This window comes from Tribolium castaneum, chromosome 9 (assembly GCF_031307605.1).
Source record: "Tribolium castaneum strain GA2 chromosome 9, icTriCast1.1, whole genome shotgun sequence".
Taxonomy (NCBI): Eukaryota; Metazoa; Arthropoda; class Insecta; order Coleoptera; family Tenebrionidae; genus Tribolium; species Tribolium castaneum.
In genome coordinates, this window is record NC_087402.1 from 2,255,390 (window position 1) to 2,367,117 (window position 111,728).

General features: G+C 38.7%; 5 protein-coding genes and 1 long non-coding RNA gene across 15 annotated transcripts; 4 read left to right on the forward strand and 2 right to left on the reverse strand.

The window, feature by feature from the left end:
• Nucleotides 1-14,401: 14,401 nt before the first annotated feature.
• LOC660103 (fasciclin-2) lies at nucleotides 14,402-26,678 on the forward strand. The gene is made up of 7 exons (XM_008193589.3): nucleotides 14,402-14,590; nucleotides 15,576-15,629; nucleotides 19,282-19,554; nucleotides 22,282-22,407; nucleotides 22,923-23,063; nucleotides 25,302-25,775; nucleotides 25,825-26,678. Exons 2-7 carry the CDS (start codon nucleotides 15,584-15,586, stop codon nucleotides 26,013-26,015), a joined length of 1,251 nt encoding a protein of 416 aa, XP_008191811.1. The 5' UTR covers nucleotides 14,402-14,590; nucleotides 15,576-15,583; the 3' UTR covers nucleotides 26,016-26,678.
• On the reverse strand, nucleotides 25,745-28,495 carry LOC107397813 (uncharacterized). 4 transcript variants are annotated; one of them, XR_010335537.1, is made up of 3 exons: nucleotides 27,861-28,493; nucleotides 27,678-27,789; nucleotides 25,745-27,620 (listed from the first exon to the last, which is right to left on the reverse strand). It is a non-coding gene; the product is annotated as an uncharacterized LOC107397813 (long non-coding RNA). The 4 variants fall into 4 exon arrangements; XR_010335536.1 differs by having other exon boundaries at nucleotides 27,678-27,804; XR_010335538.1 differs by having other exon boundaries at nucleotides 25,745-27,084; nucleotides 27,156-27,620; nucleotides 27,678-28,479.
• Tps1 (Trehalose-6-phosphate synthase 1) lies at nucleotides 27,500-32,905 on the forward strand. 3 transcript variants are annotated; one of them, XM_970683.5, is made up of 5 exons: nucleotides 27,500-27,641; nucleotides 30,019-30,115; nucleotides 30,164-31,597; nucleotides 31,643-32,264; nucleotides 32,315-32,905. In XM_970683.5, exons 1-5 carry the CDS (start codon nucleotides 27,590-27,592, stop codon nucleotides 32,594-32,596), a joined length of 2,487 nt encoding a protein of 828 aa, XP_975776.2. In that variant the 5' UTR covers nucleotides 27,500-27,589; the 3' UTR covers nucleotides 32,597-32,905. The 3 variants fall into 3 exon arrangements, with proteins under 3 accessions (XP_975776.2, XP_064215205.1, XP_064215204.1); XM_064359135.1 differs by lacking the exon at nucleotides 27,500-27,641 and adding an exon at nucleotides 28,533-28,610; XM_064359134.1 differs by lacking the exon at nucleotides 27,500-27,641 and adding an exon at nucleotides 28,998-29,025.
• Nucleotides 32,906-52,416: 19,511 nt separating this feature from the next.
• On the forward strand, nucleotides 52,417-85,845 carry LOC660168 (protein O-mannosyl-transferase Tmtc2). 2 transcript variants are annotated; one of them, XM_008193592.3, is made up of 11 exons: nucleotides 52,418-52,665; nucleotides 52,716-52,882; nucleotides 55,735-56,488; nucleotides 59,072-59,825; nucleotides 61,872-61,986; nucleotides 72,262-72,347; nucleotides 78,292-78,536; nucleotides 81,275-81,415; nucleotides 81,949-82,033; nucleotides 84,524-84,702; nucleotides 85,218-85,845. In XM_008193592.3, exons 2-11 carry the CDS (start codon nucleotides 52,797-52,799, stop codon nucleotides 85,368-85,370), a joined length of 2,598 nt encoding a protein of 865 aa, XP_008191814.1. In that variant the 5' UTR covers nucleotides 52,418-52,665; nucleotides 52,716-52,796; the 3' UTR covers nucleotides 85,371-85,845. The 2 variants fall into 2 exon arrangements, with proteins under 2 accessions (XP_015834865.1, XP_008191814.1); XM_015979379.2 differs by lacking the exon at nucleotides 84,524-84,702 and having other exon boundaries at nucleotides 52,417-52,882.
• Nucleotides 85,846-87,796: 1,951 nt separating this feature from the next.
• On the forward strand, nucleotides 87,797-94,722 carry LOC660290 (UDP-glycosyltransferase UGT5). 4 transcript variants are annotated; one of them, XM_966533.5, is made up of 4 exons: nucleotides 87,797-88,850; nucleotides 93,055-93,277; nucleotides 94,097-94,313; nucleotides 94,363-94,722. In XM_966533.5, the coding sequence occupies exons 1-4, from the start codon at nucleotides 88,023-88,025 to the stop codon at nucleotides 94,640-94,642; spliced, it is 1,548 nt and encodes a 515-aa protein (XP_971626.2). In that variant the 5' UTR covers nucleotides 87,797-88,022; the 3' UTR covers nucleotides 94,643-94,722. The 4 variants fall into 4 exon arrangements, with proteins under 4 accessions (XP_971626.2, XP_008191817.1, XP_008191816.1 ...); XM_008193595.3 differs by lacking the exon at nucleotides 87,797-88,850 and adding an exon at nucleotides 88,870-90,158; XM_008193594.3 differs by lacking the exon at nucleotides 87,797-88,850 and adding an exon at nucleotides 90,191-91,128.
• A 5,699-nt stretch (nucleotides 94,723-100,421) lies between these two features.
• On the reverse strand, nucleotides 100,422-101,463 carry LOC660349 (beta-1,3-glucan-binding protein 2). The gene is made up of 2 exons (XM_966587.5): nucleotides 101,023-101,463; nucleotides 100,422-100,976 (listed from the first exon to the last, which is right to left on the reverse strand). The coding sequence occupies exons 1-2, from the start codon at nucleotides 101,399-101,401 to the stop codon at nucleotides 100,555-100,557; spliced, it is 801 nt and encodes a 266-aa protein (XP_971680.1). The 5' UTR covers nucleotides 101,402-101,463; the 3' UTR covers nucleotides 100,422-100,554.
• Between the last annotated feature and the right edge of the window lie 10,265 nt (nucleotides 101,464-111,728).

A 111,728-nucleotide genomic window follows, 5' to 3' on the forward strand; every position in this document is an offset into this window, starting at 1 on the left:
ATTCAGCGGCTCATTTTCTGTATTATGCAAACTTTTCATGAGATTTAAAAATTTAATTTTTTTTGCTAAAATTTAGGGTAGCCATTTGTCGTAGTGGAAAATTTTATCCAACAAAAAAATTCATAACTCAAAAACTAAAAGTCATAGAGCAATGCGGTTTGTTCCATTGAATTCAGCGGCTCATTTTCTGTATTATACGAACTTTTCATGAGATTTAAAAATTTTATTTTTTTTGCTAAAATTTCCTGAGAAATAAACACTTACCTTCAAGAAAGTGAAAAAATTATTTTTTTTTAAATTCGTTCTATCATACTTTTTTGCATTTATATATGCCTTTACAACACTCTAGAGTTGTTAAAAGTCCAAAAAAAGTCCATATGTTCGATTTTTTGATGTTTGATTTTTTCAATTTGCGTCGCAATTTTTGTCGATTTTGAGTACCCGGCACATTTGTTGAGCAATAGCTCCGGAACTATCAGAGATAACCCTATGAAGTTTATTATCGTTGGAAAGCTTTTTGAATTATCTATTTTTTTCAAAAAAAACTATTGTTCTCCGACTAATAGTTTTTGAGCAAATTGCAGATAAATGCAAAAATTGGTAAAATTTTAAAAAATTCATAACTAAAAAACTATTGGGAATTTGGCAATTTTTTCGATGCCAATCGATTCCCCGGATCATTTTGCATAGGTATGGATCAAAATAGTTCCACTTTTTTGAATAGTTTAGTCGTAATTGGGAAAATAAATAAAATTAAAAAAAAGTTAACACCCCCCCCTTCAAAATGGTCAATTTTAAAAGTGTCTCAGAATCGAATAAAACTTATTCTATTTTATAGATTTTGATGTGCTCTTTACGATGGAAAAAAGAGTTTTCTCCTAGCTCTTTTAGTTTGGCCGTAATCGGCGATTGAAAATTGAAAAATTTTCTGCGAGATATCGCCTTGAGTCCTATGCCATTTTGTAGAGTTTTTTATTCCGGTTGTCCTCGATTTTTCCGTTTCTCGATAACTCTAACAGTTTCGCCGTAATTGGCGGTTGAAAATTGAAAAAAAGTGAAAATGGAAACTTTTTTTGCGTTTTTCTCGGAAACTGTAAGACTTAGAGCAACGAACAAAAAACCATCTGATAGCGATTAATTTTCTCTATTTTTTCGATTAAACCCGGAGCCGCTCCGGGCAACGGTTCCGGCTACAGAGGCGATCAAAGTTTTTCACTAAAAAAATTCATAAAAAAAAAACTAAAAGTCGTAGAGCATTGCGGTTTGTTCCATTGAATTCAGCGGCTCATTTTACATATTATATCAATTTTTCACAAGAATTAAAAATTTAAAATTTTTTGCCTAAATTTAGGGTAGCCATTTGTCATAGTGGAAAATTTTATCCAACAAAAAAATTCATAACTCAAAAACTAAAAGTCATAGAGCAATGCGGTTTGTTCCGTTGAATTCAGCGGCTCATTTTCTGTATTATACGAACTTTTCATGAGATTTAAAAATTTTATTTTTTTTGCTAAAATTTCCTGAGAAATAAACACTTACCTTCAAGAAAGTGAAAAAATTATTTTTTTTTAAATTCGTTCTATCATACTTTTTCGTATTTATATATGCCTTTACAACACTCTAGAGTTGTTAAAAGTCCAAAAAAAGTCCATATGTTCGATTTTTTGATGTTTGATTTTTTCAATTTTCGTCGCAATTTTTGTCGATTTTGAGTACCCGGCACATTTGTTGAGCAATAGCTCCGGAACTATCAGAGATAACCCTATGAAGTTTATTATCGTTGGAAAGCTTTTTGAATTATCTATTTTTTTCAAAAAAAATTATTGTTCTCCGACTAATAGTTTTTGAGCAAATTGCAGATAAATGCAAAAATTGGTAAAATTTTAAAAAATTCATAACTAAAAAACTATTGGGAATTTGGCAATTTTTTCGATGCCAATCGATTCCCCGGATCATTTTGCATAGGTATGGATCAAAATAGTTCCACTTTTTTGAATAGTTTAGTCGTAATTGGGAAAATAAAAAAAATTAAAAAAAAGTTAACACCCCCCCCTTCAAAATGGTCAATTTTAAAAGTGTCTCAGAATCGAATAAAACTTATTCTATTTTATAGATTTTGATGTGCTCTTTACGATGGAAGAAAGAGTTTTCTCCTAGCTCTTTTAGTTTGGCCGTAATCGGCGATTGAAAATTGAAAAATTTTCTGCGAGATATCGCCTTGAGTCCTATGCCATTTTGTAGAGTTTTTTATTCCGGTTGTCCTCGATTTTTCCGTTTCTCGATAACTCTAACAGTTTCGCCGTAATTGGCGGTTGAAAATTGAAAAAAAGTGAAAATGGAAATTTTTTTGCGTTTTTCTCGGAAACTGTAAGACTTAGAGCAACGAACAAAAAACCATCTGATAGCGATTAATTTTCTCTATTTTTTCGATTAAACCCGGAGCCGCTCCGGGCAACGGTTCCGGCTACAGAGGCGATCAAAGTTTTTCACTAAAAAAATTCATAAAAAAAAAACTAAAATTCGTAGAGCATTGCGGTTTGTTCCATTGAATTCAGCGGCTCATTTTACATATTATATCAATTTTTCACAAGAATTAAAAATTTAAAATTTTTTGCCTAAATTTAGGGTAGCCATTTGTCATAGTGGAAAATTTTATCCAACAAAAAAATTCATAACTCAAAAACTAAAAGTCGTAGAGCAATGCGGTTTGTTCCATTGAATTCAGCGGCTCATTTTATGTATTATGCAAACTTTTCATGAGATTTAAAAATTTAATTTTTTTTGCTAAAATTTAGGGTAGCCATTTGTCATAGTGGAAAGTTTTATCCAACAAAAAAATTCATAACTCAAAAACTAAAAGTCATAGAGCAATGCGGTTTGATCCATTGAATTCAGCGGCTCATTTTCTGTATTATACGAACTTTTCATGAGATTTAAAAATTTTATTTTTTTTGCTAAAATTTCCTGAGAAATAAACACTTACCTTCAAGAAAGTGAAAAAATTATTTTTTTTTAAATTCGTTCTATCATACTTTTTCGCATTTATATATGCCTTTACAACACTCTAGAGTTGTTAAAAGTCCAAAAAAAGTCCATATGTTCGATTTTTTGATGTTTGATTTTTTCAATTTTCGTCGCAATTTTTGTCGATTTTGAGTACCCGGCACATTTGTTGAGCAATAGCTCCGGAACTATCAGAGATAACCCTATGAAGTTTATTATCGTTGGAAAGCTTTTTGAATTATCTATTTTTTTCAAAAAAAATTATTGTTCTCCGACTAATAGTTTTTGAGCAAATTGCAGATAAATGCAAAAATTGGTAAAATTTTAAAAAATTCATAACTAAAAAACTATTGGGAATTTGGCAATTTTTTCGATGCCAATCGATTCCCCGGATCATTTTGCAAAGGTATGGATCAAAATAGTTCCACTTTTTTGAATAGTTTAGTCGTAATTGGGAAAATAAAAAAAATTAAAAAAAAGTTAACACCCCCCCCCTTCAAAATGGTCAATTTTAAAAGTGTCTCAGAATCGAATAAAACTTATTCTATTTTATAGATTTTGATGTGCTCTTTACGATGGAAGAAAGAGTTTTCTCCTAGCTCTTTTAGTTTGGCCGTAATCGGCGATTGAAAATTGAAAAATTTTCTGCGAGATATCGCCTTGAGTCCTATGCCATTTTGTAGAGTTTTTTATTCCGGTTGTCCTCGATTTTTCCGTTTCTCGATAACTCTAACAGTTTCGCCGTAATTGGCGGTTGAAAATTGAAAAAAAGTGAAAATGGAAACTTTTTTTGCGTTTTTCTCGGAAACTGTAAGACTTAGAGCAACGAACAAAAAACCATCTGATAGCGCTTAATTTTCTCTATTTTTTCGATTAAACCCGGAGCCGCTCCGGGCAACGGTTCCGGCTACAGAGGCGATCAAAGTTTTTCACTAAAAAAATTCATAAAAAAAAAACTAAAAGTCGTAGAGCATTGCGGTTTGTTCCATTGAATTCAGCGGCTCATTTTACATATTATATCAATTTTTCACAAGAATTAAAAATTTAAAATTTTTTGCCTAAATTTAGGGTAGCCATTTGTCATAGTGGAAAATTTTATCCAACAAAAAAATTTATAACTCAAAAACTAAAAGTCGTAGAGCAATGCGGTTTGTTCCATTGAATTCAGCGGCTCATTTTCTGTATTATGCAAACTTTTCATGAGATTTAAAAATTTAATTTTTTTTGCTAAAATTTAGGGTAGCCATTTGTCATAGTGGAAAATTTTATCCAACAAAAAAATTCATAACTCAAAAACTAAAAGTCATAGAGCAATGCGGTTTGTTCCATTGAATTCAGCGGCTCATTTTCTGTATTATACGAACTTTTCATGAGATTTAAAAATTTTATTTTTTTTGCTAAAATTTCCTGAGAAATAAACACTTACCTTCAAGAAAGTGAAAAAATAATTTTTTTTAAATTCGTTCTATCATACTTTTTTGCATTTATATATGCCTTTACAACACTCTAGAGTTGTTAAAAGTCCAAAAAAAGTCCATATGTTCGATTTTTTGATGTTTGATTTTTTCAATTTGCGTCGCAATTTTTGTCGATTTTGAGTACCCGGCACATTTGTTGAGCAATAGCTCCGGAACTATCAGAGATAACCCTATGAAGTTTATTATCGTTGGAAAGCTTTTTGAGTTATCTATTTTTTTCAAAAAAAATTATTGTTCTCCGACTAATAGTTTTTGAGCAAATTGCAGATAAATGCAAAAATTGGTAAAATTTTAAAAAATTCATAACTAAAAAACTATTGGGAATTTGGCAATTTTTTCGATGCCAATCGATTCCCCGGATCATTTTGCAAAGGTATGGATCAAAATAGTTCCACTTTTTTGAATAGTTTAGTCGTAATTGGGAAAATAAAAAAAATTAAAAAAAAGTTAACACCCCCCCCCCTTCAAAATGGTCAATTTTAAAAGTGTCTCAGAATCGAATAAAACTTATTCTATTTTATAGATTTTGATGTGCTCTTTACGATGGAAGAAAGAGTTTTCTCCTAGCTCTTTTAGTTTGGCCGTAATCGGCGATTGAAAATTGAAAAATTTTCTGCGAGATATCGCCTTGAGTCCTATGCCATTTTGTAGAGTTTTTTATTCCGGTTGTCCTCGATTTTTCCGTTTCTCGATAACTCTAACAGTTTCGCCGTAATTGGCGGTTGAAAATTGAAAAAAAGTGAAAATGGAAACTTTTTTTGCGTTTTTCTCGGAAACTGTAAGACTTAGAGCAACGAACAAAAAACCATCTGATAGCGCTTAATTTTCTCTATTTTTTCGATTAAACCCGGAGCCGCTCCGGGCAACGGTTCCGGCTACAGAGGCGATCAAAGTTTTTCACTAAAAAAATTCATAAAAAAAAAACTAAAAGTCGTAGAGCATTGCGGTTTGTTCCATTGAATTCAGCGGCTCATTTTACATATTATATCAATTTTTCACAAGAATTAAAAATTTAAAATTTTTTGCCTAAATTTAGGGTAGCCATTTGTCATAGTGGAAAATTTTATCCAACAAAAAAATTTATAACTCAAAAACTAAAAGTCGTAGAGCAATGCGGTTTGTTCCATTGAATTCAGCGGCTCATTTTCTGTATTATGCAAACTTTTCATGAGATTTAAAAATTTAATTTTTTTTGCTAAAATTTAGGGTAGCCATTTGTCATAGTGGAAAATTTTATCCAACAAAAAAATTCATAACTCAAAAACTAAAAGTCATAGAGCAATGCGGTTTGTTCCATTGAATTCAGCGGCTCATTTTCTGTATTATACGAACTTTTCATGAGATTTAAAAATTTTATTTTTTTTGCTAAAATTTCCTGAGAAATAAACACTTACCTTCAAGAAAGTGAAAAAATTATTTTTTTTAAATTCGTTCTATCATACTTTTTTGCATTTATATATGCCTTTACAACACTCTAGAGTTGTTAAAAGTCCAAAAAAAGTCCATATGTTCGATTTTTTGATGTTTGATTTTTTCAATTTGCGTCGCAATTTTTGTCGATTTTGAGTACCCGGCACATTTGTTGAGCAATAGCTCCGGAACTATCAGAGATAACCCTATGAAGTTTATTATCGTTGGAAAGCTTTTTGAGTTATCTATTTTTTTCAAAAAAAATTATTGTTCTCCGACTAATAGTTTTTGAGCAAATTGCAGATAAATGCAAAAATTGGTAAAATTTTAAAAAATTCATAACTAAAAAACTATTGGGAATTTGGCAATTTTTTCGATGCCAATCGATTCCCCGGATCATTTTGCATAGGTATGGATCAAAATAGTTCCACTTTTTTGAATAGTTTAGTCGTAATTGGGAAAATAAAAAAAATTAAAAAAAAGTTAACACCCCCCCCTTCAAAATGGTCAATTTTAAAAGTGTCTCAGAATCGAATAAAACTTATTCTATTTTATAGATTTTGATGTGCTCTTTACGATGGAAAAAAGAGTTTTCTCCTAGCTCTTTTAGTTTGGCCGTAATCGGCGATTGAAAATTGAAAAATTTTCTGCGAGATATCGCCTTGAGTCCTATGCCATTTTGTAGAGTTTTTTATTCCGGTTGTCTTCGATTTTTCCGTTTCTCGATAACTCTAACAGTTTCGCCGTAATTGGCGGTTGAAAATTGAAAAAAAGTGAAAATGGAAACTTTTTTTGCGTTTTTCTCGGAAACTGTAAGACTTAGAGCAACAAACAAAAAACCATCTGATAGCGCTTAATTTTCTCTATTTTTTCGATTAAACCCGGAGCCGCTCCGGGCAACGGTTCCGGCTACAGAGGCGATCAAAGTTTTTCACTAAAAAAATTCATAAAAAAAAAACTAAAAGTCGTAGAGCATTGCAGTTTGTTCCATTGAATTCAGCGGCTCATTTTACATATTATATCAATTTTTCACAAGAATTAAAAATTTAAAATTTTTTGCCTAAATTTAGGGTAGCCATTTGTCATAGTGGAAAATTTTATCCAACAAAAAAATTCATAACTCAAAAACTAAAAGTCGTAGAGCAATGCGGTTTGTTCCATTGAATTCAGCGGCTCATTTTACATATTATATCAATTTTTCATGAGATTTAAAAATTTAATTTTTTTTGCTAAAATTTAGGGTAGCCATTTGTCATAGTGGAAAATTTTATCCAACAAAAAAATTCATAACTCAAAAACTAAAAGTCATAGAGCAATGCGGTTTGTTCCATTGAATTCAGCGGCTCATTTTCTGTATTATACGAACTTTTCATGAGATTTAAAAATTTTATTTTTTTTGCTAAAATTTCCTGAGAAATAAACACTTACCTTCAAGAAAGTGAAAAAATTATTTTTTTTTAAATTCGTTCTATCATACTTTTTCGTATTTATATATGCCTTTACAACACTCTAGAGTTGTTAAAAGTCCAAAAAAAGTCCATATGTTCGATTTTTTGATGTTTGATTTTTTCAATTTTCGTCGCAATTTTTGTCGATTTTGAGTACCCGGCACATTTGTTGAGCAATAGCTCCGGAACTATCAGAGATAACCCTATGAAGTTTATTATCGTTGGAAAGCTTTTTGAGTTATCTATTTTTTTCAAAAAAAATTATTGTTCTCCGACTAATAGTTTTTGAGCAAATTGCAGATAAATGCAAAAATTGGTAAAATTTTAAAAAATTCATAACTAAAAAACTATTGGGAATTTGGCAATTTTTTCGATGCCAATCGATTCCCCGGATCATTTTGCATAGGTATGGATCAAAATAGTTCCACTTTTTTGAATAGTTTAGTCGTAATTGGGAGAATAAAAAAAATTAAAAAAAAGTTAACACCCCCCCCTTCAAAATGGTCAATTTTAAAAGTGTCTCAGAATCGAATAAAACTTATTCTATTTTATAGATTTTGATGTGCTCTTTACGATGGAAAAAAGAGTTTTCTCCTAGCTCTTTTAGTTTGGCCGTAATCGGCGATTGAAAATTGAAAAATTTTCTGCGAGATATCGCCTTGAGTCCTATGCCATTTTGTAGAGTTTTTTATTCCGGTTGTCTTCGATTTTTCCGTTTCTCGATAACTCTAACAGTTTCGCCGTAATTGGCGGTTGAAAATTGAAAAAAAGTGAAAATGGAAACTTTTTTTGCGTTTTTCTCGGAAACTGTAAGACTTAGAGCAACAAACAAAAAACCATCTGATAGCGCTTAATTTTCTCTATTTTTTCGATTAAACCCGGAGCCGCTCCGGGCAACGGTTCCGGCTACAGAGGCGATCAAAGTTTTTCACTAAAAAAATTCATAAAAAAAAACTAAAAGTCGTAGAGCATTGCGGTTTGTTCCATTGAATTCAGCGGCTCATTTTACATATTATATCAATTTTTCACAAGAATTAAAAATTTAAAATTTTTTGCCTAAATTTAGGGTAGCCATTTGTCATAGTGGAAAATTTTATCCAACAAAAAAATTCATAACTCAAAAACTAAAAGTCGTAGAGCAATGCGGTTTGTTCCATTGAATTCAGCGGCTCATTTTACATATTATATCAATTTTTCATGAGATTTAAAAATTTAATTTTTTTTGCTAAAATTTAGGGTAGCCATTTGTCAGAGTGGAAAATTTTATCCAACAAAAAAATTCATAACTCAAAAACTAAAAGTCATAGAGCAATGCGGTTTGTTCCATTGAATTCAGCGGCTCATTTTCTGTATTATACGAACTTTTCATGAGATTTAAAAATTTTATTTTTTTTGCTAAAATTTCCTGAGAAATAAACACTTACCTTCAAGAAAGTGAAAAAATTATTTTTTTTTAAATTCGTTCTATCATACTTTTTCGTATTTATATATGCCTTTACAACACTCTAGAGTTGTTAAAAGTCCAAAAAAAGTCCATATGTTCGATTTTTTGATGTTTGATTTTTTCAATTTTCGTCGCAATTTTTGTCGATTTTGAGTACCCGGCACATTTGTTGAGCAATAGCTCCGGAACTATCAGAGATAACCCTATGAAGTTTATTATCGTTGGAAAGCTTTTTGAGTTATCTATTTTTTTCAAAAAAAATTATTGTTCTCCGACTAATAGTTTTTGAGCAAATTGCAGATAAATGCAAAAATTGGTAAAATTTTAAAAAATTCATAACTAAAAAACTATTGGGAATTTGGCAATTTTTTCGATGCCAATCGATTCCCCGGATCATTTTGCATAGGTATGGATCAAAATAGTTCCACTTTTTTGAATAGTTTAGTCGTAATTGGGAAAATAAAAAAAATTAAAAAAAAGTTAACACCCCCCCCTTCAAAATGGTCAATTTTAAAAGTGTCTCAGAATCGAATAAAACTTATTCTATTTTATAGATTTTGATGTGCTCTTTACGATGGAAAAAAGAGTTTTCTCCTAGCTCTTTTAGTTTGGCCGTAATCGGCGATTGAAAATTGAAAAATTTTCTGCGAGATATCGCCTTGAGTCCTATGCCATTTTGTAGAGTTTTTTATTCTGGTTGTCTTCGATTTTTCCGTTTCTCGATAACTCTAACAGTTTCGCCGTAATTGGCGGTTGAAAATTGAAAAAAAGTGAAAATGGAAACTTTTTTTGCGTTTTTCTCGGAAACTGTAAGACTTAGAGCAACAAACAAAAAACCATCTGATAGCGCTTAATTTTCTCAATTTTTTCGATTAAACCCGGAGCCGCTCCGGGCAACGGTTCCGGCTACAGAGGCGATCAAAGTTTTTCACTAAAAAATTTCATAAAAAAAAAAAACTAAAAGTCGTAGAGCATTGCGGTTTGTTCCATTGAATTCAGCGGCTCATTTTACATATTATATCAATTTTTCACAAGAATTAAAAATTTAAAATTTTTTGTTTAAATTTAGGGTAGCCATTTGTCATAGTGGAAAATTTTATCCAACAAAAAAATTCATAACTCAAAAACTAAAAGTCGTAGAGCAATGCGGTTTGTTCCATTGAATTCAGCGGCTCATTTTCTGTATTATACCATTTTTTCACGATTTTGATTTTTTTGTTCAAATTTCCTTCAAGAAAGTGAAAAAATTAAATTTTTTAATCATAGTTTTTCGAACTTATATATGCCTTTACAAGCCTCTAGAGTTGTTAAAAGTCCAAAAAAAGTCCATATGTTCAATTTCTTGATGTTTGATTTTTCTAATTTTTGACGCGATTTTTTTTAATTGGTCATTTCTGTCATGATTTTGATGTCATAGAAAAATTTTCCCGGCTGTGAAAAATATTAGTTGCACCTATTAAAGTTTTTATTTTATTTCCCTGGGGATGCATTATCTGAGGAGTGAACCAATCAGTGGGAATTTACTGCGTCGAACTTTAGCAAAATTATTCAAAATATGCATGTAAAATTCTCTTTTTCTTCGAAGCGGGAATACTTTGCTGAATTTCTCGTCGATGGAAATTAAGAATGGTTGAATAAAAATGTTGCGGTGTTATAGTTAATCGGGTAGGGTGTGGCCGTTCTAATTAATAACGGCTTTAACGATTCCCAAACGGCTTTATTTTATATATAAGAACGGCTAATGGATGTTAAACATTACTTATGATTAAGGAACTTGTTCGAACGAAACGATCGCATCCTTTACCGCCAGTTGAATGAGCAAACAAACAAATCACTTTGTCTTTTAATTAAAAGCTGCAGTAATTATTTGCACATTTTTAATAGAGCCGTGCTAGTTCCGCGCTCGCAAAAAATCGAACTTTGAGAGGAAAAATGTGAACTACGTGATATTCAACTGACACCGAACAAAGTTATAATATTGCTCTTAAACTATTTTATTACAAAGCACGCGCTTACTCTTATGCTAGTGGAACGCTGAATTTTCCAGCGAGGTCAAACTCATTACTCGTCTTTTTCCCCACGCAGATCGGATTCAAAGGGTTTTAAAAATTCAAATCGGACGAAAAATAACCCGATTGATCAATGACAAAGCTGCACATTTGTTTTGACGACCACACGTCTTGTATTAGCTGCAATTTGTTCCTACATGTCTATTGTGACCAATTAAGACACTTTAATCATAATAATTTGTATTATCGTACAGTTGGTGCGAGTGTAAATTAGAGGTAGCAGCTGTTGGTCGGTTCGTATTTTCACAGTCCGTAAAGTTTAAAATTCCTAAAATCGCCTTTGTTTGAATACCTGCCAACGTGGGTATTGATGTTTGTCTTGTATGCTTGTGCGAATTGTGCTAGTTGGCCAAAGTGGCGCCGCATTGGCGTCGCCGCCACCGCTGGCGCCAGAGGAGACGCCACGATGTCCGATTATCCCTCTTTCATCACATACACCTAAACCCCAATCAAATCGCACTCATATTGACACTCGCTCGCAGAGGCGCCGATTCTAGAGCCGGAAAGGTTCCCTATCACTTTTAAATATTTTAAAATACATTGTAAGAACTAGTCTAATCAATTGAAATTAAAGAAAAAACAAGAACTCAAAGAGTGTGAAATATTTTTAAATGAACGAATCCCATAAAAGAGACCGAAATAACTAAATATTTAAAATCAAGTTATAATTGAATAAGAAAGAAGTGTTTTTCTTTCAATCAACCGGAAATTCCAATATAAAACAACTTGCGACATCCTTTAAAAATGCGTCTCCACTAAACAACACACTGTGGAAAATATATTTACAGATAAATTTTACAGGTACATTTGTAAAAAAATACAAAAAATCAAACTTGGTGGTGTTTTGACACGGCTAAAAATTACAAAAATAAAACGAAACCAATGTAATTTTGCGTGATTCACTTGATTTCGTTTGTTTTTTGGCGAAATTTTGTCAAGAATTGGCTGAAAAATTACAAAATTCGGTCGAAAAAGAGTTACTCTTATTTTTTTCGAGCTTTAAAACACATTTTTGAATTTACTACCTTAATAAACCGAGTTGAAAAAACACAAAAACTGAAAACATTTTTCAATTTTCCTTGATTTTTCTTTTAGATAGAACCATTATTTTGTAAAAATTATCAAGAATAAGGCAAAAAATTGAAAAATTAAATTCAAATTCATTATCTATATCTCCGATTTTAAGTATAAATTAAGTACAGTCACCTAAAATGAAAATGACTCGTCCCTAAACAAACGCCTATCGTACGTTTTTGAATCAGGTAGGTATTCATTTATTTTACAAAATTTGATCAAAAAACATCTGAAATCCACAAAATAATTAAAAATTAGTGGAATTTTGACAAAACACGCCTCAAAATTACATAAATAAAACGAAACTGATATAACTTTGCGTGTTATTTCACTCGACTTTGTTGGTTTTTGGGCGAAATTTCATTAAGAATTAGCTGAAAAGTGACAAAATTCGGTCAAAAAAGGTGTTATTCTCCGTTCTTCGAAGTTACCAAGCTGGAAAACCACAAATTTTCTTGATTTTTCTTGGATTCAGAACCATTATTTCGTAAAAATTATCAAGAATAAAGCAAAAAATCTTCAATTTTGTTCATTAATTCCAAATGCAATCTTAAACAAGATGAAATGTTTCGCTGTGTTTGTTTATTATACGGCAAATTTTAATTTCACATTAAAATTTATTTTGCATCAACCGTATAAGCTAGTCTTCGCCTCCTCACATTTTTTCCTCTAACACAAACACTTTTATTATTATTATTACTGATTAATTAAATTGGCAAAAAAATGTGTTTGATTTTTTTGTTAAACCGAAAAGAAAAATTAGACCACGAATAATATTTTTTCCTAACTTTTTAGCCCATTGATGAGAGAGAAAGCTAATTACTTTAGTAATTATGAATGAGTTGCATTAAATTTCTTTCTTTTTTTTTCTAATAAAAACGATCGTAATCAGTGAAACAAATCTCGTTTCAAGACAACGACTCAATCAAGAAAAAATTGCCAAATATTTTTGTTTGGTTTAAATTACTTGAATTTAATTGGGTGGAGCTAACCCGAAAGCCAATCTGAGTCATGCCCTTCCAATGCGCTCAACCAATAAAAAGGCAAAGATAATGCATAGGCAAAAAATTTCAAAGCGAATGTATTGGTCGATCATCGCATGCTAATTTCAAGATGGTTTGAAAAGAACTTTTTCCTGCAGTACAGATGCAGGTCATTCTAGATCTTAAAAATAAATCCCAAAAATCCACAAAAAAACACAGATCGATTTATTTATACTTTTTAGTATTAATCTGTGATTAAAATGAATGGTTTTAGTCAAATTGCGAGTGATTCTTTGATACATACTGACCAGATAATACAAGAACACAATAAAACAAAAATTTCTGTTACGAAAGAAATTCACCGAAAATAGTGGAAGCAGCAAAATTTTAAGTGCAGAAATGACAATGAAGAAAATGAGATTTGATGTTGCAACATGGCACAGTTCATATCTCACGATAAGCAGAAAAAACAAATAAGTTAATTCTGAGTTGTGTTTAATTTTATCTAATTAAAAACAACTCAACATGTAGGTTATTGGACAAGCCCAGAAGCCCCCACGATTTCGGCGCCTCTGACAGCCCGCAAATCGTCACGTATCGTCTTGATTGCTATTTTAATAACTCGCTCATATGAACCAAAAAATAACTTTTGCAAATTCGAATCGCCGAACGACATTTCAATAACTCGCAGCCGTGCAGAACAAAAACAGACGGTGTATTGTCAAAAGTATTCGAGTGAAGAGCAGAAATATTAAATAAATTTTAAGAGTTTCCGAACAGCTGCACCATTTTTACACATATTTCACGTAACCAAAATGTTTTTTTTTTAATAAATACGTTGGATTTTTTCTAATTTTGGTATAAATCAGTAAGCTGGGCGGAAATAAATCACGCGAGAAATTTATATTGCATTTTTAATTTCGCGACGGTCGATTCCTGTAAACGCGTATTTATCAAACAATAGCCGAATATTTGCACAGATGGCTTTTTCAAACTTCTTAAATGCCCATTTGACTTCCAAATCAGTTTAAATCGGCGCGGAGACAGCTAAAATATTGCTCCTCAATTTAATAAAGCTTGTATTATGCAAATTATTCATACACCCAGTTTCTTACACAAAAAATCGAAATATCAGTGGAGAGACTCCGCAATTAGCGAAAGAGTCGCCAAATCTCCACTTCGGTATTAATTAGCGCTCGCCTTAATTGCATCACGAGCCGTTGAGTTTTGATAGGAAAATTGCACATTAAATGTGCTACAAGCCGGGTTTTGTTCCCAGTCCTCGGACAATTGTACGCGGATGCAAATGGACCCAATTAACGAAATTACATATTCTTTAAAATTGAAATTTTCGCGCAAAATGATCGCTAGACTGGAGGGTCGTGAGCAGGACAACATAATAAAATGAATCGTTTGATGGTTTTCAATTAACGCCCAACATCAGAACGTGGAGGGAACATAAGCCATGTGCAATCGATGTAAAATAGTCGGAGTTTCTAGTCTTCCTTGTACGGTCCATGTGGCGCCAGTACAATTTTGCGCGCGCGACGATCATCTCGTCCTGGCAGCCTTTAATTCGAAGCCCATATTGCACCTCGTTGTAGAAATTGTGGCTGAAAGACGTGGCTAAGTACGTGAAGTTTTAACTGCCATTGATGGATTTAACGCTCTTCATGTGACGGTAGGTCTAATCTTGTTTGCTCCTAAGTGGATTAAACCAAAAATTCGCGTCACACAAGCTAAATAAACAAATTAACTGACGATGTTTAAATGACGAACATTCCCACGAAATTGTAAACAGTTTTACAATTTTTTGGCGAGCGCATTCAATATAAATTTATTATTTCCGTCGAACATCGCTCGCATTATATCCCTTTCGGCGAAGAAGTCAAGTAAATTTGCTAGAGCTTTCGACCTCCGGATTCCTTTTCACCGCAGTTCTGTTAGATTTTCCGATGTCAGATGTCAATAACCGAATAGCTATTAGATTGATGCCGGGACGATGAATGGATTTTATTTACTTCTTTCGGAACAATCAATCATTGCCATCGCAGTGCAATTAATATAGTTTTAAACTAGCGCAATGTTTGTCTAAAGGGCGGGAGTTGGTAAGAAAAATTGAGTGGTCGGTGTTTGTTCTTGCATTACCGGTGTGGAATTAGATGGGCTAGTGTGTACATACTGGTGTAATTTTGGTCGGTCCAGGGCCAGATAGTGGTCTATTTCAGGTCACTAAACTTTACCCTTTGCCTTAATGAAACATAAAACGAAATGACTTAGTTAATGTTCTTCACTTTAATGGCCCCTTTTGCGGAAAAAGTGCCCAGGCCAAGTTTTGCAAGAATAATAATAGATTTGTGCTTGCGATGCACCCGCTTCTGAATTGTCTATTTCAACTTGGGCGGAATTAAGAAAACATAATACTACTGATAAAACTTGGGCAAAGTTTGCATGCACGCGGGTTCAGGGTTCCGCGATGACACCGCCGATATAATTCGCGTTATTTTTGAGCAGATTTTATTTTAGAGCATTGTGAGGTGTCGAGGATGATCGACCGGAACTCGTATCATTTTCACCTGACAGATCAAAAGCCTTTGGTCTGCATCAATCAATATTGATAGAAATTTGCAAAAGTGGTGTTTTCTGTGCATTTTCGTCTGTTGCAGATCTAAACATGGCAGTGTGTTTAGTCGGGTTGGTCCTGCTGGCACTGGCGTTAGGTGAGTATTGAAAACTAAAAATGAAGATTGTGAAATGTCGCCTTAATGAGTCTCTGACAATTTCGATGCAAATCAGCGGCAAAAAGCGAGCTTAATTTGAATTTATGTGTCAAAACTTTGCGAGGAAACTTCTCTTTGCCGTTCTAATACAATAGCCAACGATTCTTATTTAAAACTTGTTTGCCAGTTGTTTTTCGTGCGGCAGTTTTCACAATTTGCATTCATGTATTATTCACTTTCGGAGGTTGAGATAGTCCAGAACGGTTTAATTCTCCCTTAAGCGGGGCCAAAAAATGTTTATCTGCAAGTGTAGTCGTTACAAACAACGATGTTGGCTTATTCCTCCGTTTTAATTAAAGTGTTCGAGCCGTTTCATCATAACATTTTCCCGATATTCAGCGTTTAAAGACTGCGATTCCGAAACGTCCGAAGCAGATGCTCTAACAATTGCTCAATAAAGCAAAATTAATCTTTTTAAATACCATAAATACATGGCCGGACTAAAGATGAAAGCCGTTGACTTATGGACGAATATCGCACGCTTCGATAACCATATTTTTAATATCGGGTTATTTGTTTCAGCCGGAATATAAATCAAGACATGCTAAAACAATTTATTTTTGTATTATTATTTGTTGAATTTGTTGCCGCCTCCAGCAACTAACTGCCATCAATCAAAACGTTTTATAAACGAAGCGAAATCACGTACTGGAACTTGGATAAAGAATGGTGACAACTTGGACACGCCACTATCTCTTTTTAAATTTACTACGATTAAAGAGCTTAAACCGAAAAAATTAAACTCGGCTCGTACGAAAGATATTTTTCATTTTATATGTCCCACTGAAACAACATGATATTTTGACAGTTTATATTATTACCTAACGTAATGGTAGAGAATGGCTATGACAAGAATTCACTCATTTTACTGCTACGGTTTCATGTTTTATTTATGACGCGAAACGTATACCGGTAAAAGCCCCTTGTACCCGATGTGTGTGCCGGGTAAAGTTGCAAAAATTATAAATTCACTTGTTAAACACGCAACATTAAACAGACCTTCTTGCAACTACTCCTTATTTCATTGTTAATTCACTTAATTCGATTATATCAACCTCGCCCCCGGCGCAGTCGATATTATCGCAAATTGTTGCTCTATTTCGGGTCTGCATGAGTATGTGTCCATACAGCCACTGAAACCGCAACTGCCGTCTTTGTCGCACCCCGAGATCAACTATTGTTTGCTCGGATGCAGCAGAAATCACCAAATCTGGGCGAAATGATTTAACAAAAACTTATTTATTTTTTAAAATAATTAATTATTTGCAAGTTGGTCTAGTCTGTCGTCCCTTGGAACTTAAAATAAAATCATTATCTTAACGCGTTTCAAAAATATGAGGCTTAGTTTGAATTAGCCCGGCGCATCCACCATTTTTTTCTCCAAACTAAAAACGCCCAAAAACCGTCAAGTTGCACATAATCTTGGATCAAAGCGGTAATTATAGTGTCTGTTCGAAATTCTCTCGAAAGTTGTGTCGTTGTACCTACATTTGAGTTCACTTTTGGGAATATGCCCTGTTCGAAGATACGAACAAAGTTATGAGAACACGATGATGGTGAGACGCGAAACTTTAACATTAGCCTGAATAGAAACATCACCGTCGGGCTAATCTTCTCTCATATTAATGCATTTGGTGTTTTCGCGGCCTCGAGTTGTTTTCAGTGTCATTTTTTGCTCAAGAGTTGCTCGTGAAAGTTGCATTACACGATTTTATAAAAATAAAATCGTATTGTCCCCTCTGGCGCGTTTCCGGCGCGAGTTTCCGGTCCCGAGCCGGTGCGTGTGCAGGAAACGAGCTGAATAATTCGCACCAGTGTTCGCCCATCAACAATTACACTCTTGAACCCTACAAGTGGTTTGCACGGCTAAATATTATTGCTTGTTTCGGCCGTTAAGCCCGCATTGTTGAATAAACAACCACCAGCGATCCATAAATTCTCATTTTTTTTTAATTCATAGTTGTGTAAACACCGCGCCATTATTTAGTAAAAATAAATCACGCGATGAAAAAATGACACCAGGGATCGATAGCGCCTACAATTAATGTTTGATGTGGGATAAATTATTGTTTTGGCGGAAATTATCGTTCTTCTCGACCAAACATGCACACTTTTATGACAAATTGTTCGCGACGAATCGCTTTGTGGCGTAAATTATTGCCGGGAATAACTTTTTTGCGGCAGTGTAATCCTTTTGACTGATTGCTGGACAATTAAATATTTTGGAAAAATGTCGGGGAGGTCAGATTTTCGGTCACAAATTATCCCGGTGGATTGGTTTCGTCGCGGATGAACTATCTCCAAGATAAATTATTTTTGTATCCGAACTGCTTTTAATCACTTGGCGTCGATCGACGAAAGCGCTATTAATTCTCGGATTTTTTCAAGACGCCGCAAATAACGATTTTTAAAGGAACTTTCTTTAGTGTAAAACGTAAAAATACGCCTCGTTGAGAAAGATGTTTATACATCCCCATTTTCATGTTTATTTCATGTTATAGTGTTCCCTGGTGTTCCCTAAAACGTATAAACGAAAAAACATGATAAGATTAATAATGCAAGATAAAGTACGCCTACATACCGCGCCGCCCTTACAACTTGTTAAAAATTGGAAACGTCTTTCCGCAAAATTATGCAAAGGTCGCAATGGCCCGCAATTAATTTATAATTTATTGGGGGTTGGCGCTCGAATTTAATAAGGGACTGATGCAAACGAGCACCAATTCCTTCATCCATTAAATAAAGTGATGGAATACGTGGACGTGGGGAGTTTTTTAAATTGACGCACTTTGAGAACGTCATGTTTTATGCAGGCCGAACGGTCCGGACAAATCCGGAATCCCCGGATGAATCCGTTTTCAAGAATTAACGATGATCGAGTTAAGTTTCGAAACGACATAATTACCAAATTGATATCTTGTGTACACAGAGCGAACTTTCATTTTTGCCGGAAACATGTGCAAAATTAATTTCGGTCAATTTATTCGCCAGAATAGCGGCGCAAATGCGGCCAAAGAACGGTTTTAATTCGTCTAAGAACTCAGTTTAAAATTCAATTAAGATAATTGGTTTCGGAAAACAACACTATGTTTTTTACTTAACGAACTTTCAGAATTTATAATTTATCTCCCTGTTTGGCTGTTTTCTTCTGACGCAGTGGCGACTCGTGATAGTCGCGACGCCTCTGGTTGGACGTTTGAGAGCTTTCATGTAAGCTTTTTGCGGAGCTTTCATTTAATCCATTACTTTTCGTTTAGTGAATTCGTTATTTAGAAGTTTTAGTTTAAATAGGTAATGAGAGAAATTTTTCTGACTTCAATTAACTCGTGATAAAAGCAGCATCGCTCTTTGCTTTATGATGAAAGGTTTTCGTTCGGTAAACAAAAGATTCATAAAATCAGATTGAGTTATTTCCAAATAGGAACTGCTGAAATATTAAATTTCTTTTGATTTATTGATTCTTGTATTTTCTGAAATTACATTATCCGTGTAGATTGTGGTAATATTTGCTTTGAAAATAAATGCTTTCATTTTGATTTTAATCAAGCGATATTTCAGCGATGACATTTCGCGTAATTGTTGAATTTTTTAGATGCCGGCGGATTTTATATATCTCAGAAGTCGGCGACGAAGGTAGTAAACAACGAAACGTTTATAGTTTTTTGTCGTGACGACGTCGGAGGCCTTCCGATAAAATGGAGAAACCAAAAAGGCGAGATTTTGGGTCCGAAGACACGTCCAGCTGTCCACAATACGTCTTACGGCACTTCGATCATGTTCACTAATCCCCTGAGGGTGGAGGATTCGGGCAATTATACGTGTTCGACGGGCAAGGAAGAGCGAGTGTTCCAGTTTTTGGTGGATGGTGAGTATACAGACTGGACTTTGCAAATTGAATTTTCTCGTTGCGGTAGATATGTAGGTGCGGAGGAGTTTGGCGATTGTGTCGGGTATTTCCGGGGATGGTAAGCGAGTTTTCCAACTAGTATAATGAGTTGTTTATTTCGGTTTCCGCTCCTCAAAGGCGCACCGCAGCTTATGAGAAATTAGTCAGGCGAGCGAACTATGAGAAACTTCGCAGGCCACATTTAATGTCGAACATACACACCAAACACTATCGCATATATCACATTCTCGGCGAATTTTACAAAACGTTTACGTTCATGCCATGCCGATAGTTGATTTTGTTCGAATACCTGGATGTTGTTTACCAAGACGACGGAAACGCGATTTCTCGCATTGTCTCGACGTTCCCGTCGCTCTTGTCAATTCCAGAACGGAATTTAAATTATTTGCCACTGAACGATTCATATTTCCAAAGATTTTAATAAAGCTCATAAAAATGTCGACATATTACTAAACATTCTTAAGATGCTTGGGGAGCAGAAAAATTTTATGAGGAAAATTTATTCAAAAGTCTAATAAAAACTCGCTAGGTTCGCTCTTTACCCCTAATTCATGACGTGATATCCTCGTTCTCTTATAGGGACACTTTTGTAATCCTAACTGCTACTATATCAACCGGGCGGTTTCATTAAACTCCACTTAAAATAGATTAAAATTTATTTTTTTCAAAAATTTTAACTAATCCCACAAAATAAGGTCCCACGAAAAAAAAGTATCACACTTGGTCAGCTGCAGACAAATCTAAGCATGTGGCAACAAATTATCTAGAGCATACATTGATTTATTTCAATTATAGAATTTTTTAACATATAGAAATTCCAGAAATAACTAAACGAAAATTATTGTAATGATTAACAATATAAACCTATGCTTAATAAAAAATTATAAATTAATTTAAAATCATATTTATGCGTCCTAGACAAGCTGGCTGAATATCAATATTTTGAAGTTTTTTATATTTCTGAACACACAAATAAGTAAATAAATTCGTGTTGTTAATAGATATATAATTAATAATTTAATTTATTTCTACAAAGATAGCTTATTTATTATAAACATATTTCAAGCATTAATTACAATAAAAATATTTAATTAGACGGTATTGAGCGTGTGGACATTTTGTATTACAGTGTTTTTTAATACTTCTAGACAACGTAAGTTGCTCATTGTTCAATTTTAAATCATTCAACTGGTCACGTGATTAAATTTAATTAATCAGATGCTCGGATTCACGAACTAGTGGCGAATTAATTTTTACCAACGAATTAAATTTTAATTCAGGCTCTTATTAATCGGCCTAATCACGTGTACCGAAAATAATAATTACTGGGAAAACTGTTAAATACTCAAAAGTGTGAGAAGGAAAATTGTGGTTAAATTTATTGCTAACACAACTTGTTTCTTACATTTTTTAAACATGTTTTTTTTCCTAATTTTGTTCATTATTTTATTGTTCGCAATACAAAATACATAAATGCAACAATGGATTTCGTGTCTGGAAACAAATAAATGAAAACTGCGAAGTAATTCGACTTGAAATGAATTAAAACCTGTTATTACATTTTTGCCCACATTACCTTTTACGTACAGTTCGCTTTTATATTAATTTGAATGTCGATTTACATTTTGCTCCAATATATCCACAACTTGTTTGCATGCATGTAATGGTTGCTATTCCGCTTTCTGCTGTATACACAGACGCTTCACCAAGTTAATCCGTTTCACATCTGCTGTGATCCCTCGTGGTTTTACAAATATAGGTATCCGATGGCAAATGTTAAGGAGATCATCACGCTGTCAAAGAAATTAAACCAAATGTTTTGACAAAATGGAGTCAATAATTTATTCATCGAAAGTTTCAGCCGTGCTCTGAGGTGCTTTTGTATCTAGTTATTGATTGACAAGTAAGCGACAATACAAACTTTTCGTCACTTGATGAAATATTTTCGGGTCGTTTTAATCTTGTTTTCACTGCTCGAAAATGGAAATTTTATTGGCATTTGGAATTATGATAACGATCGTCGAGAATCTTCGAATCAAAGGCAGAGTAATGAATTTTTTTAGAATAGCTTGAATTGGGGGAATTACTCGAAATCGTTCCGTCTAAATTATAAAATCTTGAAATTATTTGAGATTTAATACGGTTTCCTGCTGACTCATCTTTGTTCCATTAATAATGATAAAGCAGTGTTATCAATCAAAAATTCGAAGGAAAACAAAAAGTCGGAAAATGCAACATTTTTCGCCGTAACTTGTTTGAATAGTAATTTATTTTACAAGTTTTGCAATTTTTGAGATTTGTAGTCGTTGGGGGTATTTTCCTGCAATCAATAATAGATTAGCGCGGGGAGAAAACTGTGAATGCGCTATTAGAGCAATCGTTTGAATTATTTATAATAATTTATGATAACCACGCGTTCACACAATTTCGCCATTAAAAACAGATATTTGGAAAAGCTCGCATTAATCATCGGCAGCAGTGCGCCGTATGAAACAAATTTCGAAGCCATTTACGAGGCACGTACCGACCCAAACATCACATTTGCTGCCACCAAAACGAATAAATTGTATAGTAGCAAACACTACGGACGGAAACTAAATTAACATGCCCCCATTAGGATCGTATTTAATCCCCTGTTATAAATCCCTCCAAGTCGAATTGTTCAATGTCTGACCGTCATTCCAGCTCCGCTCAAATTCACCGATACTTCGACGAACCAAACGGCCGTAGAAGGCTCCGAATTTAACTTAAAATGCGAGGTCAAAGGCGGCTCGACCTCCTGGTCAATGGACGAAGGCTCGGCAATTACAGGTGAGTGAATTAAATAACGAAATGTAACGTTGTATAACACCTTCGAAGTTTTTTCAAAAGCACGGAATGTTTGAACGCCGGGAAAGTTTTCAAATTAATTTCCATTAATTTAATTATTTCGCTAAATACTCGCTTTGATCCGCTAAACAAACCTGACTGAAACGAGAAATGTGTTCCTTGAAATCAATTGACTCCCGAATGTTACAGTTCACCATATCGATAATAATTTTCTCGAAATGTTTGTTTTAATTCTGTCACGTGAAGGAGAGAATGGCACAAAGTGGAAAAAAAGACCGCCCATCTTGAAGCGATTCACTGCAACATTGAAGCAATTTGAGAGGGAATTCTCTTTCATAAAAGAAGTGAAATGCTTCGAGATATTCGAACATTAAAAGTCACGCTCCATTAAAGATATTCTCCAGACGTTGCATTGTCTTTAAAAATTTGTTGTTTGTAATTCAATAGATCGAAGTTTTAAAGATTCGTGGCCCTTCACTAAACACTCTTTTTGCCAGATAATGCAAAGTACGCTGTTCTTGGTGACGGCCTCCTGATACGAAACGTCACCCGATCTGATAGCAAAACCTACATCTGTAAAGGAGTTCAGCCAAGCACAGGAACGGTCCTCGACCGCCCCATCCACCTCCACGTGTTGCGTAAGTAACTGTTTACCGACCCCAACTCAAACACCGTGCCTAATTTTCGCCAAAAATCCATACACTCGACAAATTTCTTCCGAAAGCTCTCGTGAAATATGCATGAAATCGACACACACACAAAGATAGACGTTAGTAGAGACCCTCTAAACCCGTTTTATTACCGTTTCGGACCCAGGACCGGGACATAAACCACTCTGTAATTTATCTGACGAAAGAAAGGAAAAAGTTGGGAATGTAAGCAAGCACACTGCAATTTTCATACTTTTGATAAATCTCGATCCGCTATTAAATTGAGTTGAAAGAGATTTTCACAGCGCCGATTCCGTACAGAATAAAACCCGATTTGATCCGATTTGGGACGGATAGACCGCCATATGTTCTACAAGGAAACGCTTTGTTTTCCCTTCATGCCCCCAACGCAAAATTAAATAAGGAACACTCAGAGGTGATTGCAAATTTACTAATTTACTCGGGCGTGCTTTCTATTGATCCTATTTTTGCATCAAGATTGGTTTATTTCCCTAAAAGCCTCTCACAAACTTTTAATTTTGTTGTACCAGACAATCGATACCTAATCCATCAATCATCCACTGTGCATCTAGATCTGACGAGCTTTTCAAATCTTCGTTGAATTTATTTGGAATCATTTAATAACACGAGTATACAAACAAAGAAATTGTTTTGTTACTATTTTCAATAAAAAATCGTGCTTGCTATTTTTACTTACCCTTATTTACTTTACCTTTTATTTGGTTAATACAGGGACAGTAGGAAATTCATTTATTGATTCATTTTCCATTACCAACCATTAAGGTGTTTGTTCACATACTTACAGATTTTTCCTTGCTAATAACACTTATTTGATGATTTGATTTAGGTTCTTTGTCATGTTTTATATTAATTATTAATGTTTGTTTATTTACTCGTATAATTTCGTAACAATGTGCAATGTTTTAAACCTCATTGTCGGAATGTAATCTCCGGAAAGGAGAAATTGTTGTTCTCGGGAGTATCACGGAAAAGCGAAGCGATGATGTACAGGCGAGTTGACGGGGATATTAGTATTATCAGGTTTAATTACTGGAGAAAAGAAGTTCCAGAATCTGAAATACTTGCCCCGGAGAAAAGACAACCATTTCCCTGAAGGCCTAATCCAATTAAACAGCGCTAATATTACCCTCGTTATTTATCTCGTTGAAAAGTGTGGTCGCAAACTCATTTTTAGACGAAATGAATTTGTTTTAACAAATCGTTAAAAAATGCAAATAGTTTTGTATTCGATTGAGTAAAGTTACGACTGTGATTTAAGTTTAATGTAGTAAAAAACAGGTTGCTGTACGAAATTGGATTGTATTAGTATCGAAAATGCGCGTTATTGGTCTACTTGTGTGTCGGGTTTTATATTGAGAGCGTAAGCTGAATTTTAAAGTTTCTCATGCTTATTGATTTGAATTAGAAGCACCTGTTACAACACTACTAATATCCTAGAAAATTTCCATGATTACTTTAAAATTCGTCCATGGGCTGCAACGCCGAAGTTGAGCGATGCTCGCTCGGAAAGAATTTTCATAATGTGAGTATTTGGTCCAAATATAAGAAAATAAATGTTGGAGGGTTGTGGAAGTTGGTTAAAGCATCGATAGCAGGGAAATTTATTGGCATAGTTGCCATCATTTAGCAGCAGCAGATAGGAAAGTCGGTTTAAGCACCTGCCAAATCGAATTTGTCTAAGGAGGCGAACCACCACACACATCTAACACTTTATAATTCTCACTCGATAAATTTCTCTATTGAATGTAAGTGAGTCGGTGCAGTGGTGACGGGAATAAATGACTGAACACATTCATCCCGCATGTATGTAGACATTAATTAAACCCCAAACACAATCCTACACGGCAGCATAATTGCTTTAAAGTAAGTCGTCGTAATTGGCGGATGCGCCGGGCTGATGAGCAGCTGTGTGTGACATCACCGACTACCTACCGGTCCTAATTTAATCGCACTTTCCGAAGATCTAATGTACTGCATAAGTTTACCGCAGACTTTACGAGATTGTGTCCAGATTGCCGTCGACCAACTTCGGGTGCATAATAAGGCTCAAAGGAAAACCAACTTTATCACACACACGAGCCCCTAGCAATTAATTATCCGCCAGACAGGTAGATTACCTCCCGAGCAAACACAAACGTCTCAAACTTTGCGCTACAATTCAACAGCGGGAATTTTTCTTTGCAGACAAGCCGGTCCACCCGAACCATCCGCAGAGACACGTCCGACAAGAAGTTATCTACGGCTACATCAACGGCACCGCCAATCTGACTTGTGTCACGATTGCTAATCCCCCGGCCACCTTCGTCTGGAAAAAACACAGAGACCCCAAGAAGAAAATCGGGAAAACCATCAGCGAATCGGACGAAATCTCCATCCTGCAATTGCACATTCGCGACAAGTCCTTCTTCGACAACTACACGTGCATTGCCCGGAATAAGTACGGGGTGTACGAGGAGCATTTCACCCTGAAAGAGGGCGCCCGACCACTGCCGCCCAGCCAGCTCCAGTTGGAGGAAATAAAAAGCAAGTCGCTCATATTCAAAATACACGGCCCGGCGAATTCGTCCGAGATGGATTTGGGAACGAAAGGATTTAACGTGAAGTATAAGAAGATTGATGATAACGAATGGAAACAAAAGGACTTTAATATCACACAAGGTATAAAAAATGATCGATATTGTATCAAAATAAACAGTTTTTTGCGCAGACAATTTGTATTCCTTGGAAGGTTTGGAGCCAAACACCGAATACGAAGTTCAAGCGGCGACCAGGAACGCTGCAGGTTTGAGTGTTTACGTCTCCTCCAGCACTTACACGACTTCGCGAGGCGCTGCTGTCCACTCGACTTTACCACATGTTCTCGGCGCCGCAATTATATCACTGAAATTCTTTTGGTGACTGTAAACCGGAAATATACTTCATTTACTATACGTATGGCTACCATAGGGCGAGACCAGGATAATAAGTCTAATAAAACGTTCCTTTCCACAATTCCTCTTAATCTTGTCATATCACTCATCATCTCACCTCATTCATTTGTGATCGATCAAATTACAAAGTGAGGTCATGGCCGAATGACCTCATTTTGACTACGAATGTTTATTTTTAAAAAGTGCCATTTTGTACATGTGATTTAGTCGGTTTTGATTGTTTACGTAGACCAAACTATTCAGTGTAAATAATAAGTGTATGCTAATTATTGTTGACTAACGTGCCAATGTTAATGAATGTTGCATTATCGGTGTAGCTGTGTTTTTAGTCTCATGGCTTTGTTTGGAATGACTGACAATAAGGTCGATTTGTAACATATGTGAGAAGACAAAACGTTTCAATAGCATTACAAATCCTATAGGCGACTGTTTATCAGAATTTATTCGACGGTTATATAACAAATTGTAAAAGTTTATCGCTTTTAATTGTATTTATTACACAGATCCGTGATCTAATTTTTGTTGTCTAGATATAAGACGTCGGCTCGCTTCGACAGGGCTCTAGGAATAGTTGTTATCGCCCTGCCGAAGCGGCCAAATCCACGATCAAATAAATTTGTTTTTCTATAAATGTTGTTTATTTTCCCTTGACTCCAAAAATAACGAAAAGTGAGAACATTTCATATCACAAAGTACTTTAGTCTGTGACACTTGAAAAAAGCTATAACTAGTTGAGGGAAAGATATTGGATCATGACAATTTTTTTCCTCCTTGGTAAAAAATAGTGGACCGACCAAATTCTAAATTGCTTGCAATATAGTTCTCGACAATCAATAAAATTTGTAATAAATAGAATTTCCGGGCTTGACACATTTCCAATAGCAGCAAAAATGAATCGTGAGCTGTCAGTTCGTCGAAGATATCGGTTCTTTCCTTGGTCACCTAAAAAATTCTGAAAGGAATAAATTAATGCGAGCTTCCACATGAAAGCAAGCTTCTGCCATCTACAGCGCTCCAACCAAGTCTCGGAGCGAAACCTGTACCCAAGTAAATTAAAAACGTGATAATAGTGATAACAATGAATCAGCGACCAGGCCAAGGCCACAACCTTTGGCTTATGGTGACCCCTGGCACAATTCTTTCCCAAACATTCGGCTGCTTGTTTATTAAAGGTCATTTGCATGTCAACAATAAAACGTCCTTCCCCTATTTTTAGACTGGGAACGCTGTCTCAGACAGTGCTTTCAGCGAAAAGCTTATCATCGTCCATGGCAACCGTCAACTGTGACAACTTCATCGATTTTTGTGCCGAAAATTCACCGGCGATGACCAGAGGAGCGTCTCCAAGCCGGTTGGGGGTCCTCTAGCTCTAGAATAAGTCTAGAGCATTCGATCAGGATCGTCGGTAATATTCCGTGCACCTTACGCGCAGACTCCTCCACCAACAAGGAACCAAAGAACCCATCAGCTAAACGAGTGACTTCACCGGCCGGTAGTTTGGAAAAATTGAGACACTCGTGAAAATTCTCAATCGACGCAAAAATGGGCTTGTGGAGACGCCTGCCGAGGGTTCCTTCCGAGAGCAACTTTGACAGTGAGTACTCCTTTTATCTGTGGTTGGATAACCTACCTCAATATTGATCTTGACCCCTTTGCAAAATTTACGGCCACTCCAGTTTCACAAAATTGCAAAACGGCGCTCTGAATCCATGAATGAAGGCTTCGGCAATCATGGTCCTGACCTTGTTCCAGGAAAACTCCCGTTGTAATTGTCCATTATTACTGTTTGCTGAATTCGTTAATAATTACTTACTCGGCATACACGTTTCGTTTACATGACGTGATTCATTAAATCCATTTTTATTATCTCCAAACATTACTATTATTAATTGTTTCACGTGTGACATACAAAGTTCGTATCTGGAAATTAGCTATGGTGGAAAAATCTTATCGATGGTCATTATGGAAAAATTCTTTATTGGTTTATCACCGCGGTGGCGATAAAAACTGCGATTAATCATATTTGCAATAACGCACCTACTTGACTACCGTTAATTATTTTTAGCAATATTCTAGTGCAGATCCAGTGATACTTTTTGCCTAGTTTTTGCCAGTGATAGGACTATAACTATCTACAGAAAAGCCAAAAATCTGCAAAACATCAAATAATTGGCCGTAAACAAGCTTAATAATGCGCTGTTAAACGACAAGCAGTTTAAATTTATTTGGTAAACAAAATTTGTTAATTTTATGGCACTTGAAAGGCCTTCCGACGCTAATAAATCGGAACAATGCACCATTTGAGTTATGAAGGTTGTAAATTAATGTTCAAAGTGGAATAAAATCAGTGTGTCAATGCGGCGTTTTTTTGGCAACCTATAAATAATTGCTTGCCAAAGATTGAAATAACTGATCACGTCCTTAACGAGTGCTACTATCCTTCACAAATTTATTTATTTATTTATTTTGCACCTTGCGCGGATCCTTGATTTTTTCTCTTCGGTTTGGTCGCTGAAAAGTAGCTTTCCGCCAAGAATTGCGTAGTCACCACCTGCCAGGTCAGGTAGGTGTACCTTAATTGTTCAATCAATTACTCAGATGTGATCCGCTTTTGACGTTGTTAGGGTGTATATTGTGATAATGGGGGCCGATCAAGGTTACGACTCGCAAGAAGAATCAGGTGATAAAGGATTAACATGAATGAATGCTGTATGTTGTCTGGTCTGTACAGTTTTATGATTTATTGTTGAATAAAAAAATAAGGTCGTTGGAAGAGCATGTCTATAAATACAAGAGTCCATCGAGCGCATTAACATGATCTCCTCGTAACTCAATGTTTGCTCTTGTGTAAAGAAAAATATTGATGTTATTTCGGATAATTACAAGTGATAAGAGCACCAATTATATGCTTTATCAGCCAAGCTACGGTGGAAGAAGTCGGCCAGATGTCACACTCTTTCAAACAATGCAAATTTCACGTAATTCTCCTTTATTTATTGCGCTTGGTTTAAAAATAAATACAGTCAGGTATTTATAAAGGTAGACAATTATTATTGTTCAAATAAGACGCAGTTGTGATAACAAATGTGATGAAAGTCAAAGGCAAGTAAGCAAAAATTATTCGAAAGATTGAGTGGATCCGGAATGTGTTGCAACCAGAAATTCGCCAGCGGTTTGGTTATAAACTTGTCGAAGTTTGGCCGTTCTTGTCCAGCAATGCATGAGAATGCTTTTGTGGCGGTCGTGCTTCCGGAATTCTAACCCGGTATCGGACTGGAAGGGGTAGCTTACCACCAACACGTGTATTTCCCGATTAAACACACCTGAAATAATCGGTGCGATCGCATAAAGTCAGTCTTTGTGACTGCCTGACACGGATCAAAAATCCGATAATTATATAACATTATGGCCAATTTTTCCGTTGTTATTGACAACAAAAATAAGAAGAAAAGTGACGTAACTCCTTGGATTTGTTTTTTGTGTGCCCTAGACCATGATAATCACGCTTGTAGCTTGTGGTTGCAAACTGACGTCAATAGTCGACCTTAAAACCTCGCCGATCCGTCTTCTTTATTTTGGTCTCGGAAAAGGGTGCAACTTTCGTACCCGCATATCGCATCAGTTATTTCTGTATATTTATAAACTATTGAGAAAACGTAGCCAGTTCTGGGCGGTTGATTTCGAAACAAACCCGTACAATCAAGCGAGAAGGAAAAAAAATCATAACAAATATGTGGGGAACACAACATGTCGGTTGACCACCCAGTACCGATAAACTTTTGACCCCTTGCGTCCGTGTAAAGTCGATCTTTGTCCATTTTCAATTTAAAATCGTAACGCTTCATATTAATTTATTCAGTGCGTATCACAACTCACAATAAATAACATCCTAGAGATTTTGTTTATTTTTCGGACGATGTCTTTTTGATAATTTCGTTTGGTTGTTGATAATCCCTTTGTCATGACCGTAGATGTCGTCGCCTCCTCCGGGAGCATGATCGTGGTGTCGAACCGACTACCCTTCGTTTTGCAAAAAGATGCCAACGGTAAACTCGTACGCAAAGCCAGGTAAACCAACCCCCAACCCCCAAAACCCCACCAAATGTGTTGTTTTAGCGCCGGTGGTCTAGTGACAGCCGTTGCTCCGGTCGTCATCAACGGTAATGGCTTATGGGTGGGTTGGCCCGGAATTCATCTAGCGGACCCTAACGAACCCATCCCGGAGTCGGACCCGGACGATATCACGCCTACGGCGGGGCTCCGGTCCGAGAAAGTCGTTGCCGTTCAAATCGACCCAGCTGTCTTCGATTCGTACTACAACGGCTGCTGTAACGCCACTTTTTGGCCCTTGTTCCACTCAATGCCCGACAGGGCCACCTTTAAAAGGGAGCACTGGCAATGCTACACCACCGCTAACAAAGAATTCGCCGATTGTACCATGAAGGCGTTGAAGTCTCTCCCGAAAAAGACCGGGAACGACGTTCCCTTGATCTGGATACATGACTACCACCTAATGCTAGCGGCCAATTGGGTGAGACAAGGGGCCGAGGAAGAAGGGATTAATTGCAAACTGGGATTCTTCCTGCATATCCCGTTCCCGCCGTGGGATATCTTCCGGTTGTTCCCGTGGTCGGACGAAATCCTCCAAGGGATGCTGGCGTGTGACATGGTCGGGTTTCACATCACTGATTACTGTTTGAATTTCGTCGATTGTTGCCAGCGGAATTTGGGATGTCGTGTCGACCGTAAAAATCTCTTGGTGGAACATGGTGGTAGATCGGTGCGAGTTCGCCCGTTACCAATCGGAATTCCCTTCGAACGATTCGTCGAACTTGCCGAGAAAGCACCAAGAGTCTTGTCAACAAACCAAAGAATTGTTTTAGGAGTCGATAGACTCGACTACACGAAAGGACTGGTTCATAGACTGTTGGCTTTCGAGAAGTTGCTCGAAAACCACCCCCAACACAAGGAAAAAGTCTCACTTTTACAAATCTCCGTTCCGTCGCGCACCGACGTTAAGGAATACCAAGACTTGAAGGAAGAAATGGACCAATTGGTCGGCCGAATCAATGGTAAATTTACCACACCCAACTGGTCGCCGATTCGCTACATTTACGGGTGTGTGAGTCAGGACGAACTGGCGGCGTTTTACCGGGACGCAGCCGTGGGGTTAGTCACCCCGTTGCGCGACGGAATGAATTTAGTAGCCAAAGAATTCGTAGCATGCCAAATTAACACCCCCCCAGGTGTCCTCATAGTGTCTCCGTTCGCCGGAGCGGGCGAAACGATGCACGAAGCGCTCATTTGCAACCCTTACGAGATCAACGACGCTTCTGAGGTCATCCATCGCGCGCTGACGATGCCCGAAGACGAGAGAATCCTCCGGATGAATTACCTGCGGAGACGGGAGAAACTCAACGATGTTAACTACTGGACCAAGTCGTTTTTGTCCGCCATGGGCTCTCTAATCACGCAGGAGGATCACGACGATATCGGAACCACGTCAATGCCTGCGGTCACGCTCGACGATTTCGACGAATATCTGGCTAAGTAAGTTAGGTACAAAATTGGGAAATGACTGATTCACTTTTGTAGGTATATCGGGAACACGCACAAGCTGGCTTTGTTGTTGGACTATGACGGGACTCTGGCCCCGATCGCCCCGCACCCAGACCTTGCCATCATCCCTCCCGAAACCAAGAACGTCCTCCAGAGACTGTCGAATATTTCCGACGTGTATATCGCTATCATTTCCGGAAGAGACGTGAATAATGTGAAGCAAATGGTGGGCATTGATGGTATAACATACGCTGGCAATCACGGTTTGGAGATTTTACACCCCGATAATACGAAATTTGTGCATCCTATGCCGACGGAGTTCCGAGATAAGGTGGGCGAGTTGTTGCGGCAGTTGCAGGAGAGGGTGTGTCGGGATGGCGCTTGGGTGGAGAACAAAGGGGCGCTTTTGACTTTCCATTTCCGCGAGACGCCGTCACATATTCGGCCACAGTTGGCCGAAGAAGCCAAGCGTTTGATCGAAGAAGCCGGGTTTAAGGCCGGGAAGGCGCATTGTGCTATCGAAGCCAAACCGCCGGTTCAGTGGAATAAAGGAAGAGCGTCTATTTATATTCTGAGGACTGCATTCGGGGTAGATTGGAGCGAAAGGATCAGGATTATATATGCAGGGGATGATACGACGGACGAGGATGCCATGCAGGTTTGTGTCAAGGGTGTTGGAGGGCTATTGATAAGTTTGTTGTGTGTTAGGCTTTGAAAGGTATGGCGGCCACATTTAGAGTAACGTCATCGTCGATTGTGAAAACTTCGGCCGAGCGCCGTTTGCCGTCGACAGATTCGGTCTTGACGATGCTGAAGTGGGTGGAGCGGCATTTAAGTCGCAGGAAGCCCAGCATCGATCCTAGTAATTACCGGAGGAATTCGTTAGCAAAACAGGGAGCCGTTCAAATGGAAATGTCTTATACGAATACGCAACAAAGGAACGGAAATTCGGGAAGAATCTCCACCACAGACTCGACAGCTTCGCACTAATTTAATGTATAGGAATAGGATAAATAGGCTTTTCAAATAATGTAACCCAGAAGACTCGAAATGTACCTATCAGAGATATTTTTTGAATGTGCTGAAACACACTTTATGTCAATATCTGACTCGGAAACATACCTACTTAGCTCATAGTTTCGTATGTTTTGTACTATGTATATTTTTTAAATCTAGTTTTATTTATTTTTACACCTACAAAATACGCATTGGTGGATATACACAATCACACGAACGCATGTTGTTGTGGCAAAATTGTTACTTTATGTAATACGTGTTAATAAATTACCGTAAAGACTTTGGTTTGTTTTATTTGCGTGATACTAGAAAACTGGCGGGTTATTTTAGCACAGGAAGCTACAAACTGTGCCGCGGTTCGGGTTCGCTTTGCGGTCCCTCCGCGAGATGGTGGAGAGATGCACTTCTGCCGACCCAAATTTTTCCTCACTAGCTTTGCTTAACCAACTGAAAGTTTAAAATGAAAAATGTGTGAGGTAAATGAAGTGGTTTTGATTAAAGTTTTCGCTATTCCGGTTGATCGCGCTTCCGATTATTAATGAAGGGTTTTGTTGTTATTCAGGAAGAATTTTTGTTGTAGCGTGATTTAATAATGTAAAAGTTTGAGGTGATAACTTTGCGTGATGACGTTATCTGTCGCGAATAATTTTTCTCCATGGTGGTAAGTGAAAAATAATTTAAAGGTCGGGACCTCTATAAATTCACTTTTTCAATCAGAGACTCTTTATTTGGAATGGAATCGGCGAGGAATCTAAAACAAGTCCATAAATCAAAATCCAATCAGAAAAACCAATCAATATGAGGAGAAGAAGAAAAAAACTGTCAGATATCTCATCAGACTCAGACCGGAACATAAAAATATCCAGATTTGGAAAAGACGAGCGTCAGCCGTTAAACTCGATATTCTTATTACTGCCCTATCTATATGCAATATGATAGAGTGGAGTCTTAAAAACCAGCCAGCGGCCTGCCGTAATATCTCTGTCTTTGACAGGCGATCCGTTACAGTGATACAAAGAATGTAGCAACTGTTGAAAAATCAGCGTTTTTATCTATTCGCTCTGAATGTCGGTAATCGTTTCTTAATTTATTTACTCGCTCTCGGAGAATTTATTAAAACGTCTGTCTACCTTTCCTGCTCCCTTTCATATCTAATCAAGAGGAAACTTCCGTTATGCGTACATCAAAAGCCACTTTCATTAGCCGAATTATGCTTTTGATTTCGAAGAATAACGCAGAGTTTTGTTTGTGACTCGTTCGAACAATTTAATTAGAGTCGCGACTGCAAGTAGAGATCTGCTTTTTTTGATACGTATCAAAGTGGAAATAAGAAATAAACAGGGAGAGTTAATTAAAGCCGTTAGATAATTTGAAGGGGATACCCCGACCACGGAACGACTCTCCCAACTTCCACAGAGAACATTAAATTAGAAAAGCTCAAATCGTTTTGCCAACAAAATGGAACGAGTTGAAAGTTTTCAATGAATGTCTAACGAGGTATTATTCTTCACCATTTAACCTAATCATCATATCACTTTGTAACACGAAAAGTCTTGGCTTCAACTTCGGAACTGAAGGACCCGGCCAACTTCTGTTTATTTAATAAGCGAAGCGACGTCTCGCCTGATTTTCCCCTGAAATTTGCAACTAGTGCGTTGTGAAAAGATATTTTGTCGGCCCCTGGCAGTTTTATTAATTTGTATTTGTAATTGTTTCGTCCCTCCGAACTATTCAGCAACCTTGCAGCGCGATCCAATTAGTATTTTTTGCATGACAGAACAAACTGCGTTCAATATCAACCAACATCGGAATTATTGGATGTAACGCAGATTTAATGAGTGCGACTCGCTGGTAACAAATTGTTTTTATTATCCGTACATGAAAGTATTCGCGATATTAAAAATTTCATCGAGGGTTGAGCGTCATATTGTCCGTAGGAATCTCGACGGTGTATGCAATAAAGAACGCATCTTTGTACGTACACGAGATGGCCAGAAAGGCGTTTCGGAGTTTGTAGTTCGTGCTTTAAATGCCGACGTTTCACATACCTACCACGGCATGCATAAATTCCCGACGTCGTCGTCTGAGGGTGCTTTTCCAAAACACATTCAAAAATACCGCACAATCATTTATCACGCGTTTTGTGTCCGATGATACAAGAAATTTGACTGGAGGGAGTGCTGGAATTGCCGCATGATGCATAATTCCCTCTGCAACAAACTATCGCTCCAATGCTTCATAAATCCACCCGGTCCGGCCGTAATGTTATGCAGACATAATCTGCAGACGCCGTTTACATAATTCTAAATATTTTACGTTGTCATCATCTCCAAAGAAAATCGGATGACGTCTGGATTAAATTTTAATGCCGTTGTTAAACGGTTGATGACAAAAGCACTCAACCTAGTTAAGGTTGCGACGCTGACTAAATTATCAACGCGCCGAAACTTACAACTATTTAATTAAATTTTATTAAAATTATTACAGGCGCACGATCGACGCGCAACCATTTTACAATTTTGATGCAGATTAAATCCTGAGCAAAGATGTAATTTTTTCCCCATATCTGGTGGTTTATGACTGCAATTATAAATCCGGAGGAATTTAAATTGTTGGTCGGGGACGGCAGCTTCGCCTATATGAAGAGATTAAAAACAAGTCTCTGGATGGCGGTACATAGAGACAGTTTAGTTTTAGTATGTCGGAGACGCTTATTATAAAGTTTCGAGGGCTTAGTCCATTTTACTGCCACAATAAACGCTTCCAAGTTGAAAGGGGTTGAGAAGAAAAGGGAGATCGAATTAATGGCATCCCGCCGAACAAATTAAAGTTGTCATGTTTATATCGCGAGGGTGCAACTGTTTATGACACTCAGTGGCGGAGATGCGCGAATGTGTCGATAAAAATCACTTAAATGTGCAGCGATACATAGCACACAGCCAAAAAAAAAACAACATTTAATGCCCAAAAATGGTTTTGGGAGACGAATTTGATTACAGTAAAGATTGCTAAAGAGATGTTCACAGTTCTGGTTGGTAGACGGAATAGACATTAGTATCTTTATGGTCTACAACACTATTTTCAATTAAAGAATGGAAAATAATGTTGTGCTTTTGCAAGGGCTCGTGAATCTTTAGAACAACAGAAACACTAATAAATTGGAACATTAAATTCTGAATAAAAAACCAATACACTTAAAGACTGTAAAGCTAAAAAAAAATTAAGAACTCGTATACAGAGAAACTAAAAAAACAATAAGATTAAAATTCTGAAAGAGTAACAAATTAAAAAATTATACAACTGCAAAGTAAGGACAATGAAACAACGAAAAACTAAAAAAACTGGAAATGACTACGAAACTAAGAAACTATAAAGCTGATTGAAACACTAAGAAACAATGAAATTGAAAGTCTGGAAGCCAGAAACGTAAAAATACTAAAAAGTTTGTTAAAAGTTGCGTAACTTGAAAAAAATTAAATAGAACAGCCTATTTTTGGATTTTGCTTTTCAAATACCATTAAATTGTCTAAATAACAACATAACTCATAAGTTTCAAATGCCCAAGGACAAAGATGAAAAAGTTTTTGACCAAATTTGGTAAATTTTTGAGTTTTCTGAGAGAATCTTGCGAATCAGTTGAGTTTCTGCTGAAAAACGTGCGATATGTTTGAGTTTGAACACGAACTAATTGCGAATCAATCTTTATCAAAAACAAATCGATCGATAATTTATCCACGATTTCTGAACCTAGGTTTAATAGAAAACTTGAAATTTTCTTCGAAAACAGCGAAATTGCAGAGAGTTTGGCCGACATTTACTAAATAATCAAACACCAGTTTTTTGCTCACTTTTAATCGCCCTATGATTGGACCGGTTTACTGTTGGGAGTGCGATATCCCTCCCATACCCAATGACAAACGCTTCAATCGTCTTGCAATTTTTTGTGCACCAGATAAACAAGTAGGAGGTAAATTTTGCATTTTTATTGGTCAATTGACTCAGCTCAGGAACAAATAAGACCGGTTATGGGCCAGTCTTTCTCACAGATTTAATTCGTATAAAATGGTCGATTCTGCTTAGTTTTTGTAATAATTTGTATATTTCGACGAAAACACATTTTTTCTTAAAAAATTATTTAACAAAAAATAAGACACTTTCACACACTTAATTAAAATCTACACTCGGATTGGAAAAATTAATAATTAATTAATGTAATTGGCGAACACTGCCATTTTATAACTTTTACACGCTGAGTGGCTTCTAAAATTTTAACAATGCAGTAACGTCTGAACCTCAATAAGTCAATCACTGCGGTTTTAAGACAGTTCTATACTTAGGTGTAGACATAGATTTTGCACAACTAACACCTAGTGGTGTGAATTCTTGTTCTGTTGTTTGAATGAGTGTATTGTGTTCTGATCAAAACAATGCGGCAATCGTGCTGATAAATAAAAGCGCGAAATTAGGGTTGTCTGCGGCCCATTAGCCGCAGAAGAAGCGCCGACCGTTTCCGGCACGCGGTTTAAAGAACGTCTGGTATAATTTGTAGCGGAGCCAATGGGGTGCTATAATAAGTGCAATGGTCCATTACGAGACTGCATTCGAGTGGGGCACTTTTTCCTCTCGCATATTTTCGGAGGCGGCGTGATTTAGAAGGCCCCGGTAATAAGCCGAGGCCGCTGATTTATGCGACGACGTCGACGGAGCGGTGTTATTCTCTAGTATATTCCGGATTTTGCTGCCAAATTGAAGACGATCTCTCGCAGAAACTCCATTCCGGTGTACTTATGACGGTCCATGTTTTATGCGGCGTCTGGCAACAGTCGCCGCAAATTCCGCACCAGAAATATTCAAATGAGACTCGATTCGAATAAAGGAGATGGAGACGAAGCCGGTCAAATGTTAACTCGAGGATCGACTCGGATATACCAGTCTCAACTAAACCTAGGATTAGGACGTCTCCTTCTTAACACGGATTTTCAAGCGATCCCTCTTAAAATGAGACTGATCCTTCGCATCCGGAATGCACTGCCGAATACCCACCTAAATAATTTTTTAAATTGTAGGTTAATGCGCAATGTTAGGCCATAAACACGTTTGAGCATCAGATTTGGCGCTTGGCGAGATTAATTTGAACAAGCTCACGGCTGTTTCGTATTATGAATGAAGGTAACTTAAATAAACATCGATCGGCTCATGCAAAATGAATCGGTCGCCCGTTTCACAAACCTCAAGGTACAGACGAGACCCACAACGTAATTCCGAATTTGCCGGTAAAAAAATAAAAGGATTCTTTTGAAGCGAAACAATATAGGTTTGAGTGGATATTAAATATGTATGAAGCAATCATAACGCATTATTCATGTAAAGAGAGAGACGTGTGTCGACAGTGTGCTCTCTTTGAGACACCCGCCCCTATTTGACAAATACGTGCCGTATAATATTGCCATCTGTTTATATATTCCATTAGATATTTCAAGTATTGGGAACGTTTATCAAATATTATGCGGTATTTGAATCGCAATTTCCCCCGTTATGTCCTTCTTCGCTCCATTCTTATGCATTGTCAATAATGGGGCGGCCGCTCCGCCAAAGCCCTCATACATGCTGAAGAACACGCAGATGCCCCCAAATTAATCCGATTTTACATGGACTAAGTTAAATGCTATAAACATGTATCCTCGCTATAACACACTTTTACCATTAACCCGGAGTGGCTCTTCCGGTCGTCTCCCAACCGGAAACGACACTGTTACACAAACAGCGAGCAAAATGGCCGACAGGATTAACATCAATGCGTGCCTTGTATTTTTAAAGCGACAACCGATTGATCCCTTATTTTTCAAACGCAAATCAAACATTTTCCACACACAAGGAACCAGATTCTCTCTTTTACATCTCCATGTATACATCGACATGTCCGTTGCCCGCACTTATTAAAAGATTCAAGCAACCATCAAAATTTTATAAAAAAAGTCCACTCAAAGTAGTAGCTGTGCGACATAAAATATCAAACTGATATTGAACCGTAATAATTATTTATAAACAAGAAAACGTGCCCGCGTTTTAATGTGTCCTGGAAAATGCCAGCTTTTGTGATTACAGGTTTGAGGAGCGGTAAAATATTGTGTCGAGAAATTAAATCGATCGAGTATTAAATCTTGCAAATTGGCAGAAGAGGTAGATTTCTTAAGACTGCAAAGTTCGAATAATTAAAAATTTTAAAACACAAAACCGCGTGTGATTTAGGGACCTGGTAGTTGCATTATTCCAGTTATCCCGCAGGAACAGGGGATGTAATTCCGGCAAAAAAACATTTAATTGAACTGAATTATTAAAAGTGTTCCGCTTAAGCGGGAAAAATGTCGCACGAATTCGTGGTCTCCAAGCAAATGTAGTCGCCGGAAATTGAACCGGAGCGCTGCGTTGTGCAGAGAATGTGAGATAACCGCAGTGGCACACCGGAAGACATCTGGAATCGTCACTCAGAGTGGCTGAATCAATTTTTCAGCAATGAAACCATCTTTGTCCTTTTCCGGTGAAATTAATTAAACGGCCAGAGGCTGCAAATCCGGTAATAATCCAGGAGAAGAATAAGCACTCCATTGTAGATTGTATTAAGAGTAAATAGCGCGTTTATTGTGCAAGCAAATTCCGGAACGTTCTAATAGCAAAAAAGGTTTTAAATAACCAAACTCGAGGGTTCGTGCCATGCACAAGAAATTGTAAAGACCGATTCGGTCATTAACTGTTTTTCATCGTCACTAGTCGGCAAAAAGCCGCCTTTATATTCACGACAAAGCTATAGTCCTAAAGGATAATTAAAGAATCCACACGCGTTCGTCGTGTCGGGTCCTTTATTTCTGTCCAACGATTGTGAAATGACGTTTTAATTAGGCACGAACCGAATTTTCGTCAAGACACAATGGTTTATTAAATTATCGTGTTCTTGTGGACGCCGCTGAAATAATTCAAGTTGATTGGCGTGTGCGCAAAAAATGCTCGCCGAAATCGTAATTAGTTGCTAAACGACTAGAGATTTTCTTCCCGTTTCTGATAAAATAAAGTTCAAAGGTTGGCAAACACAACAAACAAAAAATATTTACGTCTCTTTGTTCTGCACTCTTCTTTGATAATATTTTCGCTAAAAAGAAAACGAGAAAAGACTTTTGCACTTGGTACATAGAGTGTAAAATATAATTGAGTCCCAGGTTGGAATTTTTCTCCGGTATAGTTTCGGTAGAAATGTGCGGAATGTAGTTGTGTATAGCGCGGCCATTGTGTTGTAATTTATTGCAACGTCCCAGATCAATTTATTTGGGATTCCGTTCCTTACCATTCCCCCAATTACCCGTTGAAAAATCTCTTCATTTACTGTTTGCAATTTCGCAGCTTGCCGTAATAGTTTTAGGGAACGGCTCTAGTTTAAAAGGTTTGCACCCCTAACCCATATTTATGTGCGGCTTGCTCAAATACTAAGTCCGCTGTTTGTATAAAGTTCTGTATCACCTGCGGGCTTATAGCTTACTCCGCTATTTGTATTACAAACTGCTTACTTGAACGCCACCTCGGCATCGCCCAGAATCACGTAACCACCTTTGCCTCTCCTAATCCATTTTCCGGCCTTTCAGCTATGACTCGACTTGTTTATATGCCACATGCTCCAAGACAAGCCCCACACTTAATTGACTTTATTCTTCGCTTCCAAACATTTAAATTGACCAAAAAAAACTCGATTTCATTGAATAAATATCGATACTTTATTTTCGCTTAGGAGAAATTGCAGGAAACGAAATCTATACCGTAAGTAACACATTATTCTTGCTTCAGTGGCGGGTAACTCGATATATGCTCTAAAAGCTCCGGGAAGAATATATTTTTCGTGGAATATATTTGGCGACGAACATTCAAAGGAAGTATCAAATATCGGGGAAACGATATCCGCTTGTTTTAAAAAGTCGGCGCAATCAGCAGGAAACGAATTAAAATTTTGCTTGTTGTTTAAGACAATGGCCGTTTAGGAGCTGAGATATTTGCAGCGTCTCTCCGGACTCGAAGGAAATAGGCGATAATAGTCTAAAAGGGATATAAATGTTGGGGATTTAAAAGAAAAGGCGAGTAGAGGTCAACCATAAAGAAATGTCCGAATCCTCAGGATAACGAGACTAAAGAAGGAGATTTGACTGTGGGGAGAACGAGAAACGTCGCCAACAACCGATTTATCTCGTCTCATATTTGCATCAGATTGTTTTATGTCATTTGATACGGGCACAGAGCCGTGCCATAATTATCCAACCACAATAAACAAGCGTCAGTTGCTGGTTTCCCCCCTAATGAATCGTGTTACTCCCGATCTAAACCGAATTTTGATCGAACAAGGCTTTGTCTTATGCACAAGGCCGACATTAATTGGACGTAATAACATGTCCGAAATCTGCAAGTGTTTAGCTGCAGGCGTGCATTAATAAACGCGTCGGCGGACTCTCTCTGTGATGGAGCATGCAATGAAGTGTCCGGAGGCCGAAAGCCCGCTGCCCCGAGGCGCCCCTCCCTTGAATAATTGCACATTGATGTTCCCGACACACGAAACAGTCCTGCGATACTCTATGTAAATATTAATAGCGGCGGTGTGATCGTTAGTACGCCATATTTTGTAAGCAGGGAACGTTTTAAACTAGCATTGTTAACAGATCGACGACAAAAACACGGACGCTGTGTGCATTGAATGTTGCGAGCTTTTTGGACGCCGCAAATTACGAATGCGTGTTACTGATGGAGCAAAAAGGATTTTCGACCTTGTATGCACTGCAAATGAACGTCGCTGTTGATTGATGCGCAAAAAATACAGCCTAAGCTTCACAATTAACCGAATTTTAATACGCCTCTGCCCCATATAGATGCATCATCGCTGAAAAGTACCAATAAATTTTAGATTAACCAAAAGCCCTTTAGTGCCACCGACAATAATTAAAACGAAATTATTTATAGCGTTATTCAAATTTAATCTACACCGAATTAAATTTCATTTATGTAAACATTCAGATTAAAATAAATGAAATAAAATATAGACTTGGGCATTTCCTATACATCAGGTAACTAAATAATTAAAAACCAACACGCTGCAGAAAAACAGCACGCCCTCGTGCTGGATCCAACACGAAAACAACTGACGGCGATACTCGCAGAAGAATAATGAAAAATAAACATATTCTATTTACGTTAAAACAATTTTCGAATACGCAAAATTTTTGTTCGTGTAAATATTTTCCCTCGCTAGATCCACCAAAACCCCGATTTTGGGAAACCACCAATGTTTAAAAACCTATAATTCCTAAAATTCTTGTGTCAAAGTCCGCATAATGGGGTGACGTGCCGATAATTCATTACCGATGCATGTTGTTTCGTGTCTTCGTAACAATGGATGTTCATTATCGTTACTTTTCGAGATGGATTTATTACAAGCGACACGAAAAAATCGGCATTTGGAAATGAATATTTCAGGTGCGTTCTTTTTTGAGACGTTCGGGCACCGCGGGGGCGGCTAGCCGCCAAATCAGAAATGTTATCTAGTGCGGCTCGGTGGCAGTAGATGTCGCATGGGACGCACTCGTCACGGCTACACCACTAATTTACACCGCGACCTGTGTTGTGGGAGTTGCTATGCCATTCGGAAGGGTTACATTTGGCCATGTTCGGGGATTTACTGATTAACAGCAGGGCTGTTTTTAAACACGTACTGTTGTTTAGCTACGACAGAGAATACCTTTTGTTCGCATCCGACAATGAGGATATACAAGGGGACCCAATAACAAGAAAGTAACTCTAATTGGAAGCGAGCATTGTAACATTCTGCGCGTTTTATTTTGGAAATAATTCTCGGTCGGCGATCGATTTTCGCGAAAATTTAAGCTCGGCAATAGTTGAAGCGTAAATATTTGTCGATTGCTTTTATCGACAGGTCGGCCTAATCCGGCGATTTTTTCCCGATGGAAGGAAATTAGTTTACTGGCCATATTTTTGGACGTAACTGGTGTTTCGATGAGCTCAACACGACAATAATATTAATACAGAGTTATGTCATAACCTGCGCACACCAGATCGTTGTTTATAATTCACGTCCTCTCCGCATTAACAGATCCGGCTTGGGATTACGCGATATTGTAGTTCTCTAATTCGACATTAATTTAATACCGGTTATTATTACGAAATGATTGGAATTTATAATTTATAATAACTCGGAATAGCTCGGCCAGGCGTTAATGGAACTAATTTGGATAAATTTAAATTGTAGCCGAAATGTTATATTTCAAAAACTGTCCACAAGAACGTGTGGATGCTGTGATTATTATTATGCGAGAGCGGTTCAGCTTTGACGGTGTTCAGAAATTCAAAAGGATTTGTGCTTTTCAACTGCATGTCCTACACACGATACACAACCGATTTTGCGAGGATTAAATAAGGCACAACGGTGTCAACTGTATGATTTAACACGTTTGAAAAATATTTTTTAAAATGACTGTTTTAGTATGATAAATTATTGTTTACTGTCGTCATAAACGAACATGAAACTCGATTATAATAAACGATATGTACCCCAGCCATTATGTACAGTATCGGTGGACATTTAAACGAGCGTTTTCGTGCAATTAAAACAGAAATATATTTAGTTTTCCGTTATTGTCATAACAATTATTTACGAATTAGTGTATCAAAGAATATTTCATAATTAATGATGAACGTGCAAACTCGATCATAAACTGCTTATTAACCGGTAGGAGTTTTTAGGATAGACCGCTTAATTTGTAAATCAATAATCGATAAATTTGTCGTTGTTTAATTTGTCGTCGTTCTAATTCGCGTTACAATGATGGATTCGGCCCTATAAATCCGTAAAGAAATTCTGCGAATTTATTTGAAGGCGAGCCAAATTGGCTTTCGATTGTATTATTCCGGTTCGAGTTTGATCAGATGTCGACGTATTGGTTATTCGTTTTGCTGACGTTTAATCAGATTCACAAAGAATACCCGCAGTACCTGTAGTGCTGGAAATTTTCGCCGCAAACAAACATATTTAGATTCTTGCCAATCCGAGATAAGACGGCGCGGATGTTCTCAAACCGTTTACTGATAAAACAAAAAGCTTGACAAGTGCAGCAGGGCGGTCGTCATTTCGGATGGAATTGGTCGATAGGAAGTTGGCCCATTACGGACCAGAAAACTTGTTAACAACAACTGATAAGAGGACATATTGTTTGGATGTTCGCCCATCTCATATCGCGAGATTTCATTTCAGATTTGGCAAAGTCTCCGCCGAGCGAGTTTTAATGTTGATTTGAATCTATTTGATGAGTTTTATTTATCAGATCTTTTAAATATTTCACTCCCAAGTTTGTGTGTGTTTGTGGAAATCCGACATAACGCCGGAACGCGATAAAATCTAATAGGGACGATGTTTTTAAATTTGTTTTCGTTATCTCACTATAAAGCTCGATTCGCAGCCGCATAAATCACAACTTGCCCTCTATTATTTACCGACCGCAGACGTGCGACTCTACCTAACTTCATTCGATATATTTGGAAATTCCATTTGTCGACACCGTCATAAATTCGCGCGAGAGCGTCTTAAAAAATGTATCGCCATGCATTTACCCTCGCACTATCCGCATAAATCCGGAGCGGCTTGTTAACCCATATTTCAACGCTCGCAAAAACTCATCTTTCTTAAATGATTCGGATTGAACGTAACGACACGCCTAATTTACGGCCCAGCCAAACGCCCATAAATTAAGAATGGCACTAACACACATATGAAATAGAGAGATGACCGGATAGTTTTATGTGCAATCACGAGCATATTCCCCCAGCATTCGTTATGTCGACCGGACGGATTTACAGGACAGCAGTTATCCTCGCAGTTGAAGCGAGTTGTAGCTGATATTAATTTTAGAATGACAGATAATCAGAGTTCCGACCACAATAGCGTATATTGTTCGCTGGCAGCATAAAGGACGTCAGTCCGACAGTTTACTGCTGACTTCTCGACACAAGTACTCCCCATTGCACGTACCACCACACTTCCTGCTTACAAACCTTCCACCATGTGCATTGTTCGATATTCTAATGACGTGCTCGCTCCCCCTCCCCCCCAACCAACAACATTTTATAAGTGACTAACCCGGCGCATCCACCATTTTTTGACCGATGCCACTTTATTTGTCTTGGTGTTTTGGGGCATTGTTTAATTAAATTTGAGAAAAAGGAAAGGTGTTGGGTCGTGGTGGGGTTCCGGTTAGTCGGATGACAAGAGGTTGTCTGCAGGGAAGAGAAGGCGGTCGGTCCGGCCGTTAGTTTCCGTCACAGGTGTGTCCCGTTTGTAAATTCAGCATTCGGCGTGCGATTTATCGCTCGGGGTCTTAACGAGTTCTTGAACAATGGTGCGGCTTCGGTTGAAAGCGGCCCGAATTTGCGTACACACTCGAGTGTTCAATCCGCGGAAAGAGATAATTTCTTTCAATCTGGCGGTCTGATGGAGTTCCGGGAGGCGAAGCTGCGTGAAATATTAGATCGCGAAGGCACAATGGATCGTAAGCGACCATCGCAATCGACTTAAGAGCGTCCCATATTGAAAATCACAGACAAAGGTACGTTTTCAATCTCGTGCTTCCACTCGGTGATTTGATTTGTTGGCAATCGAGTCCGCTCCGATTGTTTGACTTTTTATTTGCCCACATCGCTCCGGCCAATATCGCCGCTTATAATACGGGCCAGGATTCGGATCGATCCTTCGTTAATTTCCCCAGTTGAAAGTGTCGCAACTTTGCGGCGGTTGCATGTATTGTAAGCAGCTAGTCGGCCGTGAGACTGATAATAGCCGAGACACAATGGAACTTCCACGTTATGCAATCCCATTTTCCCTGCATCGACATTAATACGCTGTGAAATTGTTAATTTTAACGCGCCTATCTAAGACGCTTAATAGGAATTTGCTCGATATCCTCCAAGACTGCACACAAAACTAATTATCCTTATCGCCTCTTAAGTACATAATAACGTCGGGTAGCATGCATAATGGGCCGGTCCGTGTGTCTTTGTCTGTTTAATATCCTGCCTCCTGGCTCACCAGACAACACACTCACCCCACCGCAAAGATCACAAGGACTACACCCACATGCACCAGCCACCCACTTTAATTAAATATTACTAATCACTACACGCATGTCGCAACGCCCCATATAAAGACTAATAGCCGAAGATGGGAGAGATGATTGTTCTCAGATTACGGTAACAAGAGAAGGCGGCTAATAATCCCTGCCAATGTCGGATTTGGTCCGGGCAACGGTGCACTTGTCTGTGCCACCAGAGATAAGCGGCTTACCGTTTGGCAACAACGCCGACGAAAGAATCCTTCGACGACCAAAAATAACACCAATGTACTGATAACTCGACAACAATACACACGAGATCGATTTTTTACAATCCCTGCACCTCATATTATCCCAGTTCAAACCCAGCGGTTTCGCGTTTATTAAAGAAACCGTCAAGATTGTAACAATTTTATGACGCATCATTTTTTACTACGCCGATAAAATAAATAGAATCCGTTTTAATTTCGATGGCAGTGAGTTCGGGAAATGCCTTTGTAATTGTTATTTTACTGCGAAGCTTGCCGGCTTTAAATTAAATATAAATCTTTACTGCTTTCATCGATTGCTTTCGCATTCATCGCCGGTTATGGCAGGCAAGAAGCCGAATGATAATAATAATGATATTAAGTGGAATTCATTCGGCTAATGAATGGCTCGCCTTTCGACCGCTGCGATCGATCGCTCACTCGTCAATTATTTATCGCGCAATAAAATAATGACCCGAGTCGTTAATTTTATTTATTTCTTAATTTACGACAAGGGCGTTGGTATAATAATCCCCTGATTATAATCATTTCCACATAGGTTGTGTATTTGTTTTGTAATGTTCGGTCGTTGAGCTTACATCACGTCAACACAAACAAACTCTACACTAATTACAAATTTCATGCTTCGATTGTATTCGACGATCGGGCGAATAACGAAGATCAGCATCAGCGAGTTGCACCTCATTATTAATCTTTGAGTTTCCTTCAATGGCTCAGAAAAACCGCTTCAGAATAAATATGGTAATGAAAAGCGATTAGGGCGGCTTAAAAATGCCCTCGTTAAAATTCTCGCCGTGCGAGCTTTTCTATTTTGATTAGTTATTAATTAAGGAAATCGTAGCGTAACTTAATCTGTTAGACAATGCTTCGTTTCGTTAATCAAGAGTTAGCTGAAGTGAGAACAACACAGCGTTGCATGGATTTCCATATTATCTGAAGAGCGCTCGAGCTTAAAATTTCAAAGCAGAGTCTCATTACTACTAGTCTAGCTTTGTCATGAATTAATATCGACGGTTTTTTAAACAAGAAAATGTTCATTTTCATGCAGTAATGTAAAATTCTTGTTCTCCCATCTCGGGACTAATTAACGAGATACTGAAAAAATTCAGGTGCATGAAATATTTTTAATTACAAGTCGCCTAGGCAACTGCAAACACAAACTGTTTAATTCCGGAAGTGGAAATAGTCTGCTCCTGCTGTTGTACAACACATTATAAAATTTTCTCCAGAGGGAGCACCGCGGCACTCGGGACTTTACTATGAAAATAAGTAATTTCATAGCTTGATACGTTTTTGTTTGAAAGGAGAGAGAATACGAGTTAATTAAGTTCGTCATGTTAGTGGGGATGTTTCGCCCTTGGTAGTGTCGTAATGCTATGCTCTAGTAATATTTTATATGGGAGAGGGTTCATTACGAGCTGAAGTAACATATTGAATTCTGCGGGGAGCTCGGACCCCAAAATGCAACGAACAATTGACGTCTCCTGATATATGTGTAGATCGCAACTGCGTCGCCTGTGGCTTACTGATAATGCCCTTTGGTTTATTTTGCTGCGCGATGTTTGATATACCTCTGCGAGGGATGATAAATGACCGGACGAACACCGTACAAATATTCATACGTTCTCTAATGATTTTAAGCTCCTGAAAACCGATTCGGTCGAGATACGCACCCTTTCCTTGCCGACATAAAATGCCAATCCCTGTTGCCTACATTTGTGTATATGGACATAAATTACACAGGCGTCTCGTAAAGTAATAAGCCGCGATTGCTGATACCGATCTGATAAGCGGCGAAATCGTCAAAATTTAATTAAAACTAGCGTTAGTTCGTGACAGAGGTCGTTAGACGCCGCAGTTCCGATGACAATAAAGCGCAATAATGTTTAAACGTATGAATTACAACAAACGACCTTAAATACTTTTTTTCGTATAATTCCCCTCCATTACTCTGGATTAAATCACGCCGCCGTCTGATGCACTTTGTAATAATAATGCCATTTCGTTAGGTTTTACGATGATGGCGTATTAATTGCCCCTGAAGCACATACGCCGTTGTTTTCCCCGTTGCTTTTACCCGGTCGGAACGGCATCGACATAAAACCACGTGTAAAATGGCATCGAAAGAAAAGTACTGCTCAAAATCCGACCGGGGGGCAGTAAAAATCTCTGTAATCATTCCCCGGGTGGTTATGACTCAAGTAGAGTGCAATAGGAGGGCTGTGAGTGGACTGCGTCGTAAAACAAAGGCTCCTTCTGCCGGAGGCATGCGTTCGCACTCTACACAGTTACGGCTCTTCACATCGTCAACACGGCACCGGGTTTTTGACGCCCGAAGAGGCCACTTTGACCCTGCGAAAGCTTCGTGTTTGCGAGATAAATTTCACTGGGGGTAATTGACGATCGAGTGCATGTACAAACTTGAATAAACCATACTTCCACTCACAGGCGATAACATCTTCATGTGTAATTGTCGACGGCCGACTGACTAGAGGCCATACGGGCCCGGACGTAATAAATAATACCTCAACAATAGCGGGCACCCTAATAAGTACACATCTACGACTCCTATTCATACAATATTAACTGGCGTTTTACATGCATTTGTTAATATTTCACGTAATTCGTTCGTGCCCGAGGCTGATAAAATGGTCGTCCGGCAGGAAAAAACCTGGTTTGTTTCGCGCCCTGGGCTCCCTCAAAAGAGAGGGGGAGTTTCAAAGGATTCTTCAGCGACATAGTTTTGTTGTGTCGCAACAACAAAAATTAATTATCTCGTCATGACTGAGAGAAACGTTCAAGTCGTATTCTGCGGCAAAGACCCAAACAATTAAAAACTTTGTCCAACGTTTCTTCCCAATTACACAGTTTCCGTTAGAGCGATCGTAATAAACGCATTAATGAAATAAATCTCTTTGTCTCTTAATAGATACATAAATAAAGTCGCTGCTATTTCTCCGACATAAAATTTAATTTCTTTTTCGGTATTCATTAAGCGTAAATTAATTACGGACGGCACATGACGAGGTCGTCTCTATTTGTCCCCTGTCGGTACGTTAGCGCTAGTTTCTATACAGAGCCCGACCACAATATACTCCAATTAAGAACAATGAGAGATAATTAGTTTGATTGGAGATAATTAAAGCATCCCGATGTCATGAGAAGCACTTTGTGAAAAATATCAGGGTCCAGATGTTAACTATTATTTTAAACAGAACAATTGCACCTATTTTCGCCAGCTGTCGTATCGATTTTTCCTCTCAAGACCCCAAGAACAAATTTACGCGATTTTTGCTAGGGGACTCAGCAGTCTATAATTAAAAGGGTGACTCTCCAATGGGGAAGTAATGTGAGCCGGTGAGGGTAGCATGTGCTCACCTGTTCGGTGAATCATCGTCCCACTATTTCAATCTACATTTATGAGAGAGGGTGTTTCGGGGTAATTTTCATTAGCCGCTCAAGTGTTTCCAGCGGGATTACCTATCAATTATCATCGTAATTGCTGATTAAAGGCAAATAATTCAAATTCGACCGAGTGCTATGTGAGCAACGGTATCAACAATGATTGGGTGACGTCACACGTTTCGCTTTATGGAAATGGGGGTTTATGACACAGACGTGCCGCCATTTTTCCAATGCGATTGGGGTTATTAAAAAACGAGGAGATTTCATGCATTTTAATTCGTTTGCTTTATTCGACCATTTCGAGCAATCAAGGTGCCGAGAAAGAAATATAAATCTAATTGGAGTAACGAAATTAGGTAGATTAAAGCTTGAAGCTTAATTTCGGGTTGTTACAACTAGATAAATAACGACGTCCTCCGACACCAATTTAATAAAGATAGATAGCGTATCTTAAGAAATGTAACAATATAATTACTCGGGATATATCTGGAGCCGTTCATTGTCCCCTAAAGTCGTCTTAGATGATATTAAAGGGGGAAGTTAACGTATTGTCACAACACCCTAGGAAATATAGTGGAGAACACACGAGGCATGGAATCGGATCAGCGCGAATCGATAAAAGTTGAGGAATTTCGTGCAGGTGTCATCCAATCAAGCATCCGGCTGCTAATCTGGCGAATGTGTCTTTTGGCCGAAAAGCGACCAAGGTGATGCGATGTAATTTAGTCAGCAATCTGTAGCTGTAATATATTTTCTCATTCCGGCGACCTGAGCAACTCGGTGGCTGTAACTTGGGGCTCCGCTATTTACTGCTACGAGTTCGAGTTCTGACGTGACGTATTCATACTCATTACTCGACGTTTCACCGCCGCCTATCGCGCCTTTGCTATATTACTATGCCCTGAGGAAGGGTTACACTGAATTTACAACTTGCAACTTTGCAGGATTGCGCTTTTTCCCCACGACCGCTGTCTTCCCCTCGGCGAAGGAAATTCTAATTTTTACTCCAACTTTCATCATTTCCACACTTTCCAACGCTGTTTGCGACCATTTATATCCGGTATCGCGTTTATTTTCATTAGCTCGATCCCACTTTGGAAAAATCGAGGAGACGGACGATAAAACACAACCATATATTTAGCCACAGACGTGTCAAACCACTATAACTTTTACCACATGAACGCAATAAATGCCGCCGCTATAGTCATCACAAAATAATTAAACAATATTATTTTAAGCACGACAAGTTTCCGAAATTTAACAAAAACTTGCAATTTCATTCCACGTTGTTTATCCGGCTCGAAGGACCACACTAATGCGGCTATGCACGCGTGTCCACAACTACAGTCAAATCTCTCTATAGGACACCTCCTATAAGCGGACTGCTCTGACAAACGGACATTTTTGTTAGTCCTGTTTTGAGCTAACGTATTTTAAATAAACTCTCACATAAACGGACGCAAACAATGCACTTTTGATCCTTGAAAACAAAATCTCTCCTTTAAGCGGACAGCATGCCATATGCTCATGTGTTGTTATTATTATGACAAACTCTCAGAAAATTCGAAAAATTACATAAATCAAGTTCATGTTTTATTCTAGAGATATATTAATTCAAGTTTAGGCCCTAGAAAAGTATAAAGTTATACGAAATAATATCGTGATACCACCCCTTTAATAGATTTTTTTAGTTTGTGTGTATATAAACTTTGGTAATTCTCTTAAAAGGACACTTCCTTTAACCGGACAAAAATCATGACACGTTGATGTCCGCTAATAAGAGATTTCTCTGTATTTTGAAACGCAGAAAAATAAAGTAAAACTTAGCAACAAAAAGAAGGAACTCATTTTCACCGTTAATCTAAAGCCCAAATAAGTACCAATTTGTATAAGTAGAAATTAAAAGAAAAAGAAAAATCCTTATACGTATACGTTCTATCGACTGTTTGACCTCTTTGGGGTTGAAATTACCAAAAAAAACCTAAAGACACATGTTTCTTTTTTTTTACTAAAAGTCCAAATACCAATTTTCATGGATATAACCAAAAAAGTTACGAATTTTTATACAAATTTTATTACCTCATTTCGAGTTGACTTCTCGAAAATCCTTAAACACGTGGTTCTTCATTTTTGACCAAAACCCCAAATACCAATTTTTATAGATATAATTTAAAAAATACCAAATTTTCTCTCAAATTTTGAAAACCTACTTAACTCTTTTAAGGGGTGGTTTTCCTTCCTTCTTGGTAGATGCCTATGTTATGAAAGCTATCTACCGTGAAATTTCCATGTTTCTATTTTCTTTATTCTCTTGTGATATTAGTTTCAATAATGTTTGTGTTCTTTTGTCTACTGAGGCTATATTAGAATAACCGACTTCATTAGTTGCAAAAATCACACTTTTTAAATTTTTAAAACACATTGCTTGGTGATGTCTAAATCTAAAGTTTACAGCAAAAGTGCATAGAAAAACGATGTTTGGTAGTTTTTTTTACAAAATTAATATGATATGTATTATCTTTTAACAACTCCAAAGCACCTAAAGTGTAAATACCTAAACATTTAAAAATGGTGGATGCGCCGGTTTTACAAAAATGACATGGTAACTTGACCTTTTTGAAGCATCACCTGCTCGGACTGAAAACTTTTAGTGATAATTAGTCCAAATAGAGACTGAGGTAACAAATTCTGTTACCAACCATGAATTCTACCTCTTGGTCGTTGACTGGCCGATTTAGGTAGTTTGGGAAAATTTTTGAGCAAGACCGAAGTCTAAGAAAGGGTAACAAATTGTTGTCTGTGGTAGGTAATATTTGTGGAGGCGTGTGATTAGTGTGAAAAGTGTAAGTGGATGTGGCGCTCCAGCAGCGAAGAGTTGGCTTTGTATGGGGTTCGTTGTTGGCGGTGTGACTCCGGTGACTCCGGTGCCACCTGTACGGCGTTGTGAGTGCGCGCGCTGGTGCGGGGCGTGTTGGGTGTCCCACACAGAGGGTCGATCATCAGTATTCGCGCAATGCTCGTGTCGACTATATAACGGCGGTGTGGCGGTCGCGAATCGCGCAGTTCCGTCTTGCTCCTCCAGGTGAACTCCACAGGTGACGCTCTGGAGGCGGCACGCAATGGACCCGACTCGCTTAATGAACTCGCTCTCGTGAACGGCGCCCGCGAACGCACCCGAAGATCGGAGCTTTCCTCCGGCAAAAAGTCGCCCGAACCCTTTTTGCCGGTAATGTGCAAGCTTGGCACGGACGGTGTAAATGATCTAACATATTTCAGCGCTTTGCCGAGATTAGCGCAGCTTTGAGTTGGGCGCAACAAGTCACGGTATCTTCGCCCATCGATGTGCTGACCCCCAGCATGGATTATGTTAGCTCTCTCTGCTGTCTTCTCGCCTTCGTCCTCTACTACAACACGCTGGATGCCGGATTCGTTTACGACGACCGGTGAGTAGGCCAGCGGGCGGCGACAAAACTTGCTGATTTTTCACAAAAATAAATTCCTAATTCATAATCTGGCTACTAATTTCATAATCCGCCCGACTTTTACATGAAAGGAATGCGTAGGTCTTTTATATTTTGATGCATTAAAAGCAACGAGAAATTCGAACTAATTGCGGATGCCTGTCGAATGCTCCGCGTAACAATGTACCAAACAGAAAACAAATAGGATTTTGCTAGATACCGGAAAATTGAACTGTATTATTATACACTGCCGCTCAAGGAAAATAGAAATGGTTGGAAATCACTCGTGTGAATTTAGCACACACGAGAGACACACACATTGTAAAAGCTTAATTTCCGTCGACTGAACTCGAGGCTTAGTTCAGACGAAGCGCATTGACGTAAATCGCCTCCTCTTTCGCTTTATGCTCTGTATTCATCCCACATTGAATGCAATGAATATAAATGTACACACATTTTCAACCACCTAAATATTAGCAGCGAACCGAGAAAAATCAAAACGTCACCATGGGCACTGACATCAAAAGTGAAAACCGTTTTACAAGTTATTCCGATCTAAAGTTGGGAGTTAACGTCATAACGCTTTTTGTTTCCCGTTGTTAGAAATGTGAAAAGTTTGCACTGAAACGTTTCGTTACATTTAGCGAAAAAACAAGAATGCAAATCCATTGGCACGTAATTGTTTTTAAGCCTTGCAGTGACTTAATTCACTGGAGCATAATTGTGGGGACCATGGCTTTGCACCAACAAGAAGAAAATCAGCGGCAACCGCGTCCGTAAACTGAACCCGGTATCGGAAAATCGCTCCGAACGGTCAATTGATCGGCTTATGGTCCGCGTTGCGGTCTTGAAATCTTCATGTTTCATTCGAGCATCGCTACGGAAACGCAGCCTGGAATTTTTATATGTTGGGCAACCTAGCTATTGTGTTTTTAATATTCAAAGAAAGGGAAGAGAGTAGAGATCAAATTTTTGCGTGCTGTATCAGTTATGGAATCAGACTGTTGGCTGTTCTACACAGACGCACTTTGTACGTGTTATGATTCTCAAACGGAGCCGTTCAATTAAATTCTGTTGGCATCGTTTGCGACCGACAACGGGCGTGTATACACGCTGTGTTATTGCCGCCGCCCCTTTAGGAACCCCCTTTTCATCCGCAGTAGCGGCCTTTGAGACGTCGCGCTACAACCGAGAGCTTCTCAGATAGTACGGCCGCCCCTTTGTGTAATGATAATCTCTGTCTCCCCGAACGCCACTACCTTATTTCCTCACTAAATATAATCCAACTTCTTAGCGACAATATGCTACAGACGACGAAATCAGAATTCAATGGGACAAGTGGAGGTGACGGCTGTATTCCGTGACGTGTGGCGGCGGCTGTCTATACACGCGAAATTTAAAATAAGCTCGTGCTATTGGCTCTTTTGAATCCGAATTCAATCGTAGCATCTGATTTCCAACTCAAAGTTAAACTAGAAAAAAAGAAATGGAATAGAGGCCGCGCCAGCGACTTGCGAAATGTCAATTGTGCCGTTAAAACTCCTCAACCAAGTTAAATTTAACCGGAGATCGTTTTTCTAATTATTGTTTGTTCGACGTCGGCAAATTTATCGGAGAAACTTTGGACCACTTCGCATAAAATTAACCACGTGGAATAAAGAAAAATCAGATTGATGTGCCCAGTCATTATCCGACCTTCGAAACAAATTGTTTCGCTAAAAATTTCAACGATTATGATTTATGCACTCCCGTGCAGATTGTTCCTTCAACGCCCGAATTCCTCCTCCAGAACCATTTATCTTCCGACTTAATTAGCTTCAGGATTCCGTTACGCAAAAAATAAGTGTGACAAGCTAGTGTTATTCGAAACGGAAAAATGCGTGGGTGGTAATCGTTATTCGATGAATTAATATGTACATCACGTGCACGTTAAATTAATTGCGTCTACATAAAACTTCCATTTTATTTGAACGTTTGATGGAGAAAATCCATTTAGTAAACGGCTCGTATGCCGAAGAAGCAATTAAATTAGGTATCTGCTGTAGACCCAGAAGTGAAATTGTTACACAAATAACTTAAAGCTCCGCAATGGAAAAGCTTTTACCATGCATTTACCACAATTGCCATGACCACGACATATCCAAGTTAAGACCAATCGATTTGGTATTTTCTGGAAGCAGTGCTACAAATTGAGTGTTAAAAAATCAGTTCACTCTAACAAGCCTGATACGGCCATAAATTATGAATTACGTTCCTTTGACACGATCCATTATAGCAACTTCATTTTAATTTTTTACGCCTAGCAGTTAAAAGTAGAACTAGCCGCGATCAATATGTCAATTACACGAGTTCGAATATTTACGCTTACAACATCGCGTTTGTAAGCGATTACTGCGAGGAAATAATTACATCACACAATAATTAAAATATGCAGGTGGTAACGGGAAACCCATCAGTGGCAGAAGACGCAATCAAAAGACAAATTGCGCAAATTAGAAAAATTTGCATCTAAACGACTTGGAAACAAGCATTTTTTGAAACAGCCAAACAAAAAATTCTTTGAACCCTCGTCACTTGTAGCTTCTTGGCCTAATCGATTCCGGTCATGATGACACCGAGGTCGTTCGGACATTGTTTTCGACATGCACAACCTGCACGTAACACCGATACGAACAACAGCCTGTCATTAATGTCGTGCATGTACTAGTGGTCATAGGCCATATTTCATTGCATGTCACAATGTCGCTATAACGAATGTTGTTTCAATTAGGGCTAGTTAAGCAGCGACATTCGCTCGATAATCAGTTAAAGACGTCGGCAATTTTCTGTTGCAGGCGGGCGATTCTGAGCAACCCCGACCTGCTGCCGAAGACGCCATGGGCGCGCCTCTTGGAAAACGACTTCTGGGGGACTCCTCTCAGCGACAGCGGCTCTCACGGCTCGTATCGTCCGCTGTGCGTTCTAACCTTCCGCCTCAATTACCTTCTGGGAGGTTTCCAACCGTGGGGCTACCACCTCGTCAACGTGCTTTTACACTGTCTTGCTACGGCCCTTTTGGTCAAACTGGCAAGACAAGTGCTTCCGAAATCAAAGTCTTCAGTCGGGCCTGCCATAACCGGGCTGATTTTTGCCACGCATCCCATACACACGGAAGCGGTGGCTGGGGTTGTGGGCCGAGCTGATTTGGCAGCATGCAATTTTTATCTATTATCGTTCCTAGCCTACGTTACGCATACTAAGCATAGAGATTCGTTTTGTTGTTATGGTGGTAATAAAGAAGACAATATGAAGCAGCTTAGAACTTTGAAGTACCAGAAGTTTGTTTATAGTCTGCAAAAAAACGTTACGAGTTGTAATTGGCCAAAGAGGTTGGGAGTGAGCGAGGCTTGTAATAAAAACGTCGTCTTCCGAATGCATTTGAAGGAGAAGAATGAAGCGTGTTGTTTGAAAAGTAGAGTGAGGCAATGGATGTACTTGGGTCTGTGCATTCTCCTGGCTTTGGCTGCGATGCTGAGCAAGGAGACGGGGATCACAGTGCTGGGGATGTGTATGATTTACGACTTCATTTACTGCCCTTCGTTGAAAAAGGCAAGTATTTAATTTTTTTCTAATTCAAATTCTTTGGAGAGGGTGTATTCTTAAGCCCCTTATTGTGCGCGATAAATTTTAATCTATGATAAAGCAATTCCGTCGCGACCCACTTTTTTATCTACTTCCATAGAAGTGAGCACCGTTAGGAAAGTTGGAAAATCCCAAGCGAATTGATTGGCTTTACGTATCGGAGTTGAAGTGCTTTACCTTCGAGTTTAGAGTGGCGAAAATGAATTGATTTTCTTCGGTAACTCGCTCCAACTTACTAATCTTCATAATAACTCAGATTTGTGAACTCGCCGGTCGATAATTTGTCCAAGTGCAGCCGGTATTACATTTCGATCACGAAACGGCCATTGATCCTGCTCTTCGATGCCGAAGATTCGCAATAAACCTGCAAGGGACACTCTTCTACGTGTTAATGTGTCACGTTCGACCCTATCTCCTCTTGTCGTCCGGTCGTCTGCTCTCCCAAGATTGGAAAACTTCGCGCCAGATATATGGCGTTGCAAATGCCGCAAAAGACACTAAAAACAAGGCCGGCTTTCCGGCCTCGTTAACACCTAATGGGAATCTCGACCCAAATCGCTAAATACACACTTTTTCATTTAAAGCAATAATGGAATCCCTGAAACGTGCCAAGGTCGGAAAGTTCTCAATGGTAATTAATTACCGTCAGCGGTATGAGAAACTGCGGCGTTATCGCCCGTGTTCGACTCCCGTCCGATATTAACTCGCGGAGGGTCAACATGCGGAATCAATTCCGGTTAAGGTGCAGCGATACGATCTCTTCGACACATTAACACGATCGAAGGGGGTTGGAGCACGCGTCTACCTTTCGCAAATCTCGAACCAGATCGAATATTTCCTCCAAGTGACCAAGCCTGCGAAATGCCTCTCGAAATATACGAGGTCATTTGGATTTCCCCGCGACGACACCGCTTCCCCGGAATCAATTCGAAACTGGAGTCCCGGACCGTTCAAATTGCTTTTCTTACTTTATTTCGGTCGTTCAATACGTCTTCTTTCACCGAAAGACAGTCCATAGATATTTGCCAAAGCGGTGTTGACTGAACAATTTGTCGGGATCAGTGACGCTGTATCGAATGTAAACATGCACAAAACCCGGCCGAAAACGAAAAATCACTGAGACACGTACGACTTGCGGATGGCAGGATGCAATTACAGCGAAAATGCCAAAGGAGGTCTTGCGAAATCACGACTCCGAGCTTGCGGATTACTTCTGGACAAGAAACACAAATGCTTCGATTCGATTCTTGGTTAAAATTGGAAATTGTTTATTTTTGAAGACGTTGAGGGATGTCAGTCCACCGGCGGCGTATTTACATGTTTATCAGACCGGCCGACGCTCACCGGGATTTATTGGCGCTATTCGTGTAATGTAATGGCGCGAAGAACCGGAGACGGATACGGGTCTAACTTGTGCTGACTGCCGAACCAGGCCGCCCTCTCTCGCCCCCCGTGGCTCCGAAAGATTGATAACGATGCAGCCACTTTGCGGCCGACGAGAAGCTCCCTCTGTCCCCCAAATGTGACTCTAATTTTCAATTGAAATTCGATGCTTCCGTTTATCATTGACGCTCCATTTCAAATTAAAATTAAATTTCGGAAACGTTCCGGCCACATTTGGACCAACGTCTGATGCTCTGTGTAAACACCACCATGCATAAGCGATGTTTAGTAACTGAATTTGCGCGAAATTGATGGTGTGATGCGCCTACAAATGGTGGATGCGCCTACAAATGGTGGATGCGCCGGGCGAAGGCTTGGAAACTTTTATGACAATAAAGTGGTGTGAATTTAAAATGCGCGTTAATCAGTGTGTGTGAAGGTGAATTTTCTTCGACATTAAAACATTTGCACCCGGTTATTACCGTTCATTATTTACACGCTAGTGCCGGCAGTACAGTTTTCTGTTCATAAGATGTTATCATAACGTGAATTATGTCCAGCTTAATGTACGATAATCCTCCCCTTTGATTTACAAGAGTATTCTTTTCATGTTTTGTTCTTTGTAAAAAACTGAACGCAAAAACAAAGGTATCTTTTATGTAAACAACCTTTTTCGAATAAAAAGCAGTTAAAAAGACAGTTATCACGCTTTAAAACGCTCCACAAAAATGTACATTTCACTGTATGAAGCAGACACGCAGAACAAGCAACTGGCTTATGGCAGAACACATCACGAGATATATAGCGAGTACATGTCCATGCAGATAAGAGGTGGGAAGGCCAGTTCTAAATCGCATTGAGATCAATGAAACCCGGAAAAACATTCCCGTTGAATGGAATTTCCCCTCCAAACTCCGATGCAAAATAAGCGCTCTTATCTTATTCATACTGCACACGGATTTATGAAAGCTTTTCGAATTAAAGCGAAATTTTCTTTTCAGTAAACAACAAAACAATAAATAACGGCGCTTGACACTTGTCAATTTTTCAATAGCCCGTCCATGAGGTGAGAAAGCGAGTGGATATTTGCAAAATTCGTGACACGTCATTTCTCAATCGCGACAGGTGTTCATCGATCATTAACAACATCTCTTGTTTTGATTACAGAGACAATGGCGCAGTTTGCTCGTCCTGGGAGCAGCTTCCGTTATCCTTTTAGCCATCCGCTTGCAATCCCGCGTGCCCCAGTTCTCCACCGCTGACAATCCGACGGCTCGCGAGCCGAAACTCCTCACCCGCTTGCTCACCTTCATCTACCTTCCCGTCTTCAACTTCTGGCTGCTCCTCGTCCCCAACACCCTGAGTTTTGACTGGGGCATGGACGCCATCCCCCGAATCACCACTCTGGGCGACAGCCGCAACATCGTCACCTTCTGCTTCTACTCGCTGCTCTTCCTCCTGGTGAAAAAGAGCGTCTCGTCGATGAGATCGCCGCCGAAGACGTGCCGCTGCTGCCACTTGGACTTGTCCGATGTACATACGGTTAATTGTCGGAACACGAACAATAATAATACGGCGCATTCGACGTGCGTCTGTCTTTCGAAAAGATCGACATCGAATTCCTGTTGTGTTATTTTGTTGGCGCTGGCGTTTCTGACTCTTCCTTTTTTGCCGGCGACCAACTTACTGTTTTATGTCGGGTTTGTGGTGGCCGAGAGGGTTCTTTATCTACCCAGTGCGGGACTGTGTTTGATGGTGGGACTCGGCGGGGCTGCGCTTTATCGGAAGTATCGCACGCCGTTTACTGTGGGCTTTATTGGAGTTTTGCTAACGTTCAGTGCTAAAACCGTGCTGAGAAACAAAGACTGGACCAACGAGGAAGCGCTGTATCGGGCCGCCGTCAACGTCAACCCGCCCAAAGGTAAATGCACCGAGTTTCAGACACATTCGGATTAAAGACGTATTTTTCACACCAAATCAAAATTAAAACAATTAATGGAAATAACATTTTTATTGTCATTGGTACTTTACTTTAACTACAGTGGTTTAAAATTCAATTTCACAAGACATTCTGAAAGCAGCTGCACGCGTGGTAATCTTCTATCAAGAAAATCTAAACAACAGTATAAAAAAGACGGTGACTTCCTTAATTGTTGTAGGAAGACCAGGAATATTACGAAACAAATGAAAATGTCCGTAGTCCTTTCAGGACAAAGCTAATTATTATTTAAAAACTATGAAATTTTGGTCTTGAATTTTACTCAAAAATCTGACACACAGGTTTGCTCAGAACGTTTATTTTCCGTATTTATTTTCCGTAAACCACTGGTTTAAAAACGATATTACAGAATTAGTTGTAATTTCTGGAGTATAGCATTTTACCAAAAAAATCGCCGTGATAGGGTGATATTAGAAAAAAAAATTGTAATAACTCGAAAACTAGAAGAAATTTCGTAAATTTCTTCTGATTACATTTTTAAAGTACTTGATGATGTAACAGTGAAACCTCCCTTAACGGACACATCTTCACAACGGACATTTTTGTAGAAACGTAACAAAACCTTTATCAAAATTTATACTTCTCATTAGTGGACACTTCTCCACAACGGACAATTGTCCGTCGTTGAGAGATTTTACTCTACTAACGGATTTTTTCGTAAGGTACAAAACGCTTGGGTCCATACTTTTGCCCAATGACTAATAAAGCACTGAGACAAACTTGGTAATTGTATTATCTCAAGTATCACAAATAAACAACGAGTAAATTTCTGATATAGTACTCTATATTATTTTTTCGTGCCATCTTTCTGCAGTAGTTCCTTCACAATTTGTGATTATTTTTATATGCACTTAATTATGTTTTCCTAAACTTTTTCAATGTGATTTAAGTCGGAACTTTTGATAACGTTTACTCTTTGGATTCCTAAATATTTAACAACCACTTTCAATTGGTAAACAGGTCAATAATCAAGTTTAATTAAATTGTAACTTGAATTATAAATTTTTGGAGGCTAAATACAGGCAAGACAAATAGCAGCATGACTTCTTCCAACAATTTACGATATACAGCAACATTTCGTCACTTCTTCGCTGTCACACATGTTTCAGAAACTCTACTGTTGATTATTTTTTTTTATTTATGTTGAGTTCCTATCGGCCTATAAACTTGGATATGCCCATTTTGGGAAAACAAAAAACATTTTTAATATTTTATTGAACTTATTATTGATTCTGACGTGGAAAAAGGTGGTCAGACAAGCTGGACTTCAGTTTAATTTGAAAGAATATTTCAAGAAGTTACGAATTGTACTTTAATTAATTATTAACAAGTGACGTTGTTAAGTTGTAGGTGTAATGGGCAACCGTTTCAAACTTTTTGACAATGTTTCAACTTACAGTACAAAAGAGGAAGTTATTAATTTTGTGATTATGCAACAATTAAACAACAATTCGCTGTGCTCGAAATAAATCAAAGTGTTTGTAAATGAATTTTTGTTTATATTTTCCCCTGTAAATTTTAATTAGTACATTATTAGTAAATTTCAGAAATGTATTATTAGTGTAGCTGAAGCCTTTCCCATCAAAGAGTTAATTACGACCTTGTCAGCAATATCAAAAGCAGGAACTTCAAAGCGCCAAAAATGAGACAATAAGCAGTTTGCAGAAATAATATTAATTAACATCTAATTAGAAATAATTTCGATTCAATAAGCGATGCATTCGTGCCGCATCAGAACGATAGATGGTAACAAGACTTAATCCAATTACTCATTTTCGAAGTGGGTATATCTTCTGCATTTTAACATCGCGTGCAACATTAATCTATTTACTGCTTCAGAAACGTTGGAGTTTGTTTGACTTTCTTGAAACATGACTTCGAGATATATCATGCACGGTTTCAATACATGCATTCGAAGTTGTACAAGTCGAGATAATGGACTTCAGAGAGTCTGTGTTTGTGTTTCAGCGTTCGGGAATTTAGGCAGCGTTTTGAGCAGTCAGGGCCGAATCACGGAAGCCGAGTGGGCATTCCGCAAGGCGCTACAATTCCGACCCAACATGGCCGATGTGCACTATAATCTGTAAGTATAGCGCCGCCCCCTCCATCCAATATTTATTTTTGTGGAAGTCGGTGTAATTTTCGCGATGCTGTCAGGAGCGGTCGACGTAATGGATCGCCATTCAATGGAGTTGAGTCGATGACTGATTGATTGAGAGTGATTTCATGTTGGAGCGCCGCACGCGAGTTTAGGAAACGGCCGATTACTCGAGTGGCTGGTACAAGTGTTGTCCAGATAGGCTCGCACATAATTTCGGAAAGACTGCATGAAATCGGACGTGCAAATCCCGGCGACGCTGCTCAAGTGGCAATTAGGGTTCGGGGTGTTTTTATCGCATCGGCGTCGTCACCCCTTTAATGCGCACTTTAATACCGCACGTTATCGTAGCTTCTCACTTTTGCTTTCGCCTGGATCATCATCGGTCTAATCGATAGGGGAGCACACGTTTCGGCGATCTTTGCATCCTGCCGTGTCATTACCGATAGGCTGTTAATCCCATCAAGCCGGCAGGCCGAGCACGTGTCGGAGTGCTTTGGCGGACGTACACAGAATAACGATTGCTTTCCGGAAGAATACAGCCGGAATCTCTCTAATTGCAATTGTGTATTTAATCTGAAATCCTCGCACTGCCGACGTCTAATTGAAATTATCTCAGACACGGAGTGCCGCCTTCGGCACAACACCCGCACTTTAACGATAGCCATCCGCATTTTTGAAAATTTCGGAAATCAATTATCCGTTTCTATTTTGATTACTGTGCAAAAACAACTGTTTGTTACAACTTTTTATAATAATTAAATAAAACGATGTATAAACAACAAATATTTTTGTTTTTATTTATTTTCCAATTTTGTGTACATACAAAAAACAGCATTTACAACACTATGAGTATGAGGATTGCAGACGCGAGAAAAGGTATGACATACAAAAGTCTGCAAAAATATTCGAACAAATTTAAGGTGAACAATAAAGCGGAGCAAAAAGCAGAAGAAATGTACACAGCTGCAGCAATGGCAGGATATCGATTTTGCCGGATGAATCAAGGACTAACAATTGTGTGGGATTTTAAAACTAATAAAACTCACATTGATTGATGTTTCATTACACCACTTATTAGTTATTTATTATCCAGCTCAAGCAAAGTCAATGAGTAGCATAAAGAGGCCCATAAAAGCAATGTAAGATTTGACGTACATTTTTTTCAATATACATCTAGAATTATTATTATTTATCAATAAAAATTAATTAAAAGGGTGCAGCTCTTAAAACCGAAAAGTGGATTTATGTTATTTAAGATAAGATAAAAAAAAGTCATCAAAAAAATAAGGTCCTGGAATATAAAAATATTCTTGTGTTATAAAAAATAGTATTTGTGAAAATTTTAAATTCCTCTCAAATGACATTATTACTACATTAGTTTACAATGATTTTTACCAAAGATGAAACCATTGTGTATCGGTGGTATAATTAACCCTAATCTGATTTTGAAGCCGAAAATTTTTTTTAATATTCATTATAAATTATCAGTATTTGAAAATTTTTGCAATAGACTGCTTCATTTTTTTTGTATCAGAGTCAGTTTATTTTAATGTAGACTAGTAGTAAACGAATAAAATATTTTTATTTCAAAAACCTTAATAACTTTCTTCATAAGACTTTAAATCTTAATGAAAACGCATTGCTTAAGTTCCCCAGGTTTTGTTAGGATAATTTAAACACAAACGTAGAAAAAATTGTTTGGGTTTAATTTAAATTTATCTGATAATCTTTTAAAGCAAATAAAATATTCAACAATTTGTTAAACACGTCAATAACGAATGCTAAAGACACCACAAAAAAAATTGATTCAAAATTTTTGAAAAATTAAAAATCACACAGATTGTTTCTTTTTTTGCACTGATTAGTGTCAGTTTCTCACATTCTTACCAACAGTAATCGACTAACATATTTTTATCCCAAAAATCTTGGTATACCTCATAAGAGTTAAAATCTTGACGAAAATGTTTACCATTTGATAGCTTAAGATTCCCAGGTTTTATTACGCTAATTTCACCACAAACAAAGCAAAAGCTGGTTGAGCTTAATCTACATTCACTTGACGATATTTTAAAGCAAATAAAATGTTTAACAACAAACGCCAAACTTGACTTGATAGTAAGCAGAAAACAAAATCAGTATAAATTATTTTTTGGTAATAGAAAAAATTTTGTAAACTTGTATTAATGACAGTGGCGTACGTTACATATTTTTTTAATATTATTTACAACAGAGTGACCGAAATATATTATAAACTACTCGTACAGTCGAGCTTACTGGGTTATACGAAGGCGTAGGTAGACAAGTCACACAATTTTTTATTACTTGTACACAGGGCTTTATTAAAATATACAACCTTAAGTGGACCATTAGTTATGTCTTTGAGCGATTTGTTTTTTTAATGAAATGGTTTTCAATAAAGAATTTTCAAGTTTCTTGCCGTGATGTACTAAGTTGTCTGATGGCAGCTCTATCACCTAGGAAAATCGCGTTTGCGAAAGAAACCATCCGGCGTTTCTCTAATTGCGATTGTATATTTAATCCTTCCTCCTCGTCGTGTACTAATTGAAATTACCCCTAGTCGCACCTTCGGATCTCTTCCGGCGCGTTTCTAATTAAAGTCCATGTATCAAACTGGTGCCGCAACACGAAAAATAACTGCCGCTTCCTTCCCGACGGCGCGCGCGAAACTTTCATAATTTCCTTCATTACGGGGCGCGGGTCGGAATAATAACTTGAAGGCGAGAACGACAACGACTCCTAATTAAAAATACTTAAATATGTCACGACCGCATTCGTGTAAAGGCGAAAATTTGTCGACGAAAAAAAAAACTTTTACGGGACTTGATTTATAATTCTGTTTTGAATTAAAGTTGGGTGAGAAAAGCGTGCAAAACTTCAAAAGCGCGACACGGGACAACGTGCATTATATGACTCATTCTTCACTTTACTTCATGCTCAATTAACTCCCGAACGCGAGAGGAAACTCTAACGACCACCTGGACAACATTTCGTCAATCTCGCAAAAACGGGCGCATTTTCAAATTGGATCTCTTTCAGGTATTTCACTCATTTAATGAAAAACAAATTCTCCTTTACATGTTTCACGAGTCATTTATATTTCTCCGGCTCTAAATATTTAATAAGGAAAACAAGTCGCGCTCGGAAAATTCAATCAAAGAAAGTAGAAAAGTTGTGTGTTTTTCAGTTGGTGTGACAATATTTTAATGAGGCTTCGGACAATAAGTGGCACTCGAGACTGAACAATATTTTGCGGGCCTTTGAGCTTGAATCTGTAGTGTTTACTAGCGGACAAATTCGGGCGCTTTCCGAAATCTAGTTTCGGCACTCGGTGTGAGACAAATAAATTTTCGTCAAGCCGACAATCTAATTTAACTTTGACAGCGCGTCGGATATTTAGCGAGCGGAGTAAATAGAAAAATCTCTTTGTGGGTTTAAAGTGGGTCGCGGTTTGGTCAGTGATCGCATCCTGGAGTTGTTGTGTTGGGATGATGCATGTCTAGGTTCTTGGTCGCGAGTTGCGCGCTGCAAGCGTATTGATCCGGGGGTAGACGACGCGCTTCAGGATGAAATGACCCGGATTGGTTGATATCAAGTGAAATTCACGGCAGTTCGCGGCTCGTAAACGTAAAAATTGCCGGTTATTTCGTAGATTGTATGCGTTTATTGGGCGGTATTTGTAAAACCGGCGGCCGGGCCTTTTACACGGTGCTGGGACAGGGAGTGGATTCGGCAAACAACAAACTGAACAACAAACAGCGATCAGAGCGGGATCTCGGAGTTGAGAAGTTCCCGGTAATTAGCGGCAGGGATTGGGTAGTGATAATGCCGAAGGAGATGGGAAACTGATGAGGCTGCGGGGATTAGAGCAGTCTGCCTCGGGCAGGATTATACAATACATTAGGACGGCGGAATATGAATTGAATATAATAGGAAGCAATGGCGTTATCCGAATTCGCCGGTTCCATAATTATGACGGCGAGTCGTTCGAGTCCGGCGCAAGAACACGCCGCCGAACAAAGGCTTTTGTAACACGAAGACTGAATAGCTCGTGCTAGGGATTGTTTAACTCGAACCAGAGCCACACTTACCTGCTCGAGTTACCCAGTCAAAACGGACGCCTGCTGCTTGATGGCGCGATTATTCACCCCCATTGTTCCTCAAGGTTGATGAAAATCCGGGAGAGAGCGCACACCATTATCTGGCGCCCCTTACAAATCACCCCGGCATCGAGAAGTCAATATCGTTTAACTATTACAGCCGAGCCGCACCGTAATGATTTACTTGCCTCCTCTGCTACCGCCAGACATCCAGTATCTCCTATTGATTATATATGAGCTTTCCGACGTCTCGTGGGGGCGGTAAATTCATACGTTCTCACCAAGCCGGATACGATATATCCGAAAGGAGACTGCGAAAAGATGATACTAATGCCCGTGAAGGGTTTTATTAGAACGCGCCTTATTGATTTATGCGAGCCGAGGAATCAACCCGGATTTCATCCTCCTGTTGCCGCCACGAATTAAAACAAAAACACTCACTTTCTTACTTCAGAACCTCTTCAACAAAACAAAGACTCTTTCATATTTATATAATCCGTACAACAACAAAAAAACAATATTAATTCTCTACTCAAACCGCTTTATAAAATTTAAACCCACATCTAGTGTCTGTGTGTACCACCATCAGCATTATTTACTTATAAAACTAAAATTGAAATCAGTCAAAGACTCCTCTGGCGATAACAAAATATTTTTGTTTCTGCGAACACAAGAACCTGTCTTTTCGAAGCGCTTAAGATAACGCAGCGAATGTTAACATTCTTCTTTGTTATTTTGTTTCCGCAGCCCTGTGTATGCAAAATAAAGTAAAACGTGAAATATCAAAATGTCAATTACGTTCCAGATTTTTTGCCTGGAAATATGTACAAGTTATGTAGATATTCCTTTATTTTATGGACTAAAAATCATGACATCTTTTTATGATTAAGGTTATGGCCTTGTTCATAAAGCTTACAAAGAATAAGAATAATGCAAACTTTGATTCTACGAGGGCTGTTTGCTTTCTGTAATTCTGTTAAGCTTACCTAGGACATCGTATTTTTTTCTATTTCGCGTTTATATTGATTATTTTATAGCACTGTTTTGTAAGGAAAAACAATGCTGCTAAACTCAAGTTTATAGCTTTGTATTTAGTAATATTTATTAGGATCTGTTATCAGATCCGACTGAATGCAGATCTGATGGTCTTGTTTTTATTATTAAGGGAATAACCACCCAGTCTTTCATGTACACCAATAAAGATTATTTTTTAAAAATTTCGTTTATTTTCAAATATACATAATTACTTTTGTGGGCAAGTTGCAATCAGTAGTCCCAACTAATTAATAACTAACAGAAGTTGTTTTTTATTTTCATCGAAGTTTAGGCGAAAATAAAAAAAAACCAACTATAGAAGCTACAATTCTTTCCACAATCATTTTTAAAAATCTAAAAAATGTAACTCTTGGAGCTATCAATTCGGGCAATAATTCTTCATAAAAATGGAAAAATAAATGAATTGTCCCGAAATCTCTTTTTAAAATCCTATTTTTGTTTCGATTCAAATTGAATCAACAAACTAGAAAAAAAGTTCCTCGTAAAATTTGTTGGAATAATAGAACAATTTGATGATAAAAGTGAAGAAGTTTAGGCGAAAATTAAAAAAAAAATTGCCAACTATAGAGGCTATAATTTTTTCCACAATCATCTTTAAAAATCTAAAAAATGTAACTCTTGAAGCTATTAATTCGGGCAATGATTCTTCATAGAAATGGAAAAACAAATGACTTTATCGGAATTGTCCCGAAATCTCTTTTTAAAATCCTATTTCTGTTTCGTTTCAAATTGAATCAACAAACTAGAAAAAGAGTCTCTTGTAAGAACTGTTGGAATAATAGAAGAATTTGATGTTAAAAGTAAAGACAAAAGATATTAGTCTTAACAAAAATTAATAATGTAAGGTTTTAAAAGTAAAACTGTCGATGATTTTGTCGGTGAAAGTGCAAGTAAAGCATGATTTTATTTATGAATTATTTATCCATGGCTTCTGTCCTGGCAAATTTAGCAAATGTTTCTGCATATTTTCTGCAAATAAAATTTGCGTCTTTACTAATAAGTAGATATACAACTTGACGTGAGCATGGTCCAGCATCTAGACTAGAAAAAAAATCTTCTGCTTCAGGTCCAATTTCTCCCTCGAATCTTAATAAAAATTTTACCTTTGGTTACACAAACAGATTGATGATAACGAATTAAGTAATTTTTATATCGGTAACTGCTCCTATTACGGAAAAGTTTATTGCGTATATCATTATTTATGACCAAAACCACTCTATATTTGTAAGTAGTACTTGTAAGTAAATATAACTTTAGATTTAAAAATCAAATATCTACTAATTATATTTATTTCAGATTTTTTTTTGCTAGTCGATAACACAATTTTTGAACCTTAGACTTCGACGTAAACCAATTTGCCAAAAATCAATTTAGGATACACTTACGGCTACACTTTGTCTTATTTTATTTTCAAAACAGCAAAAGCGTGTTTCCTGACGCTCCTTAATTTAGTTTTTATTTTGTGAAAGTTCATAGCGGCAAATATTTAGATTCAGCTGCCACAGTTGGTCGCCGCTGAAATCAGCTACGCAACAGATTAAAAAGTAGATTAAAACCTTGACCGTTTCCAATTAGTCCGAACAAGACCGCACGCATTAAGCCAATCCCGATCTTGGCAAATGGGATTCATACCTTCCATCAAAATATTCGGAGGCTTGATTCGATTTGCGGATTGTCGGGCCGTGCGGCTAACTCTGCTCAAATTCAATTGAGAGAGATGACTGGGGGCGAGGAGAGAAGTATATACATGTGTGTGTGTGTCTGTGACGCTGTAATGGACCCGCAGCGGGTCTAATGGGACAGAACAACCCGGATTGCTGACCCGTTATCACCAGAGCCCGGCTTAATAGGATTGAGAGCCGGTGCAGTCCCGACATAAACTACTGCAAACTGCGATTTGCTAGCTGAGGCGAGGCCGCAAAGCGAATTTTCACTCTCAAATCCCGCTTCTAATCCGACGACGACCGACCAGATAGATCCCGGAAACTGTTTATTTCCATTAAGATTGAATTCATGCAGGGGGGACAAATACCAGCTGGTTTTTATTCATTAACATTTACAAGCCCGGAACGAAGCCCATTTCTGACACATCTCAATATCGTAAAATTTTATAGACGCCCGATACGCCAAAAGGAAAAACACGGACGCATCAACACCGCCGTTATAATGTAATGAACCCTCAAGCAGCTTTTTTAAGCTCTGCGCGCCAATCGACGCTTTATTTCCGTTATTAACACGAAACCGAACTTAATGTCAAAGATAAAAATGGTGGATGCGCCGGGCAAATCTCAATTTTTTTTCGTAAATTCGGTGGGATTCAAAGTATTCACTTGATTCTTTCTTCCGCTCCAGTGTCCACAATATCGTTTCTCTGGACCATCAAAAGTATCCAATAACCGGCATGAGTGCCTCTTGAAATGATATGAACCACAACAGATCGATTTTCCCTACACAGGTTGCGCAAAAAATTTAATAATTGGCGGTACAGGCAAAGTGAATGTTTTTCGTTTTTACTCTCCAGTGGAGCAAGGAGCAGGAACCTGTCGGTGATAGGGAAAGTAGCCCCGTGTATATCGGCCAGAAAAGCGATAAGAGATAATAAAGTAGGGAGTTAGGTACGCCCCGGACAATATATCATCAATATTGATTATGTTAAACAGCTCATCCATTTGCTCGTGCTGGCAAAGAAAATAGGTAAAAAATTTGGGAATAAAGTGACTTCGCTCCCGAAAGTATCGGTGCTTAGTTCGGATTAAGCGCGTTAAAGGATATAGATGTATATGGAAGATGTTCTCATCTTGTCCGGGCAAAAACGTGAATAATGCGAGCGAGTTGCCATTAAGTAATCGGATTGCCATTGCAGGAGTGGAAGGTGGTATCAGAATGTATTATGGCGGTGCGACAGCCATGTACGATGGATGTGGGTGGTTAATGATTCGCGTCAGGACGAAAGGGGTTTGCTGCAGGACCCAGAATGCTTTATCATGTTTATTGGCAATTAAAGCGAGCCTCATGTATCCGCAGCCTGAATTACATTCCAATTTCGCCCTCTCAAAAGTCCCGTTTTTATGCGAATGCCGTGTCTTGTCGCAATTATATTTACACCCGACGTATGGGAATGCAATGTAAATGATCGAATAACTGCGCATTTCTAGTTTCTGCGGTGTAGAACGGGCCCCAGGCTCGCGTGTTTGTTGAGTATTTAATTAATTAAGACCGTAATAATTCATTGTAGTCCTCGAGGATGTCAAATGTCTTAATTTTGGAGTCCTATTTCGTTTCCTAATAATTAACTTGTCCCCGAGGGAAGTTTGTTATGGAACGGAATTCAATTCACTGTAACGTCTTGTAGATTTGTTTGCCGGATTGAATTAATTATCTTTCATACACTTTTCTTCAACCTCCTGCGAATAATTGTCTCATTTTTTGCCGGCGCGCTTGTTCCATTTTATTTCACACCGATTAATTATCCAATAACGGATCGAACTTCCATGGGCGACATTACGGATAGGCACCGAATACTCAAGAAGCAATCACCAAGTCTCATTTCGTGAATTAGAACTCGAATTCGATTAACTATGGCATACTGGTTCGGGCTCAAACTACCCTTGTCGGATTGCGGAACTGTTTTTAGCCAACCTGCTTCGATTAAACGATTAAATTTTCAATGAACCCGAGAGAAATCGACAACTCTCTAACGACCGCTAAATATTCCAACACGCCGATTTACATAAAAATGCATGTTTCTGTTTGTTTTTCGAACATGTGCGTGCCGTTTTGATATATTAAGTATCCCGTTAAAGCGAAGAAATCACGTTCCAGCAGCGCGCCGTTTTTAACACCTGATTTCAGCGATACTAGCTGTAATTTGTGCCGTTTAACGACGAAAAGATGTGTCAGAATGAATCTGGAAGTAATTGGAAAGTCGATATTGCTTCACCCGCATCAGCCGAAGGGACATGTAGGTGATCACACACCTACGACAATAGAGAATTCACTTGCGGGTAGTTGCCGCTCAATCGATAAATCAAAACCAATTAATGCTTTTATGCCCAAAAACATTAAGCTGCAAATGTTTTTCGCTCGGTATTCGGGGCGTGTTTGTATTTGAAAATAAGGTTCTGATGTCCTGTAATAAAATTACGAAGGGTCGGCCCGAAATATGGAAAAGGGATCGCATAAAAATGATGGTCAATAACTCCTGTAAAATAATTTTTCATGATGCCATCCGATTTACATTTCGCGTTTTATTCTAAATACAAATATTTGTGAACGACTACTGTAAACAATGATTGCTGTTGTAATTTGAAAATATCGAATGACCCAGTTTCAGTGCACTTAAACTAATATCGAAGAAATAAAGTACAATAATTTGTCACATCCAAAGGTCACGTTATTAAGTTAGCTCTCACACTGGAAGTTTACACGTAATTTTTTCCTCCTATTTCAAAGTTCGAGTTTGCACCAGACTTTGCAATAATAGCAAAGTTATGTGAATGTGCCACTTGCAAGTTGTAAACTGTACAGAGATAAAATTGGCTGCACTCGGAGGGAGAAATCTTGCGAGGTTTTTTCCCGACATTATGATAATTTTTATGACAAACGTTATTAAATTTGAAGGTAGTTTCGCATGCGAGGTCTGATTCGGCCCCGACTTTATGACGTGAGGGACAACCCTTGTAACATATTACCGTTTTGCTTGAGAAAAACACATAATATGGGTTTATGTGAGCGCGTAGGCGGCGATCGGCAGCCTGTATGCCGGAACTCCAGTTAAGATTTATTCCGTTTTACGGACGCCTATAAAATAGACACCTCGGCCAAAAAATTATATTCGTTATGCATTTAGTCGTATGCTTTTGTTCGGGGATCAATATCGAAAAAGTATTGGAGGTGGGAAGAATGGCTAAGACGGCCTTTCAATTCTATACAGCCCTCATGAAAAGAAAATGAGCATGATATCGGCAATGCGCGGGCCGGGAATATTTTATTTTTGTAAAATAGCTGGCAAGTCATTGTGATATATTGTCGCATTGTCGTCCGTGTCAAGGCCACAATCACTAATATTGCTTTGTTGTTCCAGGGGCATTCTGCTCCAGGCGAGGCAGCAATTGGGCGAAGCCATCGAGAGTTACCAACGAGCCATTCATTTTCGACCATCGCTGGCACGTAAGTCGGCAATAAACACAATACATCATATCGACTAATGACGTTTTCATTTCCGGCGATGCAAATCGATCTTTGATGGTTCATTTTTCTTGTTGCGGAATGTCAACACGTTTATGCTATTTATAAAATTGTATCGATCCGACGAACGAAACGAAATTATTTATTTCGGGGCGACAATAATCTCCTAATGCATTATTGAGCTGAGGACATTATCCAGGAGCTAAATCTGTCGCCCGTTCGGAAGAATATCGATAAAAATTGCGTCTGCACGAATTCTTTTTTCGCTGGCTTTGTAAACCGTCAGCTAACTAAACATTCTGCAAAGTTTGCTTCAAACGATTGCATTAACAGAGGCAAATGTGCTCGAGACTAGTCTAGTAAACGTAGCAAAGTTATGTGATCACACGCATGCGGTTCGTGCGGTCGGTTTGTGTAGCGTAAGCCTGTTTTTGGACTTCCCCCAGCATATGGAACAAAATGATTGCTAATTGAAGAGAATGATGCTTGTTGCGGGTTTTTATTTTCGAGCGAAATTTTTCATCCAGCTGAGCGAATTAAAAGTGAAAGTTTTTCCATCCATTTGCATACCGCGTAGTAATTAAATAATTTCTGGTAGCCCGTCGGTGGGGAAGTTGTAATAAAATTCTGTGCGCTGAACCGGGCGGCTTGATAATGGCTTGCAAATTAATAAAATGACGAAATAATTCGAAAGGAATTTAAAATGCGCCAAGTAATAAAGGAGGAAATCGTCAATAAATGAGCGGCAATTCGGGAAAGTTGCTCCTTCTACGGCAAGGATATTTAACATTCAGATTCCTTAATAACGCCAATTCATATCTGGACCGGAGTCCGGGAATATCTTCTTCATCCTCGACATATTTTTATGCAAAACGCGTTCCGGTAGCGGAGTTTTATTGCAGGAGGAGCAAAATGAAGATGCGATTCTTGGAGAACTAGAGGGGAAAGGCAATGAATATGGGAAGGACTTAGAGAACCTTGTTCCTTGGAAATATGAAAAGATTTCGGAAGGATTTTGATTGCGGGATAATTTGACGTTTTAGATGCCGTTCATCAATATTCCCAATATGTGGATTCTCGGGGAAAATAGAGCTCCGGGAATAACTAAATCGAGGGAAAGAACCGTTTGCTGGCGCTTGTTTTTATTTACTGATTATGCGTTTGAATAGAGCACTTTAGCGACGATGAATTGATATTGTTGGAGTATTAATAATAGATTACGTGGAGGGAAGGCAGAAACGAGGCGTTAGAAGTTTCAAATCCACAGAGAGCTTATTCTTTGTCGAAGTTTACCAACTTTAATTCCTCGAGACCTTTCTGAGGAGGTCGTCGGAATAAAATATGAAATACTAAATGTAGATTAGTTTTATTTCGCGAATATATTTTCCAGTTCAAACCCCGTTTAATTTAACGGGATTTCCATAAGAAGTGTTAATTACAAGAACTTCTATCCTGGCTACAGATTACGTATTCATGAATCTGTTCTCGTGCAAGGCACACCAACTTCGGCCTCTATGAAAAGTTAACGTTATTACATTAAAATTTCATTATGGAAATGATCACAAATAACGTATCGGCCCCGTGTTAGTTTTCTAATTACTACTTTCGCGTTTACTTTGTCAAATGAAATTGTAAATTTAATAATGCTTTACGCACACATTAACCCGTCGCTCAAACTCGGAAAAGAAACAATTCGCTTTGCACTCTGACACAAAATCGAAACGTGGCCTCGGGACTTGCGGAAGACGGACGTTGTTTGGCTCCAGCCGATAAAATGATGGAAAACTCGGATACATCTTCGAATTGAATTCGCTTCCTGTTAAACATCGACGCCGATCTAAAAATTAATTACAATCATTTCGGTTGCGCGGAAGTCTCTGGCGACATGTGGCCATGAATTTGTCAAGAGTGGGTATTTAAAAGTAATAAATAACTGGTGCAGAAACGTCGAAAGGCCGAAACATTCTATCTTCTCCATTGTACGTTTATGAAAGAACATTTCCGCTAAGAAAGCCGTTACTTTTCCATAAAATGGCGACTGCAGACACGGTAATAAAAGCGTAAAACGCGAAAAATCCGCCATTTGCACGATCGGAAATGTTTGAAGAGAGAGCATATTCCCGTGTGCAGTTGGAAGTGTTTGCCTAAGTGACGGAGATTGTCTTTGTGTTGATATGAGCGATATTTCATCGGAAGCGAGCTTATCAGCAAGTGTTGGCGGTAATGCAGAGCAACACTCCGAGGTGACAAAACCTTAGACTAGCGATATGGAATATTAAGAGCGTCGTCGGCTCGGAAGCTCACGTCGAGAGACAGAAAACAGGAAAAGAACACCGAGGAGCTGCCTTATAAATAACCGTTCAAGTTTTGCATTGCGCTCCGCTACCAAAAGAACAACACTAAAACATCCCTCCCTCTGAATCAAAAAGCGAGTCACGCAGTCGTTGAAATATGGCAGGAGCTGAAAAGACGCAGTTACCGGCAAAGTGTTTGATAATGTGCTGACGCATTTGTTCAAAACAGACAGAAAAATCATAAAATGGCAGCCTCGAAATACGTAAATTCGTGTTTCTATTGAGCAAAGCGCTGCTATGACGGCACATCTCGTCGGTTTTTTTGGAGCGTCGAGCGCGCATTAGCCCACACAATAGTATTCCGGGTCCACTCGAGCGCCATTCGTCTGCGTATTTCCGGCATCTCTTTTCTTCGAGGACACTGTTTGTTACGTCCCGACCGCTAATTAACCACACTTGCAAATGGATCTTCAGACGCCCCACAAACCGACAACCTGTCCATTATCGTCCACCCGTCGCTCTCAATTTATCAAAGTGTCGTCTACTCACACCAAAACATCACGAAACCGATTTTCGGAAATTAGCACAAAGCGAGAAAACCAAAGCTAAATCGTTGCTTCAAAGTCACACGAACTTTTCAAATTGGAAAACTCGGACTAGTTTTCAACTTTGGCGGATGCGCCGGGGTTAAAATTTGAAATGATTTGAGAGAATAGTTATTCACTCAGAGGAAAATCTACGTTTAGTTTAAGAGTTGTTGCACGTTGTTGTTTCAAACTGGAAAATTTACACAAGTTTGCAAATTTAGGAAGAAAATTGCTGAAATTATTTGAGAATTGATGATATCAACCCAAATTCACTAAGAATTTGAACGATTTTAAAAAATTGTGTCAATCGGCGTTTAATTTGGAACCATCTAAAGACAAAAAAATAAGAATATTTAAAATTTAGACTAACAAAGTCAGCTAATAAGAAAAGCAGCAAACTATTGACTAGAGAAAATCATTTATCGTCATGTAATTTGAGAATTGTTGCGCGTTGTTGTTTCAAATAAGAAAACTCGGACTAGTTTTCAACTTTGGTGGATGCGCCGGGGTTAAAATTTTAAATAATTTGTGAAAATAATTATTCAGTCAGAGGAAAATCTACCGTCGTTTAGTTTTATAAAAATTGAATCAAGCTGTTTTTTCAAATTAAAAAATTTGAATTTTTTTGCTGAAATCAGTTGAGAGAATAGTTTTTTAATCATAATGTGAATGATTTAGCAAAATGATTTCTATTGTCGTTTAATTTAAAAATTGTTACGCCGTGTTTTTTTTTAAATCTACTTTAGTGGATGTTCCGTGATTAAAAAAACCAAAGAACAATTAAAGACTATAAAAGAAAAATAAGAATTGGAACTACTGAGGTCATTTAATAAGAAAAGATAAAAACTATTGAACGAAGAAAATAATATCGTCGTTTAATTTGAACGTTGTTGTTTCAAATAGGAAAACATAGACTAGTTTTCAACTTTGGTGGATGCGCCGGGGTTAAAATTTGAAATGATTTGAGAGAATAGTTATTCACTCAGAGAAAAATCTACGTTTAGTTTAAGAGTTGTTGCACGTTGTTGTTTCAAACTGGAAAATTTACACAAGTTTGCAAATTTAGGAGGAAAATTGCTGAAATTATTTGAGAATCAATCCAAATTCACTAAGAATTTTAATGATTTTAGAAAATTGTGTCTATCGGCGTTTAATTTGGAACCATCTAAAGCCAAAAAATAAGAATATTCAAAAAATTTTAACAACAAATTCATCTAGTAAAAAAAGCTGCAAACTATTGACTAGAGAAAATCATTTATCGTCGTGTAACTTGAAAGTTGTTGCACGTTGTTGTTTCAAATAAGAAAACTCAGACTAGTTTTCAACTTTGGTGGATGCGCCGAGATTAAGAGGTTGAAATCATTTAAATAAATTACGTATTTAGTCAGGATTTAAGTGATTTTGGAAAAATTCTTGCGCCGTGTTATTAATTCATTTTGGTGGATGCGCCGGGATTACGAGTAAAATTAAAAATTATTTGAAAAATACAGAGAAAAAACAAAAAATGTTGGTGTTTCAAGAATTTGAAGAAATGAGATAATCTAATAAAAAAAATTGAAAACTATTCACCCAAAATATATAGAACGTAAAATTTGTTCTTTTTTTGTACTCTTCATTTGAAAGAATTTACCAAAATTGTAACATTTTGTAAAATGGCATCTATCGCTGTTTACTTTGATTATGTTACTTCGTAGAACCTACAACTAAGAACAAAAATTTGTTTTTCTCAGAATTTGGGCAAATAATTCAGTTGTTCACTCACAATTTGCGTAATTTTTAGCAACTACTGTTGTTTAATTTGAGAGTTGTTGCGTGTAGTTTAAAATCGAGAAACTGTGACTAGCCTCAAATTTGGTGGATGCGCCGGGATTGAAAAGGTCGAAATTATTTCAGAGAGCTGTAATTCAGTCAGAATTTGAGTGATTTTGGAAAATGGCATTTATCGTCGTTTAATTTGCGAGTTGTTGTTGCGCGCTGCGCTTGTAACTAATTAGTGACGTGCACAAATGGGCGTTGGAATGGTGACAAGGTGCTCGCTGTCGTCTGTCTGTTCTGTCTCATTTATCAAGATGAACTCCTCCATAGTTGGTGTCTCGCTCATACGCCACATATTCATAAAGAAGTTCGCATTGCGGTCGTCATTGCGAAGCGCCGGCATAAAGTGTAACTATACACATAAACAACTTAAAGTGTCTACGGCGTTGTATTTTCCAGCCCATATCTGCTTATTTATAACGGTATTTGATTTGCCGTGTTTACGTACACTGCCATGTTGATATTCGCCCCAGATTTCGTTTAATAGCTTGCGCTATTACCTTACCCGGTCATCATCAATATTTAAGTACAACGCGCCCGAATCTCCGCATAAAACTAACTGAACCAGTGTCAACTTTATTACGGGAACTTATTAATTACAACCGGGACGGTTTGTGTCGTGCACCATCTAATATCTGGACGATATTAAACGGTGTCGAGATTACGGCAGAGAGTATATACACGATATTTAGCGGATATTGCGTCCCTTCCTCTATTTGCTCGCTTCTGCTTAATGCGGTCGGCGTGCAATGGATAAATCTCAACTCGAGATTAGATTTCCACAAAGACACTCCGACATGCGCTTAACAAAGTCAATCAAAACTCGCAATCTGACAATTGCAGGTGTTAATCGCAAAAACCTCCGGCATCGCGTGATTGGAATCCCATCACACTAAATCGCTTCCAATTGCTCGGAAATAAGAAATATCGACGCTAATTCCGCCACTAATAACTTGAACAAACTCGGATATAATACACCGTTCAGACAAGATCGATAGACTCCCTTTTAAAACAAGCCACCGCTCAAAAATGACGACTGGATAGTTTTTTAAGCGCCGATTGTGTGCTACTTGAGATCATTAAGATGCAGCCGGTCGTGCTATAATTCGTTGAAGAGCCGCAAGCTAATCCCGTCGAGACGCTTAATGAAACTTTGAAATTTCGCCAAATTTTTGCTCCCTTCACCTTATGCAAATAGTTTAAGCTTTAATCGTGTTGATGTTGTTTCAGTGGCCTATGTCAACTTGGGCGCCGCGCTGATATCTGCAGGCAGGTGTCAAGAAGCAGTGTCAGTTCTTAGACAAGGATCTCGTTTAGACGGGACGGGTCTGAGGGACCGACGCGAGCACGAAACGGCCAGAGTTTCGGCCCTCCTGCAGCTGGGAGCTTTGTATTCCGAGCAGGGACGACTGCAAAGGGCTTTAGCGGCCTACAGAGAAGCGGCCTACTCGCTCCCAGAGCACTATCCACCACAGGTGAAATATTGCGCTTTCATGCTTTTTATTTAAATATTCGCCAGCGCCGGCCATTAAAAAAACTAAATTGCATTCCCCTGTTTGCATATTTTTCTGAATTATTTAAAAACATCAAACTGTGTTAAAGCCAATTAATAAAAAATTAAAAATTCACATTTTTTCGGCCCCTGTAAACGAATAATTGCACGTGGGTGTTATTTTAACCAGCGCTGTTCCACCATGCATACATTGACTTGATTAAACTTGCAGTGTGTATAATAATTCCGGAAAAATTGCGGTACAAATTCAATAATAATAATTAGAAATTCGGTCAGGGTCGTGATTTGGCAAATGTTGTAGTGCTCTCGTGTCCGTCAGCATTCGTCAAAACGTGTCATCTCCATCGCCTCCAATCAATACAGAGTCCTGAATGTTTGATCGAGTTCATCCCTAATTTGTCATATTAGAGGCGGCCGTCTCTTTCTGTCGCATGCAAAAGACCTGGAGGCGGCGATATCAGCCGGCCACCATCTGGCCGCCGTCCTCGCGCAGATGGGGTCCTTTGACAAATGCCCCGCTTACTGATAATCACGCTAAGTGCAGGCTTGCCTTCGGCCAACTCTAACTGCTTCTCATATCTCAACAAACGTAATAACCATTATTGCTTCCCTTGTTATGCTGTGTATATTCGCTTAATTTAATTTATTTGTCATCGCCGAAGTAAAGTTGCTTGTTGCGCAAATATTCGCAATATTAAATATTATTATCTTTCCTTCATTGGGTGCTTTAGCAGGGGCTTCCGGTACATCATCATTCGAATTAATTATCTTGACATTCATCTATAATGCACCGAAGCCTTTCACGTTCCACGTTTAATTATATCTACAAATGTTGGAGATGGAAAACATCATGTCGGCTCGATAAGGGCGTAACCTACAGCTAATTAATTACCGATGTTTTCAACGTGACTGTCAATCACGTTTTTGATAACACTATCGTTAATTAACCCTCGGCCGTCTTGATTCACGCCGACCTCTACACATTTTTACTCTTAGCAGCTTTTGCATACTTTATGCAGAAAAGCCCCCATGATCGTGTTTTATAGCTCAAACTGGCAAGAAATCCATCCACCGAAACATCCACTGTTTTTTACGTAAACTTTCAGTAATTTCGTATTAATTTACGAGTGTTGTTCACGCTAAAAACACAACCGCCGTTTACGAGGACGTAATTGAAACTTTTTAATCAGGTTTTCAGTTAATTAGTTTAAGTACGTAATTAATTTTCATTTTGAATTATGTCCTTGTTTGAATTACATCTGCGACACGATTTCGCCAAATTACTTTACGATCATGGTCGTAATTATTCCAATCCAGCTCTGAATTATTGCCCAGGGCTATAATTTTTATTTTAATTATTTCATCATTTTTAAAACTGGACTCATCACTTTGCTTTTTTGCGGCTGATTTATTTTTCATCTATTTGTTATTCCATATTGTGTCTCTGAGGCTTTTGCGATTTATGTGAATTTAATTGATGGCGATAGAGGCTTTTTGCATCAGTGGTAATATCAAACCGGCACAAAATTTTCCACAAAGACTATTGTTTGGGCCGATAATAAACAAGATTAATGGGAACGGCTTTGAAAATAAACACACTCATCTAAAACGACTTTTTTCGAAAAATCGACTGGATTTAAGCTGTGCTTTCCCTATGGGAACCATTTCTTTTGATGACTATAACATTAAGACTACATCGTCGCCCACTTTTGATCCCATATATTCGTATTAGCTGCGCCATTTACGCGTCGTTAGACCCCATCTTACTTTAAAAATAAAACTAAACTTTCTTTATTTTAAAATTTTACAATGTTGGCGCGTTCGTGCTAATTGTAATTATACCAGCGAAAGAGTCGTCCAATATTAATCGCAAATCAATGTCGATCGAGTCGAAGAGCCCCTAAAATGGCCCCGTTTTCCGCTTCCTTGACATTATTCACGTTCAGCCCCTATTGTCGCACGTCCCAAGTTTGTTTTCTTAGCCGATCAACTCGAATCGATGCTATCGAAGCTAGAAAGGTTTAAAATGTGAATTTAATACTTTCTCGTAATTAAAAATTAATTACCGGATATTGAAGCCCACGGAGGCGGAAATTTCCTTGTGAATACCTAAATTAGAACATCTTCGAGCTAAAATTTTAATTTATCATCAAACAAAACTGCCGGAGGAAAAGAGGCGTCATGACCCGCGTTAAAAAATTCCAATTTCGTTCCGAAAGTCATATTGTTTGATAGCCTGCGGTAGTGGCAAATTAATTATTGTGAAATATTAAATCAAACGAGAGGATCGAAGAGATGCCATCGCATGACATGAAATAGTAAAATATGAAAAGTGAATTATGTATGGAATGTTTATTAATTTTATGTTTTATTTATTGCACGGCGGAAGCTTATTAATTATCGTTTGTCAATATGATTAGCGATTTGTGTTTTTGAGGTCGGGCCCATATTTGCTTCCAACCATAATGGCCATGTAAAATCATGCTACATTTAACAAGCCAACCATCAAATAAATTTCACTCGGGGGAAAAAATCTAGTCATTTGCAGAGTTACAATTTCTTTTTTAATTTGAGCAATAATTAGACGACGCGGAAGAAAAAATCGCGCTGGTCGCAAAAATGATGTTAACGGGCGTTATCTGAGTCAGTTTGTGCTTGGTTGGTAAGTGGATGATTTATGACGTGCTCCTTTTGTTTAAGAGCGTTTTCAACGTGTTGGGAGAGACACTCGCCCGACTCCAGCAGGACGAGGAAGCCGAAAGGTGGTACCAAGCTGCGCTGAATGCACAGCCTGACCATGTGCCTGCCCACATAACTTACGGCAAACTCCTTGCCAAAAATGTGAGTATTAATACGGCGAAATCTGTAAAAGGCAGCCGCTTTTACGACGGTTACATCTTTTAATAACCGACCGCTACCACTGTATTTTTAATGAATATTAACCCGGCGCGGTGATAAAATTGTGCTCGAAGTAAACTTGTTCCCCATCCTGCCGTATCTTTGTAATCTTACCTCTTTTATGAGATGGAAATATTAAATATTCATGATAAGGATCCGGGCAAAGATACACAAATAAAACTTAATTGATAATGCGTTTTTGTGCGCGCTCCGAAAAACAAAAAGCTCATCTATTTTTAACGTACGGCGTGCGCATTCCGAGGGGCAAAATTTGAATTTTAATGATGGCAAATATTTGAGATGTTCGCGATATTGCACGCTTGATTTCCCGTTTAATTCCGGAAATTGTCCTACCGATTTAAATATTCCAAACGTCGAACGATTTAATTACTTAATCATTGAGGCTTTTTACTTCGCTGCGAGCGCGGCTTTATTTCCTCTGGGAAAAGTGTTGTAACGTGCAGTTTTTCTTGCAGGTGAGCCGAACGGCGGAAGCCGAACAGTGGTTTCGCAAAGCCCAAAGGTTGGCCCCCCAGGAGCCCAGCGTCTACCACCATTACGGTTAGTAAATTAAACTGGATCTAATTCAATTCCGCTCTCCGAGCTCGTGCAAAATAACACAAAAAAGAACACCGGGTTAGCGCTGTTAAGCGCTCCCCTGTACCCGTTTGTTCATTAGTTTGGCATCTTTTTGGCATAATGAACATTCACCGCAAAAAATTTTCATAAATCACACTATAAAGAGCCTTTTACGCACGCTGTACTAACTGCATTTGGCTGATTTAACAACTGCTGCGTCAATTAAAACACACTTATTGTGTACACACATTCGACCGCAGAAAGCAACCCAACAAAACAAACGGCTACATTTTTGCCCATTATCTCGTTTAATTGCCCAAAAGTAAATAAAAATACGCTGGGCATCAGAACTACTTATACCACGGTAGATGACTGTTGTTATTAGTCTCGCTAATAGACACCTTCTCCATGGTTACCTTTGTCCCATTAACGACACTAATCAATACCACATCCACACACGTGCTTATGGAAGTTTAATTTGAGTTAATGGCATTAATAGTCTCCTGACAGGTAACCCAATTATCGACGAAAAACATCCAATTACAAATTGCTTCTGAATCGTGTCTTGTTTTTAAAAATAAATTAAACCGCTCTAGTCGTAATTTTTTTGCGTTAGCGCAATCGAGTAATAACCATAAAATTCTTTTAAAATTGTCCGCAAAACAAAGAACATTACTTGCAGGAATAAAGTTGCGGCGTCACAATACATTAATATCAAGTCGAAGACACATTCCTGAAATGTACAAATTCAGTTTAACATATTTATGCTCCGGCATATACCATGCAACTTCATTTCCAGTGGAAATGCGAAAATAAACGTATTGTGGCCGTACATTTCAATTCCGTGATGTACTCGTAATAAACGAATCAATTTCGGGGCGTTTCTTGTCCGAAAAGAAGCCCCAAATCGACCAGACACCTATCGGAGTCATTTTTAATTGGCACAGATTCAACAAATCGCCCTTCTAATGACGATAATTAATTAGTTGACCATGATCGCTCCCCGGCTGATTTTCAAAAGTAAACATTCGCGTTTTAACAATGTTTGAACGGTTTTTCCCTCCTTTTATTAAACACTTCAAAGCGACCGTCGGCGCTTGCATTTTTTCCAAGAGGCTTGAAATCGAAGACCGATATCAATTTGGGTAATGAGTTGATGCTCGATCGATGGACGAAACGAGGGCGAGTTGGTCCCAAGTGAACGACTTGTTCGCCTCCGATTATTAAATTACAACGGGACGTTTCAAAATCGGTTTCGTCTCAAGATAATTGGACACGAACTATTGTAAAATTGCAAGGCTCTACGCACGAGACAATCGCAGATGCGACGTGACGTGCAATAAAATCCACAAGTGCAGCGAATTCGCTCGTTATGGGCCGTCGGGACGTTATTTACGAGCCCAAAAATTCGATCTTGAGTGTGCCGGTGCGTGAAGCCGCCCTCCGAGGCTAATAATTAAAGTCGATGTGTACGCGGTGTAATATCTCGGCGTTGTGTGTTCTGACAATATTAATTAGGAACTGATATAAAATATGTGCGTAACAATGGCACGTCCCGCTTTTGTCTCCATCTGTTCGTTTTAATGAATATAAAGCTGATTCGGTGGTAGTTTGCAGCGAATGTTTCAACATATCTTAACTTTTAATTGGCTCGACGAACCCGATTCGTGTATACGTTTGCGAAAGTTTTTGTCGTTAGGGAGAGAGAGGGCGCATTAAAAATAATTACGAGCCGGTGGAAACGTGAGGTAAGTCCCAGAGATGCGTCGTGTAGAGCGTTATTGTTAACCGGGAGGCACGTTTTTGCACTCGACAAATCTTACAAACAAAACCAGACTTTAACACTTCCACCGGGCTGCTAAGTACTTCATCGGAGCAGTCCCCAGGCTGCGGTTGAGGACAATCCCACAGCGACGCTGAGGAATTGCACCGGAATCCTCGTTACGCCGAGCTGCCACTCGGCTTGCAAATTCCGCACAAGGCCCCAAAAAAAAATCCAAGTTTTGCATTTTAGCCGAGGGGTAATCAATGGACACACTCAACGAGCGCACAACACGATCAAAACCTATAGCGCGCTCGCTAATGTTCAGCAGTAAAATCGAGAAATGCCGTTACCTCGCTCAATTACAATCCCAGCAGCCCCAAGGTGGTAAAACTCGGCCAATAAATAAGCCCGTATAAGCGGCGCCGTTACAAAAGTAGCGCCGTTAAAATTTCAGATGCAAATAGTATTCGGTTAAGTGCTCTATTCCAGACGAATCTTTTTACAGCGGCCGTGTGTGATTTCACTCACGCCGCCAACTTTTTGCTAAGATTCTGATTAAAATGCTTTTACTTGGATGGAGGTAGGCTTTCAGAATGTTCCCGTAATACCCTAGGAAATGAGTGTTTAGTGCGAGCGCGCGAAATTCCCCGTATTTCTTCATCAGCGCGATATGCAACACAATTAGCGTAATGAGAATTTATTTGCAGGTGAGTTCCTGGCGTCGCGGCGCCGCTATAAAGAAGCGTCGGTTATGTACGAAAAGGCGGCAGAATTGCGGCCACATGACTACGAGTTGGCGGTGGCGGCGGCGACGGCGATGAGGCAGGCGGGAAGGCACCAGGAGGCTGAACGCTGGTACAGAACGGCGGTAGACCTCAAGCCTTCCGTGAGTAGATTAAACAACTTTATTATAGGGAAGCTTTCGATGCACCTCTGTGAACTTTTATTCGGATTTGATAGAGCGCGCCGATCGAAGCGGCTTGACTAAAGAAAGAAATCTCTTAGAAGGATATGATAAAATGGAAATGAAGCTCTGCAGTGATTCTCGTGACTTAGTCGTGGCAGCTTGTTAAGTTGGCGGAGGATTTCAACGCTTCGCCTAAAAAACGCGCCTTTTTCTCCTAAATCGCCTTAATTACGATTATGACATTTCCAGTTGGGGCAAAGGAAAATTGGAGGCAATTTTGCCAAAAGTCTGTTCTGTTAATTGTATATTTAATGAGTTTTCATCTTCATATCGTTCAGAATTTAATTATACGCGAATAAAGGGTTAAGAGGTTCTTGTAACTGAAACGGCATTAAGACATTTGCCGAAAAAATCATCTCGGCGTATTACGAGAGTACTTTGTCGATATTAGCAGCGTAAAGTCCTTGTAATCCCGGTAGAACTTTCTCTTTCAGGATGCTCGCAGTCATACGAATTTGGGCGCGATCCTCCACCTGAACGGCAAATATAGCGAAGCTGCCAGCAGCTACAAGGAGGCATTAAGGCTTCAGCCAGACGACATCACCACGCTGACGAATCTGCATAAGCTGCACAGCGTAATGACCTGACACTGAAAGCGTTGAAAACGCTCCGGGTTTTATTATCAACGAAGTAAGGAGAAATTATCTATGTGCTACGTGTGCTTCTCTACGCCGACGTTTTGGGACCACCCCGTATTGCAACACTCGGCAACCACGAGACTCTGACAATATGAATGACGATCGATAGTGATATTTTTGTTAAGAACTGTATTTTTTCAGACGTCACTTTCAGCGTGATATTCTGTACATAAGGTACGTTGAGTTTCCTCGATTTTCATTCGGCGTTACGTTTTTCTTATGGAAAATAAAATGTTTACATATCTTTTTATCAGTGTAATGTAATTTTTGAATTGGATAAAAGCTTCTCGACTATTATTCCCTTGGAATTGTAAGCTTTCAAAATAATATTATTACCATATTGTTGGCTTTTAATGGGTCGTATATTGTAATTAAATCTGTATTTAATTAAATTGTAAAATAAAGCTTTAACTTATTTTGTGTATGCCGCGGTTTCATTTCGTCCCTAATTACCACCACTCGCTGTCTAATAAATCTTGCACCTTTTTAAAAATAAAATCTTGTGACGTCGACAACATTTAATCGGTCGTAAATATTTTATTAAAACATTGTTTCTTGCTTTTCTCAAGAACTTACAAATAATAAATGTTCTTTTTATAACCAGGTGCGTGCAATTACAAACTAAAATAACGACGTTAACGACAGGGATAATCACGTAACTGAGACTTTATTACACTTAATCCTGATGTAATTTTAGCTACCTAAGCAGGTTTTTCCAGATACTCCCATAAACTTAATTAAGATCGATGCAATAATTAAATCCGGTAAAAAGCAACAACCCGGATGATCCCTGGAAATGTATAACCGGGCTTGAATTTTCAACACAGCAATAATTTTCGAACGGTTTATTTTTATTGTTGTTTCATTATTTAATTTCCCTAAAGTGGAAAGAAACTCTCATAACACGGGCGTGTCCCGTGACTCTCTTTCGGGATTAATAAATGTGTTGCAAAAAATAGAGTCTCTCGACCAAATAGAACGTCGTCTTTGATTATTCACTTAGGAATAGATTGTGGAGATCAGTCCACCGCATCCGGACTTTTCCAAACCGGAACTTGTTGGATGATTCGTTTCCGGTCGAGTCGATATCCCGTCTTCAACTTTGAATCTCGTTTACGGATTTATTTCGGCCATACTTGGCGATATTTTGTCATAAGTTACGCAAATAATGCGACTTTCCAGTTTTACAAGCCGGGAGTTACGACAATGTGGCGACTTTTCAGTGTAACCAAGTTTGGCCGTCTCTAATTAGATTTGAACCGTGTGAAAGGGTTTTTTCATGATATGTACTCGTCGAGTTTTTGTTTTGAGCCCCACTTTATCTATCCATCATTAAGTTTTTGAGATCCTAATTACATTTATGTTCAAAGTTTTGCGTCGGAGTCAGTCCTTGCGAATTTACGTCCGTGTAGTTTTTAATTGAAGTATTTAAAGTGGTTGCAGTCTTGCTAGATATACGTCCTCACGGTTCAAGTACTCCGTAAGTTGCAACTTGGCCGAAGCAACGAGATAAAAATGATTAGATGGGGAATTATTAATGTCCGTTAGTTGCGAGCGAATTTTCAATTGGCCGACTAGTGAAAAAATTAATTAGAGTTTTTTGCGGAAAATCCCCGTGATTAAATCCTTGGCGAACTTGTTGCTGGCGTTTCTTCCGAATAAAAAAGTCGATGTGTCGTTTAATGGACGCGCAGCTCGACCCGAGTTTAATTTAAATAAATTTAAAAATCCACCGGATCTGTTTTAGAACTGAAAGACAATTTTCTGAAGCTGGTAAAAGTCTATATTGCGTTTCCGAAGCTTTGATGGAAGCTTTACCCGAGAAGGGACATGAAGTTACGGTTATTAGCCATTTCCCTCAGAATGCCGAGATACAACGATATTAGTTTAAAAGATACCGCGGTTGCTTTAGTCGATGCCGTAATATTACGGAGACGGAAATTCCGACCCGGTACCACCGGCTCATTAAACAGCGCGAGATGATTTTTATTTAAACCAATTCCGTTGTAATATCCTACCAACTTGGGAAGTATTATTTACATTCGCGGCGTTCAGACTCGATTACCGATGATGGCGGAATGGAAAAAAGTAAAATTACGCGCTCGGAACAGGGCAATATAAGATAATTCCGCCGAGAAAATCTTACTGAACAGACAATGGTTCAAATCTACTAGGCAGCCAGGAAACCGCCTCGCAATGAATTGGAGATTTTGTTCCGATAGCGTTCAAAATGATTTAAATGGCACTGCCACAACAAAACCAATAAACACACATAAATAAATACATTTGCATATCTTGTCCAGTCGGTGTGCCAATTCAATAAATTTAATTTTGACACTCGTAATTAATTTGCGCTACCTGCATAAATAAAAATATTTATTGACCTAACTGTATCTGTGTTTCTGTTGCTATCTCCACGCAAAGTAAACAGCCGTGGCACTGCTCGGTTATTATTACCATCAGTGAGAGGTTATTCCTCTAGTTTACATCAATTACATGACGTAGCAGTAGTGCAACTTCGTAGATTCACGAGTGAATATCGATAGTGTTTTCGTGTACAACAAACCGAGTTGTTTCCGTGTTACATAACCGGCAGATAAAATGCCGGCGCGAATTGCTCCATCTTTACCAATTCTCTTATTGTTCCTCACTCTGGGCCATTCCTACCGAATTCTGGGCTTATTTCCCCACCCAGCCAAGAGTCATGTGAATGTGTTCTATCCCTTGATGAAGGGCCTGGCATTAAAAGGCCACGACGTGACGTTCGTAAGTCATTATAAATTTAACGACAACATCCCGACACTCAAAGAAATGCAAATCGTAAACCCGGGAGCAGATTTGGTAAATGCCATTGACATGTCCCAACTGCTGGGTAACCGGCTTCAGATGTACCTAAACAACGTACTTCTGGCATACTGGGCTGTGAACACCTGCCATGACGGGCTGTCCACGCCCGTGTTCCAGGAGCTGCTCAACAGTGACGAATCTTACGATTTAGTCATCATGGAGTTCTTCAATACGGATTGTTACGCACCGTTCGCTTACAAATTCAAAGCGCATTTGATCGGCCTCAGCTCCTGCACGATCATGCATTGGACTAATGAAAGATTTGCCAATATTTACAATCCGTCTTATATTCCCATCACTCATATGGATTACAGTGACCGAATGAACTTCTTTGAGCGAGTCGAGAATACGGCTCTCGGAGTGCTCCACGAAATTCTCTACAATTATATTTTGAGATTTAACGATGAAAGAATCGCGAGAATGTACTTCAAAGAGGATTTTCCCTCGCTTACGAAAATTGTACACAATGCAAGTGTCTTCCTAGTCAATACTCATTTCAGTCTGAATTTACCAAAACCTGCAGTTCCTGCCGTTATCGACATTGGAGGCATACACATCGGAAACGTGAAGAAGGTGCCGCAGGTGGGTATTTCACAATTTTAGCCGTAAATAAAACGTTAGAAGTATGTAAGTGTGAATCGATAGTTTCGAGAAGCTTAAATACCTGATGTTTACCAGGTCAAGGATATATTTCAACCAAAAATTTTAGTGATAAGAAAAATAAACATTGATCAGTGATCACTTCGAGCATGACTTGACGAATCGAGTGATAGTGATACGAATACTTGTTAATGAATAAGCATTTGGGATCAAATGTGATACGTCAGTGTAACGTTACTCGCAGAAATTATGCTCTAATAAATTTCTCGAGTTCGATAGGCAATTGCAAAACTAGTAAAAACTTATCTCAAGTTGCATGATTGTCTCAAAGTTGTTATCAGAAAACCTAATTCGGAATCGCTACCTTTGATGCCACAAACAGTGACCCTTTATCTCAAGAAGGCACACAAACAGTAAAAATAAATCATTGGCTCGGGTCCAACCGTAGTCGTTTGTTAGCAGTCGCGCAATATGTCTCTGCACGCGTTAATAGTGTTATCAAATTTATTCCTCTTGGTCCATTCTTACAAAATCCTGGCGTTGTTTCCCCATCCCGGGAAAAGTCACGTAGACGTCTTTCTTCCTTTAACGAAAGCTCTAGCAAGAAAAGGTCACGAAGTTACCGTGATCAGTCACTTCCCGTTGAAAACACCACAAATCAACTACACGGACGTGAGTCTCGGCAACGAAACCACCCCTTTAATTAACATATTGGATATGGACAATAAAGCGCGGACGAGATGGGAGAAGTGGGGCATTATACACCTACTGCAGGAATTCGCAGCGTATTCCTGCAAAATTGGATTCGAATCGTCGCAATTGCGAGAGTTTCTCAGACATGAGCGCACTTTCGACGTGATCATTGTCGAATTTTTCAATAGTGATTGTTTCGCTGGGCTTGTGCAGAAATTCAAAGCGCCGGTGGTCGGGATTAGCTCCTGCACCATCATGCACTGGACTAATGAGAGGTTCGGGAATCCCACACATCCGGCCTACATTCCGAATAATCTCATGGAGTTTAGCGACCGAATGACGTTTTTTCAGCGAATTGAAAACTTGTTAAGCGGACTGTTTCATCATTTTTTTTACAACAAAATCATAATGAACACGGATGAAACGCTGATTCGGAAATATCTCGGATATGAAACACCAACGCTCAAACAAATTGTTTTTAATGCCAGTTTATTGCTGGTAAACACACATTTCAGTTTAAATCTGCCGAGACCCCTAGTTCCTGCTGTGATCGAAGTCGGGGGGATTCACATTGATAAGCCGAAAAAAATACCAGAAGTAAGTAAAGTCTCTCATTCACGCGCTCGCCCGCCCCGTTATAAATAAAAAATAGTTGGTAGTTTTCCAACAGCTGACGCTAACGTAACCGTTCCGAGGCAATCCAAGTCAGTTGTAAATCTCCCATCACCGTGTACTCGCGACTAGTGGCATGTGCTTAAAATTTATAATCTTGTTCCTGAACTGCGTTTTCTTGGCCGAGTCGTACAAAATTTTGGCGCTTTTTCCCCACCCTGGGAAAAGCCATGTCGACGTTTTTCTTCCGCTGACTAAAGGCCTAGCCTTGAGAGGGCACGACGTTACGGTCGTCAGTCATTTCCCTCTGCCAACTCCCATGCCTAAATACACAGACGTAAGACTCGGAGACGACACCACTCCTTTAGTGAACATCCTTGACATTGACGATTATCAAGGAAGACGTACGAGAAAATGGCTAGAGCCGTATCTCTTGCACCAAATCGCCCAACATTCGTGCGAAATCGGGTACCAATCTAAACCCCTGCGAGATTTTATTAAACGAAATGAGACTTTTGATCTAATCATTGCGGAATTTTTCAACAGTAATTGTTTCCTCGGACTGGGGCACAAATTTAAAGCACCGCTGATTGGAATCAGCTCTTCCACGATCATGTATTGGATGAATGAAAGGTTCGGTAATCCCTCCCATCCTGCTTACATTCCAAATAATCTCTTGGACTTTTCCGACAAGTTAAGTTTTTTCGAAAGAATTGAAAACCTCCTCGTTGGGCTTGTACATCAAGCGTTTTTTACGTACTATGCCTCGCGGAATGACGAACAAATCGCGAGGAAATATCTAGGCCAGGACTTACCTCCGATTGAAAACGTGATAATGAACAGTAGTTTACTCCTCGTCAACACCCATTTTAGTCTAAACCTGCCCAGAGCACTTGTTCCTGCAGTAGTGGAAGTTGGAGGGATACATATTAATAAAATTAAGGCCCTGCCAAGGGTAAGTATTATTTACTTAACCACGTCCATTATCTCGCGGGTAAATAGACTCGGTAATAAAAATTCGAGTCAATGAACCATAATTATAGTGCCACGATCACGATATCCAAAGTCCTTCTCTCATGACATAATCGTTGATTTCCTGTTATTACGTTTGAAATTTTTAAATAATCAGGCGAAATAAATTTTGCACATGCCCCCAAGCGATAAACTTATCACTTGCACCCAAGATAAGGGCATTATTTATGCAGTGAAGTGCAGCATGTTGATCCAAGTAGTAGTGTTGTTAAAAATTCTCTTGTCGGTGCATTCCTACACCATCCTCGCACTTTTTCCCCACCGGGGCAAGAGTCACGCCAATGTTTTCCTCACCCTGACCCAAGCTCTGGCAAAAAAGGGACACGAAGTGACTGCAATCAGTTACTTTCCTTTGAAGACACCTCTTCCAAATTATATCGACATCACTTTGGGAAACTCCTCGTCTCATTTTATTGACAGGATTAATCTAAACGACTATCAGGGTCTCAGGACCGAGAGATGGTTTATTCTTAGAACACTGAACAATTTCTCGCTTGGCATGTGTCAACAGGATCTTAGTTCGCCATCACTTGGGGATTTTCTCAAAAGTGGGCCGAAGTTCGACGTTGTCTTGACTGAATATTTCAATTGTGATTGCTTTTTGAGCGTTTTGCATAAATTTAAAAGCCCGGTGATTGGGGTCAGTTCGTCGACTGTTATGCATTGGACGAATGAGATATTTGCTAATCCCACCAATCCGGCTTACGTTCCGAATAATCTTCTGAATTTTTCCGACCGAATGGCATTTTGGGAAAGAGTCGAAAATTTCGTGCTGGGGCTTTGGCAAACGTTCTATTACGAGTTCTTTATGCTGCCAGATGGGGAAGAAATCGCGAAGCGGTTTCATAATTTCGCGTCCCTCAGAGACATAGTTTTTAATAGCAGCTTGTTGCTTGTGAATAGTCATTTCACCTTGAATCTGCCACGTCCGCTAGTTCCTGCGGTGGTTGAAATTGGCGGGGTTCATATTGTGGGGGTGGAAAAATTACCACAAGTAAGTTGTTCTGTTTCATACATCGAGTATATTGATTCGTTTTATCGTCATTTCCACTAGGTCGTAACCTCAGTAGCAATTATGAAAAACACATCCTGTCAGCTCGTTAAATATTGTTTTCAGCAATTTTCCAGCTCGTTGGAATTATTCCGATTCTTCCCTCATTTCATGCCCCTAATAACTCCTTTTCTTAGTAATTCAATTCATATAATAAACGTCCAAAGCGCATAATTGTACACAATTAGTCGTGAATAGACGTGATGAAACTCAAAAGGATAATTGCACCGCTTCCTGAACAACATCTCAAAGAAAATTTCTTGCGAAAATATGGGTTCAGCGACCCCGGCGTTATTATTTAGCAGTGTTGTCCAACCACATGTGTGGTTAAAATTCATGGAGTTGGTTGAATAATTCTGGCACGTCGAAAACAGAGTTGCTTGAAGATTGTATTTAATAGATAAGCCAGGAAATGAGTTTTCTAAGAAGTATTTAGAAGACTTGGCTGTTGTACGGGAGATCTTGCGCGTAATTCCGCTTTATTACTCGTTAAGTTATATTAAAGTTTAAATGGGCCAAGGTTTGCATTATTGGAGCTACACTGTTTAATAATTTGACGCGGAGTTATTAAATCTGACGCGTTTGTAAAATGGCGTTCTTGTAGCGAGATGGTGATTGATGGCGTTGTGTATATGTGAATTTATGGTCCCGGATCAGGAGTTGCGCCTTTAAAAAAGCGCCGGCTTATTATTTAACTTTATCGACTTCCTTTATGAGGGCATTGAATCACGATTTAGTGCATAATGGCGATATAATTCCCATATTCAAACGTTTAATTCGTTGGGCGATTTATTGCAGAACCTCGAGAAATGGATAAACGAATCCGCCCACGGAGTTATTTACTTCAGTCTGGGCTCGATGATCAAAGGGCACACGTTTCCCGATGAGAAAAGAAGCGAATTTTTGAAAGCTTTCGGACGTTTGCCGCAGCGAGTCCTTTGGAAATGGGAGAACGAAACGATGTCGGGAAAACCAGACAACGTAATGATCCAGAAGTGGATGCCTCAACTTGACATTCTCTGTGAGTATTAAACAAACGACCGACGGAAAGAAATCTTCAATAATTCAAACCGCCAAATGCAAAAATGACATTGACACTGAAAACCGAACTGAACGTTTTAATATTGAAACGCTCGGCGCGGCCCCAACATCTGACATCTCACATAATAAAACTTCCCTTTGGAAAACTCTTCACTCATCTTACCAACCCCAATTTTCACTCTTTCAGCGACAACTATTTCATGCAGCCCACGAACGCTAGTTTTATTTCAATCAATACCACTTCAGTTTCTTGCCTATTTGTTTACTCCAATTTACACAAAAAATCAATTTTACACAACAACCGACCCACTTTTTACCATTTATTCGTTACGTTTGAATACAAGTCTCGAGAGATCTCGTCATACAGTGGAAAATGACCTCCTGCCAAAAGTTGAATAACATGAAAGAAAAAACCTTTATACGTCTTTTCCAAAACGCGACTCTTTGACAATTTTTTGTTGCAAAATCCCGGGACAAAGATCCCCACTTTGTAGATGCGCCATATTTATTTAGAGCCCACTTTGCGCCATTTAGGATCAAACCCTCTCGGAAGAAATAAACCACGCACTTGGAGTTTTATGTCCGAGAGTAGCAAATACTTTTATGAGTCCGACCATTCTGATTTCACTGACGCCGGCCTAAAGGCAAACATCAGACATGTTCGATCACGAAACATATAAATCGCGAGATAAAGTGTCGAAAGGGCGAAATTGCTCCGAAGAGGATTCAAATAAGCGTGCAAATGTGGTATTTTTCGTCAAACGCTTTTAAATAACCCGACACGAGTCAAACATTGCAGGCCATCCGAACGTGAAAGCTTTCATATCTCACGGAGGGCTCCTGGGGACGACCGAAGCTGTCCACTGCGGCGTTCCGGTGGTGGTGATGCCGCAGTATGGCGATCAGTTCACCAATGCCCGAGCGCTGGAAGCGAACGGCGGTGGAGTGATTCTGCATCTGTCCGAAGCTACGGAAGAGAGAATCTACGACGCGCTCAAAACGATCCTCGATCCGCGGTATTTGCAGCCGAAACTTATGGCGGCTTTTTATCTGTGTTTTTTTCAGGTTTCAGAAACAAGCGAAGGAGCTTTCAGCGCGTTTCAGGGACCGGCCACTGCCGCCCCTCGAAACCGCCATTTATTGGGTCGAATATGTCGCACGTCACCGAGGAGCGCACCATATGCGGACTGCAGCTGTGGACATGCCTCTCTACAAATATCTCCTCCTCGATGTGATCGCTTTCCTCGTCTTGGTCGCCGGCTTGCTGTTCGCCCTGTTCTTCTACGCCACTAGAGCCATTCTCAGGAAATTATTCACGAAAAGAGACAAACAAAAAACCAATTAATCGAAATGTTGTTGTGTATGTGAAGGCTGTGCCCATCTGTTAGTCTGATGTAGGGAAATAAAAACGTCCAATTTATAAAAGTAGCAGTTTTTTTCATCTATCCTTACCTAGACGTGATATAAATCTAAACCAGCGGGACAAAAACTTAACAGGATTTAACTCTTAACCCACTTATGTCATTGTTTCAAGACGATATTACCGCCACCGACGAACTCTAACTGAATTCTCCTTAAAAATAACAAATTTTCAGGACGTGCAAATTTACGCAACAAAGAAAACGGGGGAAAATTGACCTCTTTAAAGACAACATTTATTATTAATCAAATTCCGGTCGCTGCAATTATCCACCCACCCTGGGGTTTTTAAGACGTTTCTTATGTTCGAGCTGTTTGTTCAACCTCACGACAACAACGAAAAAGTTTGCCTGTTATATTAAAATTCTAAAAATAATTTAATATTGATGCCCCGAGGCAATTATTTGAATGAAGTTTGTGTATAAATTAAGAAGTTTATAAACAAAAGAAAGCCATTTTGGCGAGTATTGATTCAGCAAAGTACGCAAACCGGCAACAGCGTGATGCTAGTTTCAAACATTAATAAATTAATTGAACCAATTAACGAGCAGAATTGGAATCTCTGATGCACAACCTCACACGGGCAAAAAACACGCAAGTGCCAAACTAAATTTGATTAGTTAATAGCAACAATAGAAGAATTAAATCGATTAATTTTTACAGGGCGGAATAATTGCTAATTGGCTTGCAGTTGTATAAATAATGCGACATTTTATACAAGCCAACAATAGAAAACGCAATTTACCGGCAATAATTGCCGTTTTTTCGAGGCTGGGTTTTTAAATAGTTGGTTGTTCAAATAATGATTCTTTTATTGCCATAAACGTTCGCCCATTCAAACATGCAATTGTGAAAATTGTGCACATAACAACCGCCACATTCCTGCAGTTTCTTTTGTTCCCACTTGAGCCGGGTCGGGTCAGAGGTCAGGTTTTATGCAAATGGTTCGATCGGCATTGCGTTGATTCATTTCAGCGAGTCAATTTTTGGCGCTAAACGCATCGCATTAATATCGTGCACAAATTTCGCATGTACGAATTTCCATACAAATGAATGCATATCGTTTTGTAGCGCACACAGCAGCCCTCGCTTCGGAATTTCTAACCACATTCGTGATTCAATCGGAATCGAGTTAAAGCGAGCGAGAAATGATTTAGTGCCGACCGTCCGGCAAGGGAGTCCCATTCAGCATGTTATTACGCCAATGGAACCGGCCGAAGATATATTCGTAGAGATTACAGTTTTTGGGAGGCCATTTAGGTGTATAGTTAATCTAAATTTAATTAAGTTAGCAGCAAATGTACTAGCCCTTATAAATTATCTGAAGCGTTGAGAAGGTCGGACTTTGGTGTGTAACCGCTGCCCGGCACTTTATCCATTTCCACCGCGTTACTTTAAACAATACAACGCCGATTATTCGAATTCAATGCAAAGGACCACACTTTGCTACTAACACCTATTCGGGTTTCAATTGGACCTTTCGTTCCGTTCTGACCTTTGCGGAAAATAATATGGCCACATAATCTCATTACGATGTCGGAAAAATTCCAATGGAGGCAAATTAAATTTGGACAACGAAATTATTATACAAGAACACGGCCAAAAAAGAAAACGGAAAGAACTGTTTAATCGAATTTAAGAATAAACTCCGGAGTATTTTTATTAACAAAGACAGGCAAAGGCCGCATTATGCATTCAAATTAAAAGTCAAAAAAGCAGCAGCACATGACCTGTCACGGGGGCGTAATCCGGGCGTCGCTTTCGCGCGCATTAAAATTTTATCAACTCGTATCATCATCAAATAAGCGATTTCTCCCCGCAGAAAAGTTTAAATTAGGAGCGAGCGGTTCGGAATCAGAGCCGAGGTATTTAGTGTTTTGTAGGTCGGCAAAGTTGACCCTTTTCTGTTCGTTTTGCGGACGAGATTCCGGACGTTCCGAGGCCGTCCATCGCCCAACTCCATTAACAAGCGAGTAAAGAAGTTGGCGCGTGAAGTTGCCGTCTCCTTTGGGAGAAGGAAGCCAAAAAACGGACATAAATTGACTCTCCGTCACGGGGGCAATTTTTTTCGCTGATTTTATTCGGAGGAAATCAATTTGTTGCTAAATGGCGACTTTAAACAGACGATTTCGTTCGGCGGTATCATCTTTCCCGCTGCATGTCGCGAGACAAAGAAGTCAAAATCCGCGGAATTGATCGATTTGAATTCTCCTCGGAGACAGGCAGAAGCGATATTAGATTTAAACTTTTTGGAAGAGTCGACTTAAATAAGCGGAAGTGGGACTGGCGTCGTAAACTGTAGCACACGAGATATTTTTATTCCGCTATTTACCGACATATATCGCTACACATAAAACAAAATAGGTTCAGGAATTTCCTGATTACGGTTTTATCACCGGCACGGATTTCGGGACGATTCGTCCTCGACAGGCATTTTTGCCATGTTATTGCACACTTTCATGGCACGATACAACGCCAACCCTCGCTTATTGCAACCAATTTTCACAAAAGTTTAAATATTCAATCCATTTTGACCCAAATATTTACTGGTATTTATCAACAGATCGAACCCAAAAATACAAAAAAAAAACAAAATTAAGAGGAATAATTTGAACAGATTGTGATAAGTTAAACTAAACAAAAACAAACAACAAAATTGGAAGTAGAAAAAATAGTATATTATACTCGTATTACAAGACTTCATTGTGGCACTCCTTCGTCGTGCTCCAAAACCATTCGTGCCACAATAGTACGTCTTACAAAACTCGTATAACAATTATGCTCTTCGGACGTTCTCAGTATAATTCAACCTTAAGGGATAAAATTTCGTACAATACAGTTTTTTTTGTTTTTTTCTTTACTTGATCTCATAACAGCAGAAATGCGCGAGAAATAAGTCAAGAATAATTTTTTTGAAACAAGTAGAATGTAAAAATCTGGAAGGGGTTGTGAAGAGTTGTAAAGAGGGTGAAATGATGGATGGTTGTCCGTTTCGGATTTGATGAACGTGGTGTCGCAATTGGCCATACAAATCTGATGTCTGTAACAGCTTTTAGCAACATTTAGCAATAGTTGAAACGTTTTAATAGCGGCCATAAATAACATCGATCGTTCCGCTAAGCGTCCGACTATTGGAAATGGTATCCTTTGTCGTTTTTATTGTCAACAGCGATTAATTAGAATTGGTGACGTGCGAAGCGTTCCCGCAACTTCTTAATACCATTATGAATATGTCAGCGAGAGCGAAACATAATTTTCGATAATATCTCAAAGCAGCGACACGTAATACAAACCGCTGCGCCGCATTTCCGAATAAATTTCGTCCCCTCGAACAAATTTATTTTTTAATCTCGCGCCTACAATCGGAATATTTTTCCTCGCGAAACAATTACCCAGGAAGCGCCGCGGCGTCGCAACATACGTCCAAAGGAAATCTCTCGCGAACTTATTTCCTACATCATTTTTCACTCCGGAAAAGTGTATAAGTGCATGCCGCACTAATATCTCCAGGGCATAAAACTTCCGCGTCCCTGATTGAACTAAATGAACACGCGGCAAATGGGCTCAACGTCGACTGGGAATCTGCGAAATCGTGACAGTGGAAGAAGAGTATCGACACTAAGCGCCACCGCTAAAAATGTATTAAAGGTGACAGAAAGCAGAGGTCAATTCGGGCCGGAAAAATCCGGAGCTTCTCCAGGGACCCGAGACAACTTGACAGCTCACGCTGCGGCGGAAATTGATAAATAAAAAATAACGCCAGACCTTAGCCCACACTCTTAAATCTAATGCACTTTTAATAAGCATATAAAAACTACATCAACCGAAACCGCACTCCTGCTTGAGAAAAAAAATAAAACCCACCAATATTAAACTTCCAGTCGCTTTTTAATTGTATCGAGTCGAAAAAATTCTTGCAAACTCCCGATCAGCAGATTTGACGGTTTAATTTCCACTTTAGCGAAATTTGATTTCGCGCAACCAAAAACCCTCGAAAGTTGAAAACAAGCCGATCCGAGGCACTTTGAAGCCGCGTTGCGCAAATAGTATCAAACGAGACACTGACACAATCAATTCAATAAATTAGCAGCCACCAACCAACTCTTAATTAAATTCTTTCCGGTTAATTTGCCCCGCATTATGTTTTATTTATAAAATATCCCCGATCGAATCGATTTCTCATTAAACACCACCGGCCCAATTATAAACCGGAGCAATTACACCATCTTAGACTTGACGAAAAAAATTATTCGAGGAATGAGTATCGATTTCGAGTAAAAATTTTAATTTGTGTAGTTCCGTGTTTGATCGTTGTTAAATTTCGCCCACACTCACTCAGCGTGATGAACTCCCATGATGGGAATTAAATAGTAAAGCAATAACAATCGGGGTACTTATGGTTATGCTTGTATCGCATGAAAGCTTGTCGAGTCGAAATCTTCAACAATTTATTACGTCTTGCGAAAATCGCATGTCGGAGGTGTAGCACGACACAGCAAATTAATTACCATATCGAATTCTTGAGTTTATGCAAAGCGGGCCGATATATCGCAAATTTGTCTCCCGTATGGTAAGTGAATTCGACGGGATTCCGTCCAATGAACGTTCGGCTAGGTGCGATAATTAACCCTCGATGAATAATACATGAACAATTTCGGAGTATTACGACTTGTCACCCACTTGCATAAATACCACCGAGAGTGATTTATCTACCGAGACGAATTTGATAACCGCACATGCGGCATATTTTTTCCGCTGGTCGTGTTTTAAAAATAATCAGAACATGTTCCGGTGAGAGGACGGATCTCGACGGCGAACGGCTGCTAGAACACTTTGTGGAATATAAAATAGACAAAACGATGATAAATTTTAAAAAGGACTCGGACGGTCGATAGAAATTCCAGCTGATGTAACATTATTTCTACATGTATTCATATATTGGAAAATGGAGCCGGATGTATACCTATGACGGCTCTTCTCTTTTTGTAATATACTACCGCGATTGAAAAATTCGCTCGGTATTTCCCAGGTGTTTTAAACAGATGTGCTTTTTTATGGCTACAATGCAAGTGGAAACTCGCATCATCGACACACCACCAAAGCCCTAATCAGCGGGGCCAGCGTCAGGGATTTATCCCTTTTCATTTTTTCAATATAAATACGTTCCAGGTCTGACAACGTAAACAAAGTACAATCAAACCTACTTTTATGGTTTGATGTGGTTGCGAGAGACATTTCTCGAACTATGATCATTTTTACTCCATCAAGATGCACGAAAAAAAGACAAAAAGACCCGGTTGAGGCGAAACACAATTTTGCCAGTTGTTACTCAGTTCGTTGAAAACAAGGATAGTTGAGGGAGACACAATTTCCGGTTGATTACAAGATTCACATAATTTTCCGATCGCTGCGAACTTTAAATGCAACCATTTAGGCGTTAAAAATTAAAAATAAAGCTTGGGCACATAAGCGATTGCCTTCGGAAACAACAGTTTAAAGTTACATCAATCAGTTTAATTCATTTATTGACTCCTTTATTACTTAAAATCAAATAAATTGTTCTGGACAGCCCCGTTATTAGTTGTATTCTGTATAAATAATATCCTTTACGGTTTAAGTAAAAAACCAACACGACTTATAGCTTTTCGAGTTAAAATATTCAGTTTTCGTTGAATTAAATAAACGTGGGACAAAAATAGGAAAAATGCACTCAAACGATTGATTTATTACAAAATAATTTAAATGATTAATACAATAAATAGAGTTGGGTGATGTAAGGATGAACATTTGTTTACTGAAAACACTCACAAGGCCGCAGTTTCTATGCGGTATTAAAAATTAATACGTGATCGTAAAGCTCGACGACTTGAGTTTTCTTTTGGCCGCTTTGACAACCTCCAACTTTTCTCTCAAACTCGCCACTTGAAACTTGACCATTCCATTCTCCTGCCTCGTCACATTTTGAATCCTGCTTTTTAGTCCAAGTTTATCTTTAATAATTGCTTGAATCACCGAAACAAGTTCGTCGTCATCCTTTATCATCAAGCCGTCCAAAGTGAGAGTAGTCGCCGTATCAGTGTGCTTCTGAACCATATCCTCCAAAATATCGTTCGTCTCCCTAAGGGACTCAATTTCTTGCTGCAAATCGAGCAGCTTCCGCGTGAGATTTACCATCACCTTTTCGCAAATGCCGAGATTGGGGGCAAGATTCGGCGTCACAGAGGTTGTTTGAGGAGAATCGAAGTCACGGGTGGCTAAAACTGCGAAAAGTGTTAAAAATGTATGTTCAATTAGCGTGGAGTTTACCTTTCACTTCGTACTCGCCGTGATCGTATCTGTAGCCCAGGTCTTCTTTAATGATAAAGAGCCAATAATAGATTTTATCTCCCACGTTTAATTTGGCACTGGAGTCTTGGAACACCCACTCGTCTCCCTCCCTTTGGAGGACGTCTTGGGAAAATTGTCCGGCCTCGAGACCGTGCAGGGGTTTATTAATATTTCCATGAAAGGCGAATAATTGGATGCCTTCAGTATGAGGGATGCTCACTTTGAAGCCACGGGGCCTGAATGCTTGGATTGAGGGTCGCGGAACGTTGTAATGTCTCAATGGCCCATAATTACGGACCGGACCCGCAAAACAACCCCCCAGCCCAACGATTAATAGCACAGTCTTGCAAACGCACATGTCAATTGAATCGGAATGAACAAACTCCGATCTTTATGTGTTTGCAAACTCTTGATAACCTTAGAGGTCATGTAGACCGGTTTTCCAAGCATGCAAAACCTCACTGTATTGGAAATCCCGAGCCGCAGATAAAAAACTCCCAACACTTAAATTTTATTTGCAAGCGCGAGCAATTTTGACGCACTTTATCCCGATTTTTGCGATACAAACGAGGGTCTTGTGCCGTAATGAAATGTAAATACGTTTCGGAACCGAAGACTAACAAAGTGTAAATCTTACAGGAATTAACAAGCGTCACGTTACACATTCCGCTGAAATTAATATTTTTGCACAAAACACAACTAATTATTCTTCGCCAGTACGAGATAATCCCTCACAATCCGGCCCTGCAGTCTGCCATATAATTACGCTCCGAAATTCCGTCGAGTCTTTCGACGAATTTAAAATTTAATTTAATGATGGGGTTTCCGACGGGTCGGCCCTAATGAGGGTGTTGAAATGAAAAGGATTGCACCACTGTTGAATTTACGCTTATTCATTTCATTTTAAAATAGAGCCGGTCATCGGAAGGGTGGACGATTTGCAAAACAACCAAAGATAGCGTTATTTTCAGACGGATCGAAATAGTTGCCGAGCTTTAATTAGAGGAAAAGCTCTTGAAAGTTTGACATTAAAAGCGACGGAATGCACCCGAATTGCTAAATTTGCAGCTAGATAAACTTTATCAATTCGCTTTATTGAATCGGACTGTTTTATTTTATTTCTTATACGTGGGGAAAGCCCACCCCTATTTGCATAATCCAGCAGGAACGATTTGTAACCGACTAATTGCCAGTTTGTTACAAATCATATACTTGATTGAGTGCGAACGGGTTGAGCCGAGGTCGAGGTTTTATTGGGACTTTGTCTTTTACGTCCGTTGTTGTTTATTTAGGCCGGAATAGATTATAGGGATTGTCCACGTGGAGGGAAATCGAGGCTTGTGTATACCGAGCGACTTAAAAAATTACTCGAGTGAAGATTCGATTTAATATCGTAAATTGACGTTCCTCGATTCGTTCGAGATTGTTGTTTCATTTTATTGGCTCATATTTTTCTTATAGAACCAAATTTATTGTTGTGTAAGTTGGCATCGAGCACTGAACGATTTTATGCCAACATCAAGACTCTAATTCTTCGTTCAGATTTTATTTATAACAAATGTTTTACACTCTTTAAATGTACACCGAAACGTGATGGAAAATGGATTTATCGTGTATGTAATGTAATGTCCATTATCACTAGCCACAGTGACATTTGTCCACTGTTTCATTTAAATAAATCAATGGAGCGGTTCAATCGGCAATCGGAACAAGAATGAAAGAATTGGGCTTGCCTGCGTAAAAAGCGCAGTGGTTAATTATTTGAAGATTTTAAAAAAGCCCCCGCCCCGCTGGTGAGGGCGTGTTTCTTTGTCACATCATTGAAAACAGGCGTTAAACAAAGCTTTATCTGCAGACAATCGTAATGTTGTTCAATTGATACCCACACATTCGCGGATCCCGGAGCGAATGCCGGAAACAATACACCGGATTTACCTGAACTCTCTCCGTGTAGTTGCATTCAAAACAGCGGGGTTTAAAGTTGTTAGAGAAAGCAGGGCCGTGTTTGGAAATGTTTTAACGATGGATTCGCACCGCGACCTCCGATGCGACAATACGTTCGAAATTGTTTTATTTTCCGAGATGAAACTGTAAAAGAAAGTTTTGCGGGATACCAAGTGGAAAATTGGATTCAAGTTTTTGTGTGGGCCGAGTAAACACGGGACATCACGACTTTGATCGAGCCGAAGCGCATATTGCTTTTCTCCCATTCGGATAAGATTTTCTTCTCATCTTTTTTATGCCATCCCATTACTGCTCATATTGTGCTTTGCATATATCGAAGAGCAACTTTTGTAATAAGCTTTTCTTTGATTTGTTCACTTGCAGTAAAAACAGATAGGTTTGGGATCGAGCCAATATGCAAACATTTGTCGGGAAAAAATTTGAGGAAAATTATATGGCAAAACACGTATCGCAGCCGGCGGATCAAAACTCGGAGGCGGATTGAAAGCTCACGTTTTCCTAACACAGTTAGAAAACTCTTACCTTTGATTAGGAACAGTTCTATATTAGATTTACAATGCTTTAACTTTGATATAAATTTAGTTGAAAACTCGGGTGATGGAACACTTTTGTTATTCTTTTTTCGGCGGCTGCTCCCCCCGAGGAAGCAGAGAATGTTCTTGGCAACTCACTTCAGCGGCCTTTTACTTTTTCCAGAAATATATTAAATCGGAGAGATATTACATTCAAAATAGCTCTAGCCGTAAAATTACGCAAAAATAACGCAACAATTTCCTGGAAACCGAGCGATAGAACTTAGACAAAGCACTGGGGCGGAAATGTGCATTACCGCAAAAGACGCAAATTGCGCGTACGTTGTAAAACTCGTCGGAAATCAGACCGTAAGTGTTCATTTTATACCGTGGTGCTCAGCAATGGCAATTACAAAGCAATTAGGAGCATTCATTTCGTATAATGAAATTTATGTGGGACGACGGTGCATCCACCGAGCCCTATTTACAACAGCATCAAAAATCTCCTCTAAACGAAATTAAACGCCACTCTCCTTTTGAAAAACCCCCACAAACACCCTAATCCCCGCGCTCAAGCTTCAAGTAACTAGCCCGGCGCATCCACCATTTTTGCACTATTCACACGTTCAGAAACTCGCATTAATTAATTAATAAATCAATTCTCATCGATTGAGAAAGCGCTGGGTCAAAGTTAAATGACGGATTTTATTAAAAATATGAAGCAAAATGTTTATGAAGCGCTGCAATCTGGTGAAATTTGGCGTTCGGTGGCGATTTCATTTCGATGTGAAAATTAGAGCCCCGTTGACATCTCTTGGCCTGGCTCGTCGCGTCCGGATTCTTTTTATTGGGCGAAGTTGTGTTGCGATATCGCATCAGAAAACATACTGTGGGACCGAGCAATTCCCCAAGTCTCTGACATTTGACGTCAACACTCGCGGCCAGATAAATTAGAGGAGGGAATAGAAGAGAGCCGCTTCACATATAGACGACGAGGAGATATGTTAACGTTAAATAAGAGAAGTTTGAGCAAGACAAGGCTGTGTTGTTCTGCGGCCTTCGCAGCCACTAATTGCCCGCGTGCAGATGGCGCCCGTGTGCGGCAAGGCCTTTACGACACTTGAATGTTTGTTGCGAATAATGCTCGTGTCCTCGTCAAGCAGATGCGTTTTTCACTGCTGAGACTCCTCTAACGAACTTTGCGCTCGTTAGGCGGCCTTTGACGGATAGAGAGCTGCAGGAGAATCAAAGGGACGCGGAATGATGCACGTAGGACAATTACGGGGTTTTTCAACTTGTTTACGGGGAAAATAAAACTGAATCTATAAACATTGTTCGAGAAATTATAGATTTATCCGACTGTGACGGGCGGAGACAAAAAGAAGTAACGACTGAATCGGAGATCAAACGGAAAGTATAATTTCTCAAATCGGAACAAAAATAAATTGAGGTAGAATGCTCGCAGTATCAAAGGCATTTTTCGGAATATCATTATTTATAATTGCCGATTTTTTGTCTTAGTTCTCGACAACAGATTTGGAACTCTAACAAGGTTGCTACATTTGAACTTGGAAGATCAATAGTTTGTTTGAGAGACGTTTTACTTGGTGGTTGTATAGGATTTAGAGCACGACGACTTGTCTCAAAGTTTCTAATTACGAATACGTTACAATTTTAATTCACTCCTAACCTGGAACTTGACGAAACAATACGGTCGCAACAGATCAGAACTAAATTTAATCATCCAAATTCTTTTCTTACAATTGCGAGTTTAATATCACATGTAGCGCTACTCCAGCCGTATTGAAAAAGAAACAACCCGTCTTTTATATCCGCTCGAAGTTACAAAATTCCTGTATATATTTGAGAGTTAAGTGAGATAACACGTAAGATCATTATCGAGCGTCGTTACTTGATGCAGAAGAGCACGGCTCGAGTTTCAGTCCCGAACTTCTCAACAACACTCATCCAATCACGGGCGAATTAATTGGCTAAAAACGGCAGATTTTTCAGTGTTCTCGGCCGATTGTGTGTGATTTTCCGGCATATTCGCATTCAGGTTATGATTCAGCGTTGTGATCCGCACTATCAGACGCTACGAGTTATCAATATGTATGCAGGTCCGGACAAAATCTCTCGGGACGCCCCGATTTTATTAAAATCAAAAATTCCAAGATTGAAATTTTCGCGGCGGTTATAAATGAAATCAATTCCGGCGGAACGAGTGATGTCGCAGTGTGTTTGTCTTGCGAGGGAACAAGTCAATTTTCCGGAAAAATAGCAGATTATCTCTGGTGAAAAATTGGAAAGGCAACAAATTTGAAACACATTGTTTATCTTCTTTATTTACACTTCTCGGGTGCGTCGCGACGCTGTACCAAGACGCACTCGATTCAAATTGTATATAGGCACACATAAACTTTGATTGAGTTTGGGCCCGGATACAAAATAACACAACTGTGGCGTACTTATCGCGTCGACAATCAAACCGAACCGACAAGGCGATTGGAAAACGACGTTAGAACGCCGAATGCCGCTTTTATGACATATCATTTGCGTTGCGTTTAAAAAATACCCACAAATCTTATTATTTGTTACTCTAGCGTGTGGGTTTTATGACGCACGGTCACTAAAATCGTGTTCACTTTGGTTTATTGTCGTAAACGAAATATAAATAAATTAATTTTTCCCCATGCGAAGGAGTTTTTTCACTTCTCCAGATCAAAGGGGAAACTTATTCCCGTCATTTCATACCATTAGGGGGTATTACCTGTGCTCGAAAAAATTTAATTATTTGAGTACCTCCACTCCGTTTTTTTGTCACAAATGATTGAGAAATTTTCTCGGGAATAAATTAAAAAACGGCGATTCGAATAGTAAGCGAACTAAAACGATTTACGTCCTAAGTCAACAAAGACACGGTGCGTGCCGGGATTAGTGACATTTCCAAGCTTTTCTCTACGATTTTCCTGTTTATTCAATTAAAATCCATAACGATTTTCCTTGCCCAATTCCGAATTAATATTAACTTGACTTTTTCTCTTATTATTTTTCTTTCGTTAACACTAAGAAAACAAAACTAGAATTCCCCCAAATGTTTGTTTTAAAAATGCCACGACTCGCACACTTTTTTACACACATTAATCCATCCACTCCCTTAATTTACTTTCTTTGTTTGACTTGAAACTTTTAGATCAACAAGACATTTTGCGTTGTCCTTAACGAAATCGTCTTCTCTTGAACTTTTCTAATTACGGATTCAACTGTCTCAAACAATAAAACGGAAAACGAGTGACCGTTTAAGACTGAGTGGAAATTTAAAGCGGGCTTTTTTGTCGCGACAAAATAATCAAAAAAATTACGCAAACTTGGAATTTTCGCCAGAAATGGCCAAAACTACTTCGTGCACAAAATAATCTACTAATAAACTGTGGCAATATTTAATATCCGTAACCTTAACCTGAGCTTGCCAAAAATCAAAATGAACATCAAATTACACAGTTTTTAGTTTTGGAAACGTTTTCACGTACTACAAACAAAATATCAAACAAATATTATTGCTGTGACAAACACTTTCTCATGAGGTCCGTAATAATCTTGGAAAATATTATTTTGCGGTGGGAGAAATATACATACCATTAATAAACACTTCGATAGAAAGACTTTTTTTTCGTCTTTGCCAAATACGAGTAAACATGGTAAATTGTTAAAATATTTAAAAAATATATACAAAGTTAGTAGATGCTCGCAAACTGTCATATTACACAAAAACTAACAATATTGAAGAAATAAAATTTTCACCACTTTTAAGAGGAAGATTCAGTCTTAAATTTGCACTAGTTGTTTAGCGCCTTCCAATTAAGAACGTGACTTAAAGAAATAAATAAATAGGAACACGAGATTACTAAAATCTCTGTATAAAAACATAACATTTCTAAAATTAAGGAATAAAAAATATTTGGCTTTAAATGTTAATTTTAGCAAAAATGTACGTTGTTCAGTTACGATAGTAAACCATAGTAACTTCACCACGGATTGTTTGTTGGGAATTAAACGGGGATTTAGGCACCAGCCATAAATATTAAAAGTTTAGTTATTTCACTGCAATAAAGGCCGAATAATGGCTTAGGTGTAACATTAAAGGAATTATTAGTTGAAAAGTTCACTTTTCGACTACCGAAACAATAAAAGTTGTTTTTTATGTTTGAAGAAAAATATCCTTCAAGTAATTTGCAAGATAAGACAATTAACTGTTAGTGTTTTAAGTAAGGCAATTTAAGAGTGATTCAGATGCAAAACTAAAAAATAGAATCTGCATTTAAAAATTTGTAAAAAGACAATACAAAAGCTACACTCAAAAATGCAATAAAGAAAGAATTCCATTAGAAAAAAAAACGATAGTTTGTATTGTAACTCATTAAAAAATATTCCATGTAGCATGAATTTTTGTGTTTTCATCGATTAAGCTGGGCTTAATATTTGCAAAAAAGCGAGTTTTGTTTCACCGCGTTTCCACTTGATGCAGTCGCGAATATATTTGCTTTTTGGGCGCTAATAGTGAATTTTCCCGATCATTTCAATCCGTTTGTCGGTTCCTTCCCGAATTCGAATCGATATCACCTGTGCGGAATAAATTTTTCCGTTGTTTGATGTTTGCCTCGCCTCACGTCAGCAGAATAATGAATCAAGGAGCGATCTTTGATGGCGCATCGTTCACAGTGAAGTCATAAAATTTAATCTTCCTAATTTATTCTCGAGGCGCGCTCCATTGTGCAATATATAAAAGACCCAAATAATGGTAAGAAGAAACGGGGCTACATGTCTTTCTTTCAATGGTACGTCCTCTATTATTCAAAGCAATTTGCAAGAAACGTACACAGGCAATCAGAAATAATGATGTATCGGCGGCGATCCGAGGCCTTGTTAGGCGCTTCCGCGCCTAATAAGAGCCGACAATGCATTTCCAATTTAGCATGAAAGGAATTTTTTTTAATAGAATTACGAGAAAGGAACAGGGTAGTGTCTGTTTCGGGTAATAATAGCGTCTTCTTCGCCTCCAGTGGCGTGTATAATTACTGTGGGGTCTTTCGGTGTCGCAGTCATTCCAGCAGATGGATTGAAACAATAAGAACGGCTGTGTATTAGAGAGCGGTGCATTAGCCGGAGAAGCGGAGCAATGTTCCGGTACTTCATCATCATCTTCGGTACAGATCGTCATTTGTCACCCATGTAAGTTTCCCTGACAGCATCCAGGTGGCTAATGGATTTAATCCTCCCCAGCACGCTATGATCAATCTAAAGTCATGTACATACATCACGGGGCCCCTTTTTAAACCGCCGAAAATTGTTCGATAAAAGCAACAAAGCAGCGCTCCGATCAAGACGCAAAAACAGAAAAATCGCGACGCTTTAAAGGTGACGTCGACATTACTTTCGAGGTGAACTTTGTGAAATTGCAACGACAAAGTCGGATGGAACGATAAAACACAGCCGTGCCATTTTTAAGGAATTTCAAGAATTAAAATATCTCGTCTCGGTTATTTTGAATTACGGCGAAATTTGACTCACTCGCTGGAATTTACACCACAAAAAATCGAAGCCTTGTGCAAGATTAATTCGGTGTGAGCAGTAATCCTGCAATGGCGTCATTTGTTGGTCATCTCCTGAATAATTTTTCAGGCGGTGCACAGGCGGATGGGACCGCCGGGAATTATCGACAATTTTTCTGTTTCTTTCTCGAAAAACAGACTAAATTATCACTGCACTATATACTACAACCACCAATGTAAAAAAAACATTAATGAGATTTTAGTGATTTTTCGGCAAGGTTTAACGAAATTTCAAGAAGATGTTAAGCTTAAGACAATAATAACATCATTTTCAACCAGATGGAAAAAATTGTATCTATCAGAAACCCTAAAAAATCAATTTTCAAACGCCAATAAGGGATGGGTCTGAATCAACTTTGAGATATAAATTAACGATTTTATATGGAGAATTAAAGAAAAAAATTTTTATTTTATTTATTTATTATTCAAAAAAAATAGAACCACCTTGACGCAAGTTAACGTAAAGTGATTAGAACATGAACTGGAGTCGAAAAAATTGCAAAATTCCATTCAGTTTTTAAGTTATCATCATTTTGATATTACCTGTAGTTGCAAGCAGTTTTCTAAAAACAATTAGTTGCAGAACCAGGCCATTTTTAATAATAATAATAATTAATAATAATAATAATAATAATAATAATAATATTAATAATAATAATAATAATAATAATTTTTAACACTTTTAATAAATTTACAGAGTTTTAAAAATATAGAAAAGTAACACTTATCGATTTAGTGGGGAAAACATTTAATTTCTTGAGTTTTTGAGGGTTCGTGGTCAATTAAAAACTTTAAATAGTTTTAGCTTTCAAACGCCGATTACGGCGAAATGAAAACACCTAGATCAAAAAATCATATTTGGTTTATTTTGAAAAAGTTTGTAAAATAATTGTTTTACATTAATTGTGCCAAACTGTATGAAAAATGATAAGTTATTGTGTTATTGATTGCCAAGTTTCATAATTTTTCAGTCCAGTCTAGCTAGATTTTATAACAGAAACAAAGCCTTTAACTGAAAAACGTGCTTATAACTTTTTCAAAAGTTAAAATTTATTGAAATTTTGACATAAATTTAAGTAATTAACAACTTTTCGGTTCGTTATTGGCGATATTTCAGGAATTTGCTTGCACATTTGTAAATAAAAGCGCTTGACAAATTTAGTAATTTTTTGGTACAGTTTAGCAAAATTTGAATATTTAGCTCAAAAACACGCTTAGTCCATTAAAACAGCAGTGATTTTTCGACTTATTTTTCGTGTATCTCTGAAGAAAAACGCACAAAGGAAAAATTTAATGACCTGACCTGAGCCAAATGTTTAATTTGAAACTAAATAAGTGAAATAGAACCTAAAAAATCATCGTGTTCTTATGGTGGGTGGCTGTTAATTTTTGCAATGTCGCCTGGTGGTGTTCGGTCGGTGGGAGCAAAGTTGCAAGGTAGCAGAGCCCAATAAGAGTAATTGTTATCGATAAAGTTGCAAATTCCGCAAGCAAGCAAGTGAATAAGTTCGGAAAAAGCGTAAAATTCTTTTCAGGTTTGTTTTTTATCGTGTAACGTGCTCTCACATTGTGCACCTGTACGACGCCACGCCATTATCCTGATTGCGTCGTAGGAGTCACCTGTAGGACCTGATTGATGGTCCTTTTAGCACTATACATGATTGCGCGGCAGGTCTGAAACGTTGCGTCGCAAAGTCATTTCGCTTATTAACTTTTTCGGCTGGAATCTATTAAAATTCTGCAAGAGATGGGCGACGTGTTGAGCCTCCGTCACTCCGAGACAATCTGAAGGATTTATCATTATTGTCGCCTCCGCTAGCAGCGAGATAAACTAAGACATAACAATAACTCCGACAGAAGACAGATTGTGACGTTTACAGTGGCACTACGTTTCCATTTAAAGTCGCTTCTCGTTCAAAACTCGATGAATTCTAATCATAACAGGGCAATAAAACAAAACGGACCGTTTTAATTCGTCACGAGTAAATGGAGCGGCGTGTTTTCCGAAAACACGCCAATAACAATTTTTCCAACAGAAAATCAAATTATTCCCTATATGATATCAACGGCTGATAAAATCGATAACAAACTCCATGCATGATTTAACAATCACCAAACTTTGCAAACTTGTTCCCAAACAAACAAAAATATTTGCAAACATCTGGCGAGCGCCTAATAAATTTCTTATGCCTAATTAGATGCCCAATGTCTCGGCCGGCAATTTTGGCCCAAATTTGGCATGTGGCTAATCAGAAGCTTTATTTTATCCGGGTAAATAATGTTGCAGTTGGCACTATGCAACTTGCTCTTTGATGTGCACTTAGGTAGTAAATATTTAATCTCTCTTTGCACACATCAGACACGGCTTTGGTCCGAAAATCCGCGCGAAGAATCCAAGGATAATCCCCGTATCGTGCAGAAGACTGTTGATCCTTATGAAGTCAATTAGGCCGAATGCAGATCTCCGCTGAAACTGCTCCGCCATCCAAATGAAAAAGTCAATTAGCTTCGTTAGTATAAATCAAGTGCTGATGGTGTGAACGATTCGATTTGCGTTTGAACGCGATTAAAATGAAACATTATGAAGGGCTCGCAATTA

Bases quoted from the DNA above. Each gene is read 5' to 3' on its own strand.
- LOC660103 (XM_008193589.3), top strand. From the start codon at position 15,584: ATGGCAGTGTGTTTAGTCGGGTTGGTCCTGCTGGCACTGGCGTTAG. The intron at 15,630-19,281 runs GTGAGTATTGAA...TGAATTTTTTAG, and splicing joins CCTGCTGGCACTGGCGTTAG to ATGCCGGCGGATTTTATATA. The intron at 23,064-25,301 runs GTAAGTAACTGT...TTTTCTTTGCAG, and splicing joins CATCCACCTCCACGTGTTGC to ACAAGCCGGTCCACCCGAAC.
- LOC660290 (XM_008193593.3), top strand. From the start codon at position 91,321: ATGCCCCCAAGCGATAAACTTATCACTTGCACCCAAGATAAGGGCATT. The intron at 92,200-93,054 runs GTAAGTTGTTCT...GATTTATTGCAG, and splicing joins GGGTGGAAAAATTACCACAA to AACCTCGAGAAATGGATAAA. The intron at 93,278-94,096 runs GTGAGTATTAAA...CAAACATTGCAG, and splicing joins GCCTCAACTTGACATTCTCT to GCCATCCGAACGTGAAAGCT.
- Tps1 (XM_970683.5), top strand. From the start codon at position 27,590: ATGGGCTTGTGGAGACGCCTGCCGAGGGTTCCTTCCGAGAGCAACTTT. The intron at 27,642-30,018 runs GTGAGTACTCCT...TCATGACCGTAG, and splicing joins TTCCGAGAGCAACTTTGACA to ATGTCGTCGCCTCCTCCGGG. The intron at 31,598-31,642 runs GTAAGTTAGGTA...TCACTTTTGTAG, and splicing joins TTCGACGAATATCTGGCTAA to GTATATCGGGAACACGCACA.
- LOC660349 (XM_966587.5), bottom strand. From the start codon at position 101,401: ATGTGCGTTTGCAAGACTGTGCTATTAATCGTTGGGCTGGGGGGTTGT. The intron at 100,977-101,022 runs GTAAACTCCACG...CACTTTTCGCAG, and splicing joins CGGCGAGTACGAAGTGAAAG to TTTTAGCCACCCGTGACTTC.
- LOC660168 (XM_008193592.3), top strand. From the start codon at position 52,797: ATGGATTATGTTAGCTCTCTCTGCTGTCTTCTCGCCTTCGTCCTCTAC. The intron at 61,987-72,261 runs GTAAGTATAGCG...TTGTTGTTCCAG, and splicing joins GCCGATGTGCACTATAATCT to GGGCATTCTGCTCCAGGCGA. The intron at 82,034-84,523 runs GTTAGTAAATTA...ATTTATTTGCAG, and splicing joins CAGCGTCTACCACCATTACG to GTGAGTTCCTGGCGTCGCGG.